At 39.0% G+C, this 101293-nt stretch overlaps 3 protein-coding genes across 5 annotated transcripts; 1 reads left to right on the top strand and 2 right to left on the bottom strand.

Moving 5' to 3' along the window:
* Nucleotides 1–1508: 1508 nt before the first annotated feature.
* C3H1orf198 (chromosome 3 C1orf198 homolog) lies at nucleotides 1509–24610 on the bottom strand. The gene is made up of 4 exons (XM_072856314.1): nucleotides 24171–24610; nucleotides 16065–16115; nucleotides 5918–6469; nucleotides 1509–3992 (listed from the first exon to the last, which is right to left on the bottom strand). Exons 1-4 carry the CDS (start codon nucleotides 24516–24518, stop codon nucleotides 3936–3938), a joined length of 1008 nt encoding a protein of 335 aa, XP_072712415.1. The 5' UTR covers nucleotides 24519–24610; the 3' UTR covers nucleotides 1509–3935.
* A 5300-nt stretch (nucleotides 24611–29910) lies between these two features.
* Nucleotides 29911–73702, bottom strand: TTC13 (tetratricopeptide repeat domain 13). 2 transcript variants are annotated; one of them, XM_072856312.1, is made up of 23 exons: nucleotides 73465–73684; nucleotides 69833–69927; nucleotides 66831–66906; nucleotides 63911–63981; nucleotides 61613–61678; nucleotides 60038–60130; nucleotides 58818–58934; nucleotides 57935–58045; nucleotides 55360–55442; nucleotides 51872–52013; nucleotides 50381–50555; nucleotides 49794–49950; nucleotides 48535–48665; nucleotides 48059–48191; nucleotides 47466–47558; nucleotides 43112–43195; nucleotides 41582–41666; nucleotides 38527–38633; nucleotides 36993–37128; nucleotides 36207–36286; nucleotides 34959–35037; nucleotides 32880–32959; nucleotides 29911–30110 (listed from the first exon to the last, which is right to left on the bottom strand). In XM_072856312.1, the coding sequence occupies exons 1-23, from the start codon at nucleotides 73682–73684 to the stop codon at nucleotides 29987–29989; spliced, it is 2538 nt and encodes an 845-aa protein (XP_072712413.1). In that variant the 3' UTR covers nucleotides 29911–29986. The 2 variants fall into 2 exon arrangements, with proteins under 2 accessions (XP_072712413.1, XP_072712412.1); XM_072856311.1 differs by having other exon boundaries at nucleotides 29912–30110; nucleotides 38527–38636; nucleotides 73465–73702.
* On the top strand, nucleotides 73583–90368 carry ARV1 (ARV1 homolog, fatty acid homeostasis modulator). 2 transcript variants are annotated; one of them, XR_012041566.1, is made up of 6 exons: nucleotides 73583–74039; nucleotides 83883–84002; nucleotides 85647–85800; nucleotides 87028–87252; nucleotides 87737–88949; nucleotides 90224–90368. XR_012041566.1 is itself a non-coding variant. In XM_072856313.1 (5 exons), the coding sequence occupies exons 1-5, from the start codon at nucleotides 73683–73685 to the stop codon at nucleotides 87865–87867; spliced, it is 987 nt and encodes a 328-aa protein (XP_072712414.1). In that variant the 5' UTR covers nucleotides 73583–73682; the 3' UTR covers nucleotides 87868–90198. The 2 variants fall into 2 exon arrangements, 1 of the variants encoding a protein (XP_072712414.1); XM_072856313.1 differs by lacking the exon at nucleotides 90224–90368 and having other exon boundaries at nucleotides 87737–90198.
* The last annotated feature ends 10925 nt before the right edge of the window (nucleotides 90369–101293 follow it).

Here is a 101293-nt window from a genome sequence, read left to right as displayed (position 1 = left end):
TGGCATTAACTCATTAGCTCACAAATGTAGGACAGCCTTATTATGGGTTTGTCCTCGCAGTAACAAGAACATACTGACTCAAGTGGGTCACGGGCAAACTCGGACAGCAAAGCCCGGGGGCCTGTCTGTGAATAATGCCTACAAAGTCGGGTTTGTATCTCAGGGACGTGACTTGTGACCTCTTTGGGGGATGCTGTGGCTGAGCCATCAATAGGACTCTGCCTGCTGGGTGCTGCTCCAGCACCCACAGCCATGACCTCAAAGACAGCTCTGTGCTGTCTGAACCTCAGCAACCGTGACTGAAGTCACCAATAAATAAATTGATCACTATCCTTCCGCAGGCAGCTGCAGCGTGTTTTCTACTCTGCCTTTACAAGCCTTCACTCAGTCACGAAACCTGCTGACTCCACATGCCGAGACAGCATCCAGATGCTGTGGATTTGCCTTTATTAGAGAGGACTTTTAAAAGTTAAGACGGAGCTTAAACAAGACTGAAGCAAACTATGCGTAGGCCAGAGCCTAAATATAGCTGGAATACCACCCCTTAATCGGCTGTCAAGTCTCTCCAAACCAAATTCTTCTTCAAATGCCGTTTTAGTTGTTGGTAGAAATTCACCTCAAGTATAAACCAAATTGAGTTGTTTTTCAAAATAGATTTCTGGAAGAAGTGGATGTGGGCACGCAGAAGAAAACCTATCCTTGTAGCTGCACGTTTGATTCTCTTACACTTTGAGAACTTGCTGCATAAGACAAAAGGCAGAAAGAGACTACCCGCCGGCCTCTGCTAGCATCTTCCTTTTTGTGACATGCTTTTAAAACCCGTACGTAACCATCAACTGACAGGACAACTGCCTGAAAGTGTGTCATTGCCAGTTCTGGTCATTTGCATTACGTACAGTGAGCCTGCTGATGGGAAGCAGTGAATGAACTCCTTATTTTGCTTTGCGTGCGTGTGCGGCTTTTGCTTTACCTATTAAACTGTCTTTATCTCAACCCACGAGTTTTTGTGCTTTTACCCTTCTGATTCTCTCCCCCATCCTGCTTGGGGGAAGTGAGTGAGCGGCTGCATGGTGTTTAGTTGCCGGCTGGGGGTTAAACCACAACATACAGTTTTCAAATTGCTCCTGCAATATTGATCCAGATACTGCTTTGGATTACCTGAAGATATTGGGGGTGGTAGGGGGGAGGTGGTGGTGGTGTAGGTTTAAGTCTATTACAGTGAAGTACAAATAGATTTTAGTCTTTATAAAACATCCCAAATCTCATCCTGTCCCCAGCCATCAGATAAAATAATAAAGCAAAGATACTTCCCCAAACAGCCCCAATTAAAAGCTTGAAAAACAGCTGCAGTGTATTGATTTTTTTTTTTTCCCTGATCTGAAAAATTCAGTTTCTAAATTCTAGACCAGATCATTCTTGGCTGCCTCTCAGGCAGATTCAAGATGCACCAAACAACTCCAAGGGCAAAGTATAAAGGACAATACACAAAGCAGCAGAAAAGCCTTGAATGTTCTATTTAAAGTGACTTTATTAAAACATTGTTAATATAAAATGTGACCAAGTACAATTTTTTTTGTAAGAATGTTTAATAAAAACATATTAAAGAAAGAAGGAGCATCAACTCTTGTCAAAGCACAGGAAAAAACCTACCAGGACAAGTAAAAAGTTCTGCAGCATGTTCTACCAGCTGGTCCCAATGTGTATTAGGGTCAAGTTAGCCGATGGAAGAGACAGGCAGCCCAGGTTCTTCCCTAAGAAGCTTTAAGGTATTTAGCAGAGGTTTAAAATAACACTCCTCAACAGCAGGAGACTTTGCTTTCAGATCTCCCCATATCAAAGTAAGATTAGAATGCGCATCTTCACCTTGGATTTATAACTTTTCAGCAGCTGAATGTACAGAAAATTAGATTAAATGATAACTGTAAACCCCAGGGTTAACATTTGTCAGCTTTGAAAAGAAGGTGCAAGTCAATACTAATTATACACCTAAAGAACTTGTGCTGAAGTTGTTCCAAAATATATTAATGCTGGATGCTTGTAGCAAATGCTAAAAAAGGTCTGCTAAGAAAAAAACAGCAGTAAAGTCCAGGCTGGTAGAAACAAGAAGTATTATCTGAACTGCTGAATGCAGAGACAATATCCACGAATTACAGGAGTTTGTACATCTCAGGAAGCATGTAAAGAAGCTTTCTGAAGTCTATAAATAAGGCTAGGCAATGACTTATACTCTGTGGCAATCTTCCCCTTAAGCTAAGAAACCTTTTAAGAAAACACTAGAAAAAATGGAGGTTTTGGGCTTGGTGGTTCTATTTTTTCTTTTTTTGAGGGGGAGAAGGGGGGAAGGGGGTAGCTTACAGCATTTTCCTTGATCAACAAGTAAGTTTTAATGCTCTGTCAGCATCCTCTGCTTGTTCAGAGCAACGAGAACAGCAATTAGAGGCAAGGATTCTTCCAGGACATCTCAAACTCTTCCTGTAACAGGCAGAAGAAGATCCTGCAGCATCCAATTCTGCACATTTAACTGCCCCTGGAACTGAACCAAATGTAAAGTGGTAATCCATGAGAAGCCTAGCACAATTATGGTCTAGGAGATGGTGACCTTCTTATAGCCTTGGCTGGGGCCCATTAGAGCCCTGTGTTTTGCCTTCTACCCCAAACAGATGCTATGGGACTATTGCTGAGGTAAAGGGAAAGGTCAAACCTTTGGCATTGGAGCAGACCAGTCACCGGCTGTGCGTAGGGGAAATTAAGGCTTCAAGGTGAGGTAAACACAGTGAGAGTCAGTGTGTAAATCATGCTGCATTTCAGAGACGACAGATTCAAACGACAGCTAGTCTTGTTCTCTACATTTTAAACACCAAACAAAGATCATTCCAAAGCAGAACTGGAGGCAAGTCTGCTGAGGGCCACTTTGAGATGCCTCTCTGCACCTCGGGAACAAATGTAACCCAGATGTTGAACGCTGAAGAGAATGTACCCACAAGGAAGAAAAAGCACCAAAGTTGATGAGTCCTTGAGACGATAAGCTGCTTAAAAAACAAAGAAGCCTTATACTGCTATGACCTCCCATAAACATAGTGGTTTCCTGACGCAAAGGTAATCTACACTCTGGCAATTCCCGGTGCTGTACTTCCAGCACTACTATTATGAAGAGTTATGCTCTAGTAAGGAGGCAGTGAAATCATGAGGCTTGTGTTCCCTGAAGACAGTTTCTCCCATTCATTAGGTGTTGTCCCATTCCCCTCCACCCACCCCCAAGTCTTTAATCCAAAGACCAGAAATACCTATCATTTCCCCAGGTCATTTTTCTAACACTCTTATGTTATTTTAGCAGATTTGTAGGCTACAAACACAGTGCTTCTTTGGATCCATCATTTTGGCAATGCCTTTGGCCTCTTCAAAAGAAAAGTGTTTCAAATAAGTGGTACAAAAGTTACTTTCAAACTAAATGAAATATAGAAATCAATGCAATTCTTCTGTATGCTTATTTTTCATTGTGTTTTTGCTAGTTATCTGAAGTATGGAATTATTTGCTTATTTGGAACCATTGCATGTGCAATGCTATTTCTTACAAGCCATGCTAGCAAGGTTTCGATTGAAAACAGCAATCTGGTCCTGTAGGTTCCATTTCTAGGATATAGAGACTCTCATTTGTTTTTCTTTAACGTGTACGGTAACTTCTCCCATACTCTCAATACAGTAGCTACTAAAAATTTTAACAGATATTAAAAAAATATCTAAATTAAACCACACTTCTATCACTGTTTAAAAAACAAAAACGCATATGGTATTACAAAAGTTTATACAAAGGCAACATTTAAGAGTTTGAAAGTTACTTCTAGAAAAAGAGACACAAATGCTAGTAAATTAACATACAAGGAGAAAGATATTCCACTCCTTCCCCAAAATTGGTTTGATCTACTTGGAAGTATCTTTTACCAGTTGTCTAGAAAATCAAAGCCAGTCTTCAAGATAACATTGCTTGTACTAGTCTGCAAGGAAAAAAAAGAAATAAGATGTGGTTGTTAATTAGGTATTACAAACTCAGTACTTGACTGCCCAACTACAAAAGAAAGTTTAAAATGTTGTCTGTCAATATTTCAAGCTCTTCACCTTGCTCTAGGATACCTAAGAGCCTACATCAGAAAATGCTAGACATGGAAAAATACTCACAATGACCAAAAAGGCAATTCCAGATAAAAATACAATTCTTGTAGTGGTCTGCAGGCAAAATGGTTTTTTTTTCCCCATGGAAAAATTCATAAAGATCAGTTTTTAGATTAGAGTGGGAATTGCAGAGAACGAAACAAACACAGACTGTAAGCATCACTAATTCAATGGATTGCCTGTTGCAATGACAGCCAGTTGTTTCCAGAAAACTACAGAATTTAAACTTTGTTGACAAGTTATTTACTAGGCTATGAAGAACATGCTCACTCCTGCAGTACTGCACTTTTAGCCGTGACCTTTAAGGTGATTTTAGTGTTCAGTAAGACTATTCAAGGGACACAGCTGAGTCTCTGGATTCTCTTCCTTAGAGCATGGCTCTCTTCCCCAGCCCAGGGAAGATAATCCAGAAAAGAGGAAATGAGAAAATTCTACCATACTATCTTCTCTGCTACTCTGTTCATATTTTGATGTGGGAGGATTGTTTCTCCATAGAGAGAAAAATCAGGCTTTTCGAACTATTTCAGTTAGCTAGAAAACATTCACAAAGGAATTAAAACTGTTTAATTTGTTAAACAAACCATTAATTTGTAGGAAAACATGATAAAGCCTTTAACTAAAATTAGAGGACTACCATGGTCACAATTAGTAGCAAAACAGCTCAAGAAGCATTATGTCTTAGCTTCAGAAAAAAATAACTAAACATACGGCTCTAAATACTGAAGTGGCTTAAGTATTGTTCTCTCCTAAGTGCTGCCACTTACTTCTCTTGCAAGTATTTACCTCATCCTGCATCTTTCTGACCTTAAATCATCTTGTTCTGAATTTAAACAACCACTGTTGGGAAAATATGATAGAGAAAAAGCTATGTGGCATGCTTACAGCATACGGTAATATGTCAGGCTTATGCCAGAGTGATGCTACAGATTCCAAACAGAACTGCACAGCTCTGTTTGAAGAACCACTCCTCTCCTCTACTTCACAGCCTTCAGATCTCTTCCTTTTCTTTCCCTCACCATGTCATATCCTGTTGTTCCCTTTCTTTTCTCACAGATCTGCATCTGCTGTTCAAATAGCTTCAACTGGCTATTGAGCTGCTTAAGGTTATTTTTTGTTGTTGGGTTGTTTGGGTTTTTTTATTAAAAAAAAACATTGAGAAGGCTAATTCTGGAAGCTCATTCCATTTCCATTTTGGACTTTAAGAGAAAACACATTTGAAAGCAGCCCAGCTGCCTTGGACAAAGCACTGGGAAGTAGCTGTTGGGCTACCGCTTATACAGCTGAGAAACTAGTTCGCCATTCACCGCTATGCTGTGTGTACCAATAAAGTATCCTAGACTCTAGTTTATCTACTTTTCAAGTTAAAAACCTTCTTTTTTCCATTAAGTGTTTTGCTGTTTCAAGGAAGAAAAAACCTCTTTACTTGATATAGCAAGCTCTTTACCCCAAACTGTTAGGTAGCTTGCTGTCAGTTAGCCACTGGATGCCATGTCAGCGTTTCTGGTATTATATTTAAATGATACGTTTATCCTATGCACTTTACTACATTAAAAAATACTTGACTGAAACAAACAATAGCAGTTAACATGTTGGTTAAATAGACTTCTTTAAATCTGCAGGATAAAAAGCCAGCAAGCTTAGCTATGGCTTAATGCTTTATGGAGTCCCTAATCTTCCAGAGCAGCCTTGTCAGATTTTAATGTGCTATACAGTTTTTAAATCTAAGGACAGTGGATATAGCAGTCCTTACCTGTCCAGGCATTTGTGGATCTGTAAGTATAGTACCATCAGTATCTTCCTTGTTTGTCCTAGAAGACGCCAGGTCCTGTGGTGGGTCAGGAAGAAAGAAGTCATCTAGAGAACTAGCAGGGAGTTGAGTGGGTCGAGGTTTCTCCCATTCAGGAGAAACAGAAGGTAGGCTGGGGGCAACAGACTTCTCTGGTTTAGTTATGCTGGGCTTCTCAGCTTTTGCCACCTCCTTTGGAGTAGACTCTTGTCTGTAAAAAGACGGAAGGGGTTTTTCTCCTTTCTCCATGGACTTGATCTGGCTGGGGGTCAGGGACTGGAACTCAGACTTGTCTCCTTCGAACTTTGAGCGCTCTGCATTTATCTTCCAGAAAGACGACTCCTCTTCCTTTCTGGATGCTATCAACCCATCAGAGCCAGGGGTCTTATTGGCCTGAGAAGATTTAGGGACTTGGACACCAGGTGCTGCTTTAACGGGCTGCCTCTGTTCATTTTGCAACTGGGAACCACCTTGTTCTTGTATGGACAGAGATGCAACGCTGAACTCCATCTGACTCTGTTCAGGGTTAAAGAAAAACAGTATTTCAAAGCCTTTCACAAAGACACAGTTTTGAACTACAGATCTTGATGCATATAGGTAACACACAACTTTGCCCACAGCTAGGCAACTCCCAGACAGTAGATACCACAGCAAAGCTAACTTATTTTCTCCATAAATGTCTATCTTTGTAGCTACATAAAAATAATAATTTTTTAAAATCTGAACTGCAAGCAAACGTAAGAGTCCTAGACCTGCTGCAGAGGAGTCAGAGAAAGCAAGTGTATTCGAGTTACTCAGTGCCATCCAAGATAGCAGTGCATAGCATGCACAGTGCTAAAACATTAGAATAGCGGCACTAAAACATTAGAACAGTTGTGGATGCATTTTGAAAGCCATAGATGTTTTACAGGAAAATATAAAGCAAAGAAGCTTTACAGTGTAGTTTAAAAGGCAATCTTCCACTATGGTCTTTGAAATAGTTGGCAACATTTTACAACTCCATCTACTTCCAAGACAAAGGATTAGATGTAACGGGTATGCATAGATAAGTGGTTTTTACAATTCTAATGCCCCTCTGAAGGGAGAGAAACAACTCCAGCAGGACCAGTTCTTCACTTATTTCAGAGCCTTGTCTTGTTTTTACTTGCAGTGCAGATAGCTGTACGCATTTCTGAGAGGTAACACTGGGTCAAGGAAGCAAGTGACCACAGTTAAAGCATGATACAGATCTTGCAAAAGCCACCCAAAAGTGAGCAGTACTTCAAAATGTTCATTATACTTACCACCACTTCAGTAATCTTGATTGTCAACTAGCTGGACACTCTTTAGGCTAATAAAAGTTAAGCCTTATTTCACTCTGAGTAACATGTAAGCATTACTGTATTTAGGAGCACAGCACCATAGCAAGTACCAGAAAAGAACAACCTCATGTCTAGACTTTTGCTTGTAAAATGAAACAAACAATGAAAATAAATAAATAAATAAATAATTTTAAAATTGCATTTATGGTTAGAGCTACGCTGTTGTCATTATGGGCCTGATTAGTTTTGAAAAAACTCAGAGGACATTTCAAATACTAGCTTTTGCTACAAGCAGTTAATAGATACTTTTGAAGTTCATTACAGATTTGTGATGTTTTCCCCATTCTACTTCATTACCTGGCCTTTCCTGAATAAACCGCAATAGCATCTATGTGCCTGAGTCTAAAACAAGTCCTAGTTGCATATCATTTTCACTAGGAGTGTTTGATTTCGAGTCCTACGTTACTGCGCATGTTAAGTTCAAAGGGACTCTAGGTCTAGCAGGTCTCACAGGCCTGGTATTTAACGTTCAGAAACTTCTCATCAAAGTGCAAATGTTAACTCAGCAACTGATTATTTATAAAACATTTTTTTTTAAACAGTCAGCAGCTGACTACACATAATTTGATTCGTGGACTAACATCTGACCTTTCTAAAGAATTAGATACATTAGATATTTTTCCAAGGTTATAGGCAAGGAAGCACCAAGTTCCATGTTTTCATTAAGAATATACGGTGTTATCAAAAGATGCAGAACATAAACAAGCTGTAAGTAATTATAGCTCAGCTAGAATAAGGTGAGTGCAAGGATACATGCAACTCTTACCAAAGAGCTCAACACCCCACCCTGCCTGCAAAAAAATAAGAGGAAAAACCTTAGTGCTCAATTTTTTATTTTTTTTTTTAAACAAAAGTCATGACAAAGTTAAGAGCAGTAGATTTTTCCTTAGATGAATTCTGCATAAACAAACTATGGATGCAATGGTGATGAGGATTATTTACAGTGATTGCCATTCCCTATATTAAAATATAGGGATTTATTTCCCTAAGCTCATTTGGCAATACTACCGAATAGAGATTTACCGCCCTGAAGTTAAGATGCTTTAAGACTACAGAACTGATAAATCCCAGCTTAAAAAACCCACAACACAATATAAAATAGACCTGCACTTCCCCAATATCCAAGGGGGTGGGGGAATCCATCTCGGAAGACTTAAGTACCTTGTCTTGTAGGAATTAAAACAGTGCTACTTTCTATCCTTCAACAGTCTTCTTTCTTCCGAGTAGCCTGTCCTAGGGCTCACACTAGAGGTGACAGTGGCTAAAAGCCACCACAGCAGCAGTTAGTTTCAGTAAAATGATTCCTTCACCCCCCAGCCCAAGAGAGAGGGAAGGTCAGTGCCCAGAGGGCAGAGGGGCCATCACAGCCCCAGATCCACCAGAACAGTGGTGGAAACAAAATCCAGGAAAAACACTGATGGAAGGGAAGCACGGATCTGTCAGAACAAAAAATTAGGAAAACGAAACCCAACCAGATGGCTTCCCCTTTCAACAGCAGCAAGACAGACAAGCAAACGCAGGCCTCCTGGGAAGTTCTTATGCTGTAGAGCAAAAGCCACTACCAGTGGTCATGGTTTATGTTCTTTTGTATGGGTCCAATTATCAACTCAGAGGTCTGGTTTGGAAGCAGCAGACCACTTCTAGTGTAGAGAAGAGCGTGGCACTGCAGCACAAACTCAGACAGCTGTACCCTTTCCAACCTGCTTGCGGACGCATGTTCTGGAGAGGATGCTCTCTTTGTCTTTTTAGAACTGAGACCGTGGGGTGTACCTTTCCATTTCAGAAGACAGGACCACCCAACGTTTAAGATTGCATATTTGTGTCACGGTATGCTTTGGAGATCAAGCAGCTCATAACCTGACACGGAATAACCTGAATGAAAATACTTCTTCAGGAGTTTGCTTTCTCCCCCAAGGAAGGCAAAGAAGACAAGACTACCCCGGCAGGTTCTGAAAGCACTGCGTCTCAGCATGATGTAAATACAGCCCCAAGAGGTCAGATGTATAATTCTGCTTCTAGCATTTAGCTCGAGAAGCCAAGAACTTCTGTGGACCAGTCACAAATTATTCTATTTTCCTTGAAATACATAATGCTTCTGTTTGACTTTCAAGGTTACTTAAGCCATCTGAACTGCTAAGAAATGTAGCTGATGAAAGAAAATTAGTAATATGCAATAACTTTCAAGTCACAAAATTGGCAATAAAATACAATAAACGCCCTCCCTCCCTCAAAAAAACCCAACAGAGCAGCAGTATACGTAGGGAGATAATTTCACATAGAGATGGAGAAGACCCATGTGTGAAACACCCCATGCTGACATCTAAGTCATGAGTAGTACTGTACGTTCTAATGAGTCACTAGACACTAAAAATGTGAGTTTAATTAGCGTTCTGCTCTCAATTTCTTGCATCAGATTGCAAATTGCCAATTGATTGGGTCAGCAGGAGAGGGAAGGAAACGACATTTAAAAGACAGTTACCCCCAAAAAAATGTCCTTTTCCTTTAGGTTTGCCAGCCTTGAGAGTATCTTGATGCACATCTCTCCTGGCCCCAGTCAAACTTACGGGAGCAGCTAGTCCATAAAGGGCCGTACCGTGTGTTTGCTTTCCTCGGGCTGAGGCAGAGCTGCTGTGAGCTGCAGCTGCGCACTTGAGCATTTAGCAGCAGAACTGCACTTGTGGCACTCTACCAGCAGCCACCCTGGGGAAGCAAACACTGAACATTGCGGTAAGATTTGATGGTCAAAAGTGAATTGTCATTTAGGCACAGTTTGGGACTCTAGAGATGGGGTTTCAGTCCCCAGCTGGTTTCACAGATTTTGTATGACTTTGAATCAGCTGCAGTTTATGTACTTTAATTCCCCATCTAAGGAATAAAATAAAAATACTCTCTTTTTCCTACCATTTGTCCAAACTGTATTTCTGGGAACTGTTCAGCCCAGAAAGTCTGGACGGTTTACAGACAGGCTAGTACGGTCCCAACTGCAATTTCTAGAATCTATCAGAATTCAAATAAAAGTTATTAACAGCAGTAGTATTTTCAAGATATTGCAAGAGCAAGTCATTCTCAACACATTAAGAGAGAGAGGGGGACAGAGAGTGCGTGTGAAAGCACACACTAAGTAGTATTTTGAGGCAGAGCAAACCTGGAAGTCTGTGTTCTTTTCAGTCTTATCCCTCTGGTCCCAAACCACTGCAAGGGTTAAAATAAAGTATGCCTAGGTCTTGGATCATCTTTCTGTCTGATAAATGTAAGTAATATTAAAAATTGCAGGTTTTAGGAAGTTGTGTGTCCATCTTTCCTTAAAAAGACCATATTAAGGTCTTCAGGAATTTTATTTATTGGATTAAAAAATTTAGACCTAACTTCAGTCTCAAGGCAGGGGTAATCCACCAAATCGTGATACTGGCTGTATATACTCATGGGAAACAACGTATTCTAAAAGAGAGGCATCACACACTAAGAATGTAATGATTTAATAATACTGTATAAAATCAGGTCTCAGTTCATAAGTCTATATTAAAAACAAGATGACCACAAAGAACCCAGAAGCTTTTTTTTTTTTAAGCATCTTATTCACTCATCAGGAATGTGTAGTATTTTACTAAACAGTCAAGCAAACACAGCCAAAACAAATAGTTTTGCTTGGCAGCCTGCAAAGTCCAAATTGTTGAGACAAAGACTGCAGAAACACTGTCAAAAGCAACTTGTTTTAAGCACAGCCCGATATATGTAGAGGTAAGAAAGCCAAGTTTAAAATGATTTAGAAGATGATTTTGCTTTGCTGAATGGACAAAACCAAAATAAATACGGGACCCAAAGTAGTTGCAGTTTTTGCTTTATTTCCTGTGCACACCGTGGGTGTTTTCAGGATCTTTTCAGAGTCAGAAAGAAATCCTTAGGTCAGCAGAGATCAATTGCAAGGGCAAAAATAGAGCAAAGCACTCAAAAACAATCTAAGTAATTTTAGTCCATAACAGAAAGACAATACCAAAGATACATAGCATGAAGCTTCGGAGGAAATTTCAGGATCTGCTCTTTGGTGATGTGAACAACATTCTAGTCTGCCACTGTTACTGGTTAGCCTGAGTAAACTCATACTGACAGTATCTGGTATGTGTATGGTTTTATGCTCAAAAACAACTGTCTAAAGATTGATGCAGGTAATTGAATCCCTAGCCAAGAACATCTCGCCATGCAAATTAAAATAAACCTTGAACACAGCTACTATTATCACAAGTTGGGGTTTTTTTGCTCAAGAACTAATAGTCAACAGCAGTCTTACAGCACTGTGTTTTAAACATCTGTAGTCTAGATGAAAAAGGGAAGGGAAAACCCAAACCCTCAGGCATCACTCTTCTTTCTTTCCAAGGAAGCATTGCCATCTATGCCAGTTTGATAACAATAATCACACCAAAGTATAGTCTGTAGCAAACAATTCCAATATCAGGCTGCTAAGGAAGGAAGAAAAAAAAATTTCTTTTCTGACACTTTCTTCCTATTAAAAAAAAACCCAAACAACAAATAACACAAAAACAACTAGGACTTGTACAAAGAAGGATATTGAAGACTGTCATTTAGTCTTAGATAAAGGAAATAGTTTACAAACCACATTTTTTGTAAGTGCAACGTAATTTTTTTCTTTCTAAATCATCGCTGGGATTAGATCACTTAGGTAGCAATATAATTAGGGAATTCACATAGGGAGGCAGCAAGCAGATTATTGAAGGGACTGAAGCTTGACACTTTCTCTTTTTGCCTTTTTTTTGGTTTGTTTGTTTTTAAACACACCTTGAAGGTTTCTCTTTTCAACAAATCTCTGAGGGCCTGTTGAAAGTAGAAGAGAGCTGAAGGAGGAAAAAGCCAGGAGTTAAAAAGAAAAAAAGTACAAAAAGGACTCTCTAAAGCTACCTTCCCAACTATTCTACCTGTATCAAGACCAACAAATTTTTAGATGTGCGTGTGTCAATTTTAAGCATTTGGAATAAAACCTATTTTAGTTAATAGCATGAATTAGAAACAGATTCCAACTGATTCCCATGCTGCTCTGTGCATTCAATGTGTTAGCTGAGGTGGCAGACTGAAATTATAATTTTCTGCCCACTACTAAATTAATTTAAAAAAAAAAAAACAAAAACCACACCAAAACCAGAAAGTTCTGAATTCAGGAAGAGTTGCAGAGAAATTATATTTCCAAACCCAGGCATGATTCTCATTTTCCATTTATATCTTGGGGTCCATGCTGAGTTTCACTGAATTTTTACTTCAAACAAACCAAGAAACCTCAAAGGCTAAACTCAGCCAAAATGTCAGCTTTCATCTCACTTCAACCTGAAGCCATAAATAGAATGCCCTAAATTCATAAACCTGGCTTTAGCTCCAGTTAAAAATGTAACCCACATTTCAAGATGTGTTATGTTCATGAGGGCTCCACCCATGAACCAAATGACTCCCTCCAATTCAACCTCTAATTTTAAAATCTCAGCTTATTTGCAGTGCCATGAGAACTCATTGCTTCCCGAGTAGTTTTCCTTCTGAGAAGCGCTACAGTTTTCTACTAAAAATATTAGTATTTTAAATGCTATCTAACAGCTAACTCAGCAATTTACACTGTATTTCTGCTTTGTTTGCCTTGTTTGAAGGTTTAAAAATAAAGAGGTAAAACAAGAACTTTAAATACACATCAAACAGCTAAAAATGGTGGAGATATTCATGCAAGTGTTCGCTGTGATACAAACGACTTAAGCCATATCTCACATTTGTGTTTAAAAAGAGGACACAGAAAGTTTACTTTTGACAGAAGTGAAGTTATCAAGCCCTTCAACAATGTTCTGCCCAAAATGACAGCAATTTAGTAGACTGTTCTCTGGGTAACGTTGACAGCCACGGAATTAGGGAATCCATTGCACTAGCTACTGTGAGAAAAATCTGTCCGTACCTAATCAACTGGAATCACCATTGGCATCACTGTAACAGCTGAAAGAGGCTCCCACTTGCAGAAAACATGCCCTCCCCTCTTCTCTACTCTTCTCACTACCCTCTCAGTTTTCCTGAAGTTATTTACAGGAAAATACTGATCTTGCTGCTTTATTTCCTTAGTCTCAATGTTAAAAAAAAAGTCTATTGGTTTTACTGATTTACATCTCTACTCTCTCCTTCCCTGCAAAAGCAGAAAGTGAATACATTCCCTTCCTTGGGTAAGCCAGAGCACATTCATGCAAAGCTGCAAAAGAACGAAGGAATTTCATCATCACAGCAATAACATGCAAAAAACCAAACCAAACCAAAAACTCTGCATTAAAGGGAGATCAGGGAAAAGAATATTATGGAAAGAATAACCCATCATGGGGTAGAGCTCATGGATTGGAAAGAGCCTGACAGCCCGAAATAACAGTGGGAACAGATCTGGCTCACAAGACACCGAACGTGCATTACAACATGTCAACCTTATTAAACAGCTCATTCAGGTTTCTTCACTGTTTCCCCACGCTGGACCGATTGGGCAAGGACACTTTTTCCTCAGCTGGTACCTCATGGAGAAATTGCCTTTAAATACTATCTTATTAAAGTATGGGAAGGTTAAGGAAGAGATCAAAGAGTAAGCATGAAGCAAGATCTCCACCTTTAGAAATGGAAGACTCAGCAGTTGAAGGATTTGGCTGAAAGACTGACACAATATGAGGCACTGGGGAAAAAACAAAAGGAAGAACCCACACAAACCAACCAACCCACACCCCGTAAAGCCAGACAAAATGGATTCTCTAGAGTTTTGCTAAAGGAAAAAGTCATGCAACTTTTCAACCTACAGCTAAGGCACAGCTTTTATCTCTGGTCAGCAAGGAGGGGGGAGGGAAAGCGGGATGCACAGCTTGATTAGCTGAGACAATTACTTCTAAAGCAACCGCCTCCTCACCTCACTTTGCTTCAGCAGTCACACAAGCGTTCCCATATCATTCTGTGATCCTCCATTCATTACAGAAAAGCATGAAACTATCCATTGCGGTCCCTCATTTTGAGACACCAGGAGGATAGTAAAAATAATCTTAATCAGCAAGGGATAAACCACAGGCTGGGTTGAAAAACACTTCACTAGACACACAAGCATTTAAAAGAAAAGACAACTATCAATTAAAGAGAAAATCCATTTGAGTGCAGATGCATCTCATCATGGATCACTAGTCAGTGCATTACACGAAGCACTATCTCCAGGAAGTTCAAGTATTCAGAACTTACAAAATCCTACCAAGACAGAGCTTAGAAATACGGTTACAGCTGTCACGTTCCCAAAACTGAGTTTTAGGTTTTGCACCAAAAAGTAGGGGAGAGACAACACCACTGTCTCCAACATATGATTTATTTCACCTTATTATCAATGAGGTCCACACTCTTCTCACTACTTTTCTTTTCTTGACAGCTTCACCCAAGTACACCCATGTGTTAGTATTATACTAAAAGCCAGTGGCTGCTTCTTCTAAGGGTCCTGAAAGACAGGAGGGCTTGCCTGAGCTACCAGGCTTCCACTGCAAGAAATCCTCCACTGGCTCCTGAACCACCACAGCTTATAAGGGAGTTTTAAAGCAAGTGAAGACTGGCAATGGTTTCTCTTAAGCTGCAGCACTGTAGGCTGCAGGGACCCAGGAGTCACATCAAGTTATAGGTTAACCAGCATCTGCAAAGCACAGATGGGGTGCTAGCTACAGGCAGTGACCTTGAGCAGGGAAGGCTGGCAACAAGTCTAGGGTCAACCGGATTAATTTAGTATTCACTGGCATTTCCAAATAATTACTCTGCATTAGGCTACGATTATATTCATAAGCTCATACATGATTATCTACATAGTTCAAGGGCAAAAAATGGAAGAAACAGGGGAGAAGCAGCTTTCCCTGGAAGATAAAGCCAGAAAACACAAAGTCTGAAACGTGTGATTAAATTAACATGCCTACCATGCCCAGCTGAGAAAGGCAATGAGCTGTGTCGTTGCTCCCAGATTTTCTTCAGGAAGAAGAATTAAACTTGATTTCCCACCATAAATATGGCGCAACTGTATTTCCTCACACTGCAGGTTCAGAAAGATGGAGAACTCTGGCTCTGTATTAGCCTTATGAGAATCCCATCGTAAATAATGCTTTAACAAAATACCACAGGTAAAGCAAGAAAAAAAAACCCCAAACAAACCCAAAACCAAGCCACCACAGAAAAATACATTATGTTTTGAAAGAGCTGCTTTTTGGAGAGGAAATAACACAATGCTTCTAGCATAGCCCCAGGTTAACAAGTTTCATTACATTCTAGTACATAACAAAAAGATGAAGCATAAGACAGGCTTTATGAAAGAATCCAATGAAGTTACTAGATATCTGTACCTTTCTCACCCCATTTCCTAGCTACTTTACTCCTGACTTCAAAAGTGAAATGCGGTTATGTTTACACAATATCTGAGACACTGGTCTATGCTAAACATGGAAAGTTGTTTAAAAAGTTTACAATGAAAAATCAAATAATTTGTAATGAATCAGTTTTACACCTGCACTTGAAGCCAGAACATTAGTTCACGAAGTACATTTTGTGTTTCTGTTGATATAAATCGAAGCACACCAGTCCTGTTTCATTCACAGGACGGTCACTCTACACAGCTCTCAGAGCAAAGGTGACATTAGTCTATCAAGTCTCAAAATGAAGACAATATAAATGCACAAGGAGCAGTATAAAATGACAAACCAACCTTAAGAATAAAATTGCTGCATATTTACCTTCGTTTCCCAGGAGAACGGAGCCGAGTGTTCATCTTGCCAAGTTATGTCCTGAAATAAAATTCAAGAATGACTAAAAATCAGAAGAGCAGCTTTACCTGCTCAGGAGCATCATACAGATGACATTACATTGCACTGCTGGAAGCACAACAACCCCTACCACAGAACTTGCTAAAAAGCAAGAGCGCTACTTAAGAGAGGGCACTGATTACATTTTAAGACTGACTGAAAGCAAGTTCTCTGAGGGGAAGATTACCAATTAGTATACCAATTTAACCTACAAAATATATGAAGGTTTAACCTGGTCTAAACCTCTTCAAACGGTTTCTCTACAAATAGCTTTAAAATGTATTATATTTCCAGTTTTCTACTAGGCATTTTCTTTGGTAGCCACTAGCAATGCACAGGGACAGAAATAACAAGAGGAGCAGGGAAATAAAGTCCCATTTCCTCCCCTCCGCAGACCGAAGAGCATGTGTGCAACCAGGCAGTCACGTGGCAGCGAAACAGCTGCGCGTCCATCAGGCCAAGCCACAGCTGGATCCAGCCCTGACAAGACACATCATTATGCCACTTCAACGACGATCAAGTCTGAAACAAGTATTCAGTGCTGTTGAAAGAACCACACGATGTTCAGAGTAAAATCCCAATTTGAAATAACTTATTTTAAGAAGCTATTTTCCTGAAAATAGTCCCGATTTGAGAAATTTAAATATTCTCTTCATACACAGCATGCCTTCCAGAAATACATGTGACCCACATCGAAAAAAGAAGGGGTGAAAAATAAATAAGTAAGCAATTGTTGTTCACATTTGCTCAAGACTTGCCACAAAATGATCACACTTCTATTCCTAGTTGTGGATGAGACTCCTTTGTACATCGGTTTTCACGCTGGCAGAGGTAATGAGTTGCACCCTCCATACCGAGTATACCAGTGCTTGGCCACCCCAGTACATCGGGGGAGGAACAGGAGTCGGAACAGTGGATGGAAGGAGAAAGGCCAGGAGTAACTGTGCACAGGGAAGGAGAGGACAGGACAAGACCTGGAGTGCTTGTTTCACACTCCTGCTGTTCAAAGAATAACAGAACTAGACCATGTTTTAAGCTACCGCAGGAACCCCACATCTTACCATGACTGCCCTTTTCTTCTTATTTCTGACCTCTGCCTTTACAGAAATACATTTCTCAGACATCTGATAGCATTCTCCTGATCTGCCTGCTCTTATTTCACCCTAGGTAGACTTTGCTGGTCAAGGGCTATGAAATCACAATTAGAAGTGTCTGAAACCATCTCCTAAACATGAAAACATGTTATTCTCCAACTATTACTCATCTGTGAAACACAGGGTTTCTAGCTGCAAAGTAGTTGTGGTATACATGAGGGTGCTCCCATGCTCTTAAAAAGAACTGGGTTGACAGAGACCATCTAAAAGGAAAGGCTCTGTTGGATCACACATTCTGGCCAAAAAAGGAAATCTGGTACAGGGAATTCTTGCCAAGAACACAAGTTTAATACCAGGTTCTCTCATTCCAGGAAATGGATACTCATATTTATAAACATTTAAGGGAAACAAAGGGAGTAAAAGCCTGCTTTTCAGTATCTGTTCTAACTTCTATCAGTATTTGCACTGTGGAGTGCTGCTGACCACGTGGGAATGCGACACTGCTTAGGTGGGATGCAGCAGGTGAGTGACAAATTATTTCAAAATCATTTTAGGACCGTATCCTTTGCCTCTGAAACTGGTGGAGTTGGCACTTCATTTCTGAAGCACACGACAGGAATCGTGGTCCAGGAGGGAAAAGAGACGGGAGAGCCCAGCCACTGGACGGAGTCTCGCACACAAGGTAGGACCATAGCGGTGAAGGTAAAGGTACTCAACCACAGCAGTAAAGGACAGAAATGAAGCCCAGCAGGGTTGACACTCCTACATGCTGTCACAGCACCTTAAAGCTCCAGACATGCAGGCATAGCTGTCAGTGGGTTTCACTTAAGGAGTTTAAAGGAAGCTCTGACTTCTTGCCATTTACAGGATGTGCAAACCAGCCGTGGACCAGTTTTAAATTTGGGAGTGAGCCAAGACCATCCTTGTCCTGGCTCTGAGACAGCCAGTTCTTTATTTTCCTGTATTTGAGGCAAATGCAGACAGCACTGGGAGGGACACCTCTTCACCCAATTCTTCACCCAATGCTCCCTGCGCATCCTCAAGTCAGCAATGACACCCCTGCTGCGAGCGAGCCCTGCTGACAAAAGGCTGCCTGCAGAGGGACAGAAAAGCAGCACGGGGAAGGCAGAGTGAAGGTATGAGGTTGTCGTGCACAAGGATATGTCATTCGCTGCAAGACAGAGCAAGTCAGCTTTCCACTTCATAGAATATGATGTCTTCTCAACCGCCATTGCACTTGTTGGCACCTCAACTTGTAACCTCAACCTCCAGCTTAGGCAGACAAAAAGCTCCTGAAACAAATTAACAGTATTTTGGTATGGGTTGTTAAAAAGTTCTTGTCAGAGACAAAAATCTAAGATTTTCATAGATTTTTTCAAAAGATGGATGTAGTAGACACTTGTCAGGCAGGAGCAGTTCCCTGAAAGAAAAGGACCATAGATTTTTCTTCTTAAAAGGATGGCTCATTGTATCTCAGGCTGCACAGCTCAGCACACCTCAGAGCCAATAAGTCTGATGAGCTTTGCCCACATTCAAGAGATCTTCCATGTGATCTAGCAAAGGATAAAATAGGATGAGACATGGTTTGAGGATACAAAGCTTCAAGGAGTTGATGTCTGTGGTTATTTGAAGTGCACTTGAAGCTAGGATGAAGGAGACAGTTGGCAGGTTCCATCCATTGTCAGGGAGGGGAAGGAAGTTTGTGGCCTCCACCTCTTGTGCCCTCCCACAGAGGACATGCAGAGGATCAAGTGAGAAGCAGGAGAACAACATAGTTCAGCAGTTTTCTGTCTGATGCGCCTGATTCATGTTCATCACCAACAAAATCTGAGAAATAACTTTGCTTTCTGTAGAACAAACAAGTTCTCACACGCTTGAAGAAAATGGGAGCAAAAGCATCAACTATTTCAATATTCATAAAAGTAAATTACGAGTGGAAATTCTAGAGAAAAAAGCTTCAAGGCTATTTATCATCAACACACATTAGAAGAGATCCATATCTGACCAGCTTTTGTTTTCAGCACACAACAAAGCCTTCTTCCAGAAAGAAGGCAAATAAATAAACTTTTGTTCACCAGCATTAAAGAACCTATTTGTAAGAAATGGGGCCTCATGCAACATATTTCATAGCTAAAAAAAGAAAAAAGAAAAGAGAGAGAGAAAGAGAGGCAAAAATCCGGTCATACACTTGACTTCAACCACCAGCTGCAGAGTATAAAAAAAAGAATCACAAACTACGTTTGCTGTGTGTAGGCAGCTTGTTGCAAAACAGCATCTGAATTTCAAAATGGAAGACACTGGTAGAAACATGCCAGCATACTGACACAAGCATTGCTCAGAGCAGCTGACAGTAACCAGGCAGTCACAAACCCACCAACGAATGCATCTCAGAAGCGTTATCAGAACAGGACTTGCTGGTTATTGGGGTTTAACTGCACTCAAAAGCTGCCCTGCATTTTTCGTTTTTTACAAAGCACAAATCCGTAACAGACCCAACACAAAAGTTATTGCTATACTGAATATTTGTTGCTTTAAAGCATTTTTAAGTAGGAGATAAAAGTTGGTGCCAAAGTTCTTAAGGCTAAGCAAAACAAATACCGTATCTGCCTTCAGGTAGATAAGTCAAGCTTCCCTATTAAAAGATGATGAATGAAGCTAACCAAACTCTCTTACCCATCTTTCCTCCACATAAAATGTTTACCACTTCCTAAAGCACATGGCATTTTCTTCAATGAAAAGTTCAGTTATTTCAGGTCCAATTCTTTGAGCTGCCGAGTAGTGCTCAAATACTCAATATCACTTTAAAAAAAAAGAACTAAAAAAAAAAAATCAGACCTTAAATCCATGTGTATGTCACACACTTGTGGATAAAGAGGGACAATATTAAGAGAAGAGTTAGAACTTGTTGCAAATTGAATATCTAAACTGTCTTCCACTGAACTAAATAGGAAGGATCCACTGGCATCAACTAACATCAAATCAGATGCTTAACACAAGCTGACCACTACAGTGGTCAAAGAGTGGTAGCCTCTCACACACTGCTGTTTTTCCACCTATTCCCCTCATGATGGCTCATAATATATGGTGTATTTCGAAACCAGCCCATTTATATTACATTTATACTCAATCCCGGATTATATTTCCAGATTTTCCTCTGTTCAGTTAACCTTATATCCTACCACTACAAGCATTAGACATAAATGGAGAAATGCCAGCAATTGGAGGCTTGTTGGGAAAGAGGAAGCTCTGCTTAAACGTTGCAGCCTCCAAAAGCCCTCAGCCAGAAGGCCTGGGCTATCTAGACACAGAAAGTGATGGTGAAGCAACAAACAGTCTCCTGGTGCTGGGCCCATATGCAATAATAGCAAGTCTATCTTCAGCAAACAGGACAAAACTTCTTTCTTGGGGGTGTTAAATGACCCTATTAGCCTGGAAGAGATGAAAAATATATGCATGACCTAGACCACACGACTCCAGAAAACAGAAGACAGAGAGGCAAGAGATGCTGGGTTTCACTCGGAGGAGGTGTTGGAAAACACCAAGGCCTGGAAGCCCATCAGGATTATTGAGCTGGTGTATTCTGGGGTCTGTTTCAACTAGGAAGTCTTAACTTGACACCGTGAGGCTGATGGTGGCCACATAATGGCTGGTGTTAGCAGTTGCATGCATCCTCACCATGACAGCGTGGTGCACACAGGTAGATGCCAAGTGAACTGGGTGCCACCCAACCCAACTCTGTGCTTGAGAGAGAAACGCTGTTTGGGGAATCAGGGAGCCCAATTCCTGTACTTCCACTTCTTTCATCAAGCTTTTTGAGACTTTTTAAAATACCTTCGGTTCTTTGACAGGAAGATGAGAGATTAAAAAAGCAGCTCTGGTGTCCTGGCACTGATCCTCTTTAGGAACTGCGTTCACAGTGCATGTACAGCTTCAGTTATTAACTCCATGACTGGCAATGCCGCAATGGGGATAAGATAATGGAAGAGAAGGAGCAGCAGCACTCAGCTGACTCTAGGCTTTTGCTAAGAGTCACACATGGTGCTGCAGTGCTCTAGCACTACGGAATGACTGGATCATGGCTACAGGATGCCACAGTCCTGTTACTGCACATCTATTTTCTGTCGCAGCCTTCCCACACAGCCAGCATACTGAAAGGTGTTTTGAAAATGTAAGAGATGCTTCTACTTTGAGAACTTACAGTCCTGGGCTACAAGTTCAGGAGATGAGTTTGGTGTTAGAAAAGATACATGGGAAATGGTGGGGCGAGAAAGAAGGAACCAATTGTCCAGAGATACAAGACCACTATATATATCTGCTGGACCACCTTATCAAAGTGGTCACATGCATGAAAATGAGACTGAAATGGTGAGAGTCCTGGATGGGTAAATCAGTATCTTCAGCATTCATGCTTGTTTTGCTTTCTCCGAAGTCCTCCGAAGAACAGGAGGTGAAAGAGATCAACTTTCCATGCTTAGGCAAGCACAGGTAGATCACTACAGATTTCAACATCAGTTAACAGGGAAGATGAGCTGTGGCTGGAAACATGAAGCTTGTGGAGCAGGTGTCAGCAAGAACATCATCAGACTAAAACACTCACATTGAAAGCGCTGCAACATCAACAAGTGATTCTGAGGTATGCAGACTACTCTCAGTTTCCTTGCCCCAGTTTCTCATACACCATGAGACAGGGACAGCAGCCAGGACCAATCTAATTGCCCTGAGCGAGGGCTCGGTGACCATGCTATGTGCAGCAGTTACGTCTTACAAAGACAGCAGTAGTACAGCTCAGTGAGCTGTCGGACCAAAAGACAGCAAGATAATAAAGCTCTGTAGGCAAAGCATTTGCAAGCCTGGAAAGTTGAACCAAAACGGCAAGAGACCAGCCACAGTGGCTCTGCAACAGCAGGACAAGGAAGAACCATTAGTGAACCAGGGCAAATGTCCAAGAATCAGGTCGAATGCCAGCAAGGGAGCGGGGGGGGAGGAAGCTATCAGATGAGGAGCCAGGAAAGGCTCCAAGGCTCAATAGTGCAGTTGGAAGAACTAAAATGGAAATGAAGGATGCCAAAACGAGTGGAATCCCTTTTCTTCAGAAATACAACTCATTAACTTCAGCTTGGAAGTCAAGGCAGAAGTCAGTTGAGGCAGATGCTTCTAAAATTAAACAGTTTGCATCAAGTATTTTGATGAACCATGCTTTCTTTGGTTAATGGCTACGCGAACGCTAACAACAACATTATTTGTATCATAGCTGTATTTCAGGGGAAGACGGGAAAGAGAACACCTTGCCAAATTTCAGATGGACTCTCTAGCTGTTTTGTCAAGCAAGAAATTATTATTTCCATACAGTGCAGCACAACAACCTACAACATGCTTGCTTTCCTTCTGGATCCACATAATTCAAAGCAGAAAGCACAGGAGAGCTGTCTGAGACTGGGAAAGCTGAACATTTACTTTCCACAGTCATTAACCTAAATCCTTTCGCAACTAACTTCAGGTTTAGGTTTCCTTTCAAAGGCTGCCTGCGCAACCAAAGTTGCTGTCTTGCATCCTTCTATACCTCTTTTTTTACCAGGAGTTATAGTCTATTACCAGCAAATATTTACCCAGAATTTCTGGTATCACAGACGAAACAGAACTGAGCTTGACCATACCTTCTCTAACTCTAGATACGATGTGTGCACAGTACATCGTCACACCTTCCTCACAGGTGAAACACAGGCAGCAGTCTTCTAGCACAAAGATGCTATGATGCCGAGTATCTATGTACTTCAAAACGCTTCTTACAAATCCCATTGCAAGGGATATTGGTGAGGAGGCTAAAAGCAGCACTGTTCTCTTTAAATTGGACTGATGATTACAAACGCAGAAGCAGGTTATTTTTTTCTGGTAGAAGCCACGTAAGTTAATTAACAATAGGTCACTTAAAGATATTATATGAACATATTGAAAGATATTGGCTCTGTAATCATACCAAGATGTAAAAGAAAACAAAACAAAGGAAATCTCATATGCAGAATAAGAGAGATATAGTATCTGGAGAACACCGCCAGGTCTTTGCAAGCACTGTCAGACCTTGCTCTTCAAGGGATCACACTTGATAACATGACCCACTGCTCCGGACCAGGTACCCTTATACCTATGGATTTCTAGGAGGGCTGCCACGCTTCGCCATTAGATAGATGGCTCTCAGAAGCTTCAAAATGCATACTTTTTGCCATCTGTCTTTCCGCACCCTTGTTTTTCCTGGCATGTGACATGGAACAGGCTGCATTTTTTTAAGGTGTCAAAAATACCGAGAGCTGGAATGTTTTCAGTGTTGTATTTTTAACTGTGTCTAAAATTAGAAACAAAAAGAGGAGATGTAATGCAGAGTAAACACTCCCTACAGCCGATTTTCAGCAAGGGACCATTTCCAGAGCTAGCCACGGCCATGCCCCGCTTTCGGGGAGAGCCGGTACCGGCCTCTTCTCTAAGTCCCCGTTTTGCAACACCCACTTCGGAGTTACTTCTGCTCATCGCGGACAAACTCCGACTCGGTGCCTTTCCTGCTTGTACGGTCGGACCAAGTCCCCTCGCCGCCAGCGTAACATCCCGCCCCGCTGCAGTCACGGGAGGGGGGAAGACAGACATCTCATCACCAGGGCAACTCCCCCCGCTGCCAACGCCTAGAAACGCCCGCTCCGCTCCGCTCCACTGCCGAGCGCCGGCTCGCCGGCGGCAGGCGCGGGCAGCGGCGGCCGTGAGGCCGGGGGGAGGCTACGGCCGCCCGCCCGTGCGGCGGCGCCGGCGCTGGGCAGCGGTCCTCGCCCCCACCCCGCCACGGCGGGCCCCGCTCGGGCAGCCCAGCCGCCGCGCCCAGGCAGCGCCGACGGCCCCCGCCCGGGCGCTGAGGCGAGCGGGGCGGGCCCCGCCGCGCCCCCTTCCCCCGGCCCGCCGGTACCTCGTCGCCGAAGTGCACCACCTTCTGGCCCGTGTTGAGGCGGAGGCTGGGGTAGGAGGCGGGCGGCGCGGCGGGCCGGGCGGCGCCGCGGTGCGCGGCGTAGCGGGCCTGGACGTGCGGCTCCACCAGGCACTTGTCGATGATCTCGTCCTGCTGGCGGGGCGGCAGCCGCTCCCACTCGGGCCCGTAGCGCTCGCGGATCCGCTCCTTCTCCGCCATGATCTTGCGCGCCATGGGGCTCAGCGAGGAGAAGTAGCTGAACCGCTTGCGCTCCCGCTCGTCCAGCGGCCGGTTGCCGTTCATCACCGCCGTGCGGGAGGCGGCGATCGCCGCCGCCATGGAGGCCATGGCCACCCCGCCGCCGCCAGCGCCGCACGCACCGAGCCGGGCGCACTCGCACGGCGGGAATGGGAATGGTAATGGGAACCGCCTCCTCCACCGCCCTCCTCCTCCTCCTCCTCCTCCCTTCCCTGCTCCGCTCCCCTTCTGCAAACACCGCCTCCCCTCGCTCCCTATAAAGGCCGGCCGCCGCCCCGCACATCCCGCCTCCCGCACGCCCAGCGCCCACGGCAGCTCCAGACGGCCTCCCCCGCGGCGCCGGCCGCCCGGCGCTCTCGGGAGGGGGCAGGCGGCCTTTCTCCCTCTGCCTCGCAGCTGGCGAGGGAGGGAGGCCGCCTCCCGAGCTTGCTTCGGTCCCGTTACCGTCGATAGCGTGGGGCTGACCGGGTCGGAGCCGAGTCCCAGGCTGCGGCCACGGCCACAGCCACGGCCATGCCCTCCCGGGCCCCGCGGCCCTCTGTGCCCCTGCCCGCAGCTCTCGTCTCCCACAGCCCTTCCCCTCCTCTCCAGAGGTGGCAAGCAGTAGTATTCCCACGCTGCCGGGGCCAGGAGCACCAGGAAACGACTTGCCTCAGCTGGCAGAGCAGCGCCGGAGCCAAGGACCTGCCTTTCCCAACTCCTAAATAAGTCTTATTTGTTTCTTGACACGATAGGAGGTCCAGCAGCTCCTGTCAGAAGAGCCATCACGTCTGAGATAGGCTATTTCGTTCAGCAAATAACAGGTTTAGCAGCAAGTCGGTGCAAAGACTCTATTATTTTAGTAAAATAAAAAGGTTGCAGCCCAAGTGTAACAAGTCCATAGAGTAGGCATTAGTTATATTGGTAAAACAGATTTCCTACAGGCTGAAATAACTAGGGTTTTTTGGTCTTAGGTGTGCTGCAAGAAGGGGAATGCTTTCTTCCAAATGCTCAATGAATTAGGAGAATGGGGGTAGAAAGTAGTTGGTGAAGAATAATGGCAGCACAACACCAACATCTTAAAACAACGTTTCATCAGCAAAAACTCTTCCAACTTTCTGAAATCGAGTTGCCAGCATTATGACCAGCTTGTGTCAAGAGTAGGGTTCTGTTTAGCCTTAACTCTGAGCCCATTTTTCTGACTAATGTACTTACAAGGAGATCCTGTGTTGTCAGCCTTCGCTCCAGCACCCTGCTCCAGCATTCTGTTGGCCCTTCTCCACACTTGCTGCTTTCTGAAGTCATCTTTATTGACCACAGGTGGCCAGAGTCATCCACCAGAACTCCCCAGGACACCAGTATTGCAGAGGACAGCCCATCAGTGCTGTGTAACATCTTTAAAAAAATCTTGACTAAGAATATCTTTCCTGGCATATGCGAGGGTTTCTATATGCCTTCTTCACAGCCACCTGACCGCAGCAAATTTTATTAGTGGCAACTTGTGTTACTCAAACTTGGAACTCAGTATTTGGAAGTTACAAAATACTTGGGATGAAATTGTATTCAATAAAATAATTTCAGGTACTTTCAACTGTTGAGTTCTCCCGCCTTGCTATTCAGTGCCTCATTTTATTAACACGACCAAACCTTCCATAACCTGCAAATTTCATTGGCAAACTACACTACTAACCTTAGCTCGCCTGGCAGCCCACCACCTTGTCTCTCCCTTTGAGACAGCTCCTCATTCACTGTACAAACGCTCTCTCTTCCTGTATCAAGTCCTAACTTTGTGTGTGGTACCTCAGCAAATGCTTTGCCGAACTCCCCAAAGTCTCCTGGGGGGGAAGCATAGTTCCTTTCCACAAAAACAAAGCAAGTTTACCAAAGCCAGGTAAATATGTCAGAAGATTTATCTGAGACTAAATCTGTTTTGCCTTTTGTCCTAGGTAGTTGCATGGGAATTTTTATTATCTTCAAACTATATTACAAAGTCACACGAATATTGAGGTTCAGATTAATGGGTTTTCATTGCTTGGCCTATTTTTTTCCCCCTCATTCTGCTTTCTTCAATATTATTCTTAATAGATAAACGGTTGGGGCTGCAATATGTTAATATTCCCATTTAGGAGTTCAAATGATATCGTTAGACCAGCCGTCTAAGATGACACAGAAAAGGATGGAAAATGATAATTGGATTTCTCCACATATCTGGTTCTTAGGACGTAATTACAGTTCTCCAAGTCTTCACATACCAGCCCAGTTATATAATCCTGTTTTGTTTGTTAAACTTGTTTGAGAGCATTTGACTTTAGCTCGCTTTCTTCCTTAGTCATCTGTATCACGCCCAGAGAAACAAGCCTTTGAAACACGTACACACGCTCGTAGAGGTGTAGCATGTTACACCCACCTGCCCTTGATCTCCCCTTAATATCATCTTTTTGTCTGTCAGCAGGGGATGGGTATGAAATCACTCACAGGAGTACGAGAAATGAGGAGAAGGAAACCCAGACGGCTGTACATGGTTGGTTTGTCCAGGGAATTTTCTTCTTCCCCACCACCCCTTCTCCACTCCCTCTGGTCTAATCCCTAAAACAAGGAACCTCTTCTCTTATTATATAGTTCCAAGAACTGTCTGGTCAGTGCCACTGTAGATTTGCCCCTTCTCAATGAATAATACAAGGTATAAGAAAACTTACAGGCTTAAAGGAAAGATCGTACTATTAGTATACAATCAAGGCATAAAGTTAGGCATCTCTTCCTGGCTACTGTACCTGTTTCTCCATTAGGTAGGTAGAAAATAACAATTCCTTTCCTCCACAATGAAATCTAATAGAGGTTTCTGAAACTTCTAGACCCTTAAATAGAAGGCACCATAGAAGCAAACAGTGCTTATTTCTAGTGGGGGAGGGGAAAGGTACTCAAGAAAAAGAATGGTGGGAAAATACCTTTGTCACAATTGGACAGCAACCCAATTCTTTCAATGAAGACTCACAAGCCTCCTTTATCCTTACTTGGAAAGAAATACCTACTTTCATTCTTTACATAAATTCTGATCAAGAAAGTTTAAAATGCATGTTCATTGCTACCAGCCAGACAGGTGGTCAGATTTGCCTTTATTATGGTTCTGTTAATGAACCTGAGGTCTGTGTATAAAGTTCTGCTTCTGGGTTTTTTTTCTGATGAGTTTTACTTACTAACCCAAAATTATACTTATCCTTCCAAATGCTTCGCAACATTACAAAGTGCATTAGTGCTCACTAATGGCTAGTAACTTGGATTCCAAAGAGGTGTTTCCCCAGTTTTCTAGATTTCCTTGCATTTTGGGCACTCATCTGTTACACATGCCCTGATCAGATATATATATACACCTGAACTTACTTAATTTCCCCTGCAAACAAGCAGGAGAAGAGAAAAATAGACTTAAGCCTGTCACAGCACTTGTTCTTAGGGAAGAAGAGTTACCACACAGACAACAACGTTTGTTTCAGCAATAGATGGTAAAAGGCGTTAAGTGGAAGGAAAGCACATTCTTTCCCTACCCTTGCATTTTCAACATACAATCTTAGAATATAAGAGTTCATGAAAAAAAAGTTCCCATCAGTATATATGTACCGCTGGTTTAATTTGAATCGGGAGCACACTTTTCAAGCCAGTCTCCTCATTTTCTTCACTTGCCACATTTTGGTTCACAGTGCAGAGAGGTTTCAGAATACATGTTGTTTCATCCAACAGGTGTCCAAACTGGAAGATGCATTGCTAACATGCACTCCAAATGCAATGAGCAGCCAGTTCATAAACTAGACAAGCAAACAAAAGTAAAACCTCCGAAATGCATATAGTGTGGGAAGTGAGCTACTCATACTGGGTGGGATGCACTGCTTGCTAACATAGACATAGTGCGCATCCACTTTCTGGGATTAATTTTCCATCTCTATGAAAATCCTTCATACATGTAAACACTCAGGTCTCTAGCTACCCATGGCTGTCCTATTCTGCCAGTGACCAAGGTAACAAAGAGCAAAATCTAACTTTAAATCAACAGGGCTTTTCTTGTAATGGATGTCAGTATTGACAGCATCTTCTGACTTACCTTGTGGCACTTTCGCCCCTGCCCCTGAACTTAAACACACACACACACACGTGCACATACAGAGTCCACATTGGTTCTGATAAATACTTGTACGGAATAATCAAGAAAAGACCCTCCATTCAATATATACACCCTGTTTTCAGTCCCACTATTAAAGTAGGTTACCTATATCAACATTCTTGATGCTCTGCTGCATGCGTTTCTTTCTTCATTAAAGAGGGCACTGAGATTGCCCTGTGCTGTAGCCAGAGAAAAGCAACCACACCACTGCTATTGGTATGGTTGGGGTATGCAGGATGTTTTCCCCTCTCCCTTGGTAAATAACTTATTCTTTAGCATATCTCATATTACATGGTTAGGACAGATATTTGCAATTGCCCAACAAAGCCCTAACCTTTGGAAAACTGGAAGCAAGCAAAGTAAAAAATAGAGTATTTATGTAAAAGATGACAGCAACAGAATCACAGTTTAGACCTTCAACATTAAACAAGTTGAAAGCTGTATCTAAAACAGAACAGTTTTGTACATTTTCTGAAATGCTGAATATTCAGGCAGGAAAAAAAAAGTTGACTGAAGCCACTGAGGAAACCAGACATTTGCCCCACCATTGCCTGCTGTTTCTGAAATCTCTTAACCTGATAAAGAGCTCTAAAGTCACAGAGCTCAAGCTAAGATGAGTATAATTCAGTTAGGACTCACCAGAAATATCATCATCACTATTACAATCAGAAATCGGTTCATGGTACTGCCCATGTGTTTGAACTGAATTAGCCCTGCCCTACAGGAAGCCTGCCTTTCCAGAATGCTGCCAGGCCCTTCCGACAAAAACAACTCAAGGAGCCCTAGCTAGCTCTCCCAATATACCGTCAATCCGTTGATATCTTTCACCAACCACCACCACTGGGTACTTGGAAAGAGAGACTGATGTACAGTTGCTGTGTTTCTGACATTTACTCACTAAGAACCTAACTCCAAACATGTCATTTGCTTGGTTTTGTTTCCAAATGATGTTTTCCTGAAACTCATCCTTTCAAGCTGACATCTGTTCCTTCACTGGATTGCATTACATGAAATGCCTGTGTATTCACCAATTGCTCACACATGTACAGCTCATGAAGTTTTCCATGCAGAAGACAGAGCCTTTGAAGTAGTATAGTGGTATTTCCAATGCAGATTACTTTTCTTTTTAATAAATTTTCGCCTGTAGTATGTTCAGATCATACCGTGATGGGAGTTTCTTATTGCTCTTCGGTTTGGCCCCTGAACAACCGTATTTTCTGTTAGGGTATGTCTCAGTACAAGATATCAGCTGTTCTACTTCTTTCTTCCTTTTTAATATTATTGGTCACAGAAAGATTCCTTTTATTCTAGTGATAAGTAGTCAAGTAAGTTTAATCTATTAAAAAAACAAAACAAAACCATTTTGACCATAATTTCCCCTTCAAAATAATTTATGAAGCAGTACCTCTTGGCCTTTTATTTGTATAAATTATACAACTACTATAGTTTTTTTTAGACAATGAGATGAGTCTGTATTTAGTACTTCAATCATTGTTCTCAGGGTTGGAAAAGTCTCTGATACAGATGGTAGGCTCTTGTAAGAAGGTGAAATACTGAAAGAGGAGAAAAAAAGAAAATTATTTATCTTTTGCTGAGTTTTATGATTTACCTGGAAGATAACACATTAGCTTATACTTCTCTTCATTCCCTTCAACAAATTTGGGACCTAAAGTCAAGAATCTGATGTCCACAACCAGCTCTCACTTCTCATGACTCCTCACTCACTATACAGAATGAAAAAGACAACCACATAAAAGAGCCTTCGGAAGTGGCAGAAGTTAAAGCAAAATTTTATTGCTTTAAGTCTTCAAGCCTTACTTACCTTACCCACTATTATTCTCCTACCATAGACAAATTAGCCACTCAGGTTAATTACCTTCATGTTATTACTTCAAGTCCTTTGGGCTGTGGTTCTACAGATATTTTTCTCAGCATCAAGCAAAGCCAACTTTAGCATTTTCTCCACTCTGGCTCATTCCTTGCCCATTATATCTCTCTCATTTGAGCCAGCAATATCGGTGGGACTATGCTATGAAATGGTCTTGGTTAAAAATAAATTTTGGTTTTGGCAAGGTTAGTTTCAACACAAATCATTTCCCTGATCTGGTTTGCTATGGATTACCACAAATTTCAACAGTACAACTGAGAGGGTCAGAAACACATAGGTAGGGTTGAAATGGCTTAAGCTGACTTTGCTCCCAAGAGATAAGTTCCCCTTTGGTAAAGATATGTCTTAAAAAAACAAACAAACAAGAAAGGGCACTAACAGAGGATTAAGAAAGAAGTTGAGTATATAAATTGGGAGATTTACAGTAAAAAATTTTGGGAAATATAAAATATTTTGGTTCCCAGACAACCAAGTCACAATATTTGTGCAGACTACTTTTAATAAAAAACGTAACTTGCTACACTGTAGTTTAAAAATGTCGTTCCTTAATAAATGCTGAATTTGACTGCATTTACATGTAGATTTTTAGCCTGAGTCTGACAAAGAGGTCCTTGAGTCTTCTTAATAGCCTTCTTCATTTAGGAAGAGATTTTATAGTCTAGTGAAATTCACCAGGCTGAGAACCACTGATAATGAAGTTAAACACTAATCAGTAGGAGATATTTGGCACTAACAGCAGCTGCAGAGTTCCTCAGGCTCTCAGAATAACTCAGGTTGGACCAGACCTCAGGAGGTCTGCAATCTAACATTCTGCTCAAAGCAAGGTCAACTGCGAAGTCAGACAAGGGTGTCAGGGCTTTATCCTGTCAGGTCTTGAAAATCTCCAGGGATGGAGACTGCACAGCCTCTCTGGGCAGCCTGCTCCACTGCTTGACTACCCTCAGCGTGAAAAGATTATGCTCAGTCTGAACCTCGTTTCAACTCATGCATTTGCTTTTTGTCCTCCCACCAAGCACTGCCTGACTCCATTTTCTCAATACTCACAAGTACTGCAAAGCTGCTGTTAGGTCAAAGCCTTCTCTTCTCCAGGCTGAATTCAATCCTGTTAAGGCATGTGCTCCAGCCCCCTGACCATCTTGGTGGCTCTCTGCTGAATTTGCTACAGTTTATCATAGCCTCTACTGCAGCTGCCCCTAAACTGGATGCAGTATTCTAGGTGTGATCTAAAGTGCCGAGTACCCCCTAAATCTGATTATCCAAACAGCTTTTTACCCATCTAGCTGTCCATTCATGCAGACCATAATGTGCTCTCTTGGTATGAGAGTATTGTGGAGTCCTTGCTGAAGTAAAAATAAACGACATAAATTGCTCTCTTTTCATCCCCAAATCTAGTCGTTTTATCACAGAAAGCAATCATATTGGGTCGCACAACGTTTGGTAAACCCATGTTCACTGTCCCCAGTCACATTCTCCTTCATATACCCTGAAATGCTTTCCTAGAGGACTTACTTCATGACTTTCCCAGGGACCAAAGAGAGGCTGACCTGCCTATAGTTTCCCTGGGTCGTCCTTCTGGCCTTCTTGGAGATGGCTGCAAGATTTCCTTTCCTGCAGTCACCAAGAACGTCCCCTGATGTGCACAACCTTTTGGAGATTGTAGATGGCCTCGTAAGGACATTGGCCAGTTCTCTCAGCACCCTTTAAGTGTCTTGACCCTGACTTGAATGATAATAAAACTGGTTTTGTCTCTGGCCCAATTTTTAGATTTTGTGTGGGGAATAACCACTAAAGGACAAATCAAATACACCAGATTCATAATATTGACAAGGAATTAATGTGTTCAGTATTCAAAAATCAATTCATACGAAAAATCAAAATTTTAAAGCATTATACAAAAGTCATGCAGTTATGCTAAATAACATAATTCTGTATATTCAAAACTTCCACCTACTTTGAAAATACTTATTCTCCAAATTAAAATAGCACTAAAGGATAAGTAAATTACTTTTGATATACAGGGGTTTTTTTTTCCATTCTTATAGATCTCTTCAAACAAGTTAAAATTTTCTCCTGCTTTGTTGACTCAATCACCAGAGTTACTAATGATAAAAAAAAAAAATAATAAAAAGGCACATTTGACCACTAGACAAAGTGAAGAAAATATTAACCCAAATAATCCTCGGAGGATAACACTCACATAACTCACTAACTGAATGTCTAGACTACTAACTACTCTGTTAGACTAGAAATAAACTACTGTGTGTGTAAATTCAAATCTTGTCTTATCAATTCCTAAACAGTGTTAAAAAACTACACTGAATCATTTACTAAACTCATAATTTCTAAGTAACATTTTTTAGTATAGGTTTAAATTTTACATAGAAAGTCTTTCATATTTTATACCCCTACACCCCCCCCAAACAAAAAGATTTACCTTTTTAGATTCATCCAGCTCCTTGCTATTTTGCTAAAAGCTTCAGACCCTGGTGCTGTCATTGCTTCAAAATCAACCAGCTGAAAATGCAACAAAATAAAAAAAGATCTTAAGAAATTAGAGAAGTTTTAAAGTTCTCTAATTTCAGGAAGTTAATCGTCAAATATTCTTAGCATATAAATTCAACTTCAAAAACATATTGTTCCTTTTGTGACAAAATCCAGTTGTTTTTTTTTCTCTAAACAACATGTTTATACTGATGAGTTAGTGCCAGAAAATATTGACTGTCTTCAGCCCTTTATTACAATGTCCAAATAAAATGGGGATATTTCTCATTTCTACATACTGTATTCTGCAAAATATTGCATCACATGATTGGTAGATTTATATTGGACTTTCCAGGCATTCTGTATTACTTCTTTCCACAGTGGATTTTCAGACAAGTTTGACTACATATAGCCAAGAACTCTGTGCAACTGCATATCTACAGCTGAAAATAAGTTTTCAGCAGAACAATGTTCAGTCAAAAACATCGGTTCACTACTACTGAAACATTTAAGCTGACACATTTGTGGTTCAGTGAACTTTAGCTGAATTCAAGGAAGGATTCCGAGAGCCTGCTACCTATATTCTTGGTAAGACAGGATTGAGCTTACTAACTAGTCTGTGCCCAGACTACTTCGTCCCGCATCACCAGTTTGGAAGTCAGCATGCAGGCCAGGCACTGAAGCTCTCTGTGGGTTTGCACACCCCATCACAACCAATACTGGAAGCTATGCTGGCCGTGGCTACTGACTGACCTGCAGGGCAATAACAGGACTCTTGACTACTGGGCATCTTTGTCTCTAGAGCAGTCTGATAATGCATGCTGTCATAAGCTTGAGACCAGAAATACCCTTCTAAGGAATCTGGGGGAAGGAAAAAATAAATAAATAAATAAAAAATCACAGTTTCATTCAACTGGGGAAGACAATTTCTTCCAGCTGGTGAAAACTTCTAAACAAATTGTTCCAATTCAGGCACTCAGTTTCAGGAAAAACCCTCAAATGTAAAAATGTCCCCAAAGCTTCCTGCAAGTCAGAAATCCTGCTTTTTAGTAATCCTGAAACTCTGCTTGCCTGCATAAAAAAAAGTCAGCAAAATGCACTACCCTACTAAGTCCTAAGAAGATGCATAAGAAAATCCACCGAAGTCTTTTACCTTAGCTTGAGCTCCCACAGAACGGTGAAGATACCAGCTTAATGGTGTACTGAAAAGGAAGCTTTCTTGCTACTAAGCAAGTGCAGTTTGCTCTTAAAAGCTACTAGAAGTTCATTGTACTGAAAGGACAAACTTCATTGTTTTCAGGGCTTTCTAGAACAAAAGGGAAAGTCGTTCTTTCTTCAGTTATCCATGCAGGATGTTTTCTTCAACAACTTTGACTCTCACTGGAATTTCACTGGTTCTTTTGACAATACATTAAGAGACAGAGGTGCTCTCACTCCTTTTGTGCTGAAAAGGTAACACAGCTAACAGACCAGTAGTTTAATGAAGAAAGGGAAACCCTTTATTGAGCAAGGTGGTATAATATTCAAATGTAGTAACTTAAAAACTAGAACTTATTTTAAATTAAGCAGAATACAGAGGTGAAGGAGAAATCAAGAGAAGCTGCAAATACATTTCTACTTACCAAGCCCTAAATGCTCTGGAATACACTGAGAGCAAAGACAGAAAATTTCTGCTGTGTGCCAGAAGAGTCACTAATTCTGTCCACGTATTCTCAGAACCCTTCTCAAAGAAAGCTGGCAAGAGCAGCTCAGCACACTAGAAATGCTTCAGTTACAGATATGTAATTACTGTGGGACACAAACTGCTACAATTTGACTAACCAGCATTATTGCAGGTACTACCTCTAAATCTCACCTGCTGTCAGAACAGCAACGAAATTTTCAAAACTCTCTCAGGCTGCAAGACACCATAATATGCAGCTAACCCATGTCCAGTAAACAAGCATGCAACTTCTGTTCATTCTTACAGCTCCTTCCTCACATTTACAAGTATTACTTCATCAAGGCTGAACCAGTGTATTTTGATACTTGCCTTTCCTTTAGGGATTTTTCCTGATACTTCTTTACCACTTGCCATTAGTGCTCCCATAATCACCGAATAAGCTATCACACTTTAAAAAAAAAAAAATAAATCAATAAATGAAGTACAGTACAAGTCTTTCCATAATGCTATTTTAGACTACAAAACAAACAGAATATAGTACTGTTTCACAGAAGGCTAGTAAAAATTACTGTGCTAGTTACTTTATTTTAGAAGTAAAAACAAGCGTGAAACACTTAAAAAGTGAAATTCACTGTTACGTCCCAACATCACTGGAATGAAGTTATGATCCTATGGAGTTTAACTACTGAAGAGCACTGTTTCTACAGTAGTCAGAATCATAATTTCAGACTCACAAGTCCTTAAGACTCCATAGAGCTGAAAACAAAGCAAACTCCTGTTCCCAAGAAGCTTAGCTGTAGCCCAGAAGAGTTTACGAACTCTACTGCAACAGAGCTAGAGGCACTGTAAAGCTGTTCAGTTACTTAACTTTTTTTTTTTTAATTTAACTTAATTTTTTTTAAATTGTGGAACTCAGACAGAATTTCTGTTAATTTTTACATTCTGTAAGATAAAGGCAAAGTCTGACTACAAAAATAAAGTCTCAGGATTTTTTAAATTTTATTTTCTATTGAACCGTTTTTAATAATAAGCTTAAAGATCTTAAGTGCTTTGTGGAACAGAGATTCATAATACTCTTAGATGTAGCCAGGTTTGAATTAAACTAGAATTTCAGTTGAAGAGATCTGCAACATATGGGACTTTATTCGAGGGTTTCATTTAGTGACCCTAACAGTTGCAATAAATAACTTATTTTAATAAAATATACTAAAATATTATTTTAGTAATCTCAAAGTATATTTCATCTCAAATACATGTTTTGGTAAAGCTTCTTGAGTGGAATTACAGTGGTGTAACATAATATGGATTAGGAACCCAAGCATCACAATTTAAAAATGACACTTTTCAATCTGTGAGCTGAAGTCTATAAATACAGACTACTCATCATTTTAAATATACACGCAGCTATGAATAATTACCATCAGCAATTACAAACTAGCTTTTAAAACAGTACTAAGTCAGTACCCATCATCGTGGCAGCACAAAATGAGAGACTGTGCAGGACACACAGCTCAACCCAGAGATTTATTAGCTTTTTTAATATTAAAAAAAAAAAAATTAAGATACTGCAACACATGGACATTTTACAGCGCTGCATCCATAAAGACAGTCACTAACCTAGATCCTCTTGAAAGCGGCATTAAATTATAGAAGTAGTAAACTAATGACAGGATCAAGTTGCAAACAGCATCTACTTCCTAAGCAAGAGGGGAAAAAAAAAGTGAAATAAAGATAATTTAATAGCCAGGTAATACCACATAAAGGAACACATATTGGAAAGTCTTACAGCACTGTGATTATTTTTTTTTAAAGAACCATTTCAAATGTGAAAAATGTCAAGCTGAGAAGTTGAAGTCTGATTAACAGGTGTTTAGGCAAATTATTTTGTTATATTTTTAAAATTTAGGTGAAACAGTTCATCTACACCATGTTAAAGGATGAAAAATGGAAAGCACAAGCTCAAATGTAGTCAGATTCTCATTGCAATACAAATCAACACAAACACAATTCTAGTGCTTCTCATGAATTTGTGTTACTTCTCATCTTATATGTAGCCACTATGAGCCAAATCCTAAGCAGTGCTTATAAGGATGATGAAACAGTGAACACAGATCCATGAGAAAAATAAAGAAAATAACGGGCGGGGGGGAAGGAACACACTGTGCTATTGAGACCTTGTCTGGACTCTCTCTATTACTGCAAAGCATAGCAAATTTTAAAGTAACAGATAGAATTATGGCAAATTCTTATAGTATTTGTCATAAGTGGGTTTAAGCAAGCAGTCAATTTTATTACTTAAGATCTCTGTCAAAACTTATTAGAACAGTAACTGTTAAACAGGAGGTATAAAAACATGATAGAATTTTATCAAGGAATTCATCATTTCCATTAAAACAACCTTACCCCCAGCTCTGCAGACAGAATTAGAATTTTTCCTTTAGCTGTTAGATCCTTATATAGCGCATCTATTTCTGCATGATACAGCTGTGTTCTCTCTTCTGTTGTCTGAGTTTCTACCGAAAATAATATGTTCCCCACTCTATCAAATAGATGAAACAAAAAAGGAGGTAAGAAATTTTTTGAACATAACTTGATTCCTAATCTAATATCCAGGGTAAGTTACAAATGTACTACAGTTAAATACCACATCATAAACTTTTTCCTATCATTCTTCCTTAAGCAGGAGATTATGCGCATTGCACCTCCTTTAGTTAAAAAAAAAAATAAATCACTGAATTAAAAACATTTTGTCACATTGTAAGTTTGTATGAAAGGATACATAAAGATTGCTGTCTAATCACAGATGAAGTATTTCCATTGAAGAATAGCTGACAAGCATTAGTGTTTCACTTAAAGTGTAGGTAAAAAATAAGAAATAAGAAATTTTAAAATATCTTCATGGGCTTGAGATTTTTGTTTAGAAGTGTAGTTTTGTTAACTTTTAAACTACCAAAATGGAATTGTTTTGGTATAAAAGCATAGTTACAAACTATGGATCAAAACAGACTGACTGATACAGAACAAAGTTTGTGCAGAACAAAGTTAGACCATTTTACTGACACCAAAATATTTTCCCCAAAATAGTGAGGCCATATATTTAATACCATTTCACTGTGTATAGGCATATGATTTAGAATGTAAAATTAAAACCCAAGAGATATGTTAACATTTTAGAAGAGAAGTTTGGCTTTCATGCTGGTCATTGGAAGCACACAAGTTTGGGGAAAAATTCCAATGCATAGAATTTTAAATCCCATAAGCCAAAGTTTTTAGTTAGTAGTAGGACAGAGCTTCTGAGCTTCAGATTAAAGCTCATTCTTCAGGAAGACAAGGATCCAGTATCCATAAAGTGAGAAATTTACTATCTCACCCAAAGAGTGGCCCAAAGCCTCCTGATTGTGTCCTCGTACATTCAGGTACTATCTAAATTGGCATTTGCAGATGCAAGGTCTGCAAACATCTGAAAAATAAACATCAAAAAAGGCCAAAAATCCAAATAGAAGAGAGTCTCTTCCATTCTTAGATCATAGAAATTTCCATTCCATTCAGGACTTTTCAGTCACCATAACAGACAAGGTATCACAACAAGAAATGTATTTTGATATGGATAAAGACTGAGATTTTCAAGACTTTTCCCCTTTAGGCATTTTATAGTCTAACATGAATAACAAGGTCTCTCTTCACTTTTGTGCTATATGTTACAGAATCATCTCAACTGGGCCTACTCCATCAATGTTATCCATATTCCCTCTTTGTTAGGGAACACAACAGGAATCAGAAGTCCTCAAATGAACAAGTTTTTTAGTTATTTACAAAAATGCCACTAGTGAAAAAACAAAACCCACTTTATGCAAGTAGAAATATCATTTGAGAAGATTAATTGCTAATACTTCATCATTACTTAATGTACCTGAACCCCTGAAAATAGCAAACATACTTATCTCCCGTTATTGTAATTGTAAATCCATCATATTCTTTCCCTTGGTCCTTGAGGCTGGGGACTTTTGTGTTCACAGTAAACCCATCTCTTGTTTTACTGTTAAACTGCTTTCAAAAGAAAAAAAAAAGTAATATTAGAGTGAACAGAGACAGACTGCCTAGCTATTGTTTTGAAACACCTAAAATACTTGGAGCAGACATGAAAATGGACAAACTGAGGGAACAGGACAAAGAGTTACTGTCAACTACCTTATTTCATTTATCCTTTACTTCCTACTGAATGGAAATCATAAATATTGAATGAGGCATATTGATGTTCAACTTTATAACTATATAGTGAATATAAGGCGGCACTGTTTATGAAAAGCAACTGTGCAAAGCAGTTTGAGTTGTAGAGATTTCTCCCCAAGTTGCCTATTGATAGTAAACTTTTGGTGTAACAATGTAAATGCAAAAGCAGGAATTTGAGAGCCTGTTTTATGTTTACACTAAGAAATAGCTGCATTAGTCTAAGTGTGGATTCTAGAATACCGCTCATAGCAACAATTTAACTGTGAACCAGTTTCAATTAATGTTTATCCTCATCAGAAGGAAAACTATCACAAGGTTTAAGAATTTTACAAAGCTACATTATCTAAGTGTAATACTGTAGCCAAAGAGTTGTATAAACCAGGCAAAACTGTATTTAAGTAAAGCCAAAAGCCCAGCTTTTGACATACAACATTCCCCAGCTACCCGAATAACTAAACTACACAATATTAGCAGACATTCATTTTATACAGGCACGATTAATGATTATTATGCAATAGTGCTGAGTTAATTACTCAGGCAATTATTTATTTTAAGATAGAATTTGTGATCCAGGATGTTTTGTTTAAAGAGAATCTGCATTTATTTTAAAGAAACAAATCTAAAAGCCTCTAATGAGAAACAGCATTCCACTTCAATACAATTCAGAATGGGATACAGGAGATTCAAACCAGAGCAAAACATACAGGTTATGAAAACCAGGAAGACTATTTGCTGCTAGATGAGACACATTTATTTTGAAATAAGTCATGTATAGTCCACTATGTTTATATATTTTCATCATCCTCTTGGAGTAGCCTCTCTAGTCTCTTGGAGTATATTTTTAACTCCACTAATAGCATTTTTTCTGGCCTACAATTCAACAGTAGCCATATTAGGTGCTCTACAGGGCCCTATTTGCATATTTGTGTGTCAGTAGCGAACACTTCATTGTCTATCCACCCCAACATCTACTACCTCTTCATCACAAGTTTTTGTTTAGGTTCAGTTAGTATACACTTGCCTTCATCTTTCAAGGCCAAGAACAAGACAGTAATACAAAAAGGACCTCCAAAATTATGGTATGTTCTTTGAAGACACTTATATTAGCAATACATATTAAAAAACCCCATAGAGAAATTTAGCTCTTGAGCCATGTAGCTTCTGTAAAGATATCTAGTGCACAAGTGAGTGAGCACTACTACCATGAACAAATCCAAACCCAGTCAGTCTATCAGTAGTAGCAGCAATATATCTGGAGAGAGCTCTGTTCTATGGCAATCCATCCGCTTTGCTTAGATAGGAACTTGCAACGTGGACACGCACAATAAGAAAGCAATGAGTTTGTCTCTATTTAGAATGACTGTTTCTTCTGAAATGCTAGTCTATTCTAAATAAAATCCTGTCCAATCCTTTAAAAAGAAATACTTTGTAACAGTGTTTCCCCAAACCCAAATATTTACACACTGCTCATTCTAGATTAATTTTGGAGTGTGGGGTGGGAGGAGGGAAGACTTTTGACTTAAACCCAACTCAAGTCTTGTTACTTAAATTGAGGTAAGAGTATAAATCATTTTGCACATCATATATCCAAAGCCCTTCTACGAAGACCACCACCAGCAAGAAGAATACCTGCAGGTTTACCCACTCATTTTCTGACAGTCTTCCAAAGCACAAGAACATAAACCAAGATTTCATTTCAGATTAGCTATCAGTCACTAAGGCAACTATTCCCTCATTTCCCCCTGCCAGCCCCACCATGTACTGACCTGCACTAGTGAACCTAAGGTAAAAAGAGCTTCCATGTTCCTAATCTTTCAGACACACATCTTCAATTTTTTCCTTCATACTGCACAGGCATACTGTGAGTCCATTATGGTGGACCTCACCACAAACGCTCCTGGTTGATAAGGCTGGCTTCAAAGAATTACATTCAACATTTTGTTTTCCTGTCATTTCTTTACCAATCCACAGTTAGGCCAAGCCTTTCAAATATACATCACATATCTGCATATATCGAAGGGAAGGCCATACCCTACATATGCAGATTTGAAATAACCCGAGTTAGTGTTTTCAGTTACTCATTTTAAGCTTATACACTGTTGTGGTTTAGCCCCAGTCGACAATTAAGTACCACACAGCCACTCGCTCACCCTCCCCCCGCCCCGGTGGGATGGGGGAGAGAATCGAAAGAGCAGAAGTAAGAAAACTCATGGGTTGAGATAAGAACAGTTTAATAATTGGAACAACAACAACAAAATAATAAATTGCAATGAGAAAGAAAACAACAAGAGAGTGAGAGAGGAACAAAACCCAGGAAAAAACAAGTGATACCACCAAGCTCACCATCCACCGATCAACACCCAGCCAGTCCCCAAGCAGCAATTGCTGCCCCCCAGCCAACTCCCCCAGTTTATATACTAAGCATGACGTCATGTGGTATAGAATGTCCCTTTGGCCAGTCTGGGTCAGCTGTCCTGGCTGTGCCCCCTCCCAGCTTCTTGTGCACCTGGCAGAGCATGGGAAGCTGAAAAGTCCTTGACTAGTGTAAGCACTGCTCCGCAATGGCTAAAACATCAGTGTGTTATCAACAGTATTCTCATCCTAAATCCAAAACACAGCACTATACCAGCTAGTAGGAAGAAAATTAACTCTATCCCAGCCAAAACCAGGACATACACAATGCTTATATTTTGAGGAACTGGATATCTCCCAGAATACATTTTATTATTTTTATCATATTTTGAAGTTTTTCTTTAGTTTACCTTCATTATGGGAAGAAGATCTTCTACTTTATGTACCTTTTCCAAAGCTTCTCGAACCTCTAGTAGTCCTTTTGGATTATTAGCACTGGAAAAAAATTAAATATGGAATCGCAATGGTTGAACACATGTAGCATTTCTGCAAATCCATCTAGCTTTAACCCAATTAGCCATAGTGGAATAAGTTACTGAAAGTTATTAAATTATTTCTTTTCTGAAAATTAGTTCCTTCATACTTGGCCACATGCTCTCCTATTCTTCAAAAAGTAATTTCCTCCATATCAGCTCACCTTATTTTTTTCAGCTTCAAACCTCAACTTCAAACTTCAGCTTTATCTTATTCCTTTGCTGTTGGCCACTCTAAAGCGTTAAACAGTGTTTGCATGAGTGCGTGTGGGCAGGGGGTTGTTGATGAGGAAAGATGGAAGAATAGAATTAATGTTAGAAATATTCTTCTCAAAATATATGCATCTGTGTAGCCTCAAAGGTATGTAAATACTAGATGCAGGCACAGCTGGACCATGAAGAAACCTATTAAACTAGTGCTCTAATATTTATTAATTACTATAAACCCAGATTTTAAGAACAGAATTATTTTAAAATCACAGCACAAATTGCTCTGATTTAAGGTCAAATGCTGCCGTCTCACTCTGAACAAACTTTCTCCCAAAAGAGGATAGACTTCCCAGTTACTACAGAACTTATGTATCTCCAGCAACTATCATAAATTTTCTAAAACTTAAATGTTTTCAACTGTTATAAGGATTTTCTGCACTTTCATTTTTTGATATTTAAGTAGCATAATGAGATTGAAAAACAGAACTCAATATTTAATAAAAGTTACCAGGCCGAAGAAAAAAAATAGAGGGTTTAAAGCTAAAAGAGTTTCTTAATTTTTAACGTTATTAGAACACTGTTGCCACAAACGAGGAAGACATTTTACTCATTTAAAAAAAATGATCAAAGTTTGAAATAGATGCCACCATCAAGTTTCAGATTAGCTTTAGTCACATTCTTTCATTCAAGATTCTACAACTGTCTTCTGTTCCAGAACAAAGTCTACCAACCCATCCGCGCCTTTAAAACTACTTGTCAAACACCAGTTTCAACTAAAATTAGCTTCCATAACTTCTCTTCTCTTTTTTCCTCACTCCTACTATTTAATAAATTAATCTCAATATTCAGAGAAACTGTACTCTATTCTACCAGGAGGAAACCAAACGTCTTAATAAATAGTATTTTTAGAAAGAATTGAGACCCACTCATGCCAAAACTGCAGGTACAAATTCAACACATTAATAGTTTCTAAGTATACTTTAATTCACAATGTTTTTTCCTATTATTTTCTTTATGTGGCAATGAATAGGATTTTTCATTTCCAATAGGAAATAAGACAATTATAGATACCAAGAAAACTAGAACTTATTAAGAAAATATCCCTCAGACTTTCCAAAATGAACATTATGTAAATTTCAAATCAGTAGTACCAGGGGAGTGAAGCGGGGGTTTGGGGGGGTGAAATCAGTAATTTACCCATGATAAACAAGGATCCTATCTTTGATAAAATGAAGAATTTTCTCAAAATATTCCAGGTACCGCATGTTAATGACCTGTCCCCTACAAAGAAAAGAAAAGGCTTTTTTAAAGTCTTGTTTTTCAACCCAACATTCCAGGGCTAAGACACAAATATTACTCATTAATGTTTGACAATTTTATCCACAGATGCTTTGTAAATTAAAGGAATGAACTAGAGGTTTGCCTGAAGAGGTGAACTGCCCATCCTTCATTCTGAATATAGATTCCATAATGAACTTACAAAAGCTCATGTATCATTAGCGTTGTTGTTCTCTGATAAATTAAATTTCATACGTATTTCCCCTTTTTCAGTGTGCCCATGTCCAGTAAATCTTATCTATATAATAATTATCAATTTCTGCAATGATATAATCTTTCTTAGACAGTTATTTACACTCATGGATACTGCAGAACTAGGAGAGAATTCTCAATCTGCACACTGATTTACTTTGAGAATCACTCTCCAGTTTACATATTTGCCAATATATATGCTGATCTGCTCTGACAATCCACATACATTTTTCTTTATTCACCTACATCTGTCTATATTGAAATAATTTTGCTTTGACTCCTAACAGTTACAAGTAGTAACTGTTAAACAAAAACATAAAAAAGGTGTTGTTTTCTCCCTTGGACTACTAAGGAAAAAAATATACATTAAAAACTTGGTAGAAACCTGCTAGGATTATAACCACTCTGAGAGGAAAAATTACATACCATTATTGCATTTGTAGGAGTCCTTCCTCTTCTCCCAGTCTACAAAACAAGATTTTATAAAGCAAACGTTATCGCTCTCTGAGGAAGCAAAACCACTGTCAATCACAGGAAGGTGTGTACACCTAGCTTTTTTTCTACTCTAAGTGATTTTTTGGCAGCTTAAGTCCCTGTCTAATGTCTCACTCGACAGTCTCACACTTTAGTAAGGCCTAGTCTCAGAACAATGGCAGAATCAGTCTTTAAAAACTGAACAGAATTAGAACACATATACATATCTGCACATAGGAAAGGGAGGTAGGGAAAGCAAAAAGATGAAGCCAAATCTATATACATAATTTGCCCTTGTTGTACGTCCCATCATTTTCCATCTGTATTAAAAAAATATCTGTACAACAGGCAGAAGCGTGTCAGTATAAGGAACTGGATTTTCCTTTAGTGGCATCTTAGAAAATACATCCAAACCAGACCTATCATTCTGTAAGGCCATCTAGAAGCAGCAGTACCAAGAAAAGACTTTTGGTGGGTGGTCAGAAGTGATTTGTGTTTATTCCCACTCTTTCTCCTTGTTTAATAAACACTACCACCAAGAATTCAAAAGTACCAGTGTTCCAGAGAGTGTCTTCATTTTTTTTATAAGAATACCGAGTATATCATTAATGTTTAGCTGATCCCAAATCCTTAGTTTGCCTATGAAAATAACTTAAGCTTTCAAAAACATTTTCTCTGCTTTAAATGAAACTTGGTAGCTTTGATCATTTAAGCCAGAAAGGAGATAAGCCAAAGTCGCACTTGTCTATAGACAAGATGTCTATAGATCCATGAAGAAGTAGTGACAGCCGATATACTTGCATCGTGAGAATGTTAAGATCTGGAAACCTATCAAACATTGTGAAGTGCAAAACATTTCTTATACACCTTTAACAAAAGGTCCCCAAATTGACTCAAAACAAATGAAAAAAGTTTTTGTTTTCTGACACTCTCCAAATATTTTGCCATTCTGGAAAAGAATCTTTAATTCAGCAGTCACTGAATGCTAGTGCCTCCATGCCAAGACTCATTTGACAGGAATCACTGAACAATAACGGACTTTATATACAAAGAATTCTGAGTAAATAAAAAGGTTACGTTAACAGATATCTAATCCAAATATTTTTGCACACAGAAATTTCTGGTGTACAATTTAGACCAAACAAAACCTAGAGATAGCTTGAGCTCAGCATGACTAGATCTGTTACAAATACTAAAAGAACACCCGACTACTGTTGTTACACTTCTGGTTTGACTGAACAGCTTATATCTTTGTATATTTAATAACCATGAAGGCTGTCATTTGTCAGCCTAAATAATCTACTGTTACACCTGGTTTTCGGGTAGCCATGCTATAGAAAGAATTCACCCTTAGTCATACAATTACGAGAATAACTTTCAAAGCATAAGCCAAATATAAAGCAACGTATGTCTTCCTGAAATACAGTCAAAAGACCATAGAGTGATCTCAATTATCAACAAAAAGGTGTTAGCTCTGTAGCCTATTAATATCTTCAATCAGCAGCCATTTTACAGTTGAGTAATGCAAGAAGGAGATTATACAGATCTGTATAATCCATTAAGAGTAAATTGTCATTTAGAAATCATAATGGACTAGAACATGCTTCAAAAGTAAAATAAAATAAATTTGAAAAACCCAAAACCTATTACCACTTAATATATTAATTTCTTTTATCCCTCACCTCATGTGAAATCATCAGGAAGAAATCCAAAAGCAGCAAAAAATCACTACGGAAAGCTGACCAATGAAAGCAGCTATTACTTGGGATGTAGAACAATCAAACAAGTATGGATTTCCGGAAGCAAAAAGGATGTAATCACCATCCAGTACTAAAGTACGATCAAATCGTAAGGCAGCAGTATTTAGGCTGCTTCAAGTCTATTGCTCCTTCCAAAAAAGTGCCAAATCAATGATTTTCACAGAACCACTACCTAGCTATCAAAAAAGCATGACCAAAATGCTGATGAGATCCCCAAAAGTCAAGGCTGAGCCAAAATCAAAAGGTCAGAATTAGATTCCCTGTGGGCCTACCATTCTGAATTCTCATGAAGCTTATTTCAGACTTCTGTGGAATCACCAAAACAGCTGGGACAGTAAATCATGAGTTTTGCTAGCATTCTCTGATAAGAGGAAAACAAGTACAGTACTTTGGTCAGTGAAAAAGAGAGCTGCTGACACAGAGGTCCTGTACAGGGCCACATTTCCCCAGATTAAGTGTTCAATGTTATTTTCAGCATGGTAATCAAGTGTTGTTACATGAATGCCCTTCTGCCAGCACAGACCACCTAGAAATTAAGCTTTTACTCTCCCATTTTAAATAAAACCAGGAAGAAACAGATGACGTATTGAAGGCATCCTTGTCTCAAAGTACAGATAGTTGTGGTTTCTGCTGTATTGTGTAGAGAAGAGAGAAATGCAGCAACAGCAAAGATGGACAGAGCTTGGAGCTCAAATGTAACACTTGGCTTGAGGGAAGACAGAAGCCTGAGCATAAGACCGTTCAAGAAGCAGCAGCACATCCTGCAAGGCAACTAGTGATCTGCGTTGGAGTTTAATGTTACATTGTAACCACTCCCTAAAGTAAAGCAGAGGCTGCTAGGGTCCATTCTGTGGAATGGAAGGAAGAGCATGGACAAATTCTCATTAGCCTCTGTAAGTGAACATCAGAATATCACTGTTTTTCTCTGCCGGAAATAGTTCCTGAGAAGACTTTGCCTCCCTTATCCTCCTTTTTCCACAGAGCTTCTCAAGAAAGAAATAGATACAAAAGCAGAATGACAGATCAAAGATTCAATACTTCCCAAGGCGGGGCACGGGGGGGAGGAAATAAGAGGAAACCTGGCTACATATTTACTTACACAAACACACTCTGCTCCTGTGATTGACAGTGATGTTGCCACATTGAGTCTCTCACACTTCTACCACTCCATGGGAAGTAGCACTGTCATGACTACAATAGAGAGTCTTGCAGCATGGGAGAAGATGGAACGTACAACAGTGGTTGAATATTAAATTTTACCATTGTTTGTGAGCGCAACTGTTACCTTTCACGGGTTACTTATTTTGTCATTTTTGCTTTATTTTGGCCTGCTTTGAAAACAACTAAAAGAACTATGTTTTTCCTCTCTATTGTAAATTGGTATTAAAGCAAATAGAACAGCATTTTTTCATTACTGCTGCCACTATCTTTGAGAAGCAGCATTTGCAAAAATTACAACTGTGATGAACTTAATCTAATTTTTACATTTAAGGTAATTTGGGAATTAAAAACAGCACATAAAAATATGCATCTTCTGGATCCTAGTTAGATCTTGCTATAAATCAGTTGTGCAATTGCAATTCAGGAAAAAGAGGAAACACCATGAGGGAAAATTTGAGGTGCACAAAACCCAAATGTTTCATTAGAAGATATAAAATAAATATCAAAGCAAAACAATAAGCACATATACATTCAATATCTGTAATATGCTGTTTCATGAACAGCCAGTAAGTTTTGGTACAATCCCTTAGTGTGTGGAGGAAGGCTGTTTGGTAAAACTCTCATACCTGATTAAGTTAATGTGATTATTGAAACCTCTGCTAAGGCTTCGGGCAGGCATTTGGTCCAACCAAAGCACAGGCTGGTCAGGGTCAGCTATCCTACAAAGACAAAGGACATTAATATTGGCACACATTTCACTCCATGTAATATTTTTAATTGAGCTTTGTTCGCACACAGAATAATTTTAGGCAAAAGCTAGAATTCAGAGATCATAAAAAAGAACTTTTTATTGAAATGCATGTATGATTTGCATAAGAAAAAAACCAACTCATAAGCATTTTATGTTGCTGGAGTTTGAAACTGTTAATTTTTGTTAGCCTAAGCTGCAATGTATCCTATGGTCTTTCACAGCTTTGCCTCAACCAGAAAACGCTATTCCCAACTCTCTCCCTCTTTTAAAAAAAGAAGAAAAATTGAGTGTTTTCAGAAGTGCACTCCTTGTATCTAAACCGTCCTTCTCTTTTATCAGAACACTTTCTAGTTACAGAGTGGTAGCAAGTGTTCATTTTCTCCTCTGTGACTTCAGCCCTTTGGTTAACTGAAGCATGCATTATTACAACCAACGTAAGGTTTGTTCTCTCTCTTCTTTTACCATTACCTTCGCCACTTCACAGCAATATCAAACATGTCTCTCCACTGCATCAGTCTGGTTTTCCCATTCATCCGAACTTTTGAGTTTGCCCAAGTCCGCTGCACAGCTTGCATTACTTCTAGAGTGGCCAATCCCATTGCTGGGGGTGGGGGAGGAGGAGAGAAGGACAAACAACAACAGGAACAGAAAACCCATTAGAGCCAAACACTTGTTTTTGTACACACAGGAAAATTGAAGCAGGAAAGCGATGTATTTACAGGAAAAAATTGCCAACATCAATAACATCTGGGAGATCATGATTTCCAGTCCCCAATTAGGACAAGAAACTGCTGACATAATGATTATTTTAATTTTAAACTTTTTATCCTATTTGAAAGGAACAGAGCATAAGACTAATTGGCAGATAGCAAAGGTATAGCATTAAATTATCACCACATTGATTTTTTTTCCCCACTCAAATTTACAGAGCATTTTCAGTATACCTCTATGTATTCTTTTATTTGGAAGAAATCCTGGTGTCTCATACTGCATCATGGAACCCAGATGATCAGCGACACATACGAGTTCTTGCACATCAGGCTTATAGCTTTCAAAATTCTGAAATAACACATCTCTTACAGAGGAGAAAAACATGCATCAGACTCAACTTGGCAACAAAAGTCCTGAAAGTTGTAAAATACAGATTTGTTTGTCTGATAATCAATATTGTTTATGTGAGAAATACTTAAAAGCAGTATAAAGAACACTTGTTCCTCCTCCCACCCCACTGAACATACACAGTACGTAGCAGTTCCACTCAATATCTCAAATGAAATCCTGGTCTTACTGAATTCAATGGCAGATCTTACTACTGTCACAACCCGTATTTCACCTTCAGACTTGCTCATAATAAGTGATACTAAATAAGTTCACAGACAATACATTAACCTTCAATGTTACACTCACCCTGAGGAACTTTAACACTAAGTAAGAAAAGAATATGTATAGAAACCGGAAGCCTTATTCTGTAACTTCTCCCATAATTCTGTAAAAGCTTCTTGTGCTAAAAAGGTGGATTCTATTCCATATACACAAAAGCCATGAATTTTTAACTCAGCAATTTTTTACATAGATAAAGTGAATACATGAAAATATATCTAAAAACTAGTTTACAGCAGGAAAAATTGCTGTCTTTCCTGTAGCTACATATTTTTGAACGCTATTCTAATAAATCCTCTGCTTTGTTGCCTGAAATCACTCTCCTCCTAAGATACTGGTTACCTAAGCTACTCCGGAGAACATTTTTTCCCAGTGAAACCCAGCTGCCATTAAAAATCTATTAAGTATCTAGAAAATTACACCTATAACAAAATAAAAACTTAACATACAACAAGAAACTGTAATAAGGGTGCTACATAACACTACACTGAGCATCTCAAACTTATCAACTCCTTAACGTTAATTGCAAGAAAAAAATAAATAGAATAGTTAATCAGTAAGGCCATAGAATATGAAACAACATTATGTGACTATTATTATGTAAAGACAGAAGTGAAAAAATCATCATAAGTTTCATTCTTCCTCTTTTATGAGCTAAACCAACTCCAATCCCTATGATTTTGAAAAGGATTTACACACTCAGTGGAATTCCACTTTCATATAGTATTAACGTTTATGCTGTTATAACGCCTTGGAATAGCACTTTAAAGTCAAACTGAAAAAACATTTGGAGTAGACTTTAAAAAAAAAAAAAGTTACTCACTTTATATGCGGCTGTAACCCTGGCTGTTCTTCATAATTTTCTATAAGAAAAGGAAGATTTTTGGCCCAGTGGTCCTTGAAATTTCCAGGAAGATCTATATCAATATTATACTCTGTAAGAGGGGTATCCAAATGTGCATGCAAGTATCTAGAATACTCTGGAGGAAAGAAATAAAATTAAATACCATTTGCATAATCATCCTACTTATGTAATTACATAAAAACAAAAACCAGATTATATGTTTGTCAGTTATCCAACATGACTTTAATAAGTCATTACTCTTAGATAATCTAATTTTGCTATTAGCTAATTTTCAAGACAGAAATAAGTCTCTTTCAACTAAGTATCACAACACTCTTTACCATTATACAGAAATGTGTATTTCATTTGTGGTCCTATTTTTGTATGTATGAACAAATAAGAATCAGCGTACATTTTTTTTTAAACAGACTTACTCAACAATGCTCATGAGAATGTATGATGTTTTCTTTAAAATGGCCATAACTACAAGCATGATTGCACTTTTAGGGTTCTCAAAGGATTTAAGACAATTAAAAAAAAAAAAAAAAAAACACATTCCAACTTACCTCGGAGGTATTTCACTTTCAGATATTCTGGGCTAGCCTTCTGACCTGGTAGTGGGTCATTTAACATAACTTTAGTCTGAGCTTTTATGCCTTCATAAAACTGTCCCATTGCAACATGGCTGAGACCTTTCATGTACTGGCATACTTCATTGTATGGTTCTAGCTGTAGACATCTCTAGGAGATTAAAGGAACAAAGCACCAATAAACCAAGAGAGAGAATGAGTATCTTCAAATAAACTAACCTCTTTGGTCAGAGGACTGCATGAAAAGATTTACTGATTATTAAGATCCACTTCCATCACAATCTTCTTTCAAATGATGCTGAGTACTTAAATTGCTAGCAAATGTAGGAAAAAAAATATTTTCAGCTTCATTAAAGGGGGAAAAAAAAAAAAAGGAACTGCCAGTGCAAATATGCTTTTGATCACACTTTAATTGTTATGAAAATAGATCATATTTGCTCTAATGATATTAGCACTACAGAAGTTTCAACGTTATTTGAACGAAATTAGACAAAACATACTCCTGACAATATTAGTAACAAGTCATTTTTGGCTAGTTCAACATATAGATCGTGCCATTTCTTCCATCCCTATCTTCGCTAGTTCATGCATTAGTACACTTCATTATGTTAGTCAACTATTTACTATATGTTAAACACAACAAATTCATATTTATTATTAAAAAATTAATGCTCTGATTCTTCTAGCAATTACGTATCTTTAGAAGAGCACCTCCATCTTAGAAGTTGAAATATCTTTTCAATTACACTAGTATCTACAAATTGTGTTATAGAAGGTAAATACGTAACAATGCCCATAAAGTGTTTTCCTTGGGATAAGCACACACTCACTCAAAAAGGGTTGTAATCATTTCCACATCTTATTTAATTCCTTGTTTTAAGGATGTGGACATATGATTAATATGTGCCTTTATTGTTCTGTCTACAAAACGAGGCTGTTATTTAATGCCAATGGAGAGGGGCAAGATTTTGTTTACCTATGGAAACACACACAATTTTACAGGCTCAATGAATTGCAACATATTCTGAGTTTTTCAAAACAAAGAAAATACCTCAGAAAAATTAAATAAATATTGGAACTTTGTCTGCTTATTTTAAGCTTAAAATTACAAAGAAAACTACATTCCTTCTTCTGTCAGATATGAGAAAAACTTCAGATTCCAACCCAAACTAAAATATTAGCAAGAACACAAAAAACAGATAAAACATTTCAACCCAAGCTTGATTTTAGAAATTCATAAAACAGTTAAAGGAAGTATCTTAGTTTAAAAAAAAAAAAATCCATTTTTAATTAAAAGCCATAAGGTTTTAGACATCTTTTAAGACAGACTTCACAAAAAAATTTTCGTTCAAATGCACATACACATTCAGAATGAAAAACTTTGACATTTGTCCATCTCATTGCACTTGTTGAATACTAGCCCTTGTTAAAATATTTTAATTTTGTATTTACTTAGGGCCTGCTTACCTTAAAATTCTTTAGTGCTTCATCTAAGCTACCATGATGATAAAGCATCATTCCTTTGAGCTGTAATGTCTGAACATGATTTTGATTTAGCAGCAAAGCCTTCTGGAAGCTCTCTGTAGCAGCATCGAAGTTGCCAAGTTCTCTAGGCGATTCCATAAAGTGGAAAGTGAAGAATATAGAAGGCAACAGTGACAACGAAATTACTTGTTAAAAGTTGTTTTAACACATCCAGAGGGGATATCATTAAAGAGGAAAACAGTAATAATGGAAAATTTCTTTAACAAAAGCAGTAATTCTGCAACTGTTCTTCAGTGGTAATAACAGAACAGCTGCACAGAGTTTTTCACTCCCAGAAATGTGTACTCTGAAATACAACCCCAAAAGACTACAAGTCTTCACAATCCTCAGCGGACATAAACCACAAAAACACATACCTATGGTACTTCCTCAGAAACTAAAACAAACAAAACTTCCACAGAAAGCATTCTTGGAAACACTATCTATGTGTGCTGGTTTTGGCTGGGATAGAGTTAATTTTCTTCATAGCGGCTACTGTGGGGCTATGTTTTGGATTTGTGCTGAAAACAGTGTTGATAATACAGGGGTGTTTTCATCATTGCTGAGCAGTGCTTACACAGAGTCAAGGCCTTTTCTGCCTCTCACCCCACCACACCAGTGAGTAGGCTGGAGGTGCACAAGAAGTTGAGAGGGGACACAGCTGACCCCAACTGACCAAAGGGCTATTCCCTAACATATGAAGTCATGTTCAGCATATAAAGCTGGGGAAGAAGAAGGAAGGAGGGGATGTTCGGAGTGATGGTATTTGTCTTCCCCAGTAACCATTATGTGTGATGGAGCCCTGCTTTCCTGTGGATGGCTGAACACCTGTCTGCCCATAGGAAGGAGTGAATGAATTCCTTGCTTTGCTTTGCATGCGTGTGTGGCTTTTGCTTTACCTATTAAATTGTCTTTATCCCAACCCATGAGTTTTCTCACTTTTACCCTTCTGATTCTCTCCCCCATCCCACTGGGGGGGGAGTGAGCAAGCAGCTGTGTGGTGCTTAGTTGCCGTCTGGGGTTAAACCACAACACTATGACAGGTCTTTTTAACTTCTAAATATAAACGCATTTTTCAAAGTATACTAACTACTTAAATGCTGAATAAGAAGAAAGCATATGGTGTTTGAAAGCTGAAACTAACTAAAAACGCATTGACTGGAATTACTCCATGGGCAGGACAGCTTTTAGTAAAAATAGCCATGGAGAAACTATCATAAAAAAAATTAAAATAGAAATAGTACACAACTTAATTTTTATTCAGGTTTTTTTTATCCAGTACGCTGATTTTTTAAGTTTAAGATCATGAAATTCTTTCCACATCAAATTATATTAGATTAAATTAATCCAAACAAGACCAATGCCAGAAAAAACAAACAAGATTTACTAGTTTTAAATACATTTGCCAAAAATAATTTTTAGACAGAACAGTGATTAACCACAGCTCTTTAGTTTCAAATAAATGCACGAACACTGAAGTCACTAGATTTGAAGCAGGAATTAATAGGTAAAATGCTGTAACTCATGTTGTACAGAAGGGCAAATCGGACTAAGAGTTGTCTACTTCCACTATAAAAAGAATTCTTTATAAGATATTTTTAAGCACTGTATTTGAAACTTATTTGATGCAGAAGAAAGAAAGTCTGAACTTAAAATACAAGATTTTAGAAAGGAAGAAGAATTTGACAGCTGAAGTGAACAGTGCCCTGGAGAAATGAGATGATTATTTCCGCGTGCTTTAAGACCTGAGTGTTCATGGGAAAGTAATTCAGACTTATCATAGTTGGTCACTAGTTACAGTGTCCTCAATTATTAAAGAATATTCTATTCAGCTTCTAGCCTTCTCTAACTGCTGAGCATTTAGAAGAGTCAACAGTAATTGTGCTTTGTACATTAAGTTCTCAAAAAAAAAAAAAGAAAAAAGAAAAAAGAGGAAGAGGTAGATTTCTTTACATTCCTTCCCCTATTATTTCCTGAGGATCAGAGAACTTTCAGAGGCAGGGGACAGTGAGAGGGAATAAAAGCAACAAATTTAAGCTGATTAGGAATACTCCAGTTAAGTGACTTTTGCTTTGTAAAACAACAATGCAGTGCAAAATGAGACATTTTAAGGCTTGCTTTTTTCTCTCCTTCAAAATAAAACTTCTTCAGATTAAGGTTTCTTGGGCACAGGGTAGAACAGCTGATCAACTAGAGAGGCAGTCCCACATCCAAATACAAAACAAAAAAGTTAAGGTATTTATTGGAAACGTAAGAAGGCAACTGCCTGTCTTCCAGGCTAAATTACTATTATTTAGCCCCTTGAAAGTACTTACTCACCACAATAACAAGTACCACAGAAAAACTCATAAGCAAATTAGTGATTCTACATTGAGTTCAGCATTTTGATACTGTGGTAAATTAGGCACAAGTCCACAAAGCAAATATAACAACAACAAAAAAATTTAATTGACACTGCCTTCAGTGAATATTGCATGTTCTGTATGCTGAAGGAAGCATAAAGCCTGAAGAAAAAGAGCACATGATCATATAATGCTTGCACACCAACCCTACCCAACTTAACCCTTGCTACACAAAAGCCCTTTATGTTGCAGCAGCATCTATGCTGTAGATCAGTGTTTTCTAAAAATAAAAATGTAAAACAGGAAATAGAAAGCTGACAAGAAACAGCAGGTTGGGAAAAGAACTACAATGGGCAGAGGTATTCAGTTGCTGACTATGTTATGTTCTTGTCTTGTTATATACAAGCCATATGTAATTTTCTCCTTAGTAGTTATCTGCAGACCACCTTTAAAGTAATACATTTTATTCAACTATAAATTAAATTATTTTCTCTTTAATGTAAATTAAAAAAAGAAAAAAGTGACTAGTTACATCACTAAATAAAGATTGGGGTTTTTAAATTATTTGATTAATAGGTAAGAAACTACGTGTCTATATTAAATATACCCTAAACAGGAAATTAGCTACATTCTCAGAACTGTAAATCTCTTTGGTGAGAGATTGATACAGGATCTACCAGTTCTATAAAATGATACACACTATGCAATGAGTTTTTAATAAATTTAAGTAGCACAATAATATCAGATGGCAACTAATGAGCACATTAACCAACAGTTTGTATTAACCATTTCCATTGTTTAAAAATCATTTAGCATACCTAAAACACATCTTACTGAAAAATGCCATTTACCTAACCTTTGAGCCTGGGAGACTCAAAGAGCTACTGGAGACTGAATTAAAAATACAAAGCAAACCTAGAAATTATTTATATTGAACATATCCTGACATAGCCATACTGGCTGTAGGAGCTACGAAATACACATATGATTCTGCACAGCTTTGTAACAAACGTGTAAAACTTAAAGTGCATTTTAAAGATCACAATCAGATAGAAAACTGACTTTAAAACTATTTCTGAATGCAATTACCTGTAGGCTTGTCCCAAACTTTTATATGCATCTATGAAGTCTGCTTTCTGCTTCAGAGCTTCTTTGAATGATTCAATGGCTTCCTACAGAAAGACACCAACAGAAAAATTCGTCACTTACTCTATTCATTTAATTTTAGCATCCTTAGTAGTTACTAGCCATGGATTTACAGTTATTTGTCACAATCTTCGGAAGGAACAAACAAGCCATGAATTTATTACAAAATCTATAGCATAATAATCATTATATAACAAATGAAATATTGCAACATTCTTTACGGTAGTGACAGACTTAGCTGGAATTCCTTTGTCTAATATGCTACGGGAATGAGTGATTCTTTTAGCATTTTAGTAGAATTCAGAGATTAAATCCCTTCAGAGTTTCCTTTCAAAGCTCAGTCTGGGCCCTAAGGCAAAGCAGTCTCTCCTTACAGTCTTCCTTCTTCATTCATAATACACCTCTTAATTCTTGCAGTCCGAAAGACTCCTTCAAATCTTTACTCTGCCTTTCATTGTGTTATTGCATTCTGTGTTAGTTGCACAGTTAGCAAACACTCTCTTGACGGGTTACAGAGTAAGTGATCATCCTCACACGATAGCATGTACTGCTGCTGTGAGGAGTACAATGTAATAAAAATAAAATAGCTAAAAATAATTACATGCATACGTTCAAACAAATCTTTCTCTTCAAAGGATTTGATTAAGAACTCAGGTTTTTTAACTGGACTGGCTATATAAATTGGCAAACACAGTACTGAGACTTAGAATTAAGGATGGAATAATCAACTACTTTATATTATGAAGGAATGCCTGAAAAGCATCTTGAAGTCTATAGTACAAGAAATTAAATGCCGTAAGGAAAGAATCATTGGTATCTTCAGTCAATTTAGAGATTATTATTCAGAAAAACTATCAAATATATTCGGAGCACTACAACATGCACAAAAATATCTACTGAACAAAAATATAAGATAATCACCTACCATTACTGATAGGCTCATGTCCTCTAGATAAGTTTTAAATCCAAGATTATTCCCAAAAGCAACGATCCAAAGGCAACCATCTCTTTTCACTCAAAAATGAACATTCTGACACCCTCACCCCAAATCTCAGTTTTCAGCAAGCCTAGTAAAACCTAACAGATTATGAGTATAGCCTTCCTTTAAGAGGCAGTCTGAACCTGACTGGAAGCTAAGGTATACGTGGGGATGAAAAGCCACTCAGTCACAATCTCTCAAAACTTCAGTATTAGAGACGGAAGACACTTCTTTTGAGAAAATAAACTGGGGGGGGAAGAGGTGGTGGTACAGAAATGTGTTGATCTGCATATCAGAAAGAGGAAAACATTGCTTCTGTTTTGCAAATTGAGACATTATTTATCCTTGTCAGTTATATTTCCACCATCACTTTCTGGGCTCTCTGCTGCCTACACCAAAAATCAGAAATTCAATCAGGCTATTATTTGCAATCAACTCATTTGACTGCAATAAGATACAGACAGTAAGTTCAATGACGGCCTGAAGTTCTCGCAGCATACACTCACTGAGTGTGGAAAAAAATACCAGCTTGGGTACTAGGAAAATGGAGAATTATCCTGTTTGCTAAAAAAAAAAAACAAAAACAAACAAACAAACAAAAATCCCCCACAAAAAAAACCCAAACACAAAAACATGCAGTTGTTGCCTATGAAAGATACTGGGCTGAAACTCAGAAGTCCTGGGTTCTCTCCAGGTTCTGTCAGCATTTCTTCATACAACTCTTAATGAATCCCAAACTGTTAGCAGAGGTTAAAAAAAAGCTTCCACTCTGTTGGAATTTAGGAATCACAGAGTTGCTTCCTCACTTTTCAAACTGAGGATTTTAGACATCTTGTCTAATTACTCTCCCCTCAGAAAAACTGCAGCAGTATCTCTAAATACTTTACAAGCAAGAAACAGGTGCAATATTACTACACATAAAACAGAGAAGTTCTGAGTCAGAAAATGGTGAAACATTAAAAAAAGCATGGGAAGAACTTACTTCCCTGCTGATTTTAGAATCTGAGGGAACAACTATGTTCCCTCAATTTAGATACGAGCATTTCAGAATCAACATAACTGAAATACACATGCACAGATGCAGGGCTCTATCAGCAGTTTCCTTGATTACATTCCAGCTCATTCAAGGAAGACTAAAATTATTTTCCTCTTCATCCCTTTCCCCTTCATAAAACCTAGGGAGTCTCCATTTCATGGAAAGAAATTTTGAATACAACCATACAGATATTAGCAGAGATGCCAAATACAAACACCTTTCCATAAACACCTTTCCATACAAACATCACTCCATAAACATGTCAGTTATCACTGATTTACCAAGATACAGCAAGACCAGCAGTATTTACATGCCATACCATGAAGTATTACAGACAGCAATGGCACCTTTTCATTTTGCTTGCGCTCTTTTGCCTTAAAAAGTCTTCCTTATGTGAGAGAAAAATACGTATATCAACACCTATGATATTTCTACAATTTTAAAGAAGTAACTTCAAACGGAGGATATTGTTCTACATGAACTATTATTTAACATAGATTTACCTTCAAAAGTCCTCTGTGAAAAAAGGTTAAGCCTTTATAAAGCATAGCTATAGGCTGATTTTTGTTCAGTTCCAATGAGTGCTGAAAATCTTCATGGGCTGTTGCATAATCCTGTGATAAAGTAGATTTTAGATGAGAGAGGAAAGTCCATACAAATACAGGAATACATACTTTTATTTTCATAAAAGTAAACTACAGAATTTTGTTTAATATACGAAGTCAGTCTCAGGGCTAAGTAGCAACGATTGTCAACTGGCAGTCAGAATATCAAAGAATAAGGAACGCACAATACATTTCCAACTTTTACGGCAAGTCCTATATAAAATATAGTAAAGTAAGTGGAAAAATAGCTGGAAACAGAGTGAAATCAGAAGAATAAAGTCGGAAATCAGCTATTTAGTATTCACACAGTCTTTGAAGATAAAGTTACTTGTTTTACATTAAAGCATCTTTGTGGAGTTTGTTTGTTTGTTGTATGGTGTGGGGGTTTTTAAGTATGTAGGGCAGTTACTGCCTTGGCCATAACTGTTTTCCTTTTTAGACTGGCATTTAACAATACTACTTAAATGCAGCTGTAGGTTATAAATCAAGTCAAATTCATGTCTCCTCAAACACACAAAACAATCTGAGATGTGCATGCAAGGTTCGTGCCCTCTGATTCTCTGCATTAAATAGATATACAGATGAAATACTTGAAGAAATACCCCTGAACTGTCAGAAAGTCAACTACAGGAAAAATCAAGGCTTTTGTTGTTATTTTGTTTTTTAATTTAAATAGAAAAGAAGCTCTTGAACAAAAGTTAACAACTGGTACAAACAACAACAAAATAATCAACAACATCCACACAACCAAAACCAAACAGAATCCGCAAAATCCACTAACCTCGGATATGAAGTAAAGGGTACCTCTGTGCCTGTAGAGCCGTGCTGATGGTTGTAGCTGAATAGCTTTGGTGAGATCAGATAATGCTTCACTGATTCGTCCTAGTGGGGACAATATCTAGGAGTATGAAACAAAACCATAGTTTAGAGCAAACAGGCTGAATAGATTTGTTTTAGAAATAAAATTATTCTTTTTCATGTTCAGCTGTAACAGAGTAACTGTATTTGCTAGAACAGGCTGTAAAGTTCTACAAATTCCAGTTCTTAGCGTTTTTAAACCCCTATCAAAGGGAAAGTCTGAAAGTCTGAAATTTTTATTCTCAAAAAAAAAAAAAATCCGTGTACAGGAACATCACCAATAACATTTGCAGAAACCTAGTATTCCAAATAAAAACAAGTCAGCCAAAGCAAAATACTCTATTTCAAGTTATTTCAACACATTCAACTGAAAATGTAATTAAAGTACTCTCATAAACCTTTTTATTTTGACAAAATATTCCCTCCAATGGAAAATAGTCTACTTTCCAATTATTTGAATGCTTTTCACATTTTTAGATCAAGATTATTAACAAATGATTAAAAACATGAAAATTGTGAATTACAATTTCATATTATGGCAGTTATCATTATACAGTATGCTGACTTTAATATTTACGCTTTTGATTTTCCTACAAAGCTGCTTCTAGAAATCCATTTTCTGTAATTTAATTGGCAAAACAAAACATGATTTTCAAAATGAAAAAAATCTGTGTATCTGAATGATAGGTAACTTACATGCACGAACATAAAACCAAAAAATTTGATTAAAAACTCATTCTTTACAAGTTTGGCATTTTACAAACTAGTCCTAGCAATAGATTTACTAAAGTGACACTAAGTGCAAATAGTAAGGTTCAAGTGATATTTTGATTCATTATATTAAAAAAAAAACTAAACCCACATGATCTTGCTATATAGTATGTCAAAAACTAAACACTTAGACATAATATATGCTATTCTATTGGCTAAAGTAACTCCATATGGTGCATGTTTCATTTTAAAAATAAACATTCCACAAATTACACTGTTTAAAAGCAACTATGTATATTTTAAAAGACAGGAGGAATGTTCACAGAAAAACACAGATAAGAGGTTTAGTCATTAAATCAGTGAAGAAATACTTGAAAACACTGTATAATTGCAACTTCTCCAAAAATCTGAAGAGAGACAAAAAATGCTCACTTCTGCTCGCTGTTCAAATACTTCAGGATGATCTGGTTCTAGACTAATCACCCTACTGAGCTCAAACAGAGCAAGTTCAGCATTTTTCATATCCTGCAAAGGAGAAAAATAAACAAGGTAAACAACTGTGCATACTTAAGAGTAACATACTCTGAAGACTGAAGGACAACTAGATTGGATAAGTTTCTGAAAGTGTATCGGTTTACATTAACAGCCCTTCACACCTTTGCTAATAACATTAAGATGCAGTAGTCTACAAATAGCTGAAAAAAACCCTGCATCTATCTGCTATAAACAAGAAAAATAAACTTAACTTGTACACATCATCTTTGTGCTGTACCTCTAATAATTTATTATATATAACTCTGAATAAACATTAGGTTTACAGCTCCATAGGTACCCTTCTTGGCAGCAAAACTGGCTCAAGCTCTCACCTGAACTCCAACACACATGCATACTCTCACCCACCAGTGTTTTCACCAGTACTGTCTGCAACTTAATCCAAGTAGTACTGGTGAATGGGTTGATGCCATCAGCATCTTGCCTATCTAAATTTTGATATTGTCCTTAGTAGGATGGAAGCAGTTACTTAATTGGGAAAAGAAATCCAAACTGGTTATATAGCAAGTTCTGTATTAGATTTCATTGATCTTTTTATCCTTTTTCAAGGCAAAGAGATTTTGCACGTGCTGAACATCATATTTGTGTCTTTAAAGTGTCGCTCACAGAAACTTTTATGAAGTGAAGCTGTCTCAACATCTAGCCGAACTGAGAAAACAAACTCATGATGGTGTTAAAAACGTGCAAATATGAGGGACTTCAAGCTCCTGTCAGCACCACCAAAGAATTAAATATTCTGCACAAAGGAAATTTTCAAGGAGTTATTCAACTATTCTTTCTTTCAGCAACCATTCAATCATGATTCAACAGGACACAAACTCAAGGACCATAGTTTACTTTTAAACTTATTTTTGCTCAGGAAATTGTTTGAGCAGTCAGCTATAACTGTAAGTAATTTAACTTTGAATTTTTTGGAACAACTTCAAGGTGGTATACGTATCAAGAGGCATAGGCAATCAAGAAGCAATATAAAGCCTACTGGATTGCAAGAGCTGACAATGCTTCCAAGTTGCAATAAAAGACCTTTTTGTTTCCAAATACAGACTAGATGGGGAGACAAATTCAGTGGGACTTCATAAACCTGCCTCTCAGAGGCAAGATACTGCCTGTTATCTTATTAGATAACTCTTTCAAGTGGCTGTGGCTCCCAGCCTTACTATCCACCACTCACAATTGTGCCTATATTCTCCTTTAGCACCCTTGCTTCATGCTGCTTTACTTCCATGGTCCCACAAAGCAAATGTAGCCATGGCTTGAGCAACATGATCCACTAAATCCCTCTATGTTATGGAGCACCTACCAACGGATGGACACATCATTACAGAAGGACAGCACAAAGACTTTGGGATGTACCTATCAAGTTCTAATCAGTCTAGCTCCTCCTGTTACAGGCCTTCTTATAGTTTGGATTCAAATAATTCAGTCACATGTTAATTTAAATAATTATCTACTCACATGTAGTCCTTTTTTTCCATATGCTATCCCTCGTCCATAAATTGCACTAACCAGCTCTGGTTCTTCCTGTTAAGATTAAAAATGAATACAATAATCAGTTGTGGGATTTTTTGGTTTGTTTGTTTTGGTTTTTAAAAAGGTATCTTTCTTCAATATGTATTTAATTCTTGCTGATCTTAAGTAGTAAGCAATGAACAATCACAGTTGTCAGGCAAAGAAACTGATTGTATTATAGTCCATACTTCCATATGCTCACAACTTCCAATGCAATTTACTGGAATTGTTCTGGAGTATGTGTCTGAAAATGAGCTAAACAGAGTGCATTATAGTGTCAGTGACCACCTATCAGAAGCTATGTACACATTAGTACAGTCTGTTGTCCAAACTTCATTAATTGTAACGTTATTGGTAATCCTATAACAACTTTTGTCTAATGTCACTGAAGTGATAAACAAATACAACTCAGCCACTCAAAGTCCATTTTATTCATAAATTTAAATTTAAGATTTAAAATTAGGAAGCAGGAAATTGTGACATCCTGATGAAATTTGCATTCAGTCAGCAACTAAGACTAGAGGTATTCTGCCAAAATAGTTCTGCGAAATTCAAACAAACCTTCCTTGGGTTAGATTTAAGTCCCCGGCTTTCCAACTCAGGCACCAACTAGGGATATATCTTACATAGTGAATCTACTTTTTGTTCAATGTTACTTACTCCAGCCATGGTTTCCCATCCAAATTTGAAGCACTACAACAGCAAAACTGGTTTTCTTGGCACAACAATGCCTATGCAGTCAGTTTCCCTGAAAACCAGTCAGGAATCACACCGCCTTCACACGTGCAACTAACACAGCTGTGCTACAAAAGTTTGTAGCATAGGCCTGGTCTCATTTACCTGCGACAACTGCCAAGAAACAAATTCTTTCATTGACAAAACAACAGATACATGGCACACCAATGCTGGCAGAGTGCCAGACTTGAGCTGATTCCAGTTGTACACTTGCCAACATCAACTTCAGGTAACCTCCCTGCTTGTAATACACCAGCTAAGCAAGGCTGTTTTGTTCTGTTAAATGTTTTAATACTCACTTCATATGTATTTAAAATTGCCTTATGGAAGACAGACTGAACAATAACCACTTTACAGCCTTTCAGGCACGATAGGCATGATATTCATTTCAACCGACGTGTGCATTGCAAAGCTACTCTACTATATACACACTTCTCACAGTATCTTTCTACAGTCACTGTATCTTGCTTATCTTCACTTATATTAAGTTTCCTTCTTAATAAAGAGAAGGCAGGAAACAGTATATAAATTTGGTGGTTTTTGAAGCGGGATTTCTCATTAGGGTTAAAAAAAAAATAATTCCTCACATTAAAAACAAATCAAAGACAGAAATCACTAAACACCTAAAACAAACAAACAAAAAAACACCAACAAAACACATTCTGGTCCTCTGATAAATTCCCTGGAAAAATTCCATTAGATCACCACACTTTCACTCAATTTAAGTACGAGCCATATGGTATTTGAGTTAAAAAAAAAAAAAAGCTTGTTTTTGAAGTATTACTTTCAGCTTGCATTTGTGTACTACAGTCAGTTTAGATCAAAAAGCAGGTCCGTGCTTCTGGTAGTCCCAGGTTCTTAGCCATAAAAATACAGTATTTTGAAATCAGCTTTAGTTGAAGCTTTTAAACTGTTGGGGTTGGTCTTGTTTTAAAAGTGGCTACCTTCTACTTCATAGAAGAAGATTCTGAATTCTTTAGTTTGGTCAGAAAAAAAAATGCTGAAGTATTAGTTATATTTTACTTATATATTAAACTCATCAAATGCTTACCACTGAAGAAGAAGGATAAACCCAGCATACAAAAACACTTATCATTGTGAAAGCAATGCGGTACTTGCCACTAGCAATAAGTGATCTCTGTCAGCTTTTTTTCTGATGTGACTGGCAACATGCTGACTGTCACCCAAAAAAATCCACATTAAAATATCTCAGCCTACCCATTAAGAGGGCAATTAATGGAACTTCAAATCTGCACAGGTCAGGTTTCTGAAGATGCTTTTTCTTTTTTTGCCAAAGTGCCATAAAAAGTATTCACCAAATAACCAAGGTACTGAATCACCTGATTTTAAGAGTATGCTTACGTTTGGATGGAAAAAAATGAACAAATAATAGAATAATTACTCTCATTTTAAAAATCCTTAATTGACTCTTTGTTTTAGTAAAAGCCATACGTTGTAATGGATAATTTCATAAAATTATTTGTTTAGGGGTCCAAACAGAAAACTTACCTGCAGCATTGTTGAAAAATGTCGTATGGCTTCATCATACAAACCGTTGCCAATCAACACGTAAGCAATTGCTAACAAAAAATTACAAATGTAAATAAAACAGCAAAAAATCTGATATTTTAAAATACATTTTACAATTTGCTTGTATTTAATACAGGTTCCTACACCGCACTGAAAATTTAAGTAGTCAAATGATTTCTGAGCTACCACTCAAATGACTTCCCTCAACCATTACCTAGCATTCGTTAATTACTCAGTTCATGCTGTGCTCATCAGAATTGTTTTTGGGTTTTGTGGTTTGTTTGGGGTTTTTTCTCTGCTTTTTACAAGTTGTTCAGGAAAGGGTCCATGTTTGCTTCTAAAGTACTTAGGACCAGGAAAGGTACCATGACCCCATTTAGCAGCCCTAGCTGCTTTCTCAATTATAAGCGAGCCTGGCTAACACTGGCTAACTTTTTTTGATAATTCTATTAGAGAACATCTGATTGTACTTGTTTGTACACATTTTGCTAAACTTTACTAGCTCAGTAAGTTTTTCCTTCATTTGAATTATCTAGAAAAACCTCAACTAAAGTGATTCCATTATTTATAAAAATGAGATTGAAAAACTACAGAATCTTTACCCATGTTAAAACTATGAAAAGCTTTAAAGTTCTTGTATATATCCTTGCTTTGGAGTAGAAGCCAAGTGTTTAAAAAAGAAACAGACCACTGTTTTAGAAACATGTTCCTGTAATCTCCACAAGATATAAAAATACAGTCAAGTCACAAGTTGTGGTTGTGGCTTGTGTGACTGAAGTTCAGTTCTGACAGCTGAATCTCTCAAGATTGTTTCATTTCACACATTTTAATCTCTCTCAGTTCTTAACTCTGGACTAAGTTCTGTCTACACTGCCCACAAAAACCAAGTATCTTGCAGACCAGAGCAATGGAAGTTAGAGTACAACTTCTCCCCAGGCAGTTCACACGAACAGCTGACAGCAGAACTAAGAGCAGGAATTCACCTTTCCCCATACTTCTAATGAGTTTTAGCAGTCATCCGAACAGAATGAAAGACGCGCCTATCGGCTTAATTATTTACTCAAACATGAGACCAATAAGACAAGAGACAAATAAGCCAGTTAGAACAAAGGTATTCTTAACAGGACACAGACACTTATCTTTCATGCAGGCAGAGCCACATTGTTTTGGCAGTGTTGCTAAGCTCTGCTCATTAAAGGAGGAAAAAAGTTGAATGAAAGAGAAATAAGAAATACACTTAATCCAGAGCTTGCCTCATTTTTGGAGCATTTCTATTATGCAGAAGGAAGTATTTGTGTGCAATATAAACTTTTTCCTCAATACATAAAAAGCTTTACTTGGTACAGACACATAGCATTGCCAAAAAAGGAAAGAAAACCAGCAGAGTGAAGGACAGGTTGAAGAGCTCTTGAATTTTCCTCATTTCATTCTCCTCCAAGACTACACAGTTCTTAGTATCATCTTTACAGTTCCAATCCCAGAACACAGAACAGTTGGCACATAAAATAAAATCAACTCAACCATGCCAGTATAAAGGAAAAAACTGGAGGAAGCAAGATAATGAAGACTCATTGTCTTGCTGATAATGAGTTTATTTTGTTTATCCAAGACTTGGCAAAACACAGGAGGTCATAGACTATGTCTGTAAAACTATGGCAAGTGATTGGCTGCTAGTAGCTGATACACTATCAGCTTCTTTTTAAGTTTTATCTCTTCAATTAATCTTTTAACCTTTAATTAAATACTACAAAAATAGAAGTACTTTATTATGAAAAATCTAAGGGTTAACAATGGTTGATTAGCCTAAGTATCTGGGTACCAACATTGTTTCAGAATGCCCCATACATTTCACACTACTTTTCCTCAGAACAGTTAAAAGTAACACACACAAACAAGAAGGCTCCTCACACCATGACATACTTGAAGTGGGTAGGTAGATGCCAGCCTATAGGCCAGACATGAGGATAGGGACCTTCTGGCATAGTCTTCCAAGTCTACAGAGCAGATACTAAAAGCATCAAATATTTTCTGCTGGATGGAAGTTTGGTATTCCCTGCAGGATTCTATGAACATAGTTAGGTATGCTAGGAATATGAGAAAAGATTAAGCCCCCAAATTTTCCTGGATAAATCCATGAAGGCAGAAGTTATGTCAACAAAAAACTACTCAATTGTTTTAATTTTGTTAGACAACTTATGAATAAAGTCTCCCTTTGCTCTTATATAAAAGACAGTCTGCTGCCTTCCTTGTCATACTTCCTCAACAATCTCTTTGCTGCCTCATACCACCTCTGCTTTCTACAGAGTATACCAGTTTGGAGAAGCAGTGCAAGTAACTCCTTCCTCAAGTCCTTTGAGAAAAGTATTTCCTGTTGCTTTATTTGAAATGCCTCCATTTTCTGTGCTGAGTGTGCTTTGAAAAAACATCAAGTAGCAGCCTGTATAAGGACATAATTTAGAAAGCCTTCCTGCTGCCTATAAGCTTTGATGGGAAGAGTGTGTGAAGAGGGGAAGACAGATCAAAGATCTATGCTTGATAGAAAGTATATTCCATCAGTAAAATTTTCTGGATGTTTGAACAGTTTTAGTCATCAGTAATGACAGAAAAAGGGAAGTAGGAAGTAGCTGAGACTGTTTAACAGGATTTAATCAAAATGCTTTTTGAACACCTGCTTAAGCAGACATGGTGAAGAATTCTAGTGAGCAAAGCAGAAAAGATTTTTAGGAAGATACACACATTTTCTTTGTATGATCAGAGAAAACTCATTGTATTTTCAGGCTTATTAGTATCACTTTAAAATTAATGCACCACTAAGGGATCATCAGTTTAGTCTCAAAACATTCAGTGCTAATAATTAGCACATAATTCACCTGCACAAACTTTATATACGGCATCTTACCCAATTCTTCATTTGTGTTGTCATTATCAGTAGCAAACGGAAATCGTTTTTGCTCTGCAAGCAACTTCGCTTGACTCTGTAAAACATCATGTTTTTTAAGTGTTCAGCAAACAACAGTAAAGAATTTAATAGAAAACCCATGTCTTAAATCCTTAAGAGAATGCCTTAAATCAAAAAGTTAAGACTAATGTGATTGCTTTAAGGTAACTGAAAACAAATTCATTCCTAGTCTTCCACAGGGAGAAAAATTGCTCTTCAGCCAGATGATGCTGTTATCCTCTCTAACATAAGGCTAACCAAACCTTGCCGAGGAAAGGACACTGTCAGCATTTTACCAGTGGCTGATGTTTCTATATTACATCTGCTCAGCATGAAGTTTTGGAAGTCTTTCTAAGACACATGCTACTTCATAGGAAAGTTTATACTCTTTACCCCATTAATTATTCCTTTGTCTCCTGAAAAGGGAAGGGTACTGCAGAAGAGTAAAACACTGAAAATGAAACACTGAGAAGAGTATCGCTCCAGCAATAAAGACAAGTTTAACTTAATAGTGCCATACTAAAGTAAAAAGGCTGTCCTTTTAACAATAACTTTCTATCAGTTACAGACTGTTCAGCCATTTGTAGCCTCATCTAAGATTTCTGTTGCCCAAATAAAGCGCCTACAGAAACCAATACTGCCAAAGACAACCCCTCAGAAATACTCTGTTCATTTTCACAAGTATTTTCCATAGACAGCTGTAAGCCTACCAGAGCAGTTTATGTTAGAAAAATACATAATGCTTATTTAATTAATAGGCCTTCCAAACTGTTTTAGGAAGCAAGAAGGGGAAAAAATAACTACTTCTCTCTCTGCTCAGTTCTCTTCTTTTGCTTCAGCTAAACAGCACATATGTACATCTTTAACTTCAGAGAACATATTTAACTCATCATTTCCTCTATTGAGAGGACTGCACTTTGCCCTCCTCCCTCCCACTCTTTTTGGCTTGTTCAATCAAAAGTAGCCTCGTTACTTCTGTCCATTACACAGACATTTCAATGCTGTCAAAGCACAAAAGTAACTGGCCAAATTCCATTGCACAGTTTCTGCCCTGTTCATCTGAGTAATGAGAAGAAAGTTTGGTCTGCTCTAAAAACTTGAGTATTTTGGAGGGTATGAACAATAAGCAAATCGGGTTTTACAAACCTTGTTTTTACTGAAATTAGAGATCATGTATGAGCTGTGCATTACACTATAACGTTCTGAGAATTATTACTCCACCTACTGCTGCACCTACAGTAACAGAATGGAAAAGTTCTTTTCCTCAGAGAAAAAAGTCATTAAAAAACAGTACAAGAATGAGCAGGTTCAACAGGTATACCAATTAGAAAGCTAAATCTACATTGCAGACCGTATATATTTACAAATCACACACCTACAAACACAACCTTTTTATATCATCAATGCCCTTCAGGTAATTTCCAGAAAACCTGCTTCAGAAAGTGATCTTCAATATTTAACTCTGCAAAACATTATTCTTCTATAATTGTCTTAACATTAGAAAAAAATCATTTTTACCAAAGTACAGCCTCTTCCTTGGTGGATTTACAAAAAATGCCTACACTTCTTTGTCTTCAGACAAAAGATAAGATATAGCAAGATTCCACGCTGGGTATTGGAAAATAAGCTACAACCAAAAGAATCTGGCATTACATTAATATCCTATGAATTACAGCTGCACGTGACACTCAGCAAGAGAAGTACCACACAGTTTCCCCTGCCCTCATATACCTCGCCTGTTTTTTTATCATAGAATAACAGAATAGCGTTTGGTTCTTGGGGTGGGGGAGGAAGGGAATTCATACTTCAACAAATTCTGAATCCAGTTATAGGTTAGACATCCTGCAGCTCTACATGCAAAAATTGCAAGTCATTCTGCCTTCAAGAAATGAGAGAAAAATTGTCATCACAGCACCAGCTCCCGATAGGTTGAATTGTCGCGCTCTTCAAAACAATTTTTTTCTTGAAACAGGGAAATTTCTAACAAACTAATATATATTTCACTGCCTTAGAAAGAATTGCTGGTACTGCTAGACTAGACTAGACAGAAGATCTGACCAATATCTGATGAAGTAACATCTAAGGAGAATATTCAGGTTAAATAATTGGCTTGGTGGATTTGCAGTAGAGTAGTTTTATTTCCAAATGCCACCTTTGAATAAGTTGTTTCAAATTAGAATATTGTTTCCTCACTCCCCCATAGCCAATAATTTCTACAGATTTGCCAAGGCTTCTTTGTATATTCACATGGGAATTATTTGAAGATTTTCAATATCTGTGACTCTACTGGACTGGAGAAGTAACATCAAAACTGTGTTCTGATGTAGACTGAAGATTATATTTGTTCAAGATCAATAGGTTAACAGTAGTGTTGGAAGAAAACCCAAATTCCAAAACAATCCTCTTGAAGTCTCTCTACCAAGAGATACTCTTTTTTTGTTAGAATATTCTCCACATACCACGTCTGTATTACATTTAGTGAAATATGGTCTGAAGCCTCTAACCCTATCATCTGTGCACAATGTCATTTCTGCAGCAATTGCAAGTTATCACTCCTACTCTTACATGCATTTTGTGGTAAACCTCCTCAGGTAGTTAATCTGGGTAAAAACTAATGCACCTTTCCCTTTTTCAGCCATAGCCTCTGCACCCCTAAAAATAAAAAAATAATTGGAAGACTAATCCAGGCGAAGGTTAGCCTTCAGTGGAAACATCAGCTTCAATTAGTTGAAACTGCTGACAGCCCTAGAGACTCATGATGGAGTACTACAAAATCACATTTTCATGAGCAAGTTGAGTTCATTCATACCTAAGCCTTTTAGGGACCTATGCCTACTGATTAATAGATTCTATTTGTAGTTATTTGCCTGAACTTTGTTCTAACTGGTTATGCAGCTAAAGTGATCCGCGACTTCAACAATCTATTAAAAATTGGTTTGTACATTATATTCTTGATAGCATACCAGAATTTTTTCTGTGTTGAGAGAAAGCACAGATTCACAAGATGAAGACCCTCCTATGTTACAATCCGATTCATGGAAGTGCAAAAATGATGAATCTGGGGGAAAAGAGAGAAAATACCTTTAGGAACTCAAAGAATTACATGAATGTTCTATTATCACATCTCACATTTCCTCATGTTCATCTGAACAGCATCCCCATTGGGCACTCCACAAGGCAGAACTTTCATCAAGTGTTTTCTGCACACAGCACTACATCCACACAGCCAGGGAAGCAATAGTTGACATGACTGCTTTTATATAATTAGTTTTATCGCTACTTCGGCTTATCCTTTTAGCTAAAAAGACACGAAAAAAATAAAAAAGAGGAGGGGAATAAAAAGGGAAGAAGCTGGAAGCAAATAAGAAAAGTTTGGGGTAGACATGTCCCCATTTGGCATGATTCCATTCTCTGGCCCAAGAAATTAAAGACAAAATTATCATTCCAACCCCAGAGAGGAAAATAAATGGAATGGACCATACAGAGGTAGAGAAAGAGTTGCTGCTGGAAGTCCAGGAAACAGAGGTATAAAGACTGTGAAAAGCAGACAGAATAGTAAACCATAATTGACTGAACACATACAAAGGTCCTCACAGGTACATTACTAAGAGGGCCATTACAAAAAGTATAAGACTGATTCAAGTCTATGAAAAGTCAAGCACAGCTTGTTGGCATAGCAGAGAAAAAGTTTAACAAAGGAAACAAATAAACAAGTTACAGCAATAATCAACAAAACCCCCTAGATTGATACACTATAGAAGTCACTACTTCACCTACTTGGTGCTTTAACTGCTATCCCAACAGAATTGTTAGCTTTCAAATCTTCAGATCTTAAAGCTTCTACTAACTTGAAATATTTAAAGAGTAAACAAGAAAAAACAAATAAACAGTATTATCTATTTGATTCCATGTCACAAATACCAAATTTTATCATCTCCCCTAACATTTGTAAATATAAGCTTGATACAAAGTTTGAAAGGCTGGGGGGCAGCGTGTGTTTCTAATTCACTTTTACAGGTAGCACTATTCTTACATTTTGATTACATAAGGGTTGCAGTTAGTTAACTCCCCATTTCTCACAAGTACAGGGCTAAAAGAGAAAAAGAAACAGTCTTCTTATAAAGAGAAGTCAAAACGGCATCTAAAATCATTCCCTGTAAATAGAAACTTGGAACTAAGTTGAGCCATAAACGATAACTGGTGGGAGAATTTTTACAACAGAAGCAAGAGTGGTGAAAAGCAGAAGGTCAAAGTTTAAAGTCAGAAAGTCCTGTAAGAACAGTGGCTCACTACCCATAGTTTCCAGAAAAAGCGTTGCCAGTAAGAGGTTTCAACACTGCCCTTTGTTATTCATGTTGGACAAACCCTCTTGTGCTATGGCAGCATTATTAACACATTACTTGTTCTGTCGGTGCTTGTAAGTCAGTGATGGTTAAGAGCCATTGTTGTGGACTCACTGAGCAATTTTTGCTTCACAAACCAAGACAAAGAGGTGCAGGTACAGCCTACCTCCAAATAATTTTCTGCATAACAGCAACAATTTAGTGAAGGAACTTTTTAATAAGGTGGCAGGGAATAAGAAAAGCCTATCTGTTACAACCTATAGGGGGAAAAGAAGCCTTCAAATCTTGCAATTCTTGGGGCAGCAAACTGCTTTACTCATCAGGAAGAATGGATCTGCCTTTGTCTGCAAGTTAGATACAGTCAAACCTGTACCACATTGTCGCATTAACAACTTTATGAAAAAGTAGAAACACCAACCAGAGAAATTACCCTGGACCTTGTAATAGGCTACAAGAGAAACTATTTAATATTAAAAAAATTCTCAGCTTCTAGGAAAGTTGTACTAAAACAAAGAGTGAGAGCCTAAGGGAATTTTTCATCTGGCAATTTATTTAGCCACAGGATTTAAATAGCAAGGAGTAAACTGGTACACAGCTATTTCAGGGTAAGTATGCTGTTCTGTAACTAAGGGCTATCTTATTATCAGTGTATGCAAAGTACCTGAGGTACCTGATGATTTAAGCAGAATTCCTTATATCAATCTGAATTACAGTGGTCTCTTAAAACAACATCCACCATTAAATCAAAATCTAATCTTCCAAACACACCTCTCAAGGAGTATCCTGAGTCAATCATTCATGTCTTAGTAACAAAGAGATGTAATCAAATGCTTTGCCATTTATTAACTTGTATAGAGATTTTATCTCAACACTGGGTGAAAGTCTTTTTGGTTTTATGCTTAAGCTTGAATGATTTGGAGCAATGGTCACCTGAGCTAACTTTCACGATCTGATTTAGTGTTTATGTACTACGGCTCTCAGCCACTGTAGCCACCCCTCTCCCCCCCCCTCCAAAAAAAAGCATCTGATGTAAAATACCTGCTTAACACAGACAATATAGATAAAAACTAACCAAAGAACTTTAAACTGTGATGACAAAAGCACACACACAGAAGAAAAAAAAGCAGATGTAGGAAACTCATAACAAGGTATTTCTAGAAAGTCTGTAGTTTTGAGTGGATTACACTAGCTTTATATTGCCCTTAGGGACCACAGCAATTGCTGATATGAGCACAGACTTTATGAAATAGGGGGGGGGGGAAATAAAACCCTCCAGACAGCTAAGTAGTCATGACACATCACTGGTTGTTCTCATATAAGTAATTGAGTGTCTATATTGCATTGAATTGATAAAATCTTTTTCTTCATCTGTATTACATGTACATTGTGACTCAGACTGGCATTTTTGTATAGCACATTCACACTATATGCTCGTGATGAAAGATCATAACAGATTACCTAAGTCACAGGATCCTGATGCAACAGATATTTAAGCAGATAAAAATGGTTTTAACTGTGCCACCAATTAACTTGAAAAAGACCAGAAGATCTGCTACCTGAACTTGATGCTCCTGAAGAAAAGCATCCAGTTCACCAGCAAAATATATATAACTGTAGCTGAAAATGAATCAAGCCATATTCAACTCAACAATATGAGCACAAGGGGTTGGCATGTCTGTGTACTACTGAGTGCAGGGATTAAAAAGCACACAGAGTCCAGCAACTAGACTTGGCAGGTTGGCGAGTGGGACGACACGAATCCTCCTGGGTACTAGCATAGGCCCTACGGTTTACACGTTCAAGGGGCGAGAGCTTTTCCTCCGCTCAGTGCCACAGCCGTAGTCTCTGCCCCGCACTACACAACGGCACAACGCTACTCGGAGGCGCAGCTTACACTGAAGATGCCTCGGTATGAGTCAGCTGAACAGCAGCAACGCGTACAGGCGTCCTCCCGCCGCCGGGAGTCCGCACCGCCCCGGGCCGGCGTCCCCTCGGCCACCCGCGGTCTCTCAGCGTCAGGCGAGGCCCGGCCGCGCTTTCCTCGTCTGCTCTCGCCGCCCGCCGCCCGCCGCAGGAGCGAGGGGGGAGGGAGGGGGGGCGCCCGTACCGGCCACCCCCGGCCTCAGGGCTCCGCAGGGCCGGCCGGGCTCTGCGGTGCCGGAGGGCTCAGCGCCGCCGGCCACTGGGCTAACGGCCTCCTCACCCCCGTCCCAGGGCGGGGGGCGGTCGCCATAGCAACGCCCCCGACTCACCGCACTCGGCCGAGTACTGCTCTGCCCACTCCCCCGCCGAGGCGCAGCCGCCTGCCGGGCCCTGGCGCTGCCGGTGCAGCTCCTGCTTCAGCAGGGACAAGGCCGGGTACTGCTCGGTCAAAGCCAGCGCAGCCCGGGCCAGGGCCAGCACAGCCAGCGGCACCCACAGCCCCCTCACGGCCCCGGAGCCGCCGGCAGGTGCCATCTTCCCAGGGCGCATGCGCACCACTTCCCCCTCAGCCGGGGACGGAGGGCGCCCCACGCTGCCTCTCCCACGGGACGGGCAGGGAGGAGGGCGCCGCCGCGCTGCCCCCTGGGACATGGAGTTCCGCGCCGGCGCGGCCTGGCCGACGGCTGTAGCAGAAAACCACAACTCCCTGAATGCACCGCGGCGCGGGACAGGCCAGGCTCCGCCCCCGGACGCGGAAGCGAGGCGGTTTGGAGCGGTGACAGACCGGAGCGTGCTCTCGCGTGCCATGGCGGCGCTTGGAGCCTACCGCTGCATCGAGTGCAACAGGGAGGCGGCGGAGCTGTACAGGGACTATCAGCGCGGGGTGCTCCGTATCTCCATCTGCGTGAGTCGGGGCAGCGGCGGCGGCGGCCTGCGAGCGCGGTGGGGGCGGGGCGGCCGGGCAGAGGGCGAGGGAGGCGGGAGGGGAGGGGAGGGGAGGGGAGGGGAGTGGCAGCGGGGGAGGGGTGTAAGCGGGAGGCTTCGACGTCAGCAGTGGCAGGCGGTGGCGCGCGCGGCACGTGGCGGCGTCCGCGCGTGGCCGGTGGGCTGCGCCCCTGCACGCGCCTCGCGCGGCGGAAGCTGCCGCTGCTGCCGGGCTCGGGCCCCGGCCCCGGCCCACGGGGCGTGTTTCTTCGCGGCTCCGATGCCCGCGGGATGGCCGTTTTCCGGGGATCCGGGCGTAGGTTTCCTGTTTGCCGAGCTTCCCGCCGCCATTTCCTTCGTTTCCTCGAGGGCACCTGCGCGGCAGCGCTGTCGGGGTTGGCCTGCGTGCTCCTGTACCGGCCGCTGCGGTACCTGCCCCTGTGCTCCCAGTCTTCTGCGCACTGAAAGGCAGAGCTGAGCGCGGCTCCGTCGTTGGACTTTGGTGAAGCTGACAAATAGTTGGCCATAAATGTCAGGTCTTGACTGATGATTATTCAGTGCATGCACAAGGACTTCTGTGTTACTTAGCCAGCTACAGCGGTTGTACTTTCCAAAATGGTACCAGCATGTTCTAGGCTGTTTACTGCTCTCCCTTCCCACTCTGCCTCTCACAGAGTTTGGGTTTTTTCCCATAGTGTTTTCATAATGTTAAAATAACTTTCTTCTCCTTTAGTGTCTCCCACGTTTTCTTGGAGACTTCATAGCCGCAGCAGAAAAGCGTTTACCTTTTTAAGAAGTGTTTTCAACTATTTCTAAATTAGTTATCAAATTTTGATAGGGTTTATGTAGACTTATCTCCAGTGGTTAGTTTTGACTTATTTTTTTGTAGTAAAAAATTGGATCACTTAGCACCCTATATTTTAGTGTGGGGAGGAAAAAAATAATTTTGGAATGGAGGGATCTGCAAATACATCTTGACTAAGCCTTTGATTTATCTGTGATTGTGTTTCACAACATCCTGTCTGCTCCTTATAAAATTGGGAAACCTTGTTTTTGAACAAATGTTTTGTAAGGGATTAGTTGTGTATCATTCAAACTTCCTTTGCGGTTGTTTCCCCCAGTTTTGTAGCCTTTGGCATTTTGAGAATGCTGCTAGAAGATGGGTTAATTTACTAACCATGAAGCTATAAACATAACAGATGACCAAAAAGCTTTGTATGAAACCTGTGATGAATTCCTTTACACCTTTATAACTTTGAGTCATTCAAGCATTTCTTAGATCAAAAATAGAGATCGTAGGCAACCAGATCTTAGGGGTATGTGGCCAGTTTATATTTGGGGAAAATAGTGGTTAGCTCAAGCTGAAAGATGTACATGTTCGATCTCGGCTTCTGTTACCAAGAAGCTGTGAAAACAAGATATGTACAAATTACTGATGATAGTAGAAAGAGCTGATTCACATCCTTCTCTTTTCCCAGCCCGGCAGTCAGTTAAGATGGCTTGTTGGTATAGAGCATAAACCAGCTGAAAATGCACTCAAAAATCTCTGCAGACGTTTCAAAAACTGGAGAGATCAGCGGTTTTCTTAGGTAAAAGACAGACAGAGTAATAGAGATTCATTTCTACTGGCTTTAGACATGCACACTGCAAGGAAAAATTGATTTTTAGTTGCTTTTTCGTGTTAGTATAATGTGTCATGTTTAGTAGTGGATATGAACTACATCAGATCATTGGTAGTCAAATCATGTAGTCAAAATTCATCATTAGTACATGATAAACATGTAAATGGTTTTCTTTGGAGCTCTTTCATGTGGAGCTTCAAGCTCATCTTTGAAGTCAAGGACAAGTTGGATACAAAAGGACAAATATAAAGCTTATGCCTGCAGCCATATCATGTAAGATTTAGCACATCTTGTAAACCCAGGTCATCAATTATGGTTATTAATTTGGCTATGATAATCTCTAAGGGAAACTGGGAGCCAGTAGATGGCACCCGTTCCTCTTATCATTTAACCATTTGAGGACTGAAGATCCTGGTCTTCAGGAGCTGTGGCATCCCATGTAGAATCAAAGACTTAAGTCCCAGTTGCTGTCTTCATCACAAACGCCTTACAAAAAGAGTAAAGAACAGACTAAAAGAAAGAGTAAAGAATCACGTTTTCCTAGCAACTTGGAATTCTGTCCACCTTTCTTCATGCAAGCCCGAGATAGGTACCATTTTTCACTTCCTCCTACCAGTCTGTTTCCTCTCTATGTTGTGGGTTGTCATGGTTCAGTTTCAGTCTTAGTCCTAGTTGCTCTTATGTGGTGCCGTGTCATATCATCTCTAACCCTTTCTCTCCATTTCCGGCCACCTAGGAAGTGCTGAGAGTAGGAGTGGTCCACACGAGGAACAGGCAATACAAAGCACGTTAGTAAGAAACACGTTAGCTCACGGTTTATAAAGTGGAGATGAGAACGTTAGAAGATTGCCAAGATCAAAAGATTCCTTCAATTGAACTGATCTGAATTCAGCTTTATCTGCATATTGCAGGAAATCACTGCAGTCGTCTCCACCTACCAAGAGCTCATAGTTTCTAACAGGGCTATTCTTGTTTTACTTTTTCCTTTTAATCTGGAAGAATAGTTTTATCACTGCACTAAACCTCTGCAGGCATGCTACTCCATGCAGGCAATGCTGTGCTCCAGCCAGAGAGCTGAAAAGTTGGTCAGCATCATGCTACTGACAACAAAAAGTAGGCAGGTACAGAATGTGATTTGATACCCTTCACAGACTTTCACGAGCAGTGTTATGAGTTTGTCAGTGTTATGAATCATCTTAACCGGAAAATAATGATAGCTTAGAAGTTTTCTCCACTTTAGAAAATATGAAGATCCCACTTGTCAGTGTGAAACATCATTTATATCAGATATTTATAAAACTTAGAGTGTAGGCCTCTAAAAACTTATGAAAAGCTGAAGGTATTTAAGAAAAATTTGAGGCCTGAGGTGAGATTAGAAGGTGTGACCACTCAGCCTGAGAACAGTTTTCATCTGTCTTTGTGGAATTAGAGCATCGAGTACTGCTACTCCATTGTAACATAAGGGAGAAAAAGTAAAAAGTACGTAGAAAGATATTGTATAGTGATACTCAAAGGGAGGCCAATGGACATCATCTAGATAAATTTTATTGTTAAAAAGCTTTGGGATACTTGTGTTTCATTCCTATTTTCAAGTAGTACATGAAAATACTGACACATTAAGGAAAAAAAATTTGTTCCATATGATATGTAACATAAAGGGTTTCTTTCCTTATTTTGGCCCCAGAAAATTAGGAACAAGCGGAACATTGCCAAGATTATCACTGTTTTACACTGACCTGTGGACTTGCCCCATGCTAGTTTAAAGTTATCCTTGATAAATTAATATATCTGCATCTAAAAGGTCTTTGCCATTCTTAGGATGTTCCTGTCATTCAACACCTTTCGGAACATTGTCTTGCGGTTGAAGAAGCTAAGTTGTCCCAACAACGTCTTCTATCTAGTCCTGCATTTCTTTTTAGGATGTGTTTAACCTGATCTGGGTCTGATTTTCAGGTGGAGGATTTAAATTTGAATGCCTAAGCAAAATACCATGATTCCATATTCTGTTATTAATCTGTTGAAGAGAAGAATGGATTTTTTCCAGAGGCAAATACTAAAAGCTTCCATTAGGGAACATCTGTTTCCAGCCCACAATATTAGAGTACAATTTTGGAAATTCAGCCTAGTATTCATGGTGCTGCTTCAGTTTAGTTCCTGCAGCATTTGTTATTGCTCTTAAGATAATTAAAAGTTTCTTTGAGGTCCATATTGTAATTTTAATGTGGACAAGCATTAAGGGCCTCACAAGTGTTAATATCTACTCTGGAAATAAATTTGCAACAGATACTGAAGAAACTAAAGAAACCTTCTTCTGTCAAACATGGAAGTCCACTCAGTACCATGAAACTCAGGCCATGACTTTTGTTAAGAGCTCTGCGAGGTAGCTAACTTTCACAAACTCGTCAAGTTCTGTAACTTTTTTTTAATCTGTTTCGTTTAATCAAGGCCAGTTTCAGCAGAAGCCTAGCCCAGACCTCTGGTGTTGTGCATTCCTTCTTGCTTGAGATTCACGTTTAGTGAATTAACCTTTTTCACATCCTGCATATATTTTGCTGTGGAAGTGCCATTACAAGAGACAGGTGGACTGTTGTTCCTTAAAAAGAACTTAAAGGTACTTAAAAATGGATAATGAAATTCTGAGGAAATTCACCTCCTCAGGGAGACCTGTTCAATATGTTTTTTCTTCAGTGTGATAACGGGGGGGTGGCGGGGCGTGTGTGTGGGGTGTGCAGGCTTGTTAGGATTGCCTCCAGTGAAAGTGACTCCTCATGGTTGCTTTGCAAGTCATGGGTGTGATTCTAGTCTTGTGCTGTGAACGTGCTGATGTTTTCCCTGTTCCGGACCAGAAGTGATGGTGAAAGTAAGTCTAGGTGGTTCTTTATAGAGGAGATTTTTGTTAGTTATTTTGAGATCCTTAAAACTTGAATGATCTGTAAGTAATACAGCAAATCTTCACTGAATATATTATGAACCAACCATTAACAACAGTAACAAAAAATACTGTTCAGATAACATTGCCACTACAGTATTAATGCTCTAGGGGAAAAAAACCACCCACCTTTGGCTAACCTGGAATAAATTCTGCAGTTAAAGTGCAATGAATATAAAAGGAAATTAGCAAACTTGACTTATTTAAAAATAGAAGGAAAAATGTGCAATTTTTAAAAATTTGGTTATAAATTACATATATGTTGTTGTGTTTAAAAATATAGTTTCAAAAATGTTAATCAGTCCAGACCCTAACAAAGGGAAAGAAATTATTCATTGCAATATGTAGAGCTCAGTCAGGATCCCCCTTGTGTTTTGTAATAAGAAAGCCAAATTGCCTGAGCAGTGCACACTTCATTTAGCTTTTCTGCAATTAAAAAATAATTGAGAAGCTCTTTTATTGCAGCAAGGCAGAGAGGCTGTAAATGCTTTGAATGCAAAGCATTTACGTGGTAAGGTAAAGAATCTGTCAAGAGTACAAAGATCATCCTGGAAAATAAAGTATGTTATTTTTCTTATTTACATAACTCAATCTACAGACCAACTCACTACTGGAAAACGTATCGTATAGGAAAAATTATAAAACATTATTTTTAATTTCAGTTTTCTGAAATGGAATGCATCTGAAACTGGACTGTTTTGTTTTTCAGCTTATTATGACACTTAGCCACATCCCTAATAAAGAACCCATCCCTGAAAGCAGCACAGCTAATTACATTTTATTGTTTAAGGGTGCAACTGGGATTAAGGGAGCTCTCGCAAGATGATGGGTCCATGTTAGTTTGCCCTATGAACGTATGTAAATGGACCTATGTTCATGTCGAAGCTATGTAAATGTTGTTAAAATTTGCTGTATATGTAGTCCAGCAAAAAATTGTAGCTTAATTTTGCTGAACTCCAATCCCTGAAGAAAGGAATACTAAAATGAGACTGTTTCACCAGTGTTTCTAATATCCAGAGATTTGTAAACATGTTCCTGGTGTGGTTTTCATGTTACTTTTAATTCAGGATGAAGCCTGGTTATTCAGTGTATATTTTTATTTTCTGTAGTGTCCTCTGGCTTCCTCTTCAAGAACATTTTTCCCTTCCACCACTGCCATCCCAAAATACTTTTACTTAAAAATTCAGTTATGTTTTAATGTTGGAGAGAGCACTCTAAAAAAGTCATGTTCATATACTTTAGGAACTTTGCCCTTCAGTGATAGTAGGTATTTCCTCACATATTTGTACACTGTATTGTATTTGGCATATGTTTGTGAACTGTGTTTGGAGTTGAGTATCTTTGATGAACAAAGAAAAGGTATGTCTTTTGAGTAATGTTATATAAAAGGCTGATAAACATGCAGTCAGAGTTAACATTTCAGTACTTCTTTTGTCTTATTTAATACGCTGAGATGTTAAAACAGATGTTACTTAACTATTTTGGATTGCTTTGATCAGAAAGAGTCTGATACACTACACTATGAGGAACATGATCGTACTAGCTTTTGAAGATTTCTTTTTTTCTTGAAGCTGCCTTTGCTCATTTTTCTTTAAATAATTTTTTTTAAGATAACTAAGCAAATTTCTAAGTTATGAAAATGAAAGTGTTTTTTTGGAAACAACAGACAAGCATAGTCAAATATTCCTAAATATTTGACTAGTCAAACAATTCCTAAACTAATATCCGTTTAAATTCATTAGAATATTGAAATACATTCAACACCCTTTTTTAAGGTATTTTTTAGGATTTTTTACAGTATCTGTTGAACTTCTGTGTGTCAGTATGAAACATTCGTAATTTTCCTTAAATTTACCAATTTAGAAGAAGATGCGTAAATAGAATTTATGGTGTCAAGCTTGACCTTTCTGTTCTGCAACATAGTCTGAAAGTACCTTTTAATCAAAGTAATGTCTATTTTTTCCAGGAAAGATACCAGTTATTTCCTGTTTCTGATGTTAGTTACCTATTTAAGGAAGAAATTAAAAACTGGTTAAAAACATAGAGAAATCCAGTTACTTCTTTTTCTCATTTTAGAACTGGTTATGATAACTGAGGCATCTCTCCAAGAAAGCCCAAAGAAGACTGAAAAAGCTCAGTTTTGTTAAAGATATGCCTTCTTCAGTCATGCTGAACAGGCCATTGACTGCAGCTGTGCAGAACTGCAATTGGGAATGAGACGTGAGCACCAGTATTGCAGTTCACTCCAAACTGCCTGACTAAAATCTTAAAAGTAGGTGTGCAAGCAGTTCTCCATAGCTGAGCTACTCGTACTGATCTTCTCTGAAAGTGTTAGTAATTATCAATGTCTGTGAAGTTACATCACTGTAACTAGATAAAGCTCTATCTAGTTAAACCTATGTGCACTTAAACTGCATTAACCCTTGCTTGCATTGATTTTGCTGAAGTCAGGCTCTAGTCACAAGTTTCCTTCCTAGGCATTTAAGCTTAGTGTCAGATGTTTTAGTAGTACAGCTGGAAAAAATAACAAAAAAGCCAGGTATGGAGAAAAATTTCATCCTAGAGGGTCTATTAATTCTGTAATGTTCTTATGGTATATCAAGTGTCATCTTCATTTTGTCCAATTGGCCTATGGCAGCGCACATAGTCTTCTGCAGTAGGGTGGTTTGTAGGTCTCACAAGTCCCTGAATGAACTCACGCTGGCTAGGTCACTGGCTGGATAAGCACAAAGGACTTTTCCTTCGTATAATTGAGACTCAAATAGAAATGAAGTTTATTACGAATAGGGCTCTCATCTAGCTCTAGAAGACAGGCAAACATGAGAGAGAGAGAGAGAGAGAGAGAGAGAGAAGTCCTTGAAGATGGCTGCTCTTTTGTAATACAGCAGATTTTCTTTTCCTGTTGAAGTAACACAAGAGAAATAGGATTCTTAAACGTTTGGTGGTACTATGCTGAAATACTGAATTAAACATTCATTAACATTAATACGTTACTTGCGTATTCATTTGTTCCAGTCTCCTTATACATCTGCAGTGGAATTTCTGTATTGTTGGTTTTGCCTGGAGGGTTGGTCTGATTATTTTAATTGTCTAAAATTAATGTCAGCTGTCAGTGAAAATTTTTCAGTACCTCTTAACTGCAAGTTTTCTGATTGGTGTTTGGTTGGGACCCTCCACTTGAAAAGATCATTCTTTACTCTTCTCAGAAAGATTTTTGACCCTGGTCAAAAAATGTTCTGTTGTAGGAAAATTTGAGAGCATAATAAATCCCAGGGTATGTAGGATATCCTTCATCTAACCTTTATGACACCCATTGTGTTCAGGAATAATCTTCTTTTGTTTATGCTTGTCCAGTGCTTGTGTGAATAAGCCTATAAAAAAATTAGAGTTTTCCTGTTTTACATCAACACAGAGATTTGACATATGTAAATTACCACCTATGAGAATATCTGTTCATGATTTCCCTGTAGAAAGAAATGAAGCAAGACACTCCCTTTAATTATGGTTGCAATTTCTTTTTCACTCTATTAAGTGCTGTAGCTGTGGTCTTCTGTTAATTATGTCCTTTCTTCCATCTCTCTCACTTTAATTTTAGACCTATCAAACCATTGGTTAATTGGGTCAATTTTTGAATTCATTACCCCTAACTGTGTACTATCATACACAGTATTTTCTTTTCTAATCCAAATGATTTTGTTGGGTTTTTTCCTTGAGCTGGACCAAGAATCACTGATTAGTGGTAGGAACATTCCTTAGACACTCTATTCAGCTTATGCACTTGTTCAGATGTTTTCCTTGATATGAATATTGGACTTTTGGGTCAGTTTGCTAGTGAAATTTTGCTTCTCAATTTCTCCAATAATAACTCTGGCAAAAAGCAAGGCAGAGTTAACTTTGGACACAAGGAATCCCTGTAAAATTGAAGAAAACCTTTTTGTTCTTTCCTGGGAGTTTGTCTGTAGGTGTGTGTTGTCTAATGCTGCATTTTTGACTGTTACAGCATTTCAGAAAGCCATGTGCATAGATTTCTCTTCTGGCAGTGCACAGCCGCGCACTCATTAAAATTGAAATAGAGATCGTTTCTATGACTGTTGTACTCTGAGCATGGCAGCTAATGTGAAGACCCAGGGGAGTGGGATTAGCTGAGGACAGGTTGGGGGAAACAAGTAGCTGAACTGGAGGATCGGCAGCAGGAGACAGCTGACCTGCAGGCGAGCACCGTTCTGCAAGTGCACTTGTTTGAGCTGAAGGGGTTGCTGTCATCAACTGCTGCTGCTCCTCAGCTCTCTGCTAGAAGTTATTTCCCCCTCAGGTCTGCTAGGTGAGCCTCTTGTAAGACTGCTATTTAACTGTCCTGTTCGCAGTTAGTATAATAGCCTTTTCTTAGCCTTTCTCATTTAAGTCAAGGAGTGACCACCCATGCAGGTAAGTCAATAAATCTGAAGGGGGTTGATGACAAGCAGTTCCCCATGGTCTGGGTGAAATAACCTCTCTAGTAGGCACAGCGAGAACCAGCAGATGTATTGGAGAAGTGATGGTCTAGTGTCTTGCCACTGTTCAGTAGCAATTTCTGACTCTGGCTATATCTGTGTGTGAAAACTACATTATCAGTATTCTAAATATATTGGTGTTTGTTCAATAATGGAAAGTGAATTGAAACATCTGGACTACTTACCATTATGGAAGACCAATGTAACATGAAAAAACATTTACTTTTTTTCTTGAAAGGAGGAAAAAGGTAGGATAGGAGGATGAAGCGTCTCTTTAAAGATAAAAAGAGTGATAAAAGAAATAAAGATAAGAAATAAAGATAAAAAGAGTGATAAAAGCAATTAATTTTATTTCAAAAAAATACCAAAAAAATCCCAAAATACCCAGTAGACAGGCTATGATCAGATAACCTTTAACAAGATACTGGTGCATTTCTTCAGTGTTGGGAAGGCAGTTTGGGTTTTTTGCATCTGTAGGACACAAAATGATTAATAAGTACATCATTGTATAGTTTATTATCTGTGTTAATCTGAAACCTATAAAAATCGATAACGCATCTTTATGTTTTATAAGGGAAATCCTAGTGTCAAGCGGGGGGAAGCAGTTTTTCTGGATGGATTAAAGACCTATTGAAAGTGAAGATTACATTAAAGAAAGATTAATAAGAATTGAATGGCTACTTTGTATTTATGCAGTTGTGCTAAGCGTAGAGGAACATTTAATAAACGCTTGTTTTTTTGGCTTTTTTTTCTTCTAATTCTTGTTATTTTGTGACTTTCAGAAATCCTGCCAGAAACCTGTGGACAAATACATTGAGTATGATCCTGTTATCATCTTGATTAATGCTGTTTTATGTAAAGCACAAGCATACAGGCACATTCTTTTCAATACAAAGATAAATGTAAGTTGCTATGCCCCTACCCTGTGACTTTGGAGGGGGGGGGGGTAAAGATATAGTTAGGTTTGGTAAGTTGGTTGTAATAGTTGTAAAATTTTAGGAACTGTTCTTCTGCCCTTCCGCAGGTTCCATCAAGCTGAATCGGTTTTGTTCTCAAAGTGGTTAAGCATCTAATATCGTGAATAGAACACATGAGATCTCAAACTCCAGCTGTTACTAAGAAGCTGTTACTGTCTCCCCAGCAGTGATACCACAGTACCAGAAAATGTAGCAGTCATCCCACATGTTAAAGAAAGTCCTAATTGGACTCATTGGAAGAGAAAGGTCTAATTTCAAGTTCATTTCCAACTTAAATTTCTGTTGGAAACAGTTCTTTTTGAAACGAGCTGTAGTAGTATAACATACCATATTAAAAATACTATGCCAATTAAACCTACTGTACTAATTTCTCATGAGTTTCCTACTGAGTAATTAACCATGTCTTCAAAACTATAGCAAAAGATAGTGGCTTTCACATGAAGCGTTGTTGATGCAGAGTTACGTAGTCGTCTTAGTTGTGCTGGCCCAGCTGGAATGTAGAGGTGTAGCTTTTCTGACAGAATTGCATACTTTTACTTTAAGGGTTGATTTCCGAGGAGAGGGAAGCTAATCTAGAGCAAACTGTCCAAGCATAAGTGTATGCTGGGTTCGTGTTGGTACCTCTTGGCCACTGTTAAGCAATGTAGATAGATACACTCACCTCGTCTTTCAAGCATAAATCTGACTAAAGGTTTTTAATGAATTCAATGCTTCTGGAGACTGGTAATGATGTTTTCCTTGAGGCTTCTGGAAGAACTATTCCGTCTGTGGAAATTTCGTCTATTCAAATAAATTGAGTTGAATTTTAAATTGGCTTGGCCTGTGCATGTGTGTGCAATTGGCATAACTAGTCTCTAATGGAAAAAGTAGAATCCACGCACAGAAATTGCATTGGTTTATTTAACTCTGTATAAAATCAGAATTCACCCCACATACACACTGGCTTACAGACTGTTTAGTGTGGAAACATGCTAACTGTGGACCCTCACGATATCGTTTTTGCAGTCACTTCAGAGGATACTTTTTGTTTAGTTACATTGCTCCATTTATTTTTGCTTCTTCATCCTTATCTGAACTGAGAAATGGTTTTGGTATAACTACACTACCAGTTTCTTCTAATGGAGATTGTCCCAGGGAAAACCAGAAACAAGGCTATTTAAACCAGTTCACTGAAGGGAGTAGTTGCCCTGAAACTAAAATTTTTGCTAGTATAGTTCTGCTAGCTATGGCACAGTTTTGTTTTTATATTCCTAACTGAAACACCCTTCCCAATTAAAAAAAAAAAGTATAGAGCAGGCTTTGCAAACTACAGTTACATGCTTTCTTCTGTATGGAACTGTTTCCTACCTTCTCTAGTTGGTTTATCATGTTAATTTATGTTAAAAGGATTATGTGCTAAACTAGTGGCTCAACAGAAGTAATTTGCTTATATTTCTAAACAAAAATAATAAACTTACAGAGCCTGTTTCTGTGGAGATGTAGAAATGTATTTTAAATACCAATTTAATACTAATATTTTAATTTATGCTGATTTAATACTAATGCTTTTATTATTCTTTCATTTACCAGATTCATGGGAAGCTCTGCGTATTTTGTTTGCTCTGTGAGGCTTATCTCAGGTGGTTGCAACTACAGGATTCAAGCCAAAATGTAGATCCTGATGACTTAATCAGATACGCCAAGGAATGGGATTTTTATAGAATGTTTGGTATAGCTTCTTTAGGTAAGATCAATAATTAGTTCATGTAACTATTTACTCTTTAAGCATTGAATAACTTAATGAGTCTTTCATCAAGCCTGTATTGCAAAAATTAATACAGAATGGATGTCATGTCCTACCCAGTATGGTTAAACGATTATACACATACTCTCTCATTTGCCTTCATTTAATGCAAATGTGTATTTCAATCCTGATTACAGTTCAGACTGATATGATAAGCATTAGATACCAAAACAATGAAAAGTGGCAATATTCAGAAATCTATCTGAATCCATTTACATAGTTTTGAAGACCAGTGTAGAGCTCAGCCTTATTCCATATTTCATGTTGACTCCAAGGTTTATTATTCATTAAGGTGATGCAATATTAAGGATGATCCTTACAGAAGTAAACAAGAATCCAGAAAAGCTGTATCTGGGGTTTTTTTTGACATGCATACACCAAGATACAGAGCAGTGTCATCACTGGTAAAGAGTAAATAATTCTGTGCTGCAAGTCTAAATTTGAAGGCAGGGGAGGGTTTTGTTTTATTTTGGTTAATACTTTTATTCTCATATTTTTTCTGGTGATAGCGTTTAAATCAAGCCCGCAGACTAAAACTAGTATTTCCCTTAGACTTCAGAGTTTGACTTCAGTCATTTATTGTCTAGTGTTGCTCTAAGTAGGTTTTCATAACAGGTCAGTAAAAATGTTGGAACTCGTTTTTCAGTAGCAATTCATCTATTACAGTTGTCATGAGAGTTGCTTTGACGTCTGCATTAATACCAGCATTACGCAGGGACGCGGCGTCAGAAAAGTCCAATAGCTCAATGATATTTTCGCCTTAGTGTTCTTTCCCATGCTGGATGGGACGGATTCATTGCTGGTGACCTTTTCAAAAAAGACAAGTATTGATTTTGTTTTACAGGCTAACAGGTTGTTGAAAAAAAAAAAACTTCTCCTTTTGTTATAAAGGAAAAGTAAAGGAAGTTCATATGTTAAACTTCCTGTGCTGTACGGTGTCAGAAATTATGAGTATGACAGTCCTACAGACAGAATTCTGTGATAGAATTATTTTGATTGTCATGAATGAACACAGAAGATGGACGACATGTTCATGTTTGTGTATGTCTTTTAAATAGCAGTGGCTCAGTTGCATTTGGGGGACATCATTTCACTGAAATTTACTGAAAGAAGGACTTGATTTTGGCACTTCATTCTCTCTTTCCGACTCCTCTTATTTCCTCTTAGAACAAACTTCATTTTTGCTTGGCATTTTTATTACCTTATGGTGGATGAGACCTGAGATGTTGAAAACAAAGTCTGACTTCATTTTACTTCTCAAAGCACTGCTGTTGTCCAGCTATGGAAAGCTTTTGCTAATTCCAGCTGTTATTTGGGAACATGACTACACGCCTTTGTGCCTTGTATTTATAAAAGTGTTTGTCTTGATATCAAACTCTCAGGCAATTAGAGGTATGTTTTTGCTTTTTTATTACTACGTTATTTGTATAGAATGTGTGTGAGAGAATGCAGCTGTTATAGAATTCATTATTGCTGTTAAATTTTTTAATTGGTATCAGATATGTGACTGAAATAGTTCTAGCTTAAAACTGTGTTATTTAGACTTTAATGGAAAGCGAATGAAACAAAACGCTTTATTAGAAGAAGAAAAAGCACCTCTTATCTCACTATCATCTCTTTGTATATGCTGTATTATACCTATCAGATCCATCAGTTAGAATTTGAGACAACTCATCATGGATCATTGAAACATAAAGTAGAATTCTTTGTGTGTCTGGAAGATTATGAAAATTTCATGTTAATTTTATGCATGTCTTTGGAATGCAGACTTTAACAGATTTATGTGATTTCTTATACATACAAGTTAATATGAATTCTCACATGGTTTCTATCATCTTCTTAAATGCTGATAAATCTACTCTGTTTTATTTTGCAGTTACATTGAACTTGAACCGAATGCTCCCTTGGTTGGCCATTATCTTTGGATTAATTTTGGAAAATGTTGTGGTCTGCTTGTTCCAGAAAATGGGATGGGATGTTATGTTTGAAACATCAGCCCAGATCTGAAGAAATACCAACAACGTGATGATCATTTTCTAAGAACAATCTCTGCCAGCAAGCTCCAAAGACACTATTTTCATAATGATAAAGAGGGTGATAGATAATAAAAACTTGCATTAGTGGTGAATGTAGACGGTTTTAGGATGAGTTAAAATGAGAAAGTTCAGAAGTTTGGCTATTTAATGTGGTGAGCCATAAAACCTCTGCCTTAGCTTGTTTATTTTCCCATTAAAAATATGATTGTGTCACTATCCTAATAGCTTTATAAATCTGGCTGCATAGCTGTGGCTGTAACAAAAAAGGTACTCTAAAAAAATTCAGAACTGCTACCAATCACTGCATTTTGGCAGAAAGAGGAGGATGAATTGTTCCCTTAAGAGGAAAGAAGAGAGTCAGTGGAAAAATGTAAAAGCCAAAATTTGTATTTCCACAAAAACAGATTTTCAAAGAGAGAAGTGAACATGTGCAAACAGATTATAAGAGAAAAGGCAAGTATTGCAGAGTAAAACTACAGTGGGAAAACTAAGTTGCATTCTCTGGAATGTTTATGTAACAATCTAAAATAATAAAATATCTAGTTCTAGAGTAATCTCTAGGAACTGTAGTTTTAACTGGCTTGAAATTTTATGTGATCTCATAAACGCTGCTGCTTTATTCTGAAAGCTGAAAAGAGAGTGAAAGGACTGATCCCCAGCGTACATGGTTGTTTGGGATACCGCTTCTTCTGCATTTAATATTAAGCCACATTCCCCACACCCAGCCCTCATCTGGCAGCAGGTTTAGTGGAAGCAAAAAGTGAAGTATGAGGCTGCTCAGCAATAGAGTAGTACTTGTTAAAAAAACAAAAAACAAACAAACAAACAAGTTTAGGCCTCAATTAGTGAAGAAACATTTATAGAAGTTCTGCACCTTTTTCCCCAGCAGGCAAAGAGAGGGCTAGATGGCCCACAAAGGAACTGGCAGAATCAGTTTCTTCAAGACAGTAATTAGGACATGAACCTAATTCTTTTGTGCAGACCGGTCTCCATGACGTTCCATCCAACGTTTAATTCTCCTGCTTCAGTTCTGGAAGGCTGTACTATCTACAGGTACTACTTCCATTCTTCATTTTCCTCAGACGCAGGCTCCCATCTGTGTTTTGCAAAATGCATCAAATAACGTTTTGCAACATCTTCAAGTCAATTCCAAACAGGTTTAGATTAAGTCTAGATTATGATCACAGAAGACATCACACATGTTTGTCTGATGCAACTGCCCATGCCACAGTAAGTTTTTCAGCCAGAAAAGCAAATGGTTGCTGATTCTGTTTTAATAGGTCAGAGGATGACACCACTCATGCCATTTGTGTTACATTTGACATCTTTCTAAGCATGTGAAGGTATGGCTAGAGAAGGCAAAAAAACCCCAAATTGCAACCTCTTTTAAGTATGAGACAGTTTAACACTGCAACTGCCCCAGCAAGCACATAGTTGTGAAGGTGTTATGAGGGATCCACCTTGCTACTGGTGTGACTCAGTGGCCAGACCATTGAGCGTAGGTGTGCAGTTGCTCACTGGCTGAGCAGCAGCTTTGGCAACACGGTACCTAGAACATGCTTTGCTTTACATAATTATATTTGGGGAGATACTCCACCAACAGTATGTTGCCAAAGGTGCTTTGAGTAGTGCTCATCTTCCTCCCACAACACCAGCACGCAGCATGGCAACAGAGGCTGCAGGTTGAGAGAGTGCAAAGGGAAGGAGCAGTAGGTGTTTTAGAAGAGCTTCAGGGATGCTGGTCTGGCCTCCTTTCATTTTCCTCCTTTACCTTCTGCCTTGAGTTTAAGAAGGAATGAAGTTGTGCTGCAGCAGAGAGGATGACAGAAGAATATGCAGTAGGAAAATGCTGGTGCCTGCTGAGCCAAACCCTGTTTGTTATTGTAGCTGTCATCTGGCTTTTACCCAGCTCTCTGTTCATCTTAGTAAGACCTTAGCATTGCAGCTGATAAAGTTTCTCACCACTCTGTATGTCCCTCTTCAGGAAACGTACATTCTTTCTACCGCCAATTTTGTTTTTCCAGTGATGTAACAACAGTGCTTTGGTTTGTTCCTCTTAGGTTACTTTTTTTTTTTAATTGTTAATCTTATGTGTCATAGTTACACACAAAAGATTTTTTTTTCAGAAATTTCTCCCTTGTCTGCTCTGGCACTGGTTTCAGTCTAAAGGCTGAGTGGAGCACATTTAAGTGTGACTAATGCAAGGGGAAGATTTTGCATTACATGCATTACCTAGTCAGCAGCAAAATTGTAGATACAATGTATATAAATTTTGTTTTGGAACAGTTTTCTTAAAGTTTATTTTGAAATAAAAAATTTTATTTCAGGACATTTTCTGAGTTTTATTCAGAAGACCTAGAATGGACATGAACATATTCCGAAAGAAGAAATGCATATCTGTTGTGTCACATATTCCAATAACATATCAGTTATGCACTCTGTAATGCTATCGGGAGCCACCACTGTCTTTGTGGAGCTTTGAGGATGGAGAAGAAAATTAAGAGCTACAGAGCTGTGGAACAAAAGCAGGTGTTGTACAGGTTTTCAGTTTTTAAAGGCATCATTATTGTCTAGTAATGTAGGACATTCTGCCTTGTGCGGTTTTATGGCTACTCATTTACCAGAACTAACATGACAAATACACTACTATTTCATAAATCTAGGGGGAACTTGAGGATGCCCTCTGATGTGTGTCGGCAGGTGTGTGTGCAATTTGGATGCCTTTGGAAAAGGATTCCATATGGTGCTTGAGAGAACCTAGCCTATTTTAAGGTCCTGCCTGTTTAAAACAGTCATCTCTCTCTCGCTTTTATTCCTTTTTGCCTTTTGAGCTCCTCTTCTTTCATAAACTCTTTGTAATGAAATAGTGATCTGTGCTGGAAGATGTATGAAAAATAGCCTGCCCTTTCTATATGTCTTTGGTTGCTTCCTTATGGGAAAGGATTTACTTGGGTTAAAAATATTATAGTCTGCAAATGAACCCATGTAAACTCTTCGAGTTTTGCTCGGAATCAAAAGGGTTATTGTGGCCTATGGGAAATTCATGGGCCTATGGAGCAAATTCCAGAACTCTGTTGGATGAAATGCACAGAAGAACCAGTGATGTTATTCAGACTTGGGTTGAGCAACAGTTTAGTGATAGCACAGTGGGAGCTGGCAACTTTAACTGGGTCCATAGGTCAGGTAACAAGTATTTAGAAATTACTCTATACAAAATTGGAGAATTAGAGTATAAGCTAGGAAGGGTTAAAAGAATGTAGGTGTCGGGCAGGCTTCTACAAAATTAAGAGTTGAGAAGACTATAAGAACTAAGGGGATAGAATCTCAAGAAAAATTAATATGTAAGAAAAGATGCAGTATAGATGAGTGTATGATTAAGCAAATACATGAATGTCCTACAGCTAAATTTTCAAAGGATGAACATGAAGGAAGAATATTATTTATTGTAGACATTTTTGTAATAGTCTAAGCGACAACATGAAATGGCAAAGGATATCTTCCAAAGAGTAAAGTCTATGGGTTTCCCTAGAAAAGTTACCCGTAACTTCATTACTTCAGTCGTTTGCGCTCCATCCTTGAAAATACACTTTTATGAGCAGAATTACCACTTGTACAGAGATAGAATTAATAACCATGAATAGGAAGAGCTGTGCAACAGCAGACCTTCTCCCTTCACTCTGCAGTAGCGTGTGTTGCATTAGGTTTTGCTGGCAGAGGCAAGGGCTAGTAGCCCTTGTGACCTCGTGCAAGTACAGACAAGCGAGTCCTTTCTTCCACGACAAGTTGTATCTCAGGCATATAAATGGCTATTTGTTAGGCCGGTCTTCACCGAACTGAAAGTAAAATAGGACATCTGCACTGGAAAACTATTAGCAGCTGATTTCTCATAAAACAAGCAAGCCATTGTTTTTCAGGAACTTGCATGCTTTTGCAATCCAGCTGCTCTCCCCAGTTGGGCAGTATTAAGCACCACAGTGCCATCTGGAGTTGAAAAGTAAAGCACTATTGTTGCCAAAACTGGAAGGAACATAGAAGCACTGTAAATACGTTTTCTTTGATCAATTTTTGTTTTGTAAAATCACAAATTCAAGCTTTTAAAATTAACATTCATTTTCAGTTTGGAGAAATGTTAGAGTGAAGTTAGTGATGAAAAACAGGTCACAAAATACTTGTTTTGGTGGCTTGGTATCAAGGTCAATTCAATATATGCACCATGAAAGCTATAAAATGCAAATTATTTTAGCATGGCATCTCTTTGTTTAAGACATAAACAGTCCTGCAAGCTGGGATTATTCTGAGTAGCCTCGCTGAGCGTGGAGGAAATCCATGTGACAAAAGACACGGTGAATGCATTCCTCCATTGCTAAAAATCAAGAGGAATTTTGTTGCTGAATTAATTTGAAACCCAGGTTGCTGCAGTTAGAATTTGCAGGAAGGTGTATATAACAGGATTCCCATTTTTCCCTCCTGCCTCTTACAATGCTGCTCTGACCTTCTTAGTCTTTCCAATAGTGCTTACTATCTTACTGAGGTGGCTAGAAAGAAGATCTGAACATGAGGAGCTTTGTAAAATCTTTTTCCTAAACATGATCTGCTGTCCTAAATTTGTAAAGCTCTTTTGAGCCCTGTATAAATAAATGGGAGGTCTGCAAAGTGGCTAGGAAATACTGACAATGATGTTTTAATTGCTATTCATTAGGATAATAGATATTATTTGGTTCGGCTTTTTTTTTTTCCTAGGTAAAAATGTGGTTTAAATTCCTTTACATACTAGCATAAGAGTGTAAACTCACACAGTTTGTTCATGTGCTGGCTGCTGCAGAAATAAATCCAGATGACCCCTGTAATTTCTTATAATTGTAGAATCATAGAATAGTTTGGGTTGGAAGGGACCTTTAAAGATCATCTAGTCCAAGCCCCCTGCAATGAGCAGGGACATCTTCAACTAGATCAGGTTGGTCAGAGCCCAGTCCAACCTGACCTTGAATGTTTCCAGGGATGGGGCATCTACCACCTCTTTGGGCAACACATTCCAGTGTTTCACCACCCTCATTGTAAAAAATTTCTTCCTTATACCTAGTCTGAATCTACCCTCTTTTAGTTTAAAACCATTACCCCTTGTCCTATTGCAACAGGCCCTACTAAAAAGTTTGTCCCCATCTTTCTTATAAGCCCCCATTAAGTGTTGAAAGGCCACAATAAGGTCTCCCCGGAACCTTCTCTTCTCCAGGCTGAACAACCCCAGCTCTCAGCCTTTCCTCATAGGAGAGGTGTTCCATTCCTCTGATCATTTTCGTGGCCCTCTTCTGGACCCGCTCCAACAGCTCCGTGTCCTTCTTGTGCTGAGGGCTCCAGAGCTGGACGCAGTACTCCAGGTGGGGTCTCACCAGAGCAGAGTAGAGGGGCAGAATCGCCTCCCTCGACCTGCTGGCCACGCTTCTTTTGATGCAGCCCAGGATACGGTTGGCCTTCTGGGCTGCGAGCGCACATTGCCAGCTCATGTCCAGTTTTTCATCTACCATTACCCCCAAGTCCTTCTCCACAGGGCTGCTCTCAATCCCTTCATCCCCCAGCCTGTATTGATACTGAGGGTTGCCCCAACCCAGGTGCAGGACCTTGCACTTGGCCTTGTTGAATCTCATGAGTTCTAATAATCTCTAACTGTAATTTTGAGTACATTTTTAGGCAAAAGAACTGTTGTCCATAAGCTGCACAGAAGTGCCTGCCGTAGCTATCTGAGCAGAGGCGTGGGGACCTAAATTGAGACCTGAATCCTAATCCTGGCTATAAGACAGACTACTGCTGTGACCTTGAGCAAGTCATATACGTGGCTTCGCAAAATTATTGTACCTCCACCATCACAGGATTTGGGGGCAATTAATTTGTTCATGTCTGCTTAAAAAGGTAAAAAGCATTAAGTCCTCTCAGCTCGAGGCTGTTGGAGTCAACACCATGAATGTCAGATATTGAAACAGACATGCCAGGAGCCAGAGAATGTGAATATTGAAGGTGACATGTTTAAAGAAGTCTTCTTTGTTATGTTAAGGGAAGCTTTAATTCTGACCCTTGCTGGCATACGGTTCTATAACATACAAATCTGAAGACTTCTAGGGGTATATACAGCAAATCATGAATCCCTTATTGTGAATTTTAAGTTACTGCAGCATGCCAAAATAAATCTGAAATTAGGTAAAAAACGTGGAGGGGAGGGAGCTGGCACGTTAACTGATCTTACTTTCAGCTATCTGAAAGGAAAATTAAGGTATCTTATTTAACGGAGGCTTTGACGTAGAAAGCACAGGTAGGTCTTGCATAAAAATTATTTTAAAAAAAATATGTTAGAAACCATTGGTATCTTTTCAGTAAATGAATCCAGTAGCATTGCACAAATTTAAACAACAAAACAAAATCTCAACAACACAGAAGCGCTTCTACTCACCTCACATTCCCTTCTCAGAACGGCTAATTCACTCTAAGCATCCGTGGGTGTTGCCTTTATAGTGATTCCCTGCCACACATGCTGTAGCCCATACAATGCTGTCATACGTGCATCACTCCTAAACTTTGATCCCTTCTTTGGTCTCTCACTTTACTTCCAGTATAAAGCTTTGGTTCTAACCTTCAAAGCCACTGATGTATCGTGTCTTGGCTACAGCAGAGATAGCATCTCTACCTCTCGGTAGGATAACAGCGTTCTTTTGATCACCAGAAATCAAAAGCCAACAAAAGTGTAATAATAACTAGGAAGAAAACATTCTCCATGGAGAGCGTCCACTGCATAATAAAGTGCCATATACCAGCACCAGGAAAAATGGCTTGGACTTTGCAGGATAGGGAGCAAAAGTGAAGGTATCACTTTGAGCATACTCCTTATCATTTTTTCAACAACAGGAATTTCCCTTTCCCTGTGAGGACATTTTTCCTACTTAGTAGTTTGGAAATGGCAGGTGGGTTGCACAGCAAGGAAAATCAATCCATCTCTTACTCATGCCATCCTGGGAGAGAGCAAAATGAAAATAAGACAGTGCTGATTAGTGAAGAATTTTTTCAGCAAGGTTGGACAGATTATTCAAAACCTTTGTTTTGGAAAAGCAAATTAACTTTGCTGTGGATGAACACAATGGTAGGTATACATTTCTTTACATAACTGCATGACGAGATCTAGTTTGTATTAAAACTCGCATCTTTGCAAACTTTATTTTACGCTTCTTTCATTTTAAGTGGATTTTTCCCCCAAAACTTTTCCTGCTCAATTGAATTATGCAATTTATCTAAAAGGGGGGGGGGTGTAGGTGGAGAGAGAAGGAAGGTCAATCCTATTCTTGCAGCGTGTGCATTTTCTGCCTTATCTATGTATGAAATTGTGCAGCTTCTGGCCATACAAAGGTCCTACACTGAAAGAAAAGGCCACCTGGGAGAAAGGCACCTTATCCTCACAATAGTTTGACTATTATGCAACAGGACAGATTGTATCAGTTTAAAAAAAAAAAAAAGTCACATCCCTGATAAAACAGCATCAGAAACATGTACAGATCATGTCTCCCTTCCCTCATTGTTACTCATCTGCTTTCATTTAACAAAATGCCAGCATGGTGGTGCTAATCTAATTCAGCTGCAGGAGCGCTTGGACAGAAAGTTCAGAGAGGTGATTTTAGTCCTCTACAACACATCCTGATAGAGGACGGCAAAACAGGAAGCCCTCGCGTGTGGATCCTTCCTCGCTATAATGGCAGGGTGGAAGATGCCATCTGTAATTTCATGGCATTATACCAAAAAGTGCTGGCTCCTCTAAACTCCTCGCAGCAGCTGCTCCTGAAGGCTCAGCTCTTTGTCCTGAGCTGGCAGCTGCCTCTGCCACCGCCGATGGGAACAGTTTTGTTTTCACAGAATGGGATGGGGCTAGAAGTGAACTCAGGGGTCATCTGGTCCTTCCTCCAGCTGTGAGGCTGGATGGGCACTCTTGACAGATGTTCTCACTGGCAGCCAGAGATCCTGGCTCTGAGAGACCAAAGCTAAGCCGCCTTTCCTAAATTAGGGGGCCTGTCAGCTTTTACAGCGTGCAGTGGCAGTTTCATGCCCAGCTTTTCAACTATGACCATTTATTCAAGCAATATGATTTTGTGACAGTACAAGATTTTACTTGAGGAATCCATTGTGAAGATGGTGGCTTGATCTTTTAGTAAGTTTGGGTCCTCTGTTTTTATTCTCTGGTTTGCACGCTCCAAATTCTCTGCTACCCCCTGCAACAGCCTTGCTCAACCAGCAACATGAAAACCCATCAGTCAGATTCCTTGTGGACTGCAAAGCATTTAGGACTTTTAAATAAATAAGGCAGTCTGTACCTCTTCAAATCTACTACAGGCTTTTTGTAAGGACTGACACATTGGGTTACACACAGTTAAGTTGAAACAAAACCATGATCACTGCCTACAAACTAAAGCATTTAATTCAGAATGGAATGAGAGAACAGGCATGGTGAATTGAGATCTCTGTTCCTGGAGAATAAACGCATCTGTACAAACTCCCTTCTAATTTGCAAAAGAAATTGTAGTGTAAATTTCCATAGTCGGCACACTTTTAAGCAGACGCTCTTACAAATTAATGTCTGCGGTAATAGTGAGATACGCTTGGCTTCTCTAATACTGATTGACGTATTATGTCCGTACACACCTGCATTTGAAGGCATAGAAAAGAGTTTTAATATCTATGAGAAGTGACATTGAAAGCCTAGAACAGTCCTACATTTGCAACAGAAATAGAAAAGACTTTTTGAATGACTGGCTAGTGATAAGTGGCGCAGGGGAAAAAAGTCCTATTGTATAACCACATAAAGCACTGGAGACAAGACAAATCTATTTACATATGAAAACTCAGACCTCAAGCAAATCTTAAGGAAAAGGACATGAGACAGGATAAAAGAAATGCATAAAACAGAATTCCTTTTTCCCCACAGAGGTTACCGCAGATTTCTACCTCTCTTATTTATCACTAAATTTTGATCCTTTATGCAAGCTCAGTGGTGGTCCCCAAAATACACTAGAGCTTTGTTCATAAATGTCTTTGCTCTTCTAAAAATGCACACGAAGAGAGGTATAAATTATATAGTGAATAGGTGCTATATATTCCATTTCTCTCTACTGGTTATATTGTACGGCGCAATGTGTTTAAGGAAATGCTCCTCCAATTTGAGCGACATGACTAAGTATCAGTCAGAAAGAGCAAGGGTAATTCAAAGATACAAGCCAAGATTCTGTATGATTTGTACAACGTTAAACAGAAGAAAAAAGGAATATCGAGATTCTTTGAGAGAATATAGACATACTGTGTTCAGACAGGTTGAAAACCAAATGGTAACAGGACTCGATATTCTAGTGCTATGAGAAATTAATTTTCACCCTGATTTGATGTATTATTTTTCTTTCAGCTGATTCTGATAAAATGGCCTTCCCCTCTACCAAACAATTATTTTAACATTTCAGCAGTTTACCTTTTGTGTAACGTATCATATAAAAAAGAATTTTATTCCATGATATGAACAGCTTATGATGTTATTTAATAGTAATGGAACAAGTCAGACATGTAGTCCTGTTTAAGCTTGTACTTTACCTGTTCAAAACTTCGCATCACTTCGTGATGGTTTGCCTCTGCATGCCCTGCTTGAACTTTCCAACATCTTAAGCAACCCTAAAGAAATTGTAGGCCGTGAGGGCTTTCAATACAAATAATTAGTGCTACCGGTTTTTGTTAAATTCCAGATTCAGTTAAACCGAAGACACTGTAAAGGGTTGAGTTGAGAGGAAAAATAATGAAAGGTACTGTCCCTATCATTCAGGTGCTTTTATAACTGAAGTAACGACCTTATTATGTTGCCTTTTTGGAAATGATCTAAGAGGTTCTGCTGTTTGACGAGTCAGAAGAGTTTAAGCAAGAGCTGGTAGGGCTCAGACAGGCAACTTTATTGTTTGTGACAGTGCCTGGTATCTGAGCCAGAACGAGCTTTAAAACTCCTACTTGTGTCTAGCCAGATAATCGCAGGGACATTTCTGACCCATGGAAGAAACTTCCTGTGATTTCTGAAATCACAAGGAAGCCTGTGATTTCTGAAAGAGAGTAGTTAGCACTGCGAGGAGGACTGAACTGCTTCTGCTAGCATGAATTTAAGGCAGTGGCTTGACACAGGATTGAACTTTCTATGCACTAACAATTCTAAACAGTCTGCTTTGGTCACATGTTTTTAAATTCTAATAATCTACAATTTGCATGGGATTTCTCCTCACATTTTAAATTGAGGAGTTCTCAAAGATTACATTCTCTTAAAGACATCATCTTAACAATGCCTTAGCATGAATGCATTTAAAACCGTGGCAGAAGTTCAGTGAAGAGTTGAAATAGTCACAAGCCTGTGTATTTCAATAGCAAATGGGTTTGTCTCTTTAAATTGCATACCAACCTTATCTGAAAAATGTAAATTCTACTGGTAAAAGCACATTCCTCTGAAATCAGATGTGGGCTTCATTACTCAGGGCTCATTGTTTCCACATTCATCTAATGAATCTTCCTGAATAGAAAGGATGAAAGGGAGCCAAAAAAGTAAGGGAAACAGACTTCTGCAGTGAGTATTCATCCCCTCCAAAGTTCCTCTGTCATTTAAAAACAAATGGCCAAACTCACTGCTGGTCATCTGAAGGGAGAACTCCTTGCTAATCCTACTGCTTCCTTACAAGGAGTAATTGCCCTGCAAGCTGCAGGCACCGGCTCAGCACACATCGAACTTCACCTACGGTTTAATCCGTCACATCTGCCCTGGAGCACATCTGGGTTCTGTGGGGCCACCTCCGCTCTTCCAGACAATCTCACCTGGGGAGTTTGTCACCATGCGCAGACCACTGCTATGCACAGATCCCCCAGGTTCTTTAAGCCATGGCAGAAACTAGTCCTTGCAGTAGACCTTGGATATTTGCAAAGCTAATTGCATAGTTAGGGTCACCAGGATCATAGAACAGCCAGTTAGGAAGCTTTAGCACTTAGGTTAGGGAGCTTTGAAATTCCCAGAAAATGTTAAAATCAATATAAGATGACTTTCCAAGACAGAGCTTTTAACTAGGTTGCTAAGAAAACAAATTAGTTATTTCCTTAGGTCATACAGCATTGTCTAGAGTTAAATTTAGTAGCTTCAAATAAACCAAAGATAACAATGGATGGAAAAACATACATCTGAGGAGTTGTTTTCTGAGAAAATGCATGTAATATATGAAAAGTAATATGAACCTCAAACTACTGTGGTAATATAACCTCTACAGGCAGGCATCACAAAAACAGGAGTAAATTCTTTCAAAGTGGCGGAAGGACACAAAGCTGCAAGTTGGAGAAGAAAAGACCTGTTGATAGGGTTCCTTCTGGCTTGTACCCGATTAATCCTCCCATTTCACATTCCTCCTCAGCAGTCAGCTGAATGACAGAGTGGGGGAATTAGTTCCCCTTGCCCTCAGAGCAACCTCATTCCTCAAGCAAAATGAATGGCTTTTAGCTAGGCAGCAAGGCAAATAAAACATTTTCTTTCCAGTTAAGCAAAACTGTGTACCTGCAACAAATGACTGTAACATTAAAAATACATGACAAGTAGCGTATACTCAGAATCTAAAACAGGTTGAAAAAGGACATGAAAAATCCCCCAAGCTGTGAACAGCAGAACTAAGGAAACATGGGATCTTAAACAACTTCTGTCCCAGGACCTCAGCATCTCCTTCCAAACTGCGTGAAGCTCCATTCTCCAAAAACTCTGTGACATCCCTCACCACAACACTCACTCCTTCCAACATCCCATTTGGTCCTGAAGGCAACACCTGGGGTCTTCCCTGGCCCTCTAGCTGTATCCCTAGTTTTCATCCTTTCATCCACTTGCTAAAAGATGTGCTGAAGACTCTCACCTCCTTCCCATCCCACCCACTGGCACCCAGCATTGTGGAAGACACAACACGTGCCCCGGCTGCTGCACAGCTGCCAGCAGCCAAGTGACCACCCAGCTTTTGCTTTCTGGCTGCTGGGTAGCCAAACAGAAATCAAAAGGTGAGTTTTACCTGTGATCCTCTCTGTGGCAGCAGCAGTAGGGCGCTCTCCTCCTCCAGCTGCTAATTTTTACAAGGTTTGTACAAACAGAGCAGCTTTCCAACTTCTATCTGATCACATGTGGTTTATAGCAAACGGACTGACAGAAAATGTATGGACAGAGTCCTTGCATAAGCTTTGTTTCCTTAGGAACTAGACTAAATATGAGGCAAAACTTTAGGTTTGTAAATAGGGACAAAGTAGATCAACTTTTTCATAAAGATTCTAGGGGCTTTGCTACTCTCTTCGTTGCATTTAAAATTTTGCAAACTATTATTTACAATAAAATCTAAACATAATTTTAAAAAAGCAACTTATTTTAGAAGGTCACACAAAATGATTTGGTTACCTATGATTAGGAACTAAATTAGTTACAAATATTATAAGAATCTTTGCATAATCCTTCTCCTAGTCTTCCAATTCCACATGACTACACTAAATTTTGTATTAAAACTCAACTTTAGCGAGCATCTGAGTCCAAGCTACCCATGAACAGAGTGTAATTTTGCCCCACCTTTTCTGGAAAACTCTTTCTTTGAAGCAGCACTGGTCTTGTTTACAAGTTATTCAAATGATTGCCTGCTGTATTTCACTGCATTACAAAGTAGTACCTTTGAAAACATTTGTAGTGTGTATTTGAATACCCCTTGTATCTTAGTATAGATACCATACAGCTCTTCCATAGTCTTGGAAATAAAAGAGACCAAGCAGCAGTTCTGATTTCAGGAAAAAGATCCCTGCTTCAAAGTCCATCCTGACTAAAATCAATAGGGCTGACAGTGAATTCACCAGGAACCAAAGCTGAACCTGAATGCTCATCTGTTATAGCTGCCAGGGCATCAGCCACCCGTTTGTTATGACAACTGCTTTCTCCAGAGTGGAGCACTTCTTCCAGACTTCTCTTTTTGTAGACTAAGAACATTTCCAAGGGACTAGACTGTAACATAATTACAACTGTACAACTCTGCAGTTGTCATCGCAATAAAATGAGCATGCTATGTTGTTAAAAAAAAAATCTTCAAATATAGCTAGCACAGACCTATTAATTCCATATTTCTAACCGCTTTACCACATTTCTAGGCCCTTTGGAGAAAGGCCAGTGAAGAGTTACCCATGGTAGATTGCCTTCTGAACCGCTGTACTCAGTTTTCCATCTCTGAGCAGCAGGAGCCTGAATGTCCTTTTTTCCTTGAAAACCCGCCTTTTCCTGTGCCTGCTCAGTTCCTGGCTAAGCTGGTGGCACTGCGTGGGACTGAAAGAGTTGTGCTGTATTCACTGGGTAGGGAAGTTTG

This window comes from Ciconia boyciana, chromosome 3 (assembly GCF_034638445.1).
Source record: "Ciconia boyciana chromosome 3, ASM3463844v1, whole genome shotgun sequence".
Classification (NCBI taxonomy): domain Eukaryota; kingdom Metazoa; phylum Chordata; class Aves; order Ciconiiformes; family Ciconiidae; genus Ciconia; species Ciconia boyciana.
The sequence above is the reverse complement of the archived record's forward strand: the minus strand, read 5'-3'. Positions and strand labels throughout refer to the sequence as shown.

Bases quoted from the DNA above. Each gene is read 5' to 3' on its own strand.
- C3H1orf198 (XM_072856314.1), bottom strand. From the start codon at position 24,518: ATGGCCTCCATGGCGGCGGCGATCGCCGCCTCCCGCACGGCGGTGATG. The intron at 6,470-16,064 runs GTAAATATGCAG...AACCCTGAACAG, and splicing joins CGTTCTCCTGGGAAACGAAG to AGTCAGATGGAGTTCAGCGT. The intron at 3,993-5,917 runs GTAAGGACTGCT...TTTTCCTTGCAG, and splicing joins ATCCACAAATGCCTGGACAG to ACTAGTACAAGCAATGTTAT.
- ARV1 (XM_072856313.1), top strand. From the start codon at position 73,683: ATGCGCACCACTTCCCCCTCAGCCGGGGACGGAGGGCGCCCCACGCTG. The intron at 84,003-85,646 runs GTAAGTTGCTAT...TTCATTTACCAG, and splicing joins TTTTCAATACAAAGATAAAT to ATTCATGGGAAGCTCTGCGT. The intron at 87,253-87,736 runs GTATGTTTTTGC...TTTATTTTGCAG, and splicing joins AAACTCTCAGGCAATTAGAG to TTACATTGAACTTGAACCGA.
- TTC13 (XM_072856311.1), bottom strand. From the start codon at position 73,684: ATGCGCCCTGGGAAGATGGCACCTGCCGGCGGCTCCGGGGCCGTGAGG. The intron at 52,014-55,359 runs GTAATTGCATTC...GGAATCGCCTAG, and splicing joins AGTTTGGGACAAGCCTACAG to AGAACTTGGCAACTTCGATG. The intron at 35,038-36,206 runs GTTAGTGACTGT...TTTTTTTTAAAG, and splicing joins CCGCTTTCAAGAGGATCTAG to TGTGATAGCTTATTCGGTGA.